The sequence below is a fragment of the Rhipicephalus sanguineus genome, chromosome 8 (genome assembly GCF_013339695.2).
Source record: "Rhipicephalus sanguineus isolate Rsan-2018 chromosome 8, BIME_Rsan_1.4, whole genome shotgun sequence".
Lineage (NCBI taxonomy): Eukaryota > Metazoa > Arthropoda > Arachnida > Ixodida > Ixodidae > Rhipicephalus > Rhipicephalus sanguineus.
Window position 1 is genome coordinate 62079148 of NC_051183.1, and position 144179 is coordinate 62223326.

The 144179-nt window shown below is 45.9% G+C and overlaps 2 protein-coding genes across 2 annotated transcripts; one reads left to right on the top strand and one right to left on the bottom strand.

The window, feature by feature from the left end:
• Window positions 1-1462: 1462 nt before the first annotated feature.
• LOC119403267 (anoctamin-4) lies at window positions 1463-90641 on the top strand. The gene is made up of 29 exons (XM_049418249.1): window positions 1463-1523; window positions 5001-5095; window positions 30747-31046; window positions 33891-33989; window positions 36442-36519; window positions 39436-39593; window positions 44029-44135; window positions 44986-45041; window positions 45615-45671; window positions 46024-46088; window positions 47136-47270; window positions 48168-48273; window positions 49320-49380; window positions 50586-50668; window positions 55439-55501; window positions 59006-59080; window positions 62371-62529; window positions 63677-63713; window positions 65683-65794; window positions 66803-66857; window positions 68165-68260; window positions 68870-68889; window positions 73586-73734; window positions 74430-74582; window positions 77147-77199; window positions 81870-82054; window positions 84829-84934; window positions 85499-85704; window positions 87975-90641. The coding sequence occupies exons 1-28, from the start codon at window positions 1463-1465 to the stop codon at window positions 85679-85681; spliced, it is 2907 nt and encodes a 968-aa protein (XP_049274206.1). The 3' UTR covers window positions 85682-85704; window positions 87975-90641.
• Window positions 90642-98400: 7759 nt separating this feature from the next.
• LOC119402019 (uncharacterized) lies at window positions 98401-115850 on the bottom strand. Its single transcript, XM_037669053.2, has 5 exons — window positions 115185-115850; window positions 102695-102763; window positions 101927-102128; window positions 100206-100412; window positions 98401-98571 (listed from the first exon to the last, which is right to left on the bottom strand). The coding sequence occupies exons 1-5, from the start codon at window positions 115291-115293 to the stop codon at window positions 98427-98429; spliced, it is 732 nt and encodes a 243-aa protein (XP_037524981.1). The 5' UTR covers window positions 115294-115850; the 3' UTR covers window positions 98401-98426.
• Between the last annotated feature and the right edge of the window lie 28329 nt (window positions 115851-144179).

The following is a 144179-nucleotide window of genomic DNA, read 5'->3' on the forward strand; positions in this document are numbered from 1 at the left end:
GCAAAGGTGGGAATCCACGTAAAGCGAAGCGTTCAGTTTCAATTTTTTCTGCGCAGAAAGCAATAAAATTATGCAAATTAAACAGCAATTGCAGATACCTTCATGCAAGTGCATAGAAATGACGGAAATGTAACATAATCCGTGCCGCAATTCCTCGTCCTTGCCACATTAGGCAGACATCGATTAAGCATATCAAAACACACAGCGCACGTCTGTGTCTTTTCTGTTACATAGCCAGTCCCACAACTCACAAGACAGCTTTTTTGACGTTACTCGTCGTCATAAATGCTAGTGCGCTCAACTGTAGAATTGCAATCGACTAGCACGCACCGTTTGATATTAATGCACAGGCGTCGTGGCATAACTTATTTGGAACGAACTTGCATGTCACATTTTTCTAAGTGTTCTTGTGCTTGGCGTATAGCTTTGCAAATCGGTGAACAGTGATGAGTGCGCCGAGAAATAGCAGATGTAGAGAGAGACATTCAACCTCCCAATACCCTGGCGAACCCATCGTCAATCGCATCACCATTTCTTGGCGTGGGCCGCGATCAGTGCAAAGTGACATGGTTATCATGTGATCAGTGACAGCAGACAGCTTGCAAGACGTTCGTAGCAGACATCTTTCATAATGGCCTATAACGAACGGTGCGCCGGTGTTCGAAGGTCGACGTTATTATCTCTATTGAAAACCAACGGTGTCGTCTTGTCCTGGCTGTTGTCGTGGGCAAAAACCACCGCCTCTGTGGAGAGAGAGAGAGACAGATAGCAATTTTTAATCATATTTCCGGAGATGTCAGCCTGGTTTATCGCCTGGCTTGCTACTCCAGGTGTCGGGTGATGACTATGATATATAAAATGATCAAGAAAGGGAACGTAGACAACCACCCAACTGTAGCACAAAGCCACAAGGAAATCCATACGGATTTCTCAGGAATAAAGCCTCTTAGTCGCCGAAAAATTCGTTTCCTTGTGGCTTCGTGCTACAGTTGGGTGGTTGTCTACTTTCCCTTTCTTAACCCTTCCGCCACCTTGCGGGTTTCCGCAAAACTGATTTGCAAAATGATCACATATGCACACAAATATTGCGCACATTGAATCAAACGCAGGGTAGTGAAGTCATTAATTTGCATTTTCTTTGCTGCCGGACTGACGTAAGCGGTTGTTTATTTGAGCGAAAAAATCGTTTCACCGTAAGGGCGAGGCAATGAATGCAAAAGCAACAAATTGAAATGTTATACGAATTAATGCTAGCAGCTAACTCTTTTAGATCCGATCTCGCGTAACTCAACGAAGCTGGTGTAAGGGAATACGGCCGCTCGAGGGAGTGAAGCGGTTTTAGTGCTGTCTGTCGTTTCAATGCGAAATAAGCGGTGAGTGCTCAACACGTACTATGGTTTTCGAGCCGACTACTGATGTCTCTCAAGATAGAACGTGCGTCAGGGCTCGCAACCACGCCCTTATGATAAACGATTGCAGTTGCTACTCGAACGACACAGCACCTCCCCCTCCTCCCTTCCCAAGTGAGTGAGTGAGAATATCCTGAGGAGAGCCGACCCGGGGCCATGAGGGCCCCTAAGTCAGCCTGGAGGATCCGCCCAGGATGGCGCTGGCAGCCGAACACTTGTAGCGATGTCCCAAGGCACCTATTCATGCTTCCTCGCCCAAGGAAAGACGGGCGGGTCACTTCCTGTCTGCTTGAGAAGCCATCGACAGCAGGCCTTGCACGCAGAGCGATGTTATCGCATGCGCCCTTCTTTCGACGGAGATGGCCGGCTCGTTTCACCGCTGATTGCGCCGCGTTCGTCCCCAGTGCTCGCACGTAGAACATTCGATGTGCGGGGCAATGTTGTTAATTTGGACTTTGTAAAGAACATGACGGCGACTGGCAAAAACCCACCACGACTGTTCATGTAGTTGCTATCTCAATAGTATAGGTAAAGGGGAGTGGCCAGCGCGATGTCTACGTCTCGCCACTCAACTCGCGCAATGCACACATCGCCCATACCATCAGGTGAGATATAATATAATATAATTGTTGGGCTATTACGTCACAAAACCACGATATGATTATGAGAGACGTCGTAGTGGAAGGCTCAGGAAATTTCGAGCATCTGGAGTTCTTTAACGTGCTTTTAAGTCTAAGTAAACGGGCGTCAAGCATTTTCGCCTCCATTGAAAATGCTGACGCCGCGGACAGGATTCGATCCCGTCAGTGAGGATGAGCTCGTCCTCTCTGTTCACGGGGCCGACGAAAAAGGGTAGATACCACAAATTGGATATTAGGAAGTTTTCGAATAGGGGACCCAAAAATAGCGTCGAAGCAGCTCAGCATGCGCGAGTCCGAAACAGTGCTTTGCGTCGGGCACGCCATTTCTCAAATTTAGCGGGAGCCCCAAAGACTGCCCCAAAAGCTCTCCGTCAAGTAAACATGGTGGCACACATCGAAGCGACGGCTATCAACCAAGAACAAACTCGCCCGATTTCTGAGCAAATGATGACGTTATGAATACATAAATGCTGGTATTGGTTATTGCTTTCTCTCATCTAGCTCACGCAACAAAGATTGGCCGAGAAAGAGCCGGTGTGTTTAGGATCGCTCGTCTATTTGAGAGCTCGTAGGCTTAACGCAGACGAGAACGCAGCTGGTGACTGAAAGTTCGATTATCGCGGCTGATGGCGGCAAGCAACGTGGATTCGCATAACTAATGGTGGTAACCATCGAATGTATTGCGCCTACATCTTTGAAATATTATAGAATAAGTGTATCGAGTGAAATTCCTCTATTGGCTTTTAACTATTATTTATCGTAGCTTGTCTTTCTGGCCACCGTGGCGCTGCAAGCGCAAGACGGATAACTATGAACGTAAGACACTATTCGAAAACTCGTACTTCTGTGTGGGTCAGACCTCCCTGGTGGTTTAACCCGCCGAGAGGAGGATACGTTGCGGAGAATTCGTGTCGAGGTTACGCTTAGCCCATCTGTGACCACTCTCTGGGCGCAATACAACCGCGGCCCATATGGGGACATCATGACCATTTTGTGACGCCCCCATCCACGATGTGACAGCGACACACTTGCTGTGGACTTGTACAGGCGTGCGTTTAAGCCGTCTTCGCCACCTGCATAAAACAGGCCTCAGGCTCGACGACTACCCGACCTTGATCGCTGGATTCGCAGACCGTTTCACCGCTCACTGTTAGACTTCATACATGAAACTACTCTGCATGCGTATATTACGCACTGGAATTCTCCGCTGAACTCCAATCGTCGTCCACAGAACCTTGAATCGTTACACCAGCTACAACTGCCACCCAAGATTCCTCGACGTGACTGTATAATGCTGTGTCGGTTTTGGGTTGGTGTAGCGTCTACCAACACCTTCAGCTATCGCATTGGTATGGCAGAGTAATCCATGTGCAATAACTACAGCTGCTGCAGATACTATTGATCATCCCTTGTGCCACTGTCCCCAATTTGAACAAGATAGTCAGACTCTCCCGTCTGCCTTGAGGAGACTCGATGATCGGTCTTTTACTGCAGGAAAGATGTTGGGAGCCTGGTCTCACAGCACAGCAGCCCAGAAAGCCATACGAGCCCACTTGAAGTACCTGAATACAACAGCATTGAGCGACCGCCTGCGAAACCCTTCGCTGTGTGTCCGCGTGTTGTGAAATGTGACTTCCCTTCTTTCTCTCTTCTATTCCCCTCGCCATGTGTAAGGTAGCAAACTGGACGTAGTCTAGTTAAGCTCCTTACCTTTCCTATATTACACCGCGAACCACTGTGCCTAACGGCAGGCCTTTCGGTAAAAAAAAGAAGAAAAAACGTCCCTTTTGCGTGGCTCAAAGCCAGCACAAGCAATGTGCTTTGGGGCCTCAAAAGTTTGAGGCCCCCATTCGAAAACTCCTTAATGTGTCGCGTTTGTTTTTTTGCCGCCAACTCTCTTGACAAGCGTGAGGAGAGACGCTTGTTCTTAGAACCCACTATGGAATATGGGGCACGGTCGTTGCAGAGAGGTGAAAGCGGGTGAAAGAAGTGAGCCGCCATTATTGCTCCTTCACAAGGGGCGCCATCGCTAAGCCCAGCTGCGCGCGCATCCCAGGCCACAGCAAAACAACCCAAAAGCGTCCGAAGAGCCAAGGAGGGCTTCGCTTTAAAAACAGCGCCCAAGCACTTCGTACAGATGGTTAACGAGCGGAGTTCAAACGTGTGGCCTCGGTGTTTTTCACTGGGTCAGTCCCGACGGTTTACTGAAGTCCTTCCGGATTATTGGTTACGTCTATCTAGAAATCTTAGTTGGTGTTTGCCGCCCGTGTGTTCTGTATTGTTATTGAACTAGTGGTGAGTAGTGGAGCTTGCCCAATTCCTGTGGTACATACGTTCTAGGAGTTCTTGCGCACATAGGACGGACACGTTTCGGTTTCGCCTAGCTGTATACAGCTTCGCTGTAATAAATAAATACATAAATAAGTAAATCGCTTCTTCACTCTATCTCTTTTTATTTTTTAATAAATGCAAAGGCTGATGGAAGCGAGGATGGCTCGCTCCGCATCATTAACCTCGTAAAAATGCAGATGAGTCTCAGCACAGATTCCTTGCTCCAGGATCCCTTGCAGGCAGCGATTAAATTCTGAAGGAACGCCGCCTTCGTTATATAAAAATCGCTGTTCCGTGCTGTATAAAACCGCTGTTATATGTTTAATTTAAGGAGCCTTATGGTTAATTAAAAATAGATCGCTTTCTTGAATTAGCTTTTACGAGCCTTCTGTAGGTGAAACAAAAGGAAAGAGTTCATTCACAATCCTTTCGGTGATTTGTTCCCAAAAGGCAAGTTAATACTGTACCCTAACCACACATCTGATCGCCCAGGCCTACTATGACAGAATTCTTTTTTCTCTCCGAAGTCTATTACCTTTCATACAGGAGGTCAAAATCAAGTTAGCAGCTTACATCCGGCTAGATTAAATTGCGCGAAATGAGCTTTTCTTTTTTACAGGCGAGCAGCAGAAGAGCCAGCAAGGAAGCAGGCCAAACAGCCCTGCTGACTTGGCTCACGTCGTGGCAGGAGACCTCGGAAGCAGATCGCAGAAGGTAAGTTCTCTATTGTGCCATCTGCAACGTTAAACAGCAGGAAATACTAAGACGCAGGAAAACACGCACACATGAACCAGTACTGAACTTCCAACGGGATAAGTCTCCTTTTTAGCTGGAACGTGATCTTGCGCGAGGAGCATAACAGTGGCATATGCCTCACAATCACATTCCAGCTAAAAATAAAGATTATTCCGTTGGAAGTTCAGCACTGGTCCTGTGTGTGCGTGTCTTCTTGTGTCTTCGTCGTTCGTGCTCTTTGTCTTTGCAGAGGTCACACCAACTTGCCCGAGCGAAATCACTCTCTATTGTGTAACGTAACTCTATGTGCGATTTTGTCGCAGATGATGTAATCATCATCACAGCTTTTAGTCTATTTTATGTCCACTGCGGAATGAATGTCCGTCTCAGTGATTTCCAATTTACCCAAACCTGTGCGAGCTGATTACATTTCAAGCCTGCGAAATTCTTGATTTCTACACTCCATCCAATTCGTTGTTGCCTCCAACTTCGTTTCCCATCCCTTGGTAACATTTCCGTTGCTCTAACTGACCACCGTTTCTCTGTTTTACGCATTACGCGGCCGGCCCAACATAGCTCGGATAGCTCACTCATTAGTCCACTCGTTCAGACTCACCCAGACTCAAAGAGAACCGTGGGTCCGAGTCTGAGTGAGTCTGGGTTAGTAATATTTTGGTGAGTTTGAATCGGAGTGAGTCCGGTTGAGCAAAATTTTAGTGAGTCTGAGTTCGAGTGAGTCCAGTTGAGGAAAGGCTTGGTGGGTCGGAGTCCGAGTGAGCCCTAAGCGCGAAATATGATTTCTTGAGTGAGTCTCAGTGAGCTCCACTTCTCTTGCCCACCCATATGTCCCAGGTCCATATGTTTCGCTTAATGTCAGCCAGAGTATCGTATACACCTACTTGTTTCCTCACCCTTTTTGCTGCCTTCCGACTCCTTAATGTTACGCCTACCATTTTTCCTTTCCGTTGCACACTATGCAGTCCTTAATTGTTTCTCGATTTTTTTTTTTTCGTTTACCTGCCGTGCAGATGATATGCGTCGTTTAAGATATGGCATGTATTTGGAAAGCACTCTGTGTGCTGTCGGTCAACAAACATTGGTTTGTGGTGTTCCTTTATTTTTCTATATTTCTGTGCAGTCACGCTGCATTAGTTTGATACTGAAGCATAATAAACTAGCGGCAACACCCTAGGAAGAAAAGAGTATTTTGACTCTTCCTTCGACCAATACCTCTATATAACTCTCTTTAAAGCGACACGTTAACCCCTTCTGGAAAGTCGTTGGACGTAGGTCTCACCAAAAAAGAGTTATATAGGGGCTAAAAAAAGAGTCAAATGACCTTGTTTTCTTCATGGAGTTCATTAAGATGTCCCTCACGAAACGACATGGGTCGAGCATTGCATCAGAAACATTACGAAGTGGCTTTCTTACAATTAACCTAGCGATAATGCCGTTAATATTGCAAAAAGACGCGACGTAACTGGGAAACTAGCATGTTAGTTTTTATGCTTCGTTTCAAGAAAAAAAAGAGCAAGTGCGCGAATCTAATCGCGGAGACAAAATTGTAAGTATTCCGCGCACACGTATGCAGGAATCAGTGATAAGCGAAGCTTTGTTTTGTATTCACCTAAATGGCTTTATTTCAGTGCTCCTTGTACACTTCTGTGTAGCTCAGCGTTCCTCGATGAATGCACCCTCTGGTCCCATTTTCGTCTTCACTGTTGTTGTTGTCGTTGTTGTTGTTGTCGTTGTTGTTTTCCATAAATAGCTCGCACTTTTAGTTCGTTAATGATCTTGCACAACTGGGCGCCTTTTGAATCTGCGCACTAAAAATTGTAAAGCATTTAGAGTTGTAAATAAGGTGCTTGATTATACCGGGGCTTATGTCCTCTCTTATAAGGGGTAAAATGGAACCCTCGGTAGGAAAAAAACTAATTTTCTTTTCTGCTGGTATTTCATCGCAATTAATGACTGTGACAGCTGCAATGTATAACTTTATCTAAAAGCTGTATATTGCAGCTGTCATAGTGTAATGCGTAATTTTTCATAGCTTTCGGTGCTAAATTTTTTGTAGTAAGATATTCTGTTTCGCACCATGAGGTCACATAATCAAAAAGTATTTAATGACACCTTTTCTTATCGTACACGTAGTTAGACCTTGCTGTCGTGTGTGTTGAAATCTTTATAGAAGCCGCAAAGGTTGAGGTGGTAGCCGTGGGATAGGTGAACACCCCTAGCGCTGTAAAAGAATTTTAGAGCGTAGCATCAATTATCAGAGATGACGTAGCGAATACATGCCAAAATATCCACGGGTCGAATTCACAAAACTTCTCTTTAGTAAGTGCGTTTCCCCATTAGTCAGCTGGCTTTACTAATGATATGTCCCGCATCGTAATTAGCTGGAATATTATCTTACGAAAATTTTTACCTAACACCCTTTTGTGAAAACGGGCCCAGACCATTACAGGTCCATGAACGGCGACTAAATCATGTAAAATGATTTTGCAATATGTTGTGGGTACAGGGGCCACTATCAGGCGTTGCTCGCCTTTTGCTTCTGTACCGTTCTTGAAGTTGTATTCAAGATCAAATGAACATTCATTCAATCATTAATTTAAAAAAACGCCGCTCTCGCTGAACTGTCTGCCATTTCACTCATGACTACTCATTTGGGGTCATGCACGCAAGCCAATTTAATTAACTTTTAGGGAGATAAAATCAGAGAAATAAATTTACGTAAGATGTGCAAACTGCTTATTTTATGGGTATTTATAATGTCCCCACACTCTGCTGCTTCACTTGTCCATTTGTTCACTTTCGAGTGGTCGACTTCTCTAATTCTGAAACGCACATTAAAAAAAAAACAACGCGCACTCAAAACACACACAAGTGACGTCAACGTAGCGCAAATTTACACTACATAAATTCAAATAATAGATGTGTTAACTATGTTGTATTTAATAATATAAATGTTAACTATGTTGTAGAGGCCATAAACTGTATTATTCATCACCTCTGTGTGCGTGCGTGTGTGTGTGTGTGTGTGTGTGTGTGTGTGTGTGTGTGTGTGGTGTGTGTGTGTGGTGTGTGTGTGTGTGTGTGTGTGTGTGATTCCGCAGAAGTTGAATGCCCGTTCGCTCGGTCGAAAGAGGTATCGTCTCAACGAGACGTACCGTCTCAACGGAAAAAGATTCGCGCAAGTGACCGGTTGCCGGAGCGGCAAGATTGCGAAACGCGGCGCCGTTTTTCCCCAGCACACCGCTATCAAGAGTGCCAAGCACATGCCATTTTCCAAAGCAGGGGAGGCCGGCGGAAAGCACTCCAACAAACATTTTCGGGGCAACTGCGATAAAGATACGGTTTCTCGCAACTCCAGCACAAAAAGAAAAAAAAAGGAATAGTGTGCATAGCCACATCTGCCGATAAGCAATGGACAAGCCTTTCTTTAAGGTTTGGGCTTTCGGATGGGCCAACAGCAAGACGGGCTGCTTTCCGCCGGTCCGCCGGCCACCCCTGCTTTGGGAAATGGAATGTGCTTGTCAAACTAGTTATCGGCGTGCTCGTGAGCAACAGCGCCGCGCGTCGCGATTTTGCGGCTCCGGTCACTTGTGCTAATCTTTTAAATGCGAAGCATTTCTTAGCGAGCCTCAGACACTTTGGCTGTTTCTATCTACGTATCTATCTATCTAGCCGCCTACGTCTAGGCGCCCTGCTGGTCGTCTCCATAGGTTTTAATATACCGAAATTCCCATAGCAGAGGATCAGTGCATGAAGAGCACGATTCACTGGTCCTGACACGAATAACGCAAAATACCTGTCGCTTACGTCATGAAACCCTTTCTCTAAGTCACGTGTGGCATATACCCGCATACTAGAGTTCATGTTGAACGGGTATGGGCCACCGGTGATACAGAGTCTCAATCAACACAGTAACCGCGAACATACACATTGATACGCGAGGAAGGTGATAATAATAAGAATTGTTGGGGTTTTACATCCCAAAACCAAGATATCCTTATGAAAGACGCCGTATTGGAGTGCTCCGGAAATTTTTACCATTGTTCCAGTTTCTTTAGGCAGTGTCTAATCAGTGCTCACCAGTGTTCTTTAACGTGCATTGACACCCAACAGCACACAGGCCTTTGAAATGCAACCACCACGGCCGGGATCGAACCCGCGAGCTTCGGCTCGGCGGCCGAGTACCGTAACCGCTGTACCACCGCGGCGGACGCATGGAAAGTGACGGAGCTGAATACAGAACACGCAAAAACCGGGGTCAGTGCCTTCCTCAGTAACTTTGCCGAGGGGACCATGCCTCTCATCATTACCGGTGACTTCAACATTGATTTATCAAAACCCAACAACGCCGCTTCTTACACTGCATGAAAGACAGCTTGGATGTGAACGGGACATCACAAGACCTCGTTGACATGTCCAGGACAATAGGCATCATATATAATTTCTTCGTAAGAGGCATCCCCGATTTCGGCAGCTGACTACAGCCGCGATCACGACGGATTCGATAACAAGTCCTGTTTGCTTCGCTTTGTTTATTCACTGTGAAAGACTAACGTACACTACAAGCATAACAACTGCAACTGTGAACTGTAATGTACGTGCGGCACCTCGTGTGCCACTCGTATATATCGAGAGAATTTTTTTCAGAAGAAAGCTTAGTTGGGAGAAGCGCCGTCCTGTGCATCTGTGTTCCTTCTTTGTCCTGTTCGAATTCGTGCTATCCAGTATTGAAGAATATAAGCACTACATATCAGCTTACCGCGTCTGGTGTTGATAACACCCATGTAGCTATTGTGCAACTGTAAAGAACTGGTTATATAACACATGTGCGACTCTTCAGCATATGTGTGCGTATACCGTTTGCACACTTCTCTAGCGTCATGCCGCCATGTTTCGCTCAATGTGATAAATTACGCCACGTTCACTTTCCTGCCCATGCTTCGCAAAACATCGATTCCCACGGTACGTGGGATCTGCGAATTTTTTTCGTTGAGACTGTACCTATAAATTTGTATACGCATTTCAAAAATCGCCTTCCATAGCTCTTGCAGCAAGGCTTGAAGTTTGGGCTAGTTGTTACGAGTCTATGTCGCAATGATGATAGCGCTCAATGATAAGCAAAACGCATACAAACGCTTACTCGCTGCCTATGGAGATGTTTGCTTCGGTAGTTTTTGCTTATAATGAACCTATATTTCCAACGTCATCTTTCGCCAATCCTCTGCAGTTTTTGCTGAGACTGTTCTCGGTCGCGCGCACACACACGCACAAAAAGAAAGCCCTACCAAGACAAACAAATGCATGCAATAGCAAAATACGATGCATATATTATATTCGCCCGCATGCTATTCTCCCTGTGTTCAAATTTATCGCCGAGTTTCACTCCTGCCAGATGCGCGCTTCCCTCTCTCCGCTCCTCGTCCTGCGGGTGCGTACCTCCTCTCCTTCCTTGTCGAGGCGGAAACGGATGGCAATACAAACATAGCGTATAGGAAGTGGGAACTTGCGAGTGCGTATACGCCTCTGGAGCTGGTGGCATCCTATGCTCACAATTGTCCGTGGAGTGATGGACATTCTGTGTGCTGTTTTAGAGGGGACAAAAAAAAGGAATTACTACAAAACAACGATGAGGCGCTGTCTCCCTTCTCTCACGTGCGCTGTTTTTCGATCTAAGCGTCATCGTTCCAACAATAAGACAAATTCAATTAGGCATGAATTGTAAGTGTTTTCTCCCAGCATGCATTTCGTCTGTTCAAGATTGGACAGCACTAATGGGCAGTGTACAATTCTACTAAGCGAAATATCCGTGTTAGTTAGAAACAAGAAAAAGAGAAATGAAAAGCAACTTTGTTTTTAAAAGCGCGACAATTGAGTTTGTTGGTAGAGTTTAGGTCTTTCTTGAGGTCTTTGTTAATATTTATGTGCAATAGAAATACCTCTAAGAGCTTAAGAAGTTCGCAGGCAAACGAAAAAGTTTTGAAATGAAAAGAGCAACGCGTGCGAATTGATGAGGCGAAGCAATAATGCTGTTGAGAGAAAGAAAAAAACATACTTGTGTTTACCGAAGAGCTCATATTTCTTATCTGCGCAGTAGAAGTTTTTTTTTTTCGCACTCGGTTTCTGCATATTGGTGCCCGTAGGTAAGCTCCCGTGACAAATTTATGAGCGTTCAACATATTCGTTAATCCGAAGAAAATAATTAAATACGAGTTTTCGCACTTACTAATCCCTCGGTTCCTTTTTTTTTCTTCCTTCTTTTATATTTCTTCTCCTGAAGCGTACCCACCTCCAACAACATTAGAAACATAAACCTCCTGGCCCTAGAGGTCTTGTCATTTGAAACGGCCGGCCTTCTTTAGGGTACATTTTTTATCCGAGTCCCCTTTCTTTCTGCGGGAGGTGTTTCGTTGTTTTTCTTTTCTCTCTTTTTTTATTTCGATACGTTTTCTCTCGATTCCTGCTCTCTCGTCCCCTATCTATAACCGGCGCAGCAGCGGAGGTAGGCGCGTAGAATCAACGCGCCATGCGCGCTCACGTTCGTTCGAGAACGGTTGCGCCGCAGCGAGCGTATATGCGGGCCTCGAGTTTTCGAGGATTATGACCGCGGAAGCTTCGTCCACTCTCATGGCTTTCTGGAACTGGGCCTTCGATCATGGCAGCCTCTACGACGAGAGCTCCACCACCCACGAAAGCCGCGCCGTCCATCTAACCAGCAGCGTAAGATTATAGACTGCTATTATACACTGCGATATTAAGTAGCTTTTGAAGAGGTTTTTACAGCCAGTACATTACCCAGAGTGCATTAGACTTCTCTTTCGGGAACATTAAATCGCAAAAAAAAACGGACATTCACATTGATTGACAGACACAGGACGGGTTCTAAGCACTTAACTTGAGAAGTAACCTTTGACGGATCACATGTAAAGAGCCATCATTAAGTGAAAGATAGTTTAACAAACTAATTTGGCGCTTGAATGTTCCCAAAAGCCATGGATATGCACCATCTCACTGAATATCAAGTTATGTTAGACTTCACTTCTAGGTGACAAAAGTTCACACGCATTATTCACACGATTAGCCGACAATTTCAGGGCTGTCATTGCACTACGGAAACTCGAGCACTCCGCAATTTCTCAGAATCAAGCGCTGAATGCTTGCCCTCGATGTATAAACACCATTAAGGTGGTATCATGTTCAATGTCAGCTCTGGTTGACGTCACTCGACGTGACTTTTTCAACGTCACTTCCGGTGACGTTGTAGTAGTAGTAACACCATTAGGTGGTATAATGTTCAACGTCACTTATGGTGACGTTGTACATTACACCACCCTAACAGTGCTTCTACATCCGGGGAAGTGTTCAGTGCTTACGTCTGAGCAATTGAGGAGTGTTTGAGTTTCGGTAGTGTAGTGATAGTCTTGTAAATGTCCGGTAATCGCGTGAATAATGCAGGTAAGCTTCCCTAGATATCCCCTATTGGGACCGATTTTTTTTTTTTTTGCTTTCACTAGTGCGTGACTGTGCCGCAGCGAATGCATGCATAACTAAAGATAGTGACTGTGCTGTCAAGAGGGTAACGTCTATAAGGCAGCGTATTTTGCCGCAATTAGATTTACCAGTGTTTTTCACCTGTGAGAGAACCAACGTGTCGTGTATGCAGGGTCGTTTAGGCTATTTCGTGTTATACCTGACATCACTGATTTAATGAAAAAAAAATGTTGCAAGAACACTGTACTGTAACCTTGAGCCTGACTTTTTAGTCACCTGAGTTTCACCCTTGTATATTTCGTTCCAGTTGGTGTCAGTATTATGTGTGACAAAAATGTTTGAAATATCCAAACGCGGAGGGAGGTTAAGGTTATTTAGGCTAAGCAACGACGGAGAATGGCTTGCATCTGGGCTAGTAGGTGATGTAGGTGTATTGGTGATAATGGTTGCAGCAAACATTAGACGCACGGAACGAAACACGACGACACTTTGACAGTGCCCTCGTGTTTTTTGTTGTTTTTTTTTGCGTACGTATAATGTTCGCCGCAACTGCTCAAAAGACTGAGCTCATTACTAAAATGACAACGCCCACCTTTCTAACATGACCATGCCTTGCCTGTAGTCGTGTCTCTGGGTTTAGTTCACTCGTGTGTAGTTTTCCCTCTGTTATGACCGAGATCAATGCTGTAAACCGCGGCGTTAGGCGTTGTTAAGGCTATCGTGCCATTTAGCATAATTTTTCCCGCGGCCGCGCATTTCAATATTGTCGATTCATAAGTAATGAAGCTGCAATTGGGTAGGTGTCCTTGGCTCTTATAACACGTACAGTGGTCGATTGGTAACGTTTGATTGCTTCGGTGGTTGACGTCCTCAGGTTGCATACCCTTACAGCTCGTGTCGTTCCGTACAAGTGTATTTATGCGTGCTACACAGGCAAGCTATCTTCTTGCGTCAAGTCAATAGACGCTGCAACAACAGCGCCGCGACATATAACAGTATTATTCAATCTAAAACATTTCGTATACCTACAAGAAGAGTGTACTAAAACAGGGGAGTGCTCGGAACGGCCGCAGCACCAATGTACAGCAAGCGAAGCCCAAACAGGGTCAATCCGTTTGTGGAGCTGCGATCGGTAGTCTACAATGTGTCGTCGTTTAAGAGTTGCACGCGGCTCCGCCGAAGTGGTGCAGGGGTAGAATGCCCGATTCCCACTCAAAAATCCCGGGTTCGAATCGCAGCTGTAGATGGTGGGTTCTTATTCTTAGTGTCACCTTTTATAGCTGTATTGGTTTTCATTTTTTTTTCTTAAAACTAGCTTCTGTTGCTACGCATTGCAACAAAAAGCAACGTTAAGTCTGAAATCTCGTTTCGAGTCACGCATACGCAAAAATCTTGGAGGCCATACTTTGCGTTTTTGTTGAATCCCTGGCGGTGGCGCTCCAAATAACTACGCTCATTTTCAGATTTCTTCTATTTTACTTCACACTTTCCGTTACCTTTTGTAGTATACTCAGCAACGGAAGCTCGCTTTAAGAACCGAAGGAAACACCAATACAGCTGGACAAGGTGATACTAACATAGAGTTTCCTACAATACTTACTAGAGGGAACTCTGGCGCTAGTGTCTATGGGAGCTACAATGCATCGCGCTTCAGCCAGCATGGGAATCATGGGTAGTACACGGATTTGTCTAAACTTCGTTCTTTCGGCTCCGTTTGGCTCCGCGTCGCCTGCATCCGCTTTGTCGCAAAATGAAGTTCAGCAAAAATCAGCAGTTTCACTTCACCACTTTAACTTCTTTAGGCTCACCGATTCAAATCTGGTCACGAAGTTCACAACGATCCATTCTTTTATCCGAAAAAAACCAAAACATAGCAATAAACAAAGCCACAAGTGCGTTCGAAGCCCACAAGCACGAAGACTAGGCAAATCCGTGATCATTCCATGGTGCGAACGATCGCAGCGGCCAGGTTCCTCAGATTCATTTAAGAAACTTAGAAAACCCACCATATGCAGCTGCGGATTTCAAACCCGGGCCTTTTAGTGGTAGCAGGCATCCTACCCAAGCCACCGCTTCGGCGGAGCCGCACGCAACTCCTAAACGACGAAACATTGTAGACTGCCGATCGCAAGCGCCACATGCGGATTGACTCTGTTTGGGCTTCACTTTTCTAAGCTAGTTCCGAGTTCTCCCCTGTTCTAGTACACTGTACTACGAGTATGCATGTGATGCATATTTTGTGGAACGGTCATCTGGCCTACTCTCACCGGAAGTGCAGCTCTTTGCCTCGATCAACAAAGCACAGAAAAAAAAAACATGGCGGAGAACTTAAAGGCCCCCTAAACTACTCCAAATTCAAAGAGAATAAGGTGGTTTCTTTCTCGCCTTCGCTAGCCTTCACCTACAGGCGCCATCTCCTCCTCGCCCCTTATTTTTTCACAAAACTCGCAGACAATCTCAGCAGTAAGCATTGAGCTTGTCAGAATTTCGCGCTTTTCGGATACACGCTGTTATCTCCGCTTGCGCACTCGAAAACGAACAAAACGAAGTGAAGTCAGTTGATAGCGTACTGATAGTCATGCTACACAAGCCGCAACGGGCTTGCGACTGCATGGCATATCAGGGTGGGAGACAATTCACAACTGATATCCCTCTTATGCGGACCAATCGAGAACTTCTTTCCTCACGGCATCACGGAAACAGACTGCTGGCGTCACGAATTGTGCTAAAAAGACGGGAAACGCCAGGAGAGAATGACGCGCTCGATCTTTGTATTTGCAGAGGTGGTTAGGGTCTCTTCAAGCAAACAGGAAGTGCCTGCAGGCTAGGCAAAGTCCACGGAGGTCATTCATAGACCGCAGAACTGGCCGCGCCATCGCCGTTTCTCCGCTATTATTTCCGGAGAAAAGAACTCTCTCGCGTCATAACCGAACCTACAGAGCCAAGATAACGTGCAAGCATAACTGCCCTCTCCCCCTCTCACCCTCCCATTTCTTATCTGCGTGCGGGAGTGATTAACCATACCTCCGGCATTACCGTTTCGCCGGCACTTAGGCTGGCGCCCACGCGTTCGTATAACTGCGCACGTGGTCCCCTACGTCGGATCATTTGCGGCGTCATAACGGAAGTTCGCTTCCCATTTCCCACTTCCGGTATGGGAACGACGGTATATGCCGCATTTCCTGCGCCGGTACTTGCCCAAGGCCCTACTATATTGGCGCTTTCATCGATTAATCAATTCTGACACTCTTTTTACGGCGCGTGAGCGGGACATCTGTTTCGACGCTCGGGCACGCCAACCAACGGTTCGGCGCTGCAATCATTGTTTTGAAAATTTCAGGAGAGGCGCCAACTTGAGAAAAAAGGCCGCTCGATATGTCGCGCTCTGCGTCCTGAAAAGAAAAAAAAAGCAGCGTTCAACGGCGCACGCTATTTCCTAAATAGAAAGTTCAGTAATTTACTATATGCTGAAATTACCGATAATCGGCAAGCGCTAGGTGATTACAGGGTTACAGTCCGGTTCCGAACATCCTTGCCTGTAATCCGCGACAAAAGCATGTAGAGGCACGTGCTACCTCCTTTTTTGAGGCGTTTGTACCGCCGTGCCAGCCAATTACGGTCTCTCATTTTCTTGACGTCACGGCCAAGGAAAACGTCTTTCATTACCAGCGGGAGTTGGGATAGATTTCTCAGTGCGGGGGCATAGCGTGCTGGTGAAGTTGGGGGCTTTGTTGGTGGATACATGCTCTTTGGTTCTGCTTGGAGATATAACTATGCCGGAATGTCGCCTACGGTTGGTAAAGAAAGAGTTATTCGGTAGTAGGCCCAGCATTGCCCTGAGAGTTGCGAGCTACCTGCTCGATGGCGGCCGCTAGAAACTGTTGGTCATCTACCGATAAGACACAGGTAAGCTAACACGTTTCTAGAATCTCTCCAGGCGAGCACATTTATCTGTAGGCCAAGTGACGAAAATGGTGTCTTACCGAGAGAGCGAGATATGCAGAACAAAAACGGGTTGTAGCCAAGGATGTTTAATAAAAATTTTCTGGAGTGGCAATTGTGCCTCGAGAGTCAAGTTGTGCCCAACCTGGGATCGCGACCGCGGCCGCCGCCTTAGTAGGGGCAGGATAAAGCTTTATCGTTGAGCGAAGAAAAAGGGAGTGTTTCCTTTCCACGCCCTAGGAGTTCAATATGGCAGATTTTCCCGGACAGATGCTGCTCAATGCATCCATGGCCTCTCTTCATGGCTTTCTGTTCTTTGTTTCCTTAGGAACATCCAAGTCTTGGCATATTGTGTTGAGATCAAGTTATCAATACTCATCTCTATATGTTACATTCGTCGGGAACAACGATCTCTTATTTTCGAATTAACCTAGAATTTACAATAACAAAGCGAAACAACTTCACCTCTAATCGGGCACCACCTGGAAAAAGCATATTTCCGAGATGAAGGGTGGGCTAGCGCTGGCTTCACTTCTGCCGCTAAGGTGATGTCCCAGCTTCCAACCCAGAATTTCTTTTTAAAACCTCCTTGGCTGTAGCTCATGCGGGAGCTATTGCCAAATCGGGACCGCCAGCTCACCGCTATCTTTGAAAAGAAAAGCCTAGACTTTTGGCGTGAGAGAAGTTATTTGATAAGCTCCACACGCCCAGGGACAAATGTTTGTCGGACGGTTGGTATTGAAATTGTTTTCTTCAGCACGGCAAGTAGGGGCATTGTTGTCCCCCCTCCCCCTCAGCTAATCTCCTAAGTAACTGAGAGTATCACGTGACCCATGCGGAGGGTTGATCCAGTTTTCCATTGTGCGCCTCGCGTGCGCAACCAGGACAACGATGGTTGCTGTCCTCGGTTGCCATAGCAACTACCCACCGTGGTGTAGGATTACATGGCGTGCTCAAACTTGTCAGCGCATCAGCAAACAGGAAGATGCATGACGCACCGTCCAGTTACGCGTCAAGCTTCATGGCGGGCGCTGTGATGCCACAAATAACACGGGCGCACAAGAACTGGAAGAGCAAAGAAGGCGTGCTGTTTACACGAAACGAAAACTACGACCCTTCGTTGCCGCGGCAAACAATAGGCTAAGCGGTGTTACAGGCCAAACGTAGCTTATCCGGTTCTTCTGGTGATGCATCCACCTTTGACATACAGGAATTTGTCGGGAGCTCGGTTTGGCGGAGGCAAGAAATGCACGTGCATGCAGCTTCAAAACAGAGAGTACACTGACATTTTTAAGTGCGGAGCACTTTAGGGGTGTAGAAAATACAAAAGTAAAGAAAAGGAGCAGGACCGCCCTCAGCAGAAACATCTGAAGAAGCTCTGGAGGGAAGTGGGGTCCGAAAGACGAAAACCGCAAGCGAGGAGGAAACCCTCTCCCCAACTCGGACGGAGGGCCGGCGGCTCGACGGGGGCAGATGCGACCAAAAGACTGAGCAAAGAAGACGTTTTGTATTGACTCTGTGAATATAGTGAGTTGTTTCCTTGTTACTAAAGCTTTCTCGTGTGACTTTCTGACGAGTTTCCGTCGACAAAATGTAATGAAGAGAATATACAACAAGGGGCCCGAGCTGTGGTATGTTGTCGTCGCTTGGCGTAACGCAGGCCAAACCGCGTATAGCACAGCCATCAGTAGCATATCTTGAGCGCTCGCTCGCGCCAAGAAGTCTTCTGCCTCTTGCTCTCCGAGCGCCTTGATGATGATATCAAGTGCGGAGCACTTTAGGGGTCCGGGCTGTCGTATGCTGTCGTCGCTTGGCGTAGAGCAGCTAAAAGTACGTATAAAAATAGAAAGAATAGAGGAAGCAAGCGAGAGATGGGAAGAGAGCGAAAGAAACGGGAAAAACTGGAAGAAAAATAGAAAGTAATAGAAATAAAGACAAGAAAGCTGTAAAAGAGAAAAAGAAAGAATGAGAGGAGGAAGGAAAGAGAAAACCGAAGAGAAACAAAGGCTGCCCAGCTCTGCCCTTCCTTCAGACTTGGCACCACTAGTGAAAGCTCACTTTTTCAAAAAAAAAAGTATTACACCATCTCTCGCTAAAGAGAACCATGTGTGGATGCGAAGCAGCGGGGAAATGGTTCGCTTGAGCGGGAGATGGTGTAATTTTTTTTAGGAGCTGGCTCGCCAGGTTCTTAAGCTGGGGCGAAGTCCCGCGCCGTAAGCCGCATCCATCCATTCAAAGCGTCGTGGAACGCGAAGAGGAACGCTACGCGCGTCGTGTCTTCCTTCTAGCCTGGTCGTGAATTCTCACAGGGCGAGCGGGGAACGCGGTCGACAGGCGCGCGAGAGGGGAGTAGCGTAGGAGAGGAGAGAGAGAGGGGGAGGGGACGCGCATGCGCTGGCGCTCATCGTGGCGTTCCACAGGAGAGAATGAGGCGCGCAAGAGGGAGGGAGCGTAGGAGAGTAGAGGAGATAGAGTAGGAGCATGCGCAGGGAAGCGCGGACGCCACTGCCGGACACAGCCCCGAGCAAAAGCTGCTTCGCATCTAAAACAACTATGCCAATTGGCTGTTGAGGCACCTTAGTGTACGAGAAGCTGCCTCGATACCAAGGAATCGGATGGTGATGGGAACCAGCTTTGTGAGGGACGGCAAAAATTTCCCCATAAATCGCCAAGGTAACGCAGGTCAATGGAAGGCGCTTCGGGGAACCAGAAAAAGAAGCGACGGACGGTTGCTACAAATTATATGGCTTGGTGAAGGATTACTACTTTAACCGGGCACGTTTCTTTCTTGAAAATTGTTTTTTTTTGTGTGTGTAAACAAAGAGCTCATCAGCGTAATGATAAAGCGCGAGCTTCACATTGAGGCGCTGTGATTGCTAAAACAGTCGTGCTAAAGGTCGATCCCAAGTGCTATCAAGTGAAATATTTAAAACCAGGGTTTCTCGTGCAAAAACGACGATTTAATTGTGAGGCATTAGGGGGGGGGGCGGATATCTGATTAATTTTTCACCACTGCGTCGAAATTCTGCGCCGCTGTACGAAGCTCTGGACGAGTACGGCCTGAACTTCTTGGCTCTGGAGATATTCTACGGGTACAATCGTCACAAGTAATCGGTTGCTCCATTTGAGACTCCTTGATGCGAAAACGTTACCGTGCCTTGTTGTAACGCGAGTCGCCAGAGTTCCACTTTTCCGCAGTTACGGCAAACCTTACCGCTGGGAAAACATTCAGGTGTACTGTCGGCGTCAAGTGAAACGCGAACAGTTGCTAGCATTCGCAATGGTATAGTGCGTGCCATCCAGTCATCAACATAAACAGGCACGCATATGCACAGTGCTGCCAAACTGGTTGGGAGCGCCTGCAAATGGTGATGACTAGAGAGAGCGCACTGCACCATTGCTGCCGGCACCAATGGTGCAACAATGGTGCCGGCACTGCACCATGCTTGCCGCTTTTCGCGCTTTGTTTGACGCTGATAGTACGTGCACGTCAAAGCGACTTGTTTCGGGAAAAAATGAAAAAAAGGCGTGTGTGTGTGTGCGCGCGCGCGTGTGTGTGTGTGTGTGTGTGTGTGTGTGTGTGTGTGTGTGTGTGTGTGTGTGTGTGTGTGTGTGTGGTGTGTGTGTGTGTGTGTGTGACAGAGAGACAGAGAAAACTCTATTGAAGAATAGAGAATTTTGCCGGCGTATATAAAGGCTACTAGGTGCATGCTAACCTGTGTAGGGGAAGGAAATAGAGGACGAAAAGGTCCTAGGAGCAGGAGAAAATAGAGAAAAAACAATGAAACTCTATATGATCGTGGCACACGCAAGTGAGAGCGTAATGATTGTGATGGAAGCCACTTCACATTTTATCACTTAAGTTAATTTCCTCGAGGAGCATGAGCGGAAATTTTTAAATTTGACGTTGCTCAGAAGGAGAAGGCATAGACACAAGTATTTTCCAAGAATGTAGGGGTACTTGGGAAGTTGAGCATATTCTACTTTGGAGACACTGCTGACCCGAAGGTCGCGGGATCGAATCCCAGCCGCGGCGGCTGCATTTTTGGCGGAGGCGAGAATGTTTGAGGCCCGTGTACCTAGATTTAGGTGCACGTTAAAGAACCCCAGGTGGTCGAAATTTCCGGAGCCCCACCACTGCGGCGTCTCTCATAATCATATCGTCGTTTTGGGACGTTAAACCCCAGATATTATTGTTATTATACTACTTTGGAGACAAACTATTTCTTCTCTCTATGCATGACAATCTAACAAAATATACTGAAGTAAGACCGAAAGTCGAGCTAGTTGGTACATATTCATCTTGAGAAGCTTTTAGCGCAAACTAAGACAGGGACACAGGGTGTTGTTCCCTCCCTCTGTGTCCCTGTCTTAGTTTGCGCTAAAAGCTTCTCAAGACTAACAAAATATGTTCCAATCTTTCTAATGTACCACAGTTCATTGGTTTCCCGTTCCTTGTAACCCATCGCTGCAAAGCACTTATTTATTTATTTATTAATTTATTTATTTATTTATTTATTTATTTATTTAGTCAATACTGCCGACTTCTATGCGAAGTCGTAGGCAGGAGTGGTACAAACAGGTACACTTGATAATACATTTTCCAGGGCAAGAAAACAAGAGAGGAAGCTTAAAATAGAAACAACATGTCGGGGGGGGGGGGGGGACATAGAAGAAAAACGGGAATTTACAAACATTGCAGTCAATACAGCGCTTCATAATGAGCAAATTTTGTTGATTAAAAAGGCGAGAACAACATATATATCGACACAATCAACGAAATGTGATACAAGCGAGGTAGCGCTGAACATAGGAAAGTAATACAGCTCCGACACACACAGTAAGACTAAACGCTGTGTCAATGAAATAAACACGAAAAGAACACACGCAGCACGAGCGCGAACTATGATGCGTCACAGACACTTGAAGCGCACTGCTCAAACATAAAGCAGGACGCACGAAACGAACGAACGTGTCCACACAGGACGAGCCGAACTGTCACAGTTGTTACTTATTTCTGTTTGAACAGCGCGCTCCTTTCGCAAACGCGGCCGCTGCAGCGAGCGAGCTTCGTACGCTCTGTTACTTCAGCGCCGACATCGCGGGGAAAGAACAGACATCGCCCCGGAATCCTCGGATATGCGACCACGCCCTGTAGGGCGAAGAGAAACGGTGTTCGCAGGAGCGGGCGAGCTGGCCGACGCCTTAAAGGCCAACTCCGGCGATTTTTTGGCCATGTCAAAGTAATGGTGCTTTTATGTTCCTGAGACGCTCCTGTTACGGGCCCGATAGCAGGAATACTCGGCAAATTGGAGAATAATTTTAAATAAGCAAAAAGCACAACACCGAAACCGAAACCAACCAAGTGTACTGTCTACGTATACGTAGACGTTGTTACGAACGAAACCGGAAGTCGTGCAAGGCATGCCGGTCACGCCGGCGCGGAGTAGGAAAACTGTGACAGTCGACGACCAGCGAAGCGCCGGCCAAACCAACGCTGTTTGTCGCCTTGTGCACAGCAACGCTCGCTGTAGCGGCCGAAGCGCCGAAGTTAGCGGTGGCCCTCGCTGCGTCACTTCCGCTGCCTTACAATACAGACGTCACAGACGCAATGTTGCCAATAATTGTGGGAAGCGAGGAGGGTGTTTGCAGACAATTTTTAAAATTCATTGCAAACAATCTGCGCATGTCTCAAGCCTGTAATTTGGCATAAAATGACGGAAACGTGCAAAGGAACGTACCCAGCGAATTTCATTGAGATCCATCGACCTCGAAAAATCGCCGGAGTTGGCCTTTAAGTGCGCCCGTTGCGCTCCTAGCGCCACTCGCTGGTAATGAGGAAAGCGCCTGCCCTACTCTGAGTGCTGCGGTAAAGAGTGAAGAAAGAAATAAAACAAAGGTTCTAAGGATAGCTGGCAGATTTGCTATCGCATTCATGAAAGAAGAGACAGTTGCGGATGATACAGCATCATCGGGCGGGGCTTTCCAACTACGTGCTGCTCCGGGAAAAAAGGATTTTTGGAAAGCAGTGGTTTTGCATGAAACCTTGCTATGGTGTGACCGAGTTATAGGTGATTTCGAAGGTAAATATATATTTGCCTTTATCGATTCCTAGGTTACTGTGAGAGATCTGATAAAACAGTTTCAGTCTTTCACAGGAGCGCCTGCGTTCTAAAGGTTCCAAGTTCGAACTTTCAAGGAGGGTTGAGGGAGATGTGTTTCTACTGCAAGCGTTGTAAATAAACCTTATGGACTTCGTCAAAAGCACGATTTGTCTCCGGCCAGTTGCTAAGTTTAATGGCGTACAATGTTTCGAGTACCTCCTTAATAACTACGACATTCATAAAACCCCGCCCCATTTAATGGTTCTCTTCGCAGATGTCCTCCAAGACGAGCGCAGAATCTGGACATTTCATTCGATGAATTTATGAAACTGCACCTCTCAGTATCACTTCTATCTGCAGCGTCCTGAAAAGCTACATTAATCTCCTTAGGATAGACAGGCAATCTTAAGCACGCTTCTCTCATCAAGTAGCGTGAACCCGGAGTCGATCAAGGCCGGTCGATGATCGCCGTCACCATAGCCCTAATGACGTCTCACTGTGCTGTGCTGACGAATGCCAAGGTTTGTGTTGGGCTTATCAATAGAGACGTGTACGGAGTTTCTCTGTGAGAGCGATCGAAGAAGGCCGCCCAGATAGGTCATAAGCGTGCCTACATTTCATGCACGCGTGCGCAGAAGCAAAACAAAAATGATTAATGGCACTTTTGCCGCCATCGCTGCAGCGCCGACCGATCGCCCTAAAAAACCATTATCCCTTGCTTCGGTTTCCGCTTTTCTTGGTATACCGTTCCCTTATAGGTACTCTGTGTCGTGTACATTTCTATTTCCATAGGAAATGGCAACTGGAATGGGGAAAAGAGGGTTGGCTGTGGTTCGGGAATACGTCATCAGAATCATTCTATGCTTTGCGTTTCCCGCAGGAAAAAAGGAAATTAAAGGGTAGAGTAGTGGATCGAACTGGTGAATGTTTCGCGTGTTCCGGATACTACGGAAATTGCTACTATGAGCCTTGTAACGACCGCATTAAGTTATTTAAAAAAGGTTTAAATTTTACGGTTCTCTGCTCTGTTACGCACCTCCACTCCACACGAGCAGCTGTCATGCAGCTGTTATGTTATGTATGTGTTATGGAAGGAAGGAATAAAAAAGAGAGAAGGCAGGGAGGTTAACCCGACAGCAGTCCGGTTGGCTACCCTATGTCGGGGGAAAAGGAAAGGGGAGTGGAAAGATGAGAGAGACAGATAGAGAGAGAGAGAGGAGCGAAAGAAACAAAACAAAAGAGGAAATGATCAATAAATGCGCTGACACGTATGTGGCGGTGGCACTGTACAGCATGAGCAGCTGTAGAGATTAAGGTAAAGAAGACTTCGCAAATTCCATTTCTCTATGTTCAGCGAGAAATAAAGGGAAATGAATGTGGTCCAGTGATAGGTGGCATTGATGGGTTCTATCCACATTCCCACATACCATAAGCTAGAGTGCATTCGCTGCAGAGCAGAATGTGCAGTCGTTTCGGTAGCTTGTGGGGTACATAGCGTGCAAAAGGGTACCATGAAGGAATGTGCCGGTCTGAAGTTTCCGGGAGAATACGGTCTGTTCTGAGCTTGGTGTGCGGAGTGGGTAAATCAATCTACCCAGTTTGTTGTGGCTAAGAATGTCTGTATATACTTTCTCGGGATGCTTTCGTATTCGTGGCCCAGGTCTCGTGAACCTGTTGGCATAGCCCGGAGAACGTAATCTCTGGCAGCGGCGTGAGCCGCCGAGTTACCCGCCAAAGATTCGCATCCAGGTGCCCAGACGATGCACAAATCTTGAAGTATTCCCTGCTTTTTTAAGACCGAAATAGGAATTTAACAGAAACAGAGCTCAGTCTTAACTTTCCTGTAATTACCCATTTCTGTATGAACGAAATAAATGAAAATTGGTAGGAATTACTTCACCGGAATTAAGTTAGCCAGATCTGCTTCTTTTATTACGTTACGTTGAGATCGTGCAAGTTTACCAGCCCTTCCGCAGTCAGCATCCTGACTATCTCGAAGCATTATTTTGCATCGAAATAGCCATTATATAGGGACACTGTAATATGGCGACTCGTCCGCGCTATCGTCATGACATTCCGTACAAAGCTCAAGCGCGATGTAGTAATGTCTCGCTCCACGCCCGATACGTTGTGGGGCTGAGGAAAAGCGTGCTATGGAGCGTGCTGACTCCGTTCGCCATGTAGCAGAGTGGACAGGACAGAGCTCTGTCTGTGCGCCGTAGCGGAGGAGAGAGAAAATGAACGCGCTCGCCCAAAGGAGGATAGGGGGAGATTAGAGATGTGGGGGCCGTAGCAGACGGCATAGGCAAGTGCGCCGTATACGGGGTGTTCACACGAGGGAGAAACACGCGGGGACACGGAGGGATTGCGGATCACGTGACCGCGACGTCACGGATTTGTGAGTGGGTGCGATCCCCCCGCGCCTCCTCGGAGGACAAGGGGACCTTTCCCCGACAGGACAAACGATGCCCCGGCGGTGGGGGATAAAGCACAATTTCGGGCTCTTGTTTAGCCACATTGTTGCACTTGCTCCTGCAGAGAGTGGCAGTGGTTGTCAAGTCTGCAGCTCGTTGTCAGCAGCTGGTGAAACAGACGGTACAAGCCACCAGAGAAGTCTGGTAACACTGGTCTACCCCTCCGTTCGCCTCGTCCGTGTGAGTGGGGGCATTTGTGGGGAATTCTCCTCGCGAGCTGACGTCACTAAGATCCGCCTTTCTCCCCCAAGGATTTGTCCTCCGTGTGAATACCGCTGTAAGCGTAGGGGTGCAAGGGGAGAGCTCGTCGCCTCCTCTAGCCAGTCTGGCTAGGTGCGGTAAGGCCGTTGCTCTACGCAGCGACCGTGTTAAAGGCGATGGTGGGCACAGATGTTTATGGAGCTCAGATGGTTGGTTGCCACTTTTGCATTGCTTCCGAAAACCTAATGTTCGAGTTGGCGTTACCTCCAAAGAGAAAATGGTACACTTTAAACTTGGCAACGGATAGATGCGATTTTGTGCACCTATAGTAAGGATTACCAAGTTTAGAGTGTATACATTTAGAACTTGGTAACCCTTACTATGGTGCGCAAAATCATATCTATCCGTTACCAAGTCTAAAGTGTATATCGTGGTGCGTTTGCTTGTTTCTTGTTGTGCAGTTCATCACGCCAACGCTATGAAAGCCAGCTTTTGTAATAACAGTTTATGTGATTTTACTTGCCAGAACCCACCAGCCGCGGTGGTCTAGTGGTTATGGTGCCTGACCATCAGGTAGCGGGATCCAATCTCGGCTGCGGCGGAGCATTTCGATGAAGGCGAAATGTTAGAGGCCCGTGTTCTTAGACTTATAGAGTACGCTAAAGATCACCAGGTGGTCGAAATTTGCGGAGTCGTCCACCACGTCCCTGATAATCATATCGTAGTTTTGAGACATAAGACACCAACAATAATTATCACTGCTTACTGGAACCGCGATATGATTGCCGGTGCGATACGTCACATCGAGCTCGTAAATTTATTAAGCGAAGGTTTAACGCAAAATACAGGGCCGATTGAACTATGACCCTACCTTTCTATAGTTGTCTAATGCATCGCTTCTGGTATGACTAAACATGAAGCTACGCTCAAGTTGTTTTCAGAAATTTTACGGTCTGGTAATTCAGTTTGTAGGTGTCGATCACAAGGCAAAAAGTCGCTCGTGCTGTTAGTCATCGGCGAAGTGTTATTCGGGTACTTTCGCATACGCATTCAAGGTCCCCAGCGTAAAGCTTGACAGTTCTAATGTTATTCCGGTTGCCCATTTTCTTGCACTGGGTACTTTCCGTAATAGTCTGGCTATTATTATGTTTCAATTATGTAATATTTGGACGTTGAGGAATGTATCATTTGATACGTTCGAAATGAAAGGAATTCCAAGGCGCAAGATGCAATTTAACGCCCTTCCGGAATGCACGATGTCGTTCGAGTCGACATTTAGGCAACCTTCTTCGAACGCTCGTCCAGTCTACATAATTGTACACCCCAGCCGCACATCTCTCGCGCTGTTGCTTGCAGGAACGGCGGCGAAAGATGTTTCGACACCTTGCGTGTGGACCGGTCCATATGCTCAGATGAGTGCTACCTATGACAATGCATTTGTCGAAAACGACGCGAAATAGCAGTCACGCAGCCAATGACGGGAAGGTCGCGGAACCGCGGTACGAATTTCACGCAATGCCATATTCGTAATTCGCTTCTGCTGCTGTTATAACAGAACAAGGTTAGAATATATATTTATGGTATCAAAAAAAACAAACTAAACAATAGTGGTGAAGTTCGATAGCACCACAGCATGAGTTTCTTTTTCGCAATGCACTCACGAGTGCTCTCGCCAAGTCTCCGGCCGCAACGTGTTTACAATGTTTACGCAACCCTTTCGAATGAACCGCTTCACCTCCGCACTGAAATCGACGCGCTACATGTACCAACCCTGTGATTCGACTCGGTTGCTGCAGTTTGGCGGAACAGCTTATGCGACCCGTTCATTCGGCTGAATGACGTGCTGTCGGCGCGCTCAGTGAAATGCTTATAGAAAACGCGGTATTATAAATAGAATGCTGGAGATAATAGCACATAGCTCGTCGAGGGAAGGGCATGCGGGCCCAACGCGTTTTGTAAAAGACCGCGGCTCACGCGTGCGCCATGGGAAGCCTCTATAGTACGCCTACGCTGGTGCTGTGAGACGACACGACAAATGTGTCGCTGACACGCCATACCTGCGCGTCGGAATCGATTTTACGAGGTTTCGTCTTCAGCGAAGAGCGGCACTGGGCCAACACGTATGGATTGACGCGGCAAAAAGGCACGGCATCTTCTGTGTCGGGCTACATGGCATGATTAGGGGTCTTGTATACGGTTCGCCGTTGCTGCTTTTCAATTCGTCTTTCTTTCTTTCTTTCTTCTTTTTCTTTCTTTCTTTCTTTCTTTCTTTCTTTCTTTCTTTCTTTCTTTCTTTCTTTCTTTCTTTCTTTCTTTCTTTCTTTCCTTCCTTCCTTCCTTCCTTCCTTCCTTCCTTCCTTCCTTCCTTCCTTCCTTCCTTCCTTCTTTCTTTCTTTCTTTCTTTCTTTCTTTCTTTCTTTCTTTCTTTCTTTCTTTCTTTCTTTCTTTCTTTCTTTCTTTCTTTCTTTCTTTCTTTTAGTTGGTGTCAGTTGTATAGTATGTAAAGTAAGGCACACGTTGCCTTGGACCACTCTAAGATATCTGCAGTTCATGGGTGTTTCATTTAGATCTTCAAGATATGTTGCGTGATTCGGTGCACCGTGCGATCTGAACGCCTAATGTAATGCGGCATGTTATGGAATCTCGTGTTGTGCATGGTGTCTCTCGTGATACATACGCGCCACCAGAGGGAGGGGGGTTGGGTGGAGGAATTTCGATCGCCCGTGTATTAATCGTTTTTTTATATGTTACACACATGAAAGGGTGCAACTTTCCTTCCGCTGAAACGAAATCCTGGCTATACTCCCGATGACGTAGATTGCAGCGTATTCTTTGACGGCTTCAGCTTTCACGTACCAAGGAGTTCGTCATAGGTTAAATCAGTCTATATTGCAAAACGCCCTGGTGGTCGATGCTGACGCCATATGTTTTGTAACAGTTGTTCAACTTGCCTTGTTTGTCGATGTTATGAACTTTTGTTCGTTAAATAAAGTATGTCGACACATCAAGCAAATATTGGCTATTGCCAACTGTTCCTTGAATATAGACAGTCACCATCGCCGTGGTGTTTCCTGAATTCAAAATGTGATCAGATCCTATAGGGCCGAGTGCTCCATATTTTGGCGATTTATTAAGCATAGAAGCTTTATTGCGAAAAGCAGAAGTCGTCTCGTACTCGAAGGTGATTATGATGAAGATGTCGTCTTCGTGATGGCGCTCATTCATAAAGGGGGTTAGGCCAAGAACCGGGCGGCAAGATGCTTAAGGCAAGGACCTATGAAGCTGAAGGAAACTGGCAGCTTAGATTAAAAATAAAACATCTAATAAATGAAAACGCTTAAGGAGCGAGTGGTCAGACTGTCATCCGGTCTCTCTAAAAGAGAAAATCACGGATTTCAAAATAAGAATATGAAGAGATAAAAATAGACTAACACGGCATTCTTGTCTCGGTTAGGTAATCAAACAAAGCAGAGTAGATATCCTTGTGACTATGACCTGTAATTAGGTACCGCCAAATGATAAAATTACTGTAACATTTATTCCTAATCCTAACTTCTTTAGTGGAGGTATAAGGTATCTTTTTCTCTGATTGGAATATCGGCGACAGAATAAAAAGAAATGCTCTCTTGATTCAATTTCATTGCAAAACATGCATAACGGGGACGCCTTGAGTCCTGTTTTATGTAAGTAATAATTCAATAGCGGGATTCTGCAGGGCAATCTCGTGCAAGAAACTTCCAACTGGCAAGATACGCACCACTGTTTATTCCAGCAATATCTTAGATGTGCGAAGTCTTTAAATTTACCCAATGATAATTCGCCTATTTCACTGTGCAAACAAGCATTTCTGAACCTTAATGCTGTCGCGTAAGGTGTATCTCGTAAAATTGGTATGAGTATTCCACTCACGGATATTGTGGCTAATGAGTCCGCCATTTTTTATTTTTTTTTATTTATTTAAAGTACCTGCAGCGCCCGAAGGCATTATTGCAGGGGGGAATACACGGGGTAACATATGCTTACATAAATGGATAACTATGAAAACAAGATCAACAACAAAAAAGGAAAAAAAGAAGAAACTATGAGCGTAACAGTATATCTCTGAACGAAGTTTCAGTGCGACAGTCAACAATTTCCTTTGGAAGCTGATTCCACTGGGAGATTGTGTGTGGAAAAAAACGAGTATTGGTATACGTTTGTTCTGCAAAAACTTTCTCTTATTTTTAGAGGGTGATCACTTCTGTGAGACAAGAAATGGGGAGGTAAATGTAAGATTCTTTATCTATTTTGACCAAGCCATGAAAGATTTGAAAAGCATTTCTAATCTAATGTTTTTTCTACGTGTACTTAGTAGTTCCCACCCCAACCTATCCTTTATTGCAGTAACACTAAACGTGAAGTCATAGTTAGAACTGACAAAACGGGCTGCACGGTTTTGTACCAGCTCGAGCATATTACATAGGGTTTTACTCTGCGGGTCCCAAGCCACGCAGGCATATTCTAACATAGGTCTGACGTTCGAAAAATAAAGCAATTCTCTGATTTTGGGAGGAGCTAAGCGGAAGTTTCGTTTAACAAAATTTAACATTCTACAGGATTTCGCTGTAACATACTCAACGTGTTTAGTCCAAGTAAGATTTGATGAAAAATGTACACCAAGGTATTTATAAGTTCGCCATTTCGTTCAGGTATAATCCGCGGTTGCCTGGTAGTCACAGCAGTTGAACTCATGTAAGTTTGCGGGTAGGAAACGCCCTGCCTGTCTTTCGTTGGGCAAATGAGCAGGGAGGGGCGCAGGTGGGGGGGAGGGGGGAGGAGGAGGGGGAGTTGCGTTACTTTTGCAGCAACTGCGAACTGATTGTAGGGGCGCAGTCGCGAGCGTGGGTGCTATCTCGACAGATATCACTAGGCGGCTCGTATACCCTGGTACGTGTTATACTCTCATCGTTCACGTCGCATTGAGACAAGCACGAAAACCGCTTCGCTCCCTGGAGCGGCCGTATTACCTTACATCAGTGTTTCGTTGAGTTACGCGAGATCGAATGCAAAGGAGTTAGCTGCTAGCCTTACTTCGTATAACATTCCAATTTGTTGCTATCGCATTGGTTGCTTCCAACTGCGGCGAAACCATTTTTTAATATTGTTTACCGCATTTGAATGGTTAAACTCGGGAATAACTCGACCAGTAAAACTGCACCGAATACGCGTTAGCACGGCTTCACGCTTAAAACTTTTGTTATAGTAAAGCAAATAAATCTACTTTCAAGGGGAAAGAAAGCACTATGAGTGGGCGCAGGGCGATGACCGAGTTCAGTGCGAACACCTGTTCCCTGCGAAATGCTGCCAAAGTTTTGTAACCTGAGAAATGAACCGAGCCTTTAAGAAACGAGTTCCGTTGTGCAGAATGGCGAACCGGGCGTTGGCGGTGCGGTGGCCGCAAACCCGGACGGCAGCGACGCTACCGAAGCCGGGGTCGAAGCCGATGGCGTGGCCAAACCACCGACGCGCCACGTGGGAGTGGTGGCGCCGCGCAGAGCCCAGGATGAAGAGCTGCGCAGCTTGTACTTTCAGGACGGCAAGCGGCGCATCGACTTCGTGCTTGCCTACCAGAAGTCGGATGACTCGGTGATCGAGAACTACCGGCGTGTCTTCGAGGACAACCTTCTAAAGGAAGGACTCGACCTCGAACTCGAGGATGCGACGGCGAGTGCTCTATTTTCGCTTCTACAGTCCACAGAATATGGACTATTTTACGGATGGGTTTCTGTGCCGCCATATTGAGCTGTTAACCTTGCACATTTGTACCTTTAACAACTAAACGAACACTGCTGCGACAGACGCATACGCATGAAAGCGATCCTGCTGGAGCATTCGACGTTTCATGACCTTAGTAATTCACGCTGCGATATACAAAAATAAATAAAACACTCTTTTACCAGTTAAGCCGAAAGTGGCGGAGCCCGTATGCCTTACGTAACATCGTCTACAGGTAAACTTACCTGAGAACCGCTTTTTTTAAAGTGCGGAGCACATTAGAGTCCCGGGCTGTCGTATGCTGTCGTCGTCGTCTCATGTCGCTTGGCGTCCCGCAGGCAAAACCATATACAGCATAGCCATCTCTAGCATAGTCATGTATACCAAGCGCGCGGGAAAGTGGTGTGAGGACGAGAAGGAGCGATGTGAAGGTGAGGAGGAGGGTAAGGAGGAAGGCAGTATGCTGTCATATTAAGCTGCCAAGTTCTTTCGACGCTTGGCGTCACGAAGGCAAAACCATGTATACCACAACGATTTATAGCAAGAGGCCGGGTAAGGGAAGTGAGAGTGAGGAGTGATGGGAGGGTGAAGAGGGCGGAGAGGAGGAAGGGAGAGTGTAAGGCATTCCATGGCCATTATGGGGTCACGCGGGCAAAACTATGCACACCATAACTATGAGTAGCATGGTAGTGTAAGGGTGCGGGAAAGGGTAGTGAGGGTGGGGAGAAGGAAAAGAGGGAGGGGATAGGGCAAATAATAGCATAGACATGTATCGCGTCCCACAGGCAAAACCATGTGTACATAGCCATCTATAGCATATCCATATGTGTAGCAAGGAGGAGGAAAAGGGATATGAGGGTCAGGAGTGATGTGAGGGTGAGGATGGGAATGATGATGGGAGAAGGTAAATCATAGCATAGCCAGCATAGTATAGCATATCCATGTGTAGTATAGGATAATAGAAAGGGGTGGTAAAGGCAAGTGAGGGTAACGAGGAGAGATGTGAGGGTAAGGAAGATGGGAGACGGCGCCACTGCATAATTCGGCACAACACTCGGGCCTTGAAACTGCACAACGCTGAGACCTTGAAACCAGTCTGGGTGGCGTTGCACTGTATCACAAATAAAGGTTTCCTTTCGCGCTAGTGGCTTCCCAGCCGGTTGCACATTTGGATCGCCAGCGCTTGCGTGCCCGTGAACGCGAGCGTCGCTGAAGGACAGGCGAATCACTGCTCCGCGCTTCCTACAGCTTTCATGTTCAGTGCAACTGCATACATTTTTTATAGGCACCTTGCCCCGGCAGGCAAGGGGGCGCTACGACCCTTTCATTTACTACACTGGCGTCGACAATTCCGGTCACTATAGTCGGATACATCTTTAGGAGTTCGCAGCATTACCACCGCAAAGACAGATGCACACACGCCTGCACTAATGAGCGCACATTCCATCCTTACATCATGAACCGGACGGCCGGTGGTTCTGCCTTAGGAGAGCATTGCCGAGTGCATGAGCGGGACCATTTCTTTAGTCGTAGAGGCGATCGGCTACCGCGCTTTGGTCGTCTGGGCGGGGCCACGCCGGAGACTGGCGTAGCCAGGTGAATGAGAGGAGGGGGGGGCTGTCAAAGCCTACCCGAAAATTTTCAATTTGGCATGTATGTATATACGCGCACACATACAAGAACACGCACAAACATACACACAGAGTGGTTCAACACCCGCCTCCCCCCTTCGAAATTAAAACATTTCTGAATATGCCCTTCTCTTGATTTCTTAAGTTGTACCATGTCATGCGGAGCGTGGGCACTCGGGAAGCTTCAGGCACTGTTAACCCCTCCATTGTGCTGAGCGACCTGAGGGGTCACGATGAATGCGCATCGGGTACCTCCAGTTTTATTTCGTGGTCCGCTAGGTTATGTGTTCTGGCGCTACTCTCAAATGTCAGTTCAACGTGCCTATACTTATGCTATAAAGTGAAGATTCGGCATGTAGTGGACCGTCCACGCATTTGGATTTTTCTCTGGTTGGCCGCTTCTGTAAGCTTGCGCTTCTGTTGATATTGTCGCAACGTCAGTGTTACCACTATTTTGTGTAAAGCATTGGGACACTTGACATGTTTTTTTTTTCATGCGGACGGAAAATTTGCGATCGGCTTGTGACATCGTGAACAACGTAACCAATTTACAACTGGGTATCTAGCACAGGGCAGGCCTGCGTAGAAGGCGGCACACTCTCGTAACCATGCGAAATAAATTGCTGCCGCTTGACTTCACCAGAGAGCGAAACATTTTGACTGGTTTGGTTGGTAACAACTTTTTTTGGGAGCGAACGATCAAACAGAAACTTTCCGGAAAATTAAAAGCTGCTGCTGGCAGCTTCACGGTCACAAGCAATTCTTACACGAATAATTGCAAGAGGCGCGACATGATTATTTAAGGCTTCGAAGTAATACAGAACGTGCAAATGGGTGGGCAATGCACTCAAAACTTTAAACTGTGTGCGGACAATGTACTACACGGAAGGAGCAAAAACTGATGTTATCGTTACCTGTGAAAAACAACATCAAAGCAAGAAAAGAAAGCGATGTCAATGATATGCAAGGTAGAATAGTACTTACAGTAAAAACGCTGATTAGAACACGACGTAAACTTATTTGCTACTATGAACCATCAACCTCAAGTATTATTATTATTCTTCTTCTTCTTCTTCTTCTTCTTCTTATTATTATTATTATTAGCAGTAATGAGAGGTGTTGTTCCATTGAGCGGTTTGATTTTGCTCTCCGTCATTCGCAGACGTCAAGAGATGGAAAGACCAACTTCCTCAAGATCCACGCTCCTTGGAAGGTGCTCGTGAAGTATGCAGAGAAGCTACACCTTCGAATGCCAATTAAGGTCTGCTCTTAGCTGTTTCATTAGCTGAATATGGTTAAAATGAGATGCATCTGTGAAAGCTAATACTACTTTCTAGACGCTGATAATATGGACAGCTGTTATTTGCCTGCTAGTTGCAAACTGCAAGCCAGGACCAGTATCCTCAATACTCCCCTTGCCTTGGAGGGCTTTCTTAATGATTGCTCACGATGTCGGGATGATGATAATGATGAAGACGATATACGTTGTAATCAGTGATGTCACTGATAACACCTCATCGTTGTCTGTGCGGAGTCAGGATGTCGAAACCGTAGGCGATTACCCTGAAGCAGCGTATAAAAGAGACCTACAAGCTTGTACATGGTCGTTGAAAATGACAATATTCCTCGTAAGTGAAGCTGATATCTTCAGCGAACCACGACAATATTGACAGTATTAACGATATAGTGAGTGACGTAACAAAAGGCAGCGGTACCGATTTTCACTCCCGGACGTCATTTAGATTATGCCTGTTTCGTAAATTCGTGGGGCGGATGCGATAAAAAGGTGGTAGCGTGCATATGAACTCTCTTGATGCCATTAATAGTGAAGAATATAAAAAATAGAAACAGATAGAGAACACTCTGTCGTACTTGTAATTTTTGTAAGCAAGAAGTTCGTTAGATATGTATAATGTTTTGTGATTTTCTTAATCGTTTGTCACATTTGCAAACAGGTGCTTTTAAGGAGGAGGAGGAGAAGGAAAACGGAAAGACAGGGAGGCTATTCAGTTCTCAGACCAGCTGGCTACCCTGTGCTGGGGAAAGGGGAAGGGGGAGTGAAAGATGATAGAAAAGAGATGTTACAAAAAAGAAGAAAAAAAATGAACAATAGTACGATAAACGACACTGCTTAAAGTCTGTCTATGAGACTAGTTTTGCGCAAAAAGCGTAACAACGCTTTCAAAGCTTTCTGTGCCGACGATGGTTTCGGCCAGTGTCCTAAGATCTTTCCCTCCGACAGTGGACGACTGTCAAGTCTATTTAACACTTTGGACAGTTCTCTTGGTGCACTGAAGCGAGGACACTCACAGAGAAGATGGGCGATTGTCTTCTCGCAGCTACAGTTATCACATGTCGGGCTGCTGGCCATTCCAATTCGAAATGAGTAGGCCTTCGTGAAGGCCACCCCGAGCCACAGGCGGCACAGGAGCGTCTCCTCAGCTCTAGTTATTCGCGACGGAAGACGGAGCTGTAGATTCGGGTCCAAGTTGTGAAGACGGGCGTTGGTAAATTCCGTCGAGTTCCACTTTGCCAGTGTCAGTTCACGTGCAAGTGAACGAAGCCTTGTTGCGGCGTCCGTTCTTGACAACGGTATAGCTGCACAATGGAGAGCATCATGGGCAGATCGGGCAGCTTCATCAGCACGGTCATTTCCGTAGATACCGCAATCGCCCGGTATCCACTGATAGGTTAGGCTGTGGTGCTTCTCAATGGCGCGGTGATGAAGCAGTCTTATGTCAGCGACTAACTGTTCATTTGGTCCATGACGATATGGGGACATAATGCACTGGAGCGCTGCTTTGGAGTCGGAGAAGACTGACCACGCCTGTGGCGTTTCTTCAACTACGAACTCTAGAGCAGCACGGATGGCGGTGAGTTCTGCAGCCATCGATGATGTCAAATGCTACGTCTTGAACTTTATGGTGACGGATTTCTCGGGTATGACCACTGCCCCTGCTGAGCTTGTAGAAGAAACTAAACCGTCAGTGTAAATGTGAAGGCGTCCACTGTGTTTTTCATGCAGGAACAATAGAGTGGCTTGTTGTAGGGCCAGATATGACGAGTGTTTTTTTCTTTTGTACACCGGGAATGGTTATCAGGGCTTCCAGTGGATGTAGACACCACAACGGCAACGGCGGTCTTGCTGCGTGCGTGAAGTTCGTGGGAATCACTGCGCTATGCGAAGCAATAACACCGCTGAACGCAGAGTGTGGCCTAGCAGCTTTTAGGAATTTCCTTAAATGCTCTGCAGACGAACCTGCTTCACATCGATTCGTAAATCGTCATACAACGAGAGAAAAAAGCGCGAACTCTCTATCCATGGGATAAAAGAAAGCATCGGGCCATTGGAAATAAAGATCAATCATCATCACGAACCTCCATCGTTTATCGCGAAGTTCCTAAAGGAGAACAAAAGAAGTGTACCATCACGTCCACTGACGACAACCTTACAATTCAGCAACGAATGATCCAAATTAGAAGGCATTTTAACGGGAGTGATTTCCGGTTTCTTATTTTAGAAACACCGAAAAAAGCGAGAATGAGAGAGGTGCGAGCAAAAATAGAGATTTTCAGGGCATTATTTCTTTCTATGCGAGCAGGATGAAATGTACACTGTAAAGAAACGCTGTCCTTTTAGGTGAGAGCGCCTACGTTCGCTGTAACCTACAGAAGGCCAGTATTGCGCGTAATAGTAAAATTTACATTTCCAGAAGCGCGGCAAAGTGGTCGCTTTTCCCACGGTGACTGTTGCGAAGGGTGAGAAGCCCGTCCTGCCAGACCTGAAATATGTAAGTAAAAGAGGTCCTACTTTCTTGGTACACTCCCGCGTTTTCTTCCAAGGAAAGCTATAGCGAATTCGAGTCCCGAATTCAATACAGCCACAGCATAGCTTATTAGAAGGTGAAACGTCGCTTTGCTGATTCTAATTTCTCTGCTGATTCGCGTGGTACCGTTATCAGTTCATCTTTGCTGTAATGTTAAACGCAAGAAGCAACCCAAACAACCTGAAGGTCGTTAAAATTTGACCGAATTTTGCGTTTAAATGTTTAATTGTATTGGCAAAGAGACCGCATACTTATTAACCAACAGCAGTGATTTTCGTTGCAATTGCGTCATTCATAAACAGCTACGAAAAATTCTCAGCTAAAGCCGGGGCGCGAATTATAAGCGAATTTCTACGTGCAAGGTAGCTTCGCGGCAACGCTTTGCGGCAATGCAAGCAAAGGAGCCTCACTGCGCTTTGCGGGAAGTTGCTTTAAAATTTTCAAGAGGTTGTACTTGGGGGGCCGGATTATACACGGGTACGCGTTATGCGCGAGAAAATATAGTATGCTGATAGGTTTGCTCCTATTTCTTTTGTTTTCAATACACCAGCTGCGCAGTGGAAGAGACAACGAGGAACAATCAAACAAGTGTACACAAGGCGCTGAACCTGTCTGTGCACTTGTAATTGCAGCGCTCCCTAACGTTCCGCCTACGAACGACCGTAACATTTGGCCACATGTGCCGCCGCTTAAAAGGCGACAGAACCGCGACAATGGTGCTGGACGTGCGATGATGAACCTGTTCCTTGCGTCAGCGCAAGCGATAACCGCTGCGTCTGCTTATCGCTGTCATGAAACGCCGCGAGGGAAGCATATCGTTTGTACGCGGAATGTCAGGAAACACTGTAACTACGGCGCGCAAGCGGAAACGTCACCTGGTATTTTTTCGTATTTCGCGGACATTTGAACGTAGCGGAAAAACACGAATACTTGGTAGATAAAAAGTTAGAAACTAACTAATCGGCCGTTTCGCTAACCGATTAACAACTTCTTAATTGAAAGCGTTTGTCCAGCTTCGTTGCTTTTGAAGTTATTTGATTGATTTTGCTTAATTAAGAAATTAAGGAGAACGTAAAAAATTGTGTGACTTACGACATGCGATAGTTAGCAGCATGCATTTGGTCACTCTGCCATAAAGTGCTTCGGAATATTCTTAAATTCTCGTACAGTTAGCTCGGGCACCATGTATATTTTGTTAGGATCTCGATACTATAGCCATGAAATTAAGCAACAATTTCAATGTTAACTAAAAGCGCACGAAAAGCATGGACGAAGAAACTCACACATGTACACAAACACACAAGCGCCTGTGTGTGTGTGTGTGTGTGTGTGTGTGTGTGTGTGTGTGTGTGTGTGTGTGTGTGTGTGTGTGTTGTGTGTGTGTGCCTTTTTTAGTCCTTGTTTTCCCTGCGCTTTTGGTTATCTTCAAAATGGAAACCAAACCGTAAAACGACTGTGGGCGGGCTGTACTCTCTAACTGATTAAAAGAATCCATTTTCTATGTCATCTTGTGATCTCTCGCCCCCATGCCGCTATCAGCCTTCGGTCGGCTCAGCGTCCAGGAGACCACGCAACACGTCAGCGTGGGTAGGTGACTGATTTCATCTGTGTGCGCACCATATCAAGCACCATCACTGGCCGCATTTGACAGCACCGTCGGACGCCACTGTTACTGTCCGTCCGAGCCCATTTCCAGCACCCCAACGTCTGTCTATGCGTTCGACACGCGAAATGTTCTTGTGCTTCTTCAACGTCATCTATGGCACACCCCTTTGAAAGCATGTTGGCAGTATATTGCACTATACTCTCGTCTGTGAGTGTCTGATGTTTATTGTTACATATGGCACGGCATATTGGTGTTCACGCTGGCTACTGTGCGGTATATCACATAAACTGACATGCAGTATAGAAAGCCAGAGATCGCAAGTTTTTAATGAGCAGCTTTCCTTATGGCATCCGATTACACATATGTAGTACATGCGTAAGAGCTGTCATAATACTTGGTATTCACACAAAAAAAGAAAAGAAGATTGCATCATACATTTCCGCGTGTTTTATATAAAAAAAGACGAACACATAAACAGGAAATTGTCAACGGATTTCGCAGGTTAAAAATTTTCCGTTATAGGGTATAATAAGGCAAGGTTGGCTATTTCCACGAGTGGTTCAAAAGCATGAATGCAGCCAAAGCAACGATGTGAGGAAAGATGCCATCGGAAAAGTTTACAGTCCCAGGGGCAAACTTCCGACTACGATAGACACAAAGGCCATTTGCATGCATTTTTGCATTATTCGCAACTTGCCAACCCCGTCAGGAACGGCACATAGGCGTGCGCATGGGGATTGAGGGGGACAAAGGGCGGCTGCCCCCCCCCCCCCTCTTAATCATCTAAATGAGAGCGCCCATTATGCCCCGTACCTTTACGCAATTGAAGCTTTCACGTCATTTTTTATAGCATAGAGTTACGGTGACCAAGCACATCAGATGTTGCATTCAAAGAACTGCTTACGTCCCATCTTTATCCCCGGAAGGCCGGGGACAAATGGACAAATGGCAGGCCGTTGTGATAAGCACGTTGTCGCTTCCTTTTCATTTCTGCATCTATTGCGGAGCTTGTGTTCTTTCGGATCCGACCAATGAGGGGGGGGGGGGGCACGCCTAAGAAGCGACACATCTAAATACGAATTTTTCGACTTCAGGCGAAATTTCGTGTTATCGCAGGTGCTAATTCAGCAATCACGCGATGCTGTACAGTTTGGTTCTTTTACTGCTCTAGAAGCACAAGTCGGGGATCCGCTCTCCGGGAGCACATGTCCTGTCGATATTTAGAAAGTGGGATGTTGTCCGGTTGTCTTTCTCAAGTAATCTAAATATTACAGCTTGAGAATGAATCGACGGAAGTGGAAAACGAAGGCAAGCCCAATGCACTCGAGGCCCTGTGGACCAAGTTGTGGACGCCGTTCCCTTACAACAAGGAACTCATACCCGACGAAACGGAGTACTTCAACGCCGAGTTCGTGCGTCAGCGTGAGCACATGTGAGTATATCTTAAGCTGTGAGTGCTGAGAAGCAGGCCTCTTTAATGACGTGGCAGCAGTTGCGTTCAGAACAAATCTTAACGATTTATAGCAGTACGTACACTTATATGGGAGGGCATAGCCATCCCGTGAAGATAGCGAATAGACACAAAGAATGAGCGTGTGTTTAGAACAAAAGGTGAACAACTTGAATTGCCATTTGTACTCAACTATGACAGAGCAGTATGTCGTCCAGGGTCAGTGCCGTTAACATTGTACGATTACAGTGTTGTTTTCATGCAATACGGTTTTCTCTTTCCATTCTAAACTTAACGTGTTTCTCTTCGCCCAACTTGTACAGGTTTGTGCTGTTACTTTAATAACATTTTATTTCCTCCTCGGCCTTTGTCCGACTTCGTGAACTTTTCTGGCAAAGTTTTGTCATTAGATAACATCGCTTTTTAGTTTTTGCGACTAGAATTTAGGCGCGAAATGCTCTTTAAATGCTGAAAGCTGCAATGGTTTATGGGCAAACAAGATGAAGGAAACGGTTTAATAGTTTGCCAAATACAAAATTTGGAATTTTACACTATCCTGATGGCTTTCAGTTTTGTTTTTTACGGTATCCAGGTTTCGAACGCTTGCCGGTAACAAATAATGTCGTGAGTGGCATAAAGGGACAAGAGGTCAAGCGCGCATCATTTGTTCAATAATCTTCTGTAAATAAACGATATAATCACAGCACCGCGCTTGCACTAAAAATCGTTGCATATTTGACGAAGATATAAAGCTTGTTAGTAAATGTAAAGAAGAATCGATTGTTGCTAATAAGGGAGAGAGCGAGGAAAAACTGGCGTCTCGATACTATAGCAATGAACTTAAGCTGCTACAGCGGGAACCCAGAAATAAGCGAAGTCACTAAAACAAAATTTTGGTGTGGAAGGAGGTAAGACAGGCACGCGGAGAAAGCGACTCAAGAAAACATTTCTGCGTGCACAACTGCAGTCGAATAGCTAGGGATGTGATCACAAACAATCCGGGTTATCCTCCTCGCACTCTAGTTAGGAAGTGAAGGACGCCAGCTAACGTGTCCACTCAGACTTCTGTTGAAACTAAGCCGATCATGCTGAAGTAAAAAAAGTAATTATTATGCATCTCGAGCATGTTATTTCCCGAATTGTGTTCTTGTCACTTCTTGGACTAATTTCGCTACGCTGCTGTTATTATTGTTGTGAACAACACTGCAGTGATTGGCCATGCAATCCAATATTTCCGTGTCGTTATGCAAGTGCATTCTGTGGCATTTCATACGTCATCGTAACCGTATTACCAGGCTGCTCTAGGTGAGCATCCAAGCAAACGTCTTCTTATTGTAAGATTGACTTATCGTGAAGTTCGTAACAAAACAACACACGACACGGACAAAAGTAAGAAAGAAAACGGACGACACCGCGGCCGTGTTGTGTTTTTTTTTCCTTCTTATTGTCCGTGTGTTGCGTTGCGCTGTAACGAACTTCACGTTGAATCCTAACAAATTAGCTCAATTGCCGTCTTGTTGAATTAATGATCCGGTGTCCCTGTAGGGATTACAAAAACTGAACAAAACAAAGAGATAAAAATTCCTAGGTGGTCGGGGACTGGGCTGTCGCTTTGGGACCAGTCCATCCTTGTTGCCGTATGCAGCGCAATATGTAAAAAAAAAGTATCGTGCAAGGCCGCATCATACTGTACTTGAAAGTTTCGGGTGAGTAACGCTTACTCTTTTTTCCACTGTGGCTTCTCCGGTGGCGTTGGTCTGCGCGCATTGTCATTGGTCGCACACAGCGGCGATGAGGAAGAGGCCGATTCGTAAGTGCGTCCGGCTTCACGTGCACGCATGCGAGGGAGCAGGTTACGCGACGCCCTGTCACGCTTAGAATGCCTACGATGTTCGTAAAGTGTGACGTCACAAAGCAACACTAAAGCAATGAGAGACGTCGTAGTGGAGAGCTCAGGTTCACTCATGACCACCGAAGGTTCGTTAACATGCCCCTAAATCAAAGTACACGAAAGTTTTTGAAACCCCGTTGTACTCATAAGTGAAAGATTTCTTAACGTAGCTTCCGTAATTTGTATTCAGAAGGAAGGATGAGAAGACATCTACGTATTCCGTTCTACACATATGATTACATAGGCGTACGCTAAGTCTCTCACATATACCGGAATAAGGCCTCGCTAGCGTGTTAGAATATACGAAGTAATATGCCTAACAGTACAAGAACTGGCACATTTTTATACAGAAAAGTTTATTACCCTTGAGCCTGCGAAAATAATAACAAGAAACAGTGAAATATTAAGTTCGCATATAAAATGATACACAAATACAAAATACTAAATCTTACACGGCAGTGAAATGTGGATACGGAAGTTTGAGAATGAAGTATTTATCGGTAAAATGTAATTTACTTATTTGCAAGTAAGATAGAAAGCATACAACAAAATAATCATCATCATATTTTCAGACCTGCGTTTCAAATGTCCGCGGCGTTTATTCTGCAACCTTCAAACAGAGATGATATTGATAGCGCCATAGTCGCTGCAGGCATAAGTAAATATGCAATATGTAAATATCGAAAGGGAGCTTTTAAGGCAGGAACGAAGGAATCAAAAGGACATCTTTTACTGTCAAGTCGAAAGTGTAAGGAGTCGATATCTGTAATTAAATATGCCTATACCAACTACAATAGATGACTACTGATCGCCGCCCATTTCTGAAAGTGGAAGCCAATAAACTCACCGTCACAGTTTCGCGTTTCACAGTAGACAACATAGCGAGGTCTAAGCGACCGCGAACTTCAAGGGCGACGTGTGACTTGCTCCTGCAGTAGTGGACGTTGCACACCCACCGTGTTCTCCACAGCCTTTCCTCCGTAGTGGTCACGTAGCCTTCTTCCCGTCACGTAGCGAACCAGAACCTTCCTTTGACGTAGTACCCTTGGTGTGTCTCACTTGGTGTAGTGCCTTGTACGTTTGTTTGTGTGTGCGTTTCGGTGATGCAACACGACTAACCGTGGGATAATTCACCATTTGCCCGTTTTTGTACACATGTGCTATGTGTGTCCGTCAGCCAGTGGGGGCATGTGGCGACCCTTTCGATATCCTAACTCACGCCCGTACCAAAGAGTATGTAGATGTTTTGGTGTTGCCTGGGCCATCAATGAATGCTCTTGTTATTGTTCTAGATAAGTTGCACTGAGTGAAACATTTTGCAAGTTTGTCTGGCTTAGCGAGTGAACCTTATGTGAAATGACAGCCAGATGCGGCCTATCCTAGAGTAGTGGCAATGAGCTGAACCAAATGAAACACTCCGACGGTCAAGGATGCTTATTTTGCAAAAGTTGCTCTTAAGAAGATGGACAGTGTTTAACTGGCTTATTTTAAACAATCTGTAATCGGACTGAGATTGTATAGAAAGATATGTCCCGCAGTCTATACTGGCACTAAACTGCCACATTGTCCTTAAGTGGCGCCATTGTTTTCTGTTTCTTTTTTTCCTGGAAAAAGTGTAAAAAAGTGAACTTGACATTTCTATTTGAGAAAAACTGGTGTGATGTCTGTGCACGCTTTCGCCACACAGTGGAGTTCAATATGGTAGCTTCTTCTGTAGTATAACTTTCCAATTTTTGAGGCGTCACGAGTATTGGGGAGAGGCTATTACGTATCGTTGGCAACATGCATATCGCTTTCACTTTCCCTCTTTTTTCTTTTGTCATGTAGCAAAGATACATTTTAATCTCTAGAAATAATTAGCCCCAAGCAGTCTGGGTTCGATAGAGAAGCAAAGTACCAAACAGTCACCTGACCCAAGATGAAAGAAATTTACAGGTCCCACAAGAACACAACTATTTTGTATCGACGTGTTGTCATTTCAGCAATGCAAGTTAATGAATGCCTTTTCTTATGACGATTTCTCTTGGCTTAACACGTGAAGTGCAGCTTTTCAATCAAAAATTAAAGTATCGTATTGCACGCCATCTGGTTGGTGCTATAAGGCATAATCTCCGGGGAGGATCGAAGCTCGAAGAGATGAAACATTTTTGTAATTGGGCTGTCGCTAGAGCCAACGTTTCGACAAGTGCTCTTGTCCTCTTCAAGGCAGTTGCAGCCTTGGAGAAGACAAGGCCACTTGTCGAAACGTTGGCTCTAGCGACGCCCCCTGGTCAAGAATTTTCAATAAGTCAAGAATTTTTCAATTACTTCATAAGTAATTTAACAAATAAGGAATGTACTACATCCCTGGTGACATATTGCATCATTTGGCAACTTTCATGCTCGCACTTATTCCATCTCTCCGCGCGCAATAGCAGACGGAGTAGTGCGACCTGGCTAAGCTGTCTGTATTGCTCTTCTCTTTCTACAGGGAGCTGATAATTTCGACCAATCGCCAGTTTGCTTAACACTCGTTTGTGCATGCAGGTACCTAATACAAAACAAAGATTCGTTTTTCTCTCAAGCCATTCGAAGTCGCATCGCGTGGGAAGTACTGATGCGAACTACGTACGATGAGAGTGATCGGCAAAAAGGTGAGAGAAGAAGTAGGGCGTGCGTCAGTCGTTCTTTCTTTCTTTCTTTCTTTCTTTCTTTCTTTCTTTCTTTCTTTCTTTCTTTCTTTCTTTCTTTCTTTCTTTCTTTCTTTCTTTCTTTCTTTCTTTCTTTCTTTCTTTCTTTCTTTCTTTCTTTCTTTCTTTCTTTCTTTTTTGTTTATGCGGTTTATGGCTGTCGGTGCGAAGTAAACAGACGCTAATAAGTTGTTCCCTCTTGGCAAATTAAGGATAAATTTCGCTTTGTGAGAGAAAGGTGCATGAAAATAAGGGGTAAATTGCAGGATCTCGGTCACTTATACTTGTTATCTCGTTGAATGCTCAAGTCATTTTATTCAGTGCAGAGCACAGTGTGCAAATGCATGCCAGGGCATCAAGTAAGTTTATACAGCTCGACTCCACCCTAGAAACCATGATGCTATAATCTGTTTACATTAACATAGCAAACCATATTACATTAGCATTAACATAGGTATGTAGTTCGAAGGCATACTACAAAGGATTTCAAGCAAATGAATTAGACGTTTCTGAGTTAAAATAACTGGTATAAAGCCGACCATTGTGATACTGATTTGGCATTCTGCTCTTATAAATAAGCTGTTTGCGATGTGCAAGTTAACTCGCAATTAAAGTAGAAACGCTGCAATATTTACAGCAAGCAAAGATATTCAACCAAATGAATGTATAGGTGACCGTGATGATCTACCATCGTCGCTTATTCAACTTAGCTGATCTTGCCCTTTAGTATATGACATAACCTAACAGCGTACGTATCACTCATTTTACATGATATTACTTTCGCATGATTCGTTATACTTTCACCCCACCGCAGGCGTTTACAGGCTTCTAAATGAACAGGTCTACCTGGCAGCCTACCCTTTGCACGACGTAAGTGTTCACTTTGCCACTCCTCGCTTCTGTATCCAAGAACTGAAAGCTGTCTTGCTCGCAATTCGGAAAGCACAAGTGACTCTAATAGCATACAACGTTTCAATGGGCACTGTAACTTATGGCGCCATTATTTTTTCACTGTGTCTCTTGTAGTAGAGGCTTGAACCAACAGGCGCTAATTTCGGACCACCCCATGTCGCCATGTTCGAGGAAATTCGTATTTTAAGAGCCTACTGAATAGCGACATACCACGCGGGCGCTTGCTGCATTTGGTGATCTCGGTACGACTCGTCGTAGCCCACAAGAACGTTCTGCTTTTGCTTTTGTGTCCTTGTGTCTGTTGGTTCACTTAGCTTTGAATACTTTCGTCAGTTATATTGAGGGAGACACTTTAATGAGAATGCAGATGAGATTCGTGATGACAGGGGTGCGATGTCTTTTGTGATAACGTATTAAAACGCAGTGCATCGTGTTCTTTTATAGGTTGGCGCTGTGTTCGTAAGCACTATGATTAAAATGCGGCATTGATACAACAGCCACTTAACTCACTGACTTTACACTCATTTGCAGGGTCCTTGTGGCAGCGGACCGTTCGACCCCCTTACAGAAATTCCCACGGAACGAAGGGTTGGTTGCTGGAATATGAATTACTCTAATACGAACATCATTACCTTTATGCAAATCATATCTATAAGCACCGTGTACGTGGAACATACGTAACTTAAGGTCCTCAGAACTCATGTAATACGATCTCCGCATATCTGATATAAGATGCACGTGCAAAGTAGAATGGAGCAAATCATCGTCAGGCCTCCTGGCCATTAGCTCTTGCTGTTCGCTCTATACAACGAAGTAAATAAACTGACACTCTTATGCAACAGCTATGCTTTAGGTTTCGGGATGTGTTTTTCAATACTGTTGAGTAAGCAACCTCATCTTTTAGTGGACGAATGTTCTACGGTTTTTCTTGGTGTCACAGCTACTATACAGCGAATGGGCCAGACCGGCGTCTTGGTACAAGCAGCAGCCGTTGGTTCTAATCAGGTTGGTGTTTGAGATTACTGCATACGGGGCCTGGCTTATCATTTCTTGCATTATGATGCATATAATATCAAGCCTTCTTTTCAGGATTTTCACTTAAGTCGAATAAATGCCAGCGCAAAACAGCGAAATCAGCTTTGCGAAATTCAGTTTCATTATAAAAGGTGTGTGTTCCTGAAACACGTTGACTCATAGAATAGCGTGCACGCACACACATGCACACGAACTCGAACACGTACTACCGCGCTCATTATGAGCTACATCACGCGAGCGCGTGGCAGAGCGCTCTGCAAGGTTGAACAGGGGCGCCGATCATGGCATATTTTCTAGTTATCGTGAGAGAGTTTGGCTACTCTTTCGAGCGCGCATCGCCCCCACTTGATTGCTTTCACCCTTGAAGTTATCGTTTTCGAGGGTAATATCACCTCAGGGCTAAACGAGGGCTAGGGTGAAAGCAAAGTGGGGCTATGCGCGTTCACAGGGACAGCCAAACTCTCTCCCGATAACTCGAAAATATGCTATGATCGGCCCCACTGTACAACCTTGCAGAGCACGCGGCCACGCGCTCGCGTGATGTAGCTCATACTGAGCGCGATAGTACACCCAGGTACGGACGTAGGTAATGGGAATTGCAATTTAGACCTGTAGACTCTGATATCACTTATAGACTCTGATATCACATCTCGTTTAGCAAACGTCTTACGTAGCCCTTAAGTATAACTGTTGCCGCGATCATTAAGTGCTATTAGTAGCATTGTTAAAACCATAAAATTCTTTCCGAAGTTTGAATTATACGTTTGAGCTTGAAAGTGAATCTCTCACTGAAGAACGTAGGAAATGTCACTGCCTCAGGTGGCATTTAAAGTGTTCTCTGTTTGACTTGCCTGCTTTTTTCCCCCGTCGCCATTGCAATCGTAACTTTATACATCATGATGTAATCATGGAGCTCAATCCAGCTAAAAACAATGTGCCCTGAGTGATTAGGTAATGCGCAAAAAAACAACACCAATTCTGAAACAGTGCTCGTAATTTCGAACCTCTACGTCGTAGGCGCTACTTCGGTGAGAAGACTGGTCTCTACTTTGCCTGGCTGGGATTCTACACGTCCATGCTATTTCTACCGGCTGTGGTGGGAGTCATGACGACGCTGTACGGAATCTTTGAAATGGCCACGAACACCCCCACGTAAGTAATGCGTTGCAGCAGTCTTACGCCAGAACGAGCCCTGATGTAAATGTTACGCAGTTCATTTATTTTCATCATTTCTGCGAAAGGCTACGCAGCAAGAACAATATTCTTCTTCTAAATGTTGTTTTATTGACTGTCATAATCTGTAATCATATCATTTACAACTTACTACTAATTATGTAATATATAATGGCTGCACTACTATCCTTTGTCTATGCAACCATAAACTGTGTGTGTAAATTCTATTTTTTTTTAAATTTCGAGAGCTTGCCCAACGGCATACATAGTTAAATATACAGGTAGAGGCCGGCTTCCGCTATACACATCCATTGTTGGTGTAAATTCTACTTACTTTCTTAGAAATAAACTTGCAACTTCAAGATTTTGAAAAGTTCAAGAATGTTAAGGAACTGCAGTGACTTGAGTTCCATAGTAAGGTCGGCTATCTGTCAAGTGTGCGAAACAGTTTGTTTCCAAAAACAGTGACTAACTCTCCTCCTCTCATCAAGAATGACGTTCTCCGCATTAAGAGTCAAGATTATGAGCTCCCTGCTGCACCTGCCTTCGCCACCTATAGAAGGTGTTTTATCGCAGTAATGTCACATGTACGCCAACCTCCCCTCAGTTATTTATTTTTATTCCGCTGTCTACAGTTCTAAGAGACTTCTTTCACTCAGATTTATTCTTTGCCGAGTAGAAGTTACGTGAATATCTGCCCGTAAACACGCTACTTCTCACCCAACTGCTCGCTCTATTTATCTCTGGCTGACTTGAGACACAATGACATGGCGCACAAATATACGACGAACCAGGTGAAAAAACAAACAGGACGAGCGCCCATCGGTACTCAGAAGGCACATATGTTTTATTTAATTTTTTTACATTTCTTTCTAGGGCCGAGACGTGTGACCCCAACATCGCCGGAAGTTTCGTCCTCTGTCCAGGCTGCAAGAAGCGCTGTACATACGACTACCTTTACACCAAGTGCACCTTTAGCAAGGCAAGTGATTCAGCATCGACTCTCGGCTTTCACGTTCTAGACGAATCTACTTCGCATCATATGAGTTCCAGGTCTACGAGATAACTTAAATCATGACTAGTATTATCATGAACTGAAAGCGTTGGCAGGCTGAACATACGATTTAATAGCAACGCAATAGCAGTGATAACAGTCTCTATGGTATTGCGTGACAAAAATATGATATGATTATGAGACACGCAGTAGTAAGGGACACCGGAATAATTCTGGACTACCTGGGGTTTATGAACGTGCACCTAAATCCATGTACATGGGTGCTCTTGCACTTCGCCCCATTTGAATGCCAGTGCCGTGGCCGGGAGTCGAACCCACACCCTCGAGCTTAGCAGGGTGACACTTTGCTTGCTAAGCCATGAAGGTGGGTGGATTGCAATGAAGGTGTGCGTAAGAACGATTCAGTTTGTCGTACTAATATTCGTTTTAAGAAATGCCGCTGAGTGATTGTTCCAGTGTTGAATGAAATCTAACGATTAAGACGCCCTGTAATATCTCCGGCTCTAGCTTAAGTCACCTCTTAAAATTGTAACAAACAAAAGAATTTAGCATCCCGTATTTTCGTATTTTGATAGCTAGCTGATGAATCGCACAAACTTTTATAAAGAATATACTCTAAGTAAAAAAAGATTGCTAAGAACAAACACTTGGTAAATATTCGTTCTTTTTTATATGCATCAATCCTTCTTAAGATCAGTGGTGCGGATGCCAAACGAAACCATATTTATTTTATTCGCATTGAAATAAGAGCTTTTATCGTAACAATTTGTTTGTCCACTTCCAGGACGCGAAAATATGTTTGCTTACTTCTGCGTCAAGAAGGATCACATTTAGTCAACACAGATGGTCATCAAATTTAACAACTTATGCTGCGATAGTTCATCTAGGTACCATGTCCGAAAAGCAGCCTTGCTTTTTATGCGCAACGTGCATCTATACTGTCTGAGTGTCTCATTTAGGCCATGGGGTGTGGCCACAGAAGTAAGCGCTTACCTCTGCCATCTCTACTGCAGATCGTGTACATGTTTGATAACCCGGCCACCGTTGGTTTTTCAATATTCATGGCACTGTGGGGTAAGGACCTCATCTACCTTCATGTTTTTCTAATAAATGTGTGCAAAGAGACGTTGGCGCCGGCTACTCTTTTGCTCCAATTGCATGCTTCATGTATACTTTTCTGCTTGCGTACCGCGCGCCTCTGGGTTCTTTTTCAATGAATTAGCTAGCGGCCAGTTAGACCGCGTTCCTATGCTCAACCTTTTCAGCATAATGCTTCACAGTGTTTTCCCAGTTAGCATATGCGCATGCATATTATTTGTGTGCTGTTTGCATTGTCATTTGCTTAAATGACGCAAGAGCGTGTTTCATTTGTAGTGTACCGTTTACAACTTCTTGAGTAACACAGGAATATAAATGCCGGTTTGGATCTGGCGGATGTGCGTGTGCTGCTCTCGTCATTCATCTGTTGGCGCACACCACGTGAGTCACAGAGTACAGTCATGAACAAATGAAGCGCGAACAATAAATAACAAAGTAGAAAAGATTCTCCAAGCGATAACTCGAGAGCACAATATCGCATCGGTACTTATGCGACTGCAAGAGATTGTTTGGGCCTTGCGTTAAATGTGCCGGGCAAAATCATGCCGTCATTAGGCGCTACCGCCGAATACAAAAAAGCGAAAGAACGTTTTTAATTATCCCTACCTTGATCCTATTTCAATTGTCCTTGACGGCACGTTTTTGCTGCGGTACTTTTCAAAGCACACACGTTCGATTGTTTCAGGAAAATATTTATCATTCAGAACTTGATGCCTGATACGTTGAATTCTGAATTGCTCGTCGTGTTACTTTGATATCCTCATACGTCTAATGCAGCAATGACGCGATGAGTTACAGTTATTAAGAATTCCTTTGGGAATTCCCTACCTTGATCCTATTTCAATTGTCCTTGACGGCACGTCTGAATAATACACTCAAGGAATTACAGGGGTTGTATTTTAAGCCGTTTTTGCTGCGGTACTTTTCAAAGCACATACGTTCGATTGTTTCAGGAAAATATTTATCATTCAGAACTTGATGCCTCATACGTTGAATTCTGAATTGCTCGTCGTGTTACTTTGATATCCTCATACGTCTAATGCAGCAATGACGCGATGAGTTACAATTATTAAGAATTCCTTTGGGTAATTACTAAAATTCTAACTGAGCGTTTATTATGAATAACCGAACACTCATAACCATGTGTGGAATATTAAGCTGATTCTTGACGCTGTCTGCAGCCACCATTTTTATAGAGCTCTGGAAAAGACGCCAATGCGTCCTCGGTTGGGAATGGAACCTCGCCGATATTGACACACTCACGGTAAGTGCCATAGCCACACTGGACCTGACAGCGAGCCCATCATTTTGTGGAGAACAACATGCAATTTGACAGCAGGCACTTAAGGATATGTCACTGCGTCGTGTTTTAACCCCGTGCTGGGTTTGGCTTTCAATGTTTCTCTGTGTGAAATATCTGCTGAATTTATTATAAGCACATTGATAACGAAGCCCGGAAAGCGAGTGTCTCGCATACGTAAATGTTCGGTCCTTTCTATGTGGTCGTTTTTGTTGTCTATCGGTCATGTGGTCCATGATATTATCTATAGGAAATTGGCCACTAAAACGGTTAGATATGTTGTTGCTTTTCTTGTTTATGTTGCTGGCACCTTGAGCCTGGTCCATCACCTGTGGGGAGGGGAAGGAGGCACACAGGAGGCAGTTATAAATCGAATCCGACAAAACATCATCAACGCAACAAGAGAATGTAAAAAGCGATTTAATGCTAATGCATCAAAACAGAATTTCGGTGGCACTCATTAAAAAAGTGGTAAACTAAGGCGCCCTAGAGTTTGTAGCCCAAATCAGCGTAATCTTCCGGACGCTTTGATGAACGAATGTATACAGAGAAGTCATAATACACCGGTGGATATAGAACGTATTTGGCAGCCTCCAAAAGACAAAGCTTTGGCAGTAATGGAGTTTTTTTATTCAGGTTAGCAGTTGCCGTTGCTAAAGAGGCTCCGCGGAGCGAGGAGGAGGAGTGGCACGAAACAAGGAAATTACCATTTGCTACTGGTTGTCCTGAAACTTGTCTGTGTTGCTGTTGATGATGATCCTACGACGTGTGTCTTAACCACAATACAGGATGGGCCAATAATCAGGTAGCATCGCTTTGCATCAATGTCTGGAAGTATTACATCATTACAAAATAGCAACAGGTGAATGGGCACACAGTGTAAAACAGCATAAAACAGAAGTTCTAGAATTTACCTCACAAATAATTTCCATGACTACATGAATATTTACTTTAAAAAGTAATAATTAAGTTGTATACGCTTTGTTGCTTGGTTCTTGCTTCTTCTTCTTCTTCTTGCCGTTTGCACATTTTCAGCAATACTCTCTGCCTTATCTTCCACGCATACCGGGACGCCAGTCGGCCCAAGTACGTATTGAAGATAATTAGACAGCATTGAAAAAAAAATGACTGGCACTATAAGCTCTGTTGCTGCGTTTGATTTTGTAATATATTCCCTAACAAGAGTGTGCGGCAGCCGACAACTGTTATAATGTCCACTAGTTAAAGGACCTAATGGCATTGAAGGATCATTATTCTGTGCGCTTGCTGACTGAAATTGAGCACGATAGTCGCGCCCCAAATGTTATTAGAAGTAGCAATCTAAAGTATGCAACAGGTTGAAATATGCTAAATGTAATTTCGAATCAAACTCCGTTGTACGTAGTAACGTTGCGTACATGTTTAGAGCCGAACACAGGAATTTATTTCGCCAGTCGTTCCGCAGGGACAACACCACCCAATATGAAATATTTATACATCGCTGCCATATACAGTAAAACCTCGGTGATACGATCACGGCTCGTACGAATTTTGGGGTGATACGAATTTTTCTGTGGTTCCCGGCCATGGCCCATTAGCCTGCAATGTATTGGAGTACGGTTGTTGCGAACCGATTTGCACCCCGCGACGTTTGATACGAACATACGCTAGCGCACAGGTACGAACAGGTGTTGCCCGCGCTGTCGCGGAAGACGCAGCAGTCACGCGCGGGCGCGGGCATGCGGGCTGCGCGACCATCAACGGTGCGTCATTGCCTCCGAGATTAGTGCGTGCGAATCTTGGAGGCCTTTATGCGCCTTCGCGTTCTATTACAGATGACGTTGACGTCGCGCTTTTTTTTTTCGACGTGTTGACGCGTGCTCCTGTGCTCGAGGCAGCAGCGTCCTTATGCTGTGTTAACATGTGCCTGCCACGTCGATGCAAGCCACGTTCCCGCAATGAGACGTTCTATGAAGCAAGACTGAAAATCGGGCTGCGGGTCCGTCATGAAGTCCCATGAAACGTGGAGGAAGACCCCAAGAGACGAAGCGGACGGTCTTGGCGAAGGAGCTTGGCCTCTATTGTGTGCAAAGCGCTTCTTAAGTCACTTTCGCCGCCGTACTTTGATGTCATGCAGAAAAGCGTTGAAAGATTAGGAAGGGCCTACTAGCGGTCACGGGGTACAACACATCTGGTTCATTATTTACACACGCGCGCATGCACCGCATATTTACGAGTACAAGTATGATCGTTGACGTCTAAAAACTTTACTGGCAATCCTTCAGAGCTGTTTATGACGTCGCTGCAGTCCTGAGAAACATTATCAAAACGTATGCCAACTTTGTTTTGTCGCATACTAATTTTCCATGTTTTCTGGTGATACAAACTTCGGATGATACGAATATTTTGGGTAACCCCACGAGATTCGTATCACCGAGGTTTTACTGTAGCTTTATAGACGTACAGTATAATCTACTGGTATCTACATATTTCACACAATCATACGTTAGTTACGCTGAAGAGCGTATCGCCGCAGTTATATATTTGAGATGGGTTGGGTTGGGGTATTCGAGCCCCCTAACTATACCCCCAAGTACGGCTCCTAACAGTACGGACAACACTGGACACAAATCACTTTCTTGCATCGCCTTATTGCATAAAGCGATGCATTAGTGTGTATGAAGCCGCATTTTTGACTCGACCAAGGATTCTAAGGCCAACGACGGTGCCTGCAGACGACTTGTAGCTATATTGTGACTAAACACTACGCATGCGGCCGCAGCTATGAAAGACGAAGGCACATGACTTGTAACCGATTGCAACAACGTTTGGCAGTAGTTGTACACTGGCGGCATGCCTCTAGGTTTTTATGTAGCATGTAGACTACGCCATGTAGTTAACTTAGTTGCTGAATCAAAGTGCCCCACTGGCTTAAGCAATTGGTGAAGGAAAAAGCTTCGAAATGTGTAAAGAATAAAAACAGCAGTACTGGGAACGATGACTGCATGTCTTCACTGCGTGTTTCTTGTCCATCGCTAAGACTCTTTGCTGTAAATTATTTAAAGATATACAAGGTGATAGGAAGAGGTAACGCTAATATGCAGCACTGCTTTGCGATCGAATAATTCAGGAACCAATAGTACGTGCAATCCTATAAAATATAGTTAAAAGGCATCGCCTGAAAAGAACTATCTTTAAAGCAGCGCAAAATACGGAAGCACAAGGCAAAGAAGACCACAGGACATCAGCGCTTTGTCCTGTGGTCTTAATGGTCTTGTGCTTCCGCCTTTCGCGCTTTTTTTTTAAGTACGAACCTTAGCGAACTCGTCCAGTCTTGCATCCCTTTGTAAGAAATACTTTTGATTACTTAAGTAAATATACATGTCTATTACTGACCAATTTTTTGAATGACATAAAACTCAGTTTGTCAATGAGGAATATTTAATAGACATTCTGTTATGCAAATAGAAAGGCGAGGAGGATAACTTTCTTTGGCAGGCGTTTCCATAACAATATCGTGTAGCACTGCTCCCCCTATAAACATTTTGTTATTCCCTGAGCAAAATGTTTATCCAACGTGATAGATACGGAATAAACATTATCTAATGTTACTGCTTTTCAAGAGCATCATATGCATAATCTACTAAAAAAACTAACGAAGGGAATAATTTTACAAAAAGATATATTATCTTTTTCGCATGCACAGCTGGCACATAAACCGCGCTTTCATGTTTCGCGCACTCTTTGTTTTCTCATCGTAAACATCTCTCGCAGTAATTTGCGATCATTGCGAACCATTAAGATATATCTCTACAATAGTCTCCTAATGAAACTGTTCAAAAAGCTTATCGCCATTCCTATGGCTGGGCAGTAGCCGAAGGTGCACCTACACTAGCCTGCTTATTGCTGAGGAAAACTTTATCGCAGTTATTACTTTCAACCCATCATGGCTCCCCCAGTTTATGCAGTCTGCACTGATTACGACATTTGCCCTAAAGGTCTCCCTGCCTAGTGGTCAACTCATCGCACCGGAGGAGCCCTAGCTGGTCCGAGCAAAGCCCTGTCTCTGTTTGCGTGGACCTCATTATCACTGTGCCTCTGTATTCGCACTTACGGCACAACAAATTTATTTATCAACTGCGCTTCCACCTCTCATCTGTATGTGGAACTGCCTTCCCGATTAGAGTGATGCCCAGTCTAACGACGAATGCTTGCGCGATATGCTATGATATTATTTCGGAAACCTAACGATTAGATACCCTGTATGGTCAGTGATAGTACCTCGTTAATATTGGTATTATATTATCGATTTATACGACTTTATCGTGTTCTGTACTGCGACGTTATATGAGTTCCCTTCACTTTACTGTTTCTTTTGTACCGTATTATTTCTTACCGTGTTTCCAGCGAAATGCTGGTGTTGTTGTTGTATAATATACGTTATTGCAGTGTAAATATTGCTTTTTTTTCGCTACCGCTCTTGCCTCAATACCTCCCACAAGGCCTGTGAGGTAATTTAAATAAATGAGTTGCAAAACCGCGCGCACTGTACTAAAAAAGTAAGAGCTTTTTATTAAGGTAAATACAGACAAATGAAAGAAAGGTCACACATACCTGCATTTTGTGGTATTCTGTATGACATATATATGAAATAGCCACTCTGCAGGCTTCATATATTTGGCACGGTCTGCATGTGTGAGTGCTTATATGTCTTTTACGTTACAAAAACATTGCTGACCGTTTATCTCTTTATAGGATGTTGTAAACCCTGAGTATGAAGCCAAAGCAACAGTGTACAAGCTGAACCCAGTGACTATGGTAAGAAAAAGACACACTCCATGAAGGAAGCTACATGACGAGTTGTATCGATAATTTACACGTGTTCAGTAATGCCACAACAGCTCACATGCTGTGTTCCCCATGCTCTAAAGAGTTCCAGGCCGTTTGCTTGCGCAGTGCTTTCGCTGGAACGCTGGCGTTACCGACATATCCCTGTTAAATTTCTTGTGCGCCTTTAGTCATTCAGAACGAGCAATGTCGTGATCACTGTCTGAAGTGAAGAGTCACCAAATGTGAAAAGAAATGTTTAGTTCTGCTCGAGAAGCCAACTTTGTTGTTGCAGCGCACTGTAGATAGGATGACTACCGCAATGTTAGTAGAGGGTATAAAGGAATTAGTAACTTTGCAAGCATAACTTGAAGTCAGATGACATAAGAAAGGCTATACTGAAGATCGCATGGAGACGCCTTCGTCGCGCGGCGTCCATGAAGGTGTGTTGATCAAGATGGTGGTAATAATAATGATGATGATGACGATAACGATACTTCCGTAACCAATAGCATTAGAAAGAGTGAGCTGCTCATTTCCTGATTGGCCTACAGCATGCATACAGACTCGGAGAGGAAAAGCACCTAATCTGTGAGCTTACAAACCATTCCTAGGAACTGCAACATGGCAAATAGTGTGCGTATATCGCACAACAAGAGATAGCAAGGTTCTCAGAGGTGCAGTCTGATTAAGTTTTTGAGGTGAAAGGAGAATCAGAACGCTGAGGCACTGCAATTTTGTGGGTGGAGCTTGTACGGAATTCTGAAACATCGATTATGCAGAGGCCTCTCGGCTTCGATAAATGAACGCTGTACTTGAAGGCCCATTTACTTGTAGCAAGGAGGACATTAGGTACCGTTCGCTGCTTTGAGGAATTCCTTACAGACAAGAGCTGTTAATTAGCACATAGGGGGCAGTGGCGCAAGTTAATCTTTAGACCGGTTATTCATATATATATATGTGTGTGTTCGGTCCCGCAGCGACGCGAACTTAGGCGGGGTAGACGTCTGCTATCTTTTTCCCGTAACGTTCATAGGAGATAAGGTTACCGGGGAATACAATGACTGTACTCCCCGATCGCTCCACCAGAGCACCCAATTGAGTGCAACAACGCCTAGCAGTCGCCATTGACAGGCATGCAGTGACGTCCGTGGGATGTCTAGAAGACATGGCTGCGTAGACTTCCCACAAACATCAGTCAGAGCTACAGGATATTAAAGGGATGTGTTTAATACGCTAACCGTTGTTAAAAATAAAGCAAGTCACGTACCAGAGTAAAACTTTTGAGAAATGACGTTTGGAGATTTGGACGGGTTTTTTGTTCGCAATCTTTGTCAACAACAACAAAAAAAAAACGTGCGAATCCCGACACTTCATTCTTTTTATTTGGGATTGTTCAGTGGCCTGCGTCATTATAGTGATTGCTGTGGTCTTGCGTCCCAGAACAGCGATATGAGAGATGCCTTAATGGAGGGTTTCGAAAATTTCGACCACCTGTCGTTCTTTAATGTGCGCCTAAATATAAGCACACGAGCATTTTCCCTCCATCTAAATGCGGCCTCCGTGGCTAAGATTGGATCCCGCGACCTTCGGGTCAACAGAGAAGCGCCATAACCACTAGACCACCGTGGCAGGTGACCTGGTTCATATAACAATGTCTTTATCGGACGAGACGGTATTCCGTCGGACTCTTGACTAATACGCCAACTGGCCGACTCATCTTCGATCAAACTGCGAGGCAGGACGGGGAACAGAGAAAGAAATCAGACGGCTTTTCAATAAGCCTAGTTGTGAGTGTGCGTCCGTCTTTCTCACTTATCTTTTGTGCCCCGTCCTGCCACGCAGTTTGATCGAAGGTGAACCCGCGCCAACTCGACCAGCTTTCAACGCTGCTTAACTAAAAGGTGTCCCCGACACAGTTGCGTAGGAGCTGTTTCCGCATGCAGCTTTCGATCGCAGACCGTATTTCTTGTGGCAGAAGAAGGTCGTGTATACGTCCGTCGCACGAATATGTACTGCTTGAGTGTCATTGGGATTTGTAACGCGTTTGTTTGTGAGGCGGTGTAAGCGTGTTCGCCAATATGACCACACAGTTAGCTGTCGACAACGCGAATGCCTGGAGATGGGCAGCAAGATGACGCGAGAAAGTCATTGCGGGTCTTTGACATTCAATTAGGCGATGGTTTCTGCAATATTATTTTTTCTTTCGTGCTATCTTGCACATACTTTGGTATTGCAGTTCCGAGAAAAGGTAGCAAGTCCCCTTTACCAGACGGCAGCACGAAACTGGTCAAAGAGGAACTTTCACAATCGAAGCTTGGTAGGACTTAGAGATCTCAGTGGTAATCACGGCGGCGGTGGCATTGTACGCAGAAAAATCGCGGATGTATACCGGGTGTCCCAGCTAGCTTTAGCCAAGGGTCAAAAAATAAAATATCAGAGGCAGCCGAGTGAAATCGCTTGCAAATTACTGACAGTCGCCTTACGCACTACAGACAATTTTTTGTTTGGTAATTAACTAATTTGTTAATTAGGATTAGTTAATGAAATTGATAAATATTGACTGTAGGCAAGAAATGCGCCTTGCAAAGTTCGGGAGCGTCTTCAGAAACCCCAATTCCATTATTTTCGATAAAGAAAGTCTCACGTATACCATTTTTTCCAAGCTGCAAAGAAAGCCCGCGAAATACAAAAAGAACCACGTGACTAGCGCGTTCGCGCGCCGCGAGAATACTGCCCTCAGCCATGGTTCGAGCGAACGAAATCTGCTGCGGCCGCGACTCGCCGGCTCCGTCGCAGCAGTAGGCCGATAAATCGACGGTGTTTTTTTTGGCCCGCGTCAGCCAGTTGGGGCGCGTGACGGTGCAAGTTGTAGCGAGCGCGGGACAAGAAACCACCGTCAACTTATCAGCCTATACCACTGCAACGGAGCCGCCTAGTCGCGGCCGCAGCTGATTTCGTTCTTTCAATCCACGACTGAGGGCAGCATTCTCGCGGCGGGCGAATGCGCTATTCACGTGGTTCTTTTTGTATTTCGCGAGCTTTCTTTGCAGCTTGGAAAAAATGGTATACGTGAGAGTTTCTCTATCGCAAATAATGGAATTGGGGTTTCTGAAGACGCTCTCGAACTTTGCAAGCAGCATTTCTTGCCTACAGTCAATATTTAGCGATTTAATTAAATAATCCTAACTAACAAATTAGTTAATTACCAAACAAAAAATTGTCTGTGGTGCGCAAGGTGACTGTCAGTAATTTGCAAGTGATTTCACTCGCCTGCCTCTAATATTGTGTTTTTAAACCCTTGGCTAAAGATAGCTGGGACACCCTGTATATATAGCCTATGCAACGGAATCAGCTTTTAGTTTCTTCTGTCTGTAATTGCTATTATGTGCGCTTTATTTTCCTTCATATGTGATGCTTCTTCATCGATATCCTTCCCAGTTTTCTTCTTTCGAATTAAAAGCTACAAAGATGCAACTATTCTTTCTTTTTTAGAGATACGAGCCATACGTGCCTTTCTGGGAGAAGATAATCAGGATATCAGGGGCCAATTCCGTCGTCCTTTTCATGGTGAGTGCCTAACAGAGCACTGATGTAATATTATTGACGTCATCATCTCAAGGAAAAAGAGCTGCAACCTATAATGCGCGTATTTTGGCTTTAGAGTAACGTTTAAATTACACGTAAATGGCAAAATACGACAAAGAGAACATGATAGGTCTTGTCAAAGGTTTTAACTCTTGTCTAGTGCCAAAGAATAAACTCGGTAACGAGTATGAGCCGAGGAGCTTCTTGCCAAGCAAGTGTATTGTATTTATTTTTAGAAAGGCAACACTAGGATGTTATGGGAATCTTCCTACCATAGCTTCCTCACTACACCTGTTGAAAATTATTCCGAAAGAGCGAAGTCTTCTCTCTTGTTGTTTTTGTTGTTGACCTCAATGTATATGACATGCCCACAGCCGGGGGCTGGCGGGATACTTGTGGCGGCCAAAACGTGACGGGGAATGCAGAGCTGTTCTTCGTCACATACACTGTGCATTCATGAACTCACTCCGAAGTAAAATATTGGTGGTTTCAAATGTAATAATTTTTACTTAAGGCAGCGGCAGCGCTCACTACGCCACATGGTGGGAATGTCAGCCGTTTTCTCGACGATGTCACTGCACACAATGTCGCATGATACTAAACACTCGACGGATGGTTGCTATAGTTAGGTGAGCAATGTGTGGGGCAACGGCTATTTGCAGGTTCTGCCGAGTACGAGGATTAGTGCCCGCTGTAGTGTTGAAGAATCCTCGGAACACAGGGTGTCGCAGCAGCCAACGTTTCGACAAGCGGACTTGTCTTCTTTAAGGCTGCAAGCTGCAGCCGTGAAGAAGCCAAGTCCGCTTGCCGAAAACGTGCCTCCATCGACACCCCGTGTTCCAAGAATTTTTCATCGCTTCAGGATTCCATCTTCAGCTGAACATCTACTTTATTTGGATTCAAACTGAAGTCTGAATTATTAAGGCGGAAGCCTCGGATGTCTCATCAAGCGCGAAAAGTGACAGTCGACGTAGGCGTGATGGAAAAATTCATCATTGCATCATGACGTCACCCTATGACTTCATCATGACGCCACAGGACAATAAAATGTGTGACGTCATTATGACGTCACTATGGTGTCACATAACGTGACGTCACATGATGACGCCATCGCATGACCGTCACTGGGTCAAAGGTGGCCCGGTCTCAGAGGCACGGCAAAACCACGTGGGGTTCGGAAAGCTCCCGACTCTTCCGATCGCGGAGGCAGTACAAAACCACGTTGGGTGAAGAAGGCCGTCGGAGGGGGATGGAATCAATACAATCAATTAAGAAGAAAAATGAAGTGGCTTTTACATCCGAGTCACCTTAGGTAAATTTGTGTACATAAGGGATGTATTTACCTAATGCTTAACTTTATGCATTCGCCTAAGACGACTCGAAGGCGAAAGCTATGTTTTTGTTTTTATTCTGAGTCGATGTATTGATTGTCCCCCGCCGCCTTCCGAAAGCTTTCTGCACCTGATGTGGTTTTGCACTGTCTCCAAGATCGGAGGCATTGCAAGCTTTATGCCCCTCACCTGGCCGATCACGTTGCCTTTTTGATCGGCCCGCCTTTGACAATTTTGCGACGGAATCATGTGATGACGGCGTCATGTGTCGTCACGTTATGTCAAGTCATCTGACGTCATGACTGCGGCACAAATGCTGGTGATATATGACGTCATGATGACGTAATATGGGAACGTCATCACGTGATATTTTTTGCATCACCCGTGTTGACGCCAACGCTGCGGGATGACGGTCGATGGCGACGGTCAATTTTCGCGTTTGATGAGATGTCTTGATGAAAGTATCTGCAGATTTGTTATAAGTTAAGAAATTTTAAAAAGCCTACGTTTGAAGTGTACAGTATGATTTGGGCTGTCTACATTTTATTCAATTTTTAGCTTTTAACACAGCACCGAATATGTATGAAGCATACCTCATTGGGCTAAACGCGCATCTTAAATCAGTGCCTTCCTATCACGAAGCGTTCTTAGCGTGGAGCTAGCCGAAATTCATAAGCCACTCAGAGGCTTGTTTCCTTTCCGCCTAGCACATTAATAAACCTCAGATAAAACTCACAGACGCTCATGCACTGACGAAAACGTAGTAATTAGACACAAGATGTTAACGAAGTCAAACTACACGGCTACACCACGTTTGTGAAGGGTATATAAATTGGCACATGGAAGATATCGTGCCGTATGGTTCGTGTGCAATTATGCAATGCTGCTCAGTCATACTTGCGACGGCTCACTGCTCTCCCATAGCAGACTACATATCCAACTCGAAATCGTCAACCCAGCACTTAGGCGCCTGTTCATGCGTTGAGCGGCGCAACCGATAGAGCGAACGAGGACGAAAGAGAGCGAGCGCGGAGTCTGCCGATATCACGAGCCACTGGCCTTTAACCTCGCTTTCTTCCTCCGTCACGCGCGCTGACCCCTAGGTCGGAGTTCGTGCGCATGCAGGGCTGGTACGTGCACTGCGGCTGGCTACGCTTGTCGTGACTGGGTTGTCTGCGTTTTGCTTGGTTCGCGACGCCTGCAGTGCACATAGTGGTGTGCGTAGGGCACGAGCACTAGCAGTTAATGTGGCTATATGTAACGAATACTAAAGTGTTACGACTGCGGATAGCGAAAACTTCAAGCACAGTTAGTTGCCGTTGCCCAACACGAAGCTGCGCTCAGAATTCGCATTAGGCAGTATCGTAATTCCAAACAAGCTGAATTTTTTCCAAACAAGTAGAGGACATGGTACTGTCACAGCTGCCCGATAAAAAAGAAGTGCGGCCTTTTGCGTGCCCACACAACAGCGGGAGCAGCCTAGGTGAACTTATTGCCGCTGTGGCGACACAAGACAGGTCGCGCCAGGGTCGCGCCAAGTGTCCTTGTGTTGCGGGTTTCTTAAGGAGGCTCTAACTCTTGTCAAATATTATTTGGAAACATGTCATTAACACTCCTCTGGATGCGCTAGTGAGTTGCAGCACTGTGGCCGTGGTTGAAGTGGCCCCCTGACTGAACGCTGGCACTGGCAAATGTTAAGTTTATTTAGAGAATACCAGTAATTGAAGCAGTGTTTACTTCGCTAATTTTTGCTATGTCGGCACCGTTTTGCAGTGCTGGCGCCGCAACGTATTGCAACTCATATTGGACGTGACCGTACAGTACTATAGTGTGCTAAGATTTATGTGCGCATTCAACACGTTCAATTGGAACCATGTGGGACGTCGACGCGCTTTTAAACCGATTTGATTTCTAAATTGCTCTGATGTTTCTCGCTCGCAGTTGTGCCTTGTGATATGCACCGTGTTCGGGATCATCGCCTACCGCATCATCCTGGTGGCGCTGTTGTCTCGAGACCAGAACTGGCGCGCACTGGCCCACGTTACCACGGCTGTAACCGCCTCGATGCTCAACCTGGTTATCATCTTACTCATGAACAGGGTACGAGTGATACATGCACCTTCACTGGCTCTGTGGCCTCTTTTAATGCGAAAGCGTTCGCGTCCACCCGGCGAGATCCGTTACCACCAGATGGCGAGAAAACTCACGTGACCATGTGGTGACGTCATGTGATGATGTCGTGAGGAACGTCATCACGTAGGAAAGTGGTGAAAGTAGTGATGACGTAGTGTCATGACCATCATGACATGAGGATCAAGTCGTATGATGACGTCTTGTCATAGTTACGTGATATGGATAGCTCGTAGCGGTGCTCTAGTGGTTATGGTGCTCGACTGCTGAACCGAAGTTAGCGGGATCGAATGCCGGCCGTGGCGCCCGCATTTAGATGGAGGTGAAATGCTAGTCTTGAGGCGTTCTTAGATTTAGGGGCACGTTAGAAAGCCCCATGTAGTCGAGATTTCCGGAGCCATTCTCTACGGCGTCCCTGATAATCACATCGTGGTTTTGGGCCGTACATATTCAACAACGTTTGATCACTCAATATGGACATTCGAATAGCATGGAAGTCGGCATAGTCGTTGCATCCCCACACTCCGCTATTTTGCACTCAGTGCAGTTAATGAGACTTAGGTGGCTTTGTAGCTTTGGTGCTCTGTATTATAAAATCCCGTAGTGACGATTTCCATAGTGACAGTGACGGGCAACAAGCGTGTCGCGTACGTACAATGGGGCCTCGCCGAAAAATCCAATGATACCGAAGTAAAGCGAATTATGAGCTTTGAAAAAGAGACAAAGAGAAGTACGAAAACATTAGGAGGAATTAATTATGCATAAACGTTAACAGCTGAACTACATATTGGACCTGTCTCCAATAAAAGGCTTCGTGGTGCGGTTCTGCCATAGTCTACATTTCCTGCGTTTGAACGTCTAAATAAAATGAAATAAAACCACTGTGATTTGGGAAGTAATTCAATTTGTCAAAAATGGCACATACATTGCTCTCATGTTTTCTTGCGTTGACACTGATTTCAATCCGCGACTCCTGCTTTTATGTTCGCAAGTGTTCAATTTTTTTTGTGTTTTCTCGGAATATCGTATTGTCGCGAGACGCCTCATTTCCATCGGTTCTACCATTTGAAGATGCATGTTATGAAACAACGCGATTCTCCTATTGTTTTTCGTGCAGGTATACAGCAGGATAGCCACACGGTTGACCGACATTGGTAAGTTGTGTACCTAGTACCTTGATCAAGTTAACGATGAGGAATCGATCAAGGGCTCCAACAGAAAATGAAGCCAAGGATGCTATAGAGGACATTACTTGTAGTAGAGGTGTGCACGGGCTCCGGGTAGCCCGAAAGCCCGAGCCCGACCAGGCCCGCGGGCCGGGCTCGGGCGGGCCGACGTATTTTCACCTCGGGCCCGGGCCGGGCTCGGGCTACTTGGAGTATTATCGGGCCGGGCTCGGGCCCTGCGCGAAGTCCGACTCAAGCCCGAAATATAGAGAATGAGCGCGAATTGTTTTCCAGCACGCATACAGCGCCTTTTCCGCGACCGCCCTTTACCGCTTTTCCTTTCCATTCACTACTTTAAGCAAGAGGGGAGCAGGTAAAGCACTGCCTCTGTTGCACTCCGACAAAGAGAGAAGTAACACCACCTGAGCTAGTGACGGCGCCACGCGACTGTTCGCGTTAAATTTAAGGCCAAATCGCATATGAGTGAAAATGCACGCGATAGCGACGAGCGACCCGACGTAGATCGCCTTCGTGCAAGCTGACGCTTGCATGGGCATACCCCATACACGTGACGGGTTTGGCGAGCGAACTCCATTGTTGCTGGCATGAGGCCGTCTACTTGTATAGAAAAAGTGCCGCGAACAGTCTCTATTAGAGACTGTTCGTCGTGTGTCGTTTGATCATATTTGATATGCTCAATAAAATGCCAAATTACCGGAAAACGATGTTTTGTTTTCGCAGCGAACTTTCAAAAAGCCGGGCTGGGCCGGGCTGGGCCGGGCTGGGCCGGGCTGGGCCCGGGATTGTGTTTTCGTACGTCGGGCCGGGCCGGGCGGGCTCGCAGCCCTTTGCCGTCGGGCTCGGGCGGGCCTTCGACAAAGTCAGCGGGCCCGGGCTGGGCTCGGGCTCGGAAATACGGCCCGTGCACAGCTCTAACTTGTAGTCCTATAACTGTATTGCGGTGATTATGATATGAATGCAAAGAAATGAGAGAAAACGAAAATACAACTTGCCGCCGGTGTGTACTGAACTTACAACCTTCGGATGACACAGAGTGTCATACGTGTATATACATAGGGAAAATGCGGCATGTGAGCAATATAAACTCTTTTTTTTTTTGGGGGGGGGGGGCATTCACCAATGGATCATGATCACCCAAGTGAAGGAGCAGCAACTCGCCGAAATTGCACTTTTTACGCAATATAGAAAAGCCACGATGCCATCGGGCTTATCCAGTACAGCTTGTGGGACAGGAAAAAAAAAGGGGGGGGGGACGAAGAAGGATTTCGCGTTTTGTAGAATGAGATGCAATAGCGATATACTCAAGCAAGCCTTTGATGTTGGCCCTTCTGAAAGTGTTCATGCCTACAATGTTTCGATACCAAATTAGTATATTCAGTGGTTGCTCGTTCGCAGGCTTCTACACTGACGAGTGTTTCAGTTTTTTTTACTTGATTTTAATGAACGAACATAATGAATGAATACATACAGACAAAGCTGGCTTTTCCCTAGCGACTATTATGGGATCGGGTTATTTAGTAACCACGGTGCACATTCGTAACGCAGAAAATTGGAAACATGAGTGCTAATGTCAAACAAATTTAAAATAACAAACGTGCTAAAAATCAGAAACTTGTCAAAATTAAAAAAAAAATATCCAAGTGGTTCTCAGTTGTTAGAATTGTCTTTTTTTGACAGCGACTTATTACTCACCTGCACCCTCAATATAACTCAGGCGTAATATTGTCCTTGCAAAGGAGCCCCGGTGCTTTCAACGCCAGGTTCACTACGCCTGCTCCGCGAGTGCAAAATGGCTCATGCCACTTGCACGTGCTGTCACACAAGAAGCCGAGAAACCTTAAGAGAGTAGGCTTCGTTTTCTGTGAAGAACATCAATGTCACACAACTATGCTCTGAGACTGCTCTCCAAATATTCTGCAACTGTGTTTACTTTCAGAACGGCCAAGGACGCAACGGGAGTACGAGGACAGCTTCACGTTCAAGATGTTCCTGTTTACGTTTCTTAACACCTACTCATCCCTGATATACATCGCATTCTTTAAAGGCAGGTATGTAAAACTGTAATCGTGTTCTAAGGCAACCTCCAGAGCGTATGTGGCGCTAGAGACGGGAGACGCGCCGTGGCTCAGACGCCATACGTTCATTCTAAAGCACGCGCACTTCGTCGTCGGCTTCTCCTGCCACGATTTCATATGTCACATGTGACGAAGGGGACATGACGTATGTCAGAGCCCCAATTTGTTGTTTGCTTGCTTGATCCTTATTACTTGCGCCTATCCCCAACGGTACTCACCTTCCTTCTCATCGTTTTCTATATTTACCCGTGAACCTTCATATATACTGTAGCTTGGTTTTGCCACCACGCATGCGCGTTGGCTCAGGAAAACGACTTTGCAGCCATCTTTTCTATACTGCTGGCTTCAGTTCCTCGAACCACACTGTAAGTATAGTGAATGCAGAGAACCGAAGAGAGAGAATAAGAATAGAAGAAAGGCGGGGAGGTTAACCAGAGGTGAGCCCGGTAGGCTACCGTCTTCCCTCTCTCCCCTCTCCCCTCCTCTACCTACTGTACGACTTAAGGTGCCGAGGACGTTACAGAACTATGAATGCTGGTGGTATGAGATTCAATGAAGTAAGATTCCGTCTCCATACCATTTGGTTTGCGATTTCGGCAGGTTTACTACCTTGGTTAATGTTGAGTGAGACACAATTTTGGTGTGTCCTGCAGTGTTGCAGAATGGCGGCGTAGTTTTGGGCATCAAAGGGCGGTATGATTGAGCGGTCGTGGTAAGAGTTCGCATATGACTGCAGGAGATCTGTACAAAGTTAGAGACGTAGATAATACACTGCACTCGCTTATTTAATGCGTCATAATAAAGTCAGATTACTTTTATTAGTCAAGCCACAGAAACCGATAAGGGCTACCGTTTTCTGCTAGTCCTTTCTCGCTGTAGGGTCAAAAAAGTCAATTGTTAAGTCAGCTACAGAGACGGCCCATAGCGACTTGTTTTTTACCTCAGCAGTAATGTTGAATATATTCAGTCTTTACCTTTCAGGTTCTCCGGGCACCCAGGCAAGGAGGGAACGCTTTTTGGATACAGTTTGGACAAGGTATGCCTGAGCACGAATAAATTTCACGAAGAAGGAGCACTTTCAAAATAATCTTATTTGCTTACTGGTCCGTTATCACCGCGCTTAGAATTAAAAAATACATTTGTCGGTGCGCATCTGTGTGTATGAAATCGTACGGCAGTTCGGTACATTACTAAATTCGTGAGCGAGCAAGTGCGACAGTAATCCACGTCATTCAGCAAACAAGCGACTGAGGGAGCGTTGAGTACTTGAGTGAGTGACTGGTTGCGTCAGCCAGTTGCAGAGTGAGCAGAGGATAGGGCGAACAGCTAACCGTAGCCTAAGGCAGACACAGCGCGACTACATCCTGAGCACCAAATTCCTCCGCTGGTATGTCATGCGTTAATTTCATGGTTGTGATCGTGAACTGGTCTTGCGTACTCTGCAGGGGTGTAGTTTGCGTATGCCTGATATTCGATTAGGGTATTGTGATAACGCGCGCAGATTGTAAAAATGTTTACTGATTTTTCATTTTCTTTAGTATCGCCTACAACCTTGCTAACTGTTAAATTGGTGGTAATTGGAGATTGTGTGGTGGTATTCATCCGGCTATAGGGATACGTATAATAATACTGTTGGCAGCAGCAATACTATCTCGGGTTTCACGTGAGAAGACAATCACACGCTTATAAGGCATGCCTTAATGGAGGCTGCATATTACTTTTGAACACCTTGGGTTCATTAACGTGACACTTGCACCTCTAAATCTAAGTACGCGGGCGTTCTTACATTCCGTCTTCGTCGAAATGTGTTCGCTGTGAACGAGAATCGAACCCGAGTCCTCGAGCTTGAAAGTGGGACACCTTACGTGTTAAGGTATACCACGGCGGATGGGAAAATTTGCAGGCGCGCTTTAAAAACTTGAACTGAATAGGTCTCGCTGGCGCTCATACACTCACGGTGACAGCAGGAGTCGTCGTGAGTCTCATCATGGCACATAACCGCATGTATCGACTCTATGCAGAGCTGGGATATAGCAGCCTGCCAGCAATGTAATAAAACTGTCACTCGCCTTGGAGGAACGATAAGTCAAGATTTATATTGGTGTTTCTAGTGGCGAAAATGTGTTGAACAATCGTTAAACAGTGAATGCGCATGGAACCATCGTTTCTGAAGGTGGACTTCGAATGCAGGGCAGCTGCACTTGTGCACAGTGAAATCCACTTGTCAAAACGTTGGCTCCTGCAGCATTCCCTCTACGACGATTGCTCAACGATCTTTCATAGCTTCAAGCCTCAACCTTGCCCGTGACCTTCTCTCTTATTGGTTGGTTCTGTTTTCTTCAGTGCGAAGGTGGCTGTCTGTACGAAGTGTGCGTTCAACTGGCAATAGTCATGGTGGGCAAACAAGTTCATCAACAACATACAAGAAATCGGACAGCCGTAAGCTTTCGACTCGCATGACTCCTTACCACCATACTTCTTTTGTGTGCTATCTGCTTCTCTAACGGCCCCGACATTCCAGCTACCTGGTTGTGTTGGAATAGCAGACTCATCAACATTTGGCAGCTGATTTACCTTCCAGGCCTTACAAGCACCACTCTCTTTCTTGAGTTTAATTTCGTACACGAGTGTTTGAAATTTGCATCGCTGATTTGAATTTTCTATGAGCATGAAATCTTGTTATTATATTACCGTCCACTGTGATGACACCGGATCCATGGTGCATTCATAATCAATAATAGCAACCTGTTTAACAAGAAACTTTGCTGTTAGCTGGGCCAATACACAAATATTGTGTGCTTGGGGTGTAGACACAGTCTTTTATGGTGACACCACAGCGTAGGGATTGCTTATTTGTACCGTCTGTAGAGCGTGTTAGCTTTAGCTGAGCTTACATTTAAAGAATTGGCTACCCGTAACAGCCTGCGTCACTGCCTGCGCAAAATGGGTTTTGCAGCTTGCTGGGTTATTCTGGCTGAGAATGCATAAAAAACGAATCAGAGTACTAAGTACTCTCCTATGCTCTCCTAAGGTTTTCACACCTTGAAGGGGACTTTGGTGTCTCATGGGTAAGAACCTCAGCTTTACGACACGATAATTCCTTAAACGCACACGACAGCGAGCTCTACTAATACAAATGAGAAAAGGCGTCGTTAAAAACTTTGTAACAGTTCTGAAGCCCTGGTGTGCACAGAAATATCACACAAAAGCATTTGGCAAGTATACTAACAAAAGCTGGTTTAGTGCACATTTCTTGTCGTCTTTTACAGCTACCATCCATTTTACAGGCAATAAAAACACTTCCAGCAAGAAAACTGTTGTTGATTCCACACACGATTTTATCTTACCCATTAGCCGTGAGGGTGCTAGCCATGACACAACAAAAGACACTTAATGCAACCAAAAATATGAGAAGCAAGAAAACTGGAGTTGTTCCCACACGCGATCTTATCTTACCCATGAGGCGTGAGGGTGCTAGCCGTGGCACAACCAAACACCCTTTATGCACCCAGAAATATGAGAATCAAGAAAACTGCAGTTGTTCCCACACGCGATCTTACTTACCCATTACGCGTGAGGGTGCTAGCCATGGCACAACCAAACACCCTTTATGCACCCAGAAATATGAGAAGCATGAAAACTAGAGTTGTTCCCACACACGACGTTATCTTACCCTTCAGACGCGAGGGTGCTAGCCATGACACAACCAAACACCTTTTATGCACCCACAAATATCAGAAGCAAGAAAATTGTAGCTGTTCCCACACACGATTTTATCTCACCCGTTAGGCGTGAGGGTAATAGCCATGACAGAACCAAACACCATTTATGCACCTAGAAATATGAGAAGCAAGACAAGTTTAATTCCCACACGCGATTTCATCTAGCCCTTTAGGCGTGAGCGAGCTAGCCATGACACAAGCACCCTTTATGCATCCAGAAATAATAGAAGCAAGAAATTGGTAGTAGTTCCCACACACGATTTTATCTTACCCTTAGCTGTGAGTGTGCTTAGCCATGAGACAACCAAACACCCTGTGTGTATAAAGATGTTAAATATTTATGGAGTCGAATGTCTGTATTTAGCGGCCGCTGTACTTATTGAATACCTCATTAGGCGTGAAATCTGACCGTCCGCGTCCCGCGTCAGCGGCGTCACGGACGAGTGATGCGAAAAATCATAATCAGGGGATGACGTCTCCATATGACTTCGCGATGGCGTCACAGATCTCCTAAATGTGTGACGTCATTGTGACGTTACGTGACGTAGCGTTCCATGATGGCGTCATATCATGACATCGTAGTGCGGGCAAAAGCAATCCGATCACGGAGGCAATGCAAAACAAGGTGAGGTGCCTCCGATCTTGGAGGCAGTGCAAAATCACGTTAGGTCCACAAAGATTTGGAAGGGTGGCGGAGCAGGTCACTATAACGACTGAAAAGAAAAGAAGATGGCTTTCGCCTTCGAGTCATCTTAAATGAATGCATAGAGGACCCTGTGAGTTTTATCAAATACATGGACACTCTCGGCTGTTTTTTGCCGTCGCCGTCATGTCCCGGATGTGTATATGTATGTACATATAAATAAAAGCCAAAAAATATATCTGGAGAAAAAATTCCGAAGCGCACCACCAGGATTCGACCCTTCGACCCCTCGCTCCGCAGCACGCTGCTTTAAACAACTCGGCCACGCGCCACCGGTTCTTCCGAAAAACAACGGAGAGCTATTTATGCACACCATTTAACGCTAACGGCACGCAGAGCTCGGAGGTACTTCAGTATTTGTGGTATCACCCGCGAGATTGCCCGAAGGGTGCGCTTTAAAGCAACGCTCCTACATTTTCCTTCAGACGCGCACTAAAAAGTGGTCAATTTCTGTACCCACTGACGACATGGAACGCCGAGTAAACGATGCGTCCAACGCCACCGCGTGGCAGGAGACGCGGAGAGGTCACTCCACGCGCCGCAGTTTTTAAGAAAAAGAAGTCTGAGAGCGTTGGATTGTAGCGCGCTGCTGAAACACGAAGTAACAACCGTAACAGTTAGTTCGCGCTTGCCTTGTGTGTACCCGTGCGTTCTTTTCGAGTGTCCTTCCTTGTGTTTGAGCAGTGCGCTGCAAGTGTTGAGCTGTGACCGTTGTTAGTTCGCGGTCGTCCTGTGTGTGTTCTTTTCACCAGTCCTTTGCGCTCGAGCGGCGCGTTGCAAGTATCGAGCTGTTTGCCGTTCTTCCTGTGATATTATAATTTGTTGCTCGTATCCATTGCTTCGCCGTTGTAGCGAAACTGTGACTTTTTCAGTAGGCTAGTGTTGGGACAAGTAGCAGTGCGTCTATGAAGAAAAGAAGTGTGCCAGTAAGAGATAATTTATATTGTACACCATTTCTCTTCAAGGTGAAAGAGCTCTATCTACACAGCCCTCACAATGGCACACGCAAACACACTTTTACTTAGAAGTTTGTTTTACCTTTCTTACAGAAAGGTGATAACTTATTTGGATGAGCGCGCAGAGATCTGCCTGTATCGCAATTTCTTTACCTTGCTACACGACACAAAAGAAAGCAAGAGCTGAGAAGTAGTGGTTATAGGGCATGGGAAACGACATTGATAAGCTAATTTGCGTAATTAAAGGGTGCGGTTCACAACCACGACGGCCTCCTGATAAAATTCCTAAGGCGATCCTAATGCAAGACTTAGGGGCCTGGAGGTAGGCGTCGCACCGGTTTTACGTAAAGTGGGTAAGAAGACATTGCCGGCAGTTTATTACAGCAATCTCTGCTGACAGATATTGTGGCAATTGGCTTAACGCTAGGACGATTTCCAGTCACTGAGCTAGGAAAAAAAACCCGCATTTCCCCGAAGGGGAGTATGAGGAAGTGCGAAGCACGGGGTGATGCTATGAGGGGTCGCGCGCGACTAAACTGCAGAGCCGAGCGAAGGAGACGGCAGCGAGAGAGCACGCGCCAGCCGACCCACGGAGGTCTGGCCGTTTTTAAGTGCAAAGCACTTTTACTGATGATGATGATCTGTCTTCCGAACTCGTTCCAAAGAACCCGCAACGCGTTCAACCTGTTGGCGGCGTTGCGCACGGCCGAGATGGGGCTCAGGTTGTTGTCGAACCACAGTCGATCGCACACCGCGCAGCTATATCCGAAGCTGCGGTCCAGGAAGTCTCGCTTGAAGCGCGCGTCCGGCCGATCGAATTCGAGGGCCCGCGCTCGCTCACGCATCGCGCGTCCCCGCGCCAGATCGGCTTCGGGGTGCTCGGCTTGCTTCGCACGCTTTCGTTCGGCGTCTCGCCGCCGGCCTTCATCACCACAGGCAATGCGCGGGGCGCGCGCAGCCACGGAGCGGAGGGCGGAGCGCGCGCAGTCACGTGGGGCGTGACGTCGCTGCGCTGTTGCTACAGACGCTCCTCTCCGCTCCTCGCGCCGTTGCTATGGGACGGCGGATTCAGGGTCGCTTATAAAGTGCATTCGCACTTAATAGGCGTAAAGTCAGGTAAGTTCCATTGCAGAGGGCCACTTCGGTATAACTTTGTTCTTGCAGAAGCGAGAACAAAACCGTCCGTAAACTGTTAGACGCCTATTATAGGCAAATATTTGGCCATGCATGCGTGAGTCAAACATCTGTTACGTCCTATAACGCTGAAATGAGATTGCTGACTATTTGGGGGTTGTGACATGTATCTTGCCCGTCTGGCCCGTCGTCTGGTTTTAGGGGCGAAGCTCCTTAAAGCGGCACCCGTTCGTCCCCGTCGTAGTGCGTAACCAGTCTTAACGCTAGTACCAGATCTTGACCTCCAAGGTGGCGCCGGTGGGAGATTTCTCCTGTGCGTTGTTGAACAATAAAAAATTCGCAGCGTGCGCGTTAATAAAAGCCGAATTCTTCTGTCTCTCATTCCCCGTTAGCAGCCATTGGTATGTCCCAGTAGGAAACGGTAGTAGAAGTAGAAATGTAAGTGTTAGCTAAAAGCCGACTTCTTCTGTCTCTCATTCCCATTAGCAGCCATTGTTTGCCTCCAAGGTAGTGCCTGGTGAGATTTCTCCTGTGCGTGATTAAACAATAAAAAAATTGTTCAAAACGCCGTTGATTGATGAAATAAACCAACGAAAGACGCCAGATGTTTTCTAAAGCAAAACGAAAAGACGCCAGATGTTTCTAAAGCAAAACGAAAAGACGCCCGCTGCTTAACGAAAGACGCCAGATGTTTCGCCAGAGCTTCGCCCACTCATCATCATTCACTCCGTAGATATGCTGTGATTTTTTCTGCGTGTGTTCATTCACGTGTATGTCTACATATAAGAAGCCTTCCTTCTGAATAAACAGTTGTGAGTGTAGCGCCGGTCATTCTTTATTTCCTCTCCTTCTTCTGTCTCCCCTCTTTTTCGAACTATGTGCTACTGCGGTATGCTCTGTGAAGAGGGCCAATTCAGAGATAAAGTGCAATTCTCTTCTCTTCACAAACCGCAGTATCAGTCGCTATACGAATGTTTATTTCTAGGTTCGTCAAAATGGGATCCGTGTGTCGTGGTTTCTCGCGTTCGCGCATAGTTTTCTCAGGCGTAGCCAGGATTTTTTTCGAGATGGTGCAGGGGGGGGGGGATTCGACTTCCCTTTATGTATCTTCGTGCGTGTGTTTGTATGTGTCCTCTCCTATATACATTCCAATGAACAGGGCTAATGTGGAATGTCGGAGCACAGCCTGCGAGTGCAGGCAACGTGGAAACCACCAACATTTCCTGGCTTTTTCTTTGCACTATCGCAGTCTGGTGATGAATTGGTGGCGCTCCTGGAGACGGGATCACATGACCCGGGACAGTGGCGAACGCAGAGGCTCCGTCGCTCGCTGGGAGGCTGACTACGTGCTGGCGCAGTGGCACACCCTCTCCTTGTTCGACGAGTACTTGGAGATGGGTGAGCTGTACCTTTTCTTGCGGTAATTGCTTGCCATATCCATGACGGCTACGTAGCCGAGTCTCATGTCTAGCATATTTAGTAGCCTGTTTAGTTTTATGACAAGCGCACAGGACAACGTTGCGTTCAGGCTACGCCAATGTAAGAGTCATACTTTACCTGTTACACAACGATCATTCGCGCTCTCTGATGAGTTATGTGCGTGCGAAGAAGCTTTCTCTCCTGATGCTTTCTTTGTGGTTTTAGTACTAAAACTATGAATACACGGAATCGGACGCGTTGTTCTGATTTTAGTACTACACATGAATACAAGTATTTAACGCATTGTTGCGGTTTTAGTGGTGAAATATAAATACAAGGATTGGAACACCGTTTCACAATAACTGTAAAAAGGGTTGGCAAGTATGCGTCAAATCCTCAAAATCTGCCTCGATATCTGGTTCGATCCGCTTCCGGTACTATTCGACCTTTACTCTAATATGTCTCAGAAATTATTATTCCAATGCCCTAAATAATTTCAAATATTTTATTACGTCGTTGCAGTTTTGTAAAGAAACGGGCATAAGTCGATGATGTATTTTATTGTCCCGGGCATCTTAATATTGCAACTTCACATATACAAAATCTGCTACTTTGCTGTTACTTGTAAGCTTCCCGTATCGACGTTGTGAAGACTCTTTTGTTCGCTTCTGCAGCCATCCAATTTGGCTTCGTCACCCTGTTTGTGGCCGCATTCCCGCTGGCGCCGCTGTTTGCGCTTCTGAACAACATCGTGGAAATCCGCCTGGATGCGTACAAGTACACCTCGCAAATGCGCAGGCCGCTTGCCGAGAGGGTGCCAAACATCGGTAAGCTATGACACCAGTTGCAATTGCAACTTCATATGTACAAAATCAGCTACTTTGCTGGTATACTTGAAAGCTTGCATACCGTGCCGCATGCATACCGTGCACATGCTTCATTATGAAATAAGAAAAATTGAAGGACACTCTAAATTCCAAAGTGTGTTCGGCGAAAGCCTGTGACCATTCGACTCCGGTGACGGACGCCGTTGCGCACCTGTTGCGCCGCGTTGCGCAACAGGTGCGCAACGCGCGCTGGAAGGAGCAACGTGTAACTGTTGCGCGTTGACGGACGGACGCCGCCGCCGCATTGCGCAACAGTTGAGCAACGCGCTTTGGAAGGAGCAACGCGCAACTGTTGCTATGCGCCGCTGTGCCATCCACGTGATTGCTGAGAGAGTGTGAGGGGGAAAGGCCACAGCTGATACCATTCCAGGGTACGGACGGCCGGACGCGGTTGGACACCGCGAATATGAAACATTAAAGGTTTTCGCCGTAATATTGGCAGTGGTAGGTACCAGGGTCGATTATCAGTGCCCATGGGCGTCCGGAAAGGGGAGCAAGGGGGGGGGGGGCTGCCCCTCTTCCTGGAAATTTGGATAATATTTTTTTGCACTAGCAAAAAGCTGCAAAGCTCGAGTAACTCACTTCGGTCCCGCATAGTCGTATGAAACGCCCTTCAGGATTGCGAGCCAATGGTGCACATTACAGACTATGACAAATCTAGATGGTCAAGTCACGGCAGTGAAGTAGACTGCCCGCGATGACTATTGAAGATAGCGAATAATTCTGAGATAAATATTTCATGTTTCCTTTTTCTCATCTCATTGGTTTATGCAGTCTTATCACGAGAACTTCAGTTTTCACAAAATTGACGGCTACATTTAGCAAAAAATGTTGACCGCTACACTTCGTTAAGATAGTGTAACAGTTTCCCGTGGCAGGGGCGTAGACATGGAGGGGGGTTTGGGGGGGGGGCTCAAACCCCCCGAAAGTTTTCATATTTGCTTGCGTATATATACACGCACACATACAAACGCACGCACGAACATACATAAATCATGCTTGAACCCCCCCCCTCCCTTTCCCGAAAAAAATGTCTGGCTACGCCCCTGTCCCGTGGCGTCACATCTCCTACCCTGTGCAAATTACGAAACGTTGGCACCACCTAAGCTCCCAAACCAAACCTATAAATCAGTCACTCAAAAAACTTGTTGGGCTGTACTAGTTGCATGCTGTGCTTTGTTGTGGAGCTCAAGTACTGCCCTCGTTGTTGGTCCTTACAAAGCGCCGATTATAAGCCGCGCACCTTCACAACAGCGGGCCTGCATGCTCATGCAAATAAAATCGCTTTACCATTTTCGGGAGTGTTGTATTTATGTTGCTTATGTGTTTAATTAATCTTGCGGCAATGTCGTACGCACTGGTAACATTTAAAAATAAAATAATGCTGAATGTGAATGTTTGTTCTTTTGGGAATCTGTGCAAACCCTTATAACAATATCTTCAAATACAGCGTGTATGAAGACGACTTGATGAGTACTCGTAGAAAGTTACGGCACTGACGCCGCAGGATATATTTGCATCACATACATATATACGAAGAAAATCAGAAGAAGCAGAAAAAATAATTTACAAAAGGACAAATTTTACTGTACTTAAGGCACTCATTGATCATTTGGTTAGAGCCTAAGCATAGCCGTGGTGCAGGCTATGCATGGAGCTTCAGCTCAGACTGAACTGGCCACTGGCATTTCGCTTGCGTTTTAAAAAATCTTGGTTAAGAAGCCAGTTGGCGCTGTCATTCAAAAATGCCGTCAGAACATCAGGCAATCAAAATGTCGTTTAAGGTGACCAGCACCGTAAAGTTTAGGCACAGCTTAGAACCCAGGGTCCGACCAATAACACAAAGCAAAGCAAAATCAATAGCATGATTCTTCTCCCCTGAAAGGACAATCAGGCCTTCTCCATATGGGAGACTTCTCTGACCCCCGATACACCGCCGTGCTCATCCGCACGTTGATTGCCACCTGATGGCAACGCGCCTATGCTTAAACCGCATCTGATGGTTGTCACCGACGAAAGGGAAAGAGCCACTGCGCCAGGACCGCCGAGGCATTCTGCAAACCGGGTAAAAGCAGCCCATGCTTTCACGCTTTCGGTGGCACCTCTGGATACATACATGCATACATACATACATACATACATACATACATACGTACATACATACATACATACATACATACATACATACATACATACATACATACATGCATACATGCATACATACATACATACATACATACATACATGCATACATGCATGCATACATACATACATACATACATACATACATACATACATACATACATACATACATACATACATACATACATACATACATACATACATACATACATACATACATTATAGCGGACAGGGCAACACAGCGAGCGGAACCTGAGAATACCTTCAGCCAATATATATTTTCCAGATCTTATAACAAGTCCATGGCCTGATTATTCTTGTTCCCTTTGTTTTCTTTTTTCTTCCTTGTTACTTGCTTCCAGGTGCCTGGCAGGTGATACTGAAAGGTGTTTCCGTGTTCGCCGTCATCTGCAACGTAAGTGCTTTGTCGAATACTCCGCAGCTGGTAAATTGAATTGTTTATGATGCGAACGCACAACCTGTGAGGGTCGGTCGCAAAACGTTACGGGGCATGGGTTACGGGATATATATAAATTTCTTCTTTATCTAGACAACGCGCTTCTAATTTAAAAGAAATTACTACATACCTCGCAAAAGACAAATGCGGCTACACGTTCTAACCTCGAAACCGAAACTATGTGTCGAGTCTTCGCGGGCACTACTCTTCTGCCACAAGGCATCTCCCATGAACTTTCGTGTGCCGAATTCAAAACGCATACATAATACATGCACGAGGAGGTACCTCCCCGTGTATCTATAGGTACTGATAGGGCTAATTTCTGTTACTACCAAGTCAGGAATACAATTACTCCGAATATGGTGGTGGCATTGATGTTTGTCTAAGTACAAATAGCCGAATAAACGTGTAATCAAAGTTAATTCGAATAGCGCCTTACGGCATTATTTTATGACGGACATTGCATAAATGGGTCAAATTTAATAAAGCTTTATTCTGATCTTCTAGCGACACCACAGTGCAAGAAAGACAAGCTCTCAGTGCCATTTCTGACAAGCCGTCATAATTAGAGAGTAGAGAGATAAAATGTAATGCGAAAAGGTTAAGCGGAAAATAAATATATAGTTTTAGGGTATCCAATTATCCTCGTATAGCAGACGAAGCCTATCATTTCCCTGGTTACCTATGAGAAAAATAACTCACAGTGTCCCTTATGCGCATGCGCCTTAGACGACTCGAAGGCAAAAGGCATCTTCTTTTTATTGAGATAGCAATTATATGGATAGTCTCGGCGGGTCTTTGCCGTCGCCGTTGCCGTCGCCGTCACCGTCATGTACTTCCGGTATGAAGTCCAAATTGATAAGATCCCCCGCGCACTGTTGTTCTACCGCGGTAAAAGCACGCGAGCGGGGGCGACGAATGCGGCCGAAGCAGAGATCAAACGAGCCGGCCCGTTTCAGTCGCTCGGAGGGTGCATGCGATAACATCACCCCGCTCGGGAGGACCTGCCGTCGAAGCAGACAGGAAACGCCCCGCCGTCTTTAACGACCATGAAAGAAGACGCGAGGTCGGTAGTGGCGAGGGGGGGGGGGTTCTCGCGCGAGCAGCCACTACTTTGAACTTTCGATCTAAGGGCGCGGTCGCGATCGCTGGCGCGCGCGCCATCTCGAAAGCCATCACAGCGGGCGGCTCGTATACCCTTCTACGTGCTGCGCTCTCAACGCGCAATGACTATGCGGCAGAGCATCTTTCCCTGGAGCGGCCGTATTCTCTTACACCAGCGTTTTGTAGTTACGCGAGATCGGATACAAAACAGTCCGGTGCCAGCCTCACTTCGTGTAACACTACAATTTGTTGCTATCGCATTCATTGCTTCACCCTTGCGGTGAAACTGACTTTTTTTATTAGCCGACATATTGATCCTCCCGCTCACCCCCCCCCAAGCCTGAGGAAGAGCGGAGCTGAGTGGCTTTCCTTTTTCTGTTTATTTTTTCTTTCTTTCTTCACTTTCTATCCCTTTCTCTCTGTTTCTTGTATATGTTTTTGTACCTCTTTCTTTCTATTCCTCTCTTTCTCTCTCTATTTCTTTGTCTTTCTCGCTCTTTTTAGCTTTGTTCTCTTTCTTCCCTTTCTTGCTCTCGCTCTCTGCTTCTTTCTCTCTTTCCCTTTATTTTTCTCTGCCTTGTTCTCTGCTCTATTTTTCGTGTCTGTTTCTTTCTATCTGGTTCTCTCTCTTTCTATGCTTTTTTCTGTTGATCTATCTTTTTTATGCCTTTATTCCCTTTGTTCCTATCTACTTTTTTATTGCGATAGCAATTATATGGACAGTCTCGGCTGGATTTTGCCGTCGCCGTCGCCGCTGTCATGCACCGTATATGTATAAGTATATACTTATCAAAGTCCCAAAGGAAGATAATTCAGAAAAATACCTCCGAAGCGCGGAATCGAACCAGCGACCTCTCGTTCCGCAGCGCGTGGCGCTAACCACTACGCCAGAAAGCGCAGATCCTTCAGGTAGCTAACGGCGACCGTTGTAACACATCCTTTACCGCTGGCAGGACTCACAGACGGCAGGCGCTTATAGGCGTTTATTAATTACCAGCGAGATAGCGCGAGGAGCGTGACGGGCGCATTTAAAAGCCGTCGGCGAGCTCGCTCGCTTCTTCTTATATTTGCGCAGGGAGAACCTTGCCCTTCCGCTGTCTACTCGCGCGGTTTTCTCGTGGTGAGGGGAAGAGGGACGTTTCGAGCTTTCACCGTGATGTTCGCGCTCATGTTACGGAGCGTACGAAAGTCACTCGAGCTCAAGGGACGCCGCTAAACGAACAAACAGAAGATGAGCGCGAACTATCAAGTGTCACAGCTCGACACTTGAAGCACGCTAGTTTCCTTCGCTGCTTCGGCCGCCTTTGCAACTGGAGCGCTGTTCAAACTGAGAGTATCCATTGGCGAGCCTCACTTCGTATAGCATTAATTTCTTGCTATCGCATTAATTGATTCGCCCTTGCGGCGAAACTGTGACTTTTATTGCGATAGCAATTATATGGACAGTCTCGGCTGGAAAATGGCCGTCCCCGTCGCCGCCGTCATTCACCGTATAAGTATGTATATATATATAAAAGCCACAAAGAAAAGTTATTCATAAATACTTTCCGACGCGCGGAATCGAACAGGCGACCTCTCGCTTTGCAGCCCGCCGCGTTAGACGTTAGGCCACGACAGCACCGTCTTTCAACGTGCTAACGGCGAGCTATTTATATACACCATGTACTTCAGCATGCTTTCTTAGTTGCCACATAGATGTCGCGATGTGCGCGCGCGTGTAGCGCGCTTTAAAGATAGTCGCCCCGCTCCTGCGAACGCCGTTGCCCTTCGCCCTACAGGGCATGGTCGCCTACGTGCGCTTATCTCGAGGAAAGAAGGGGATGGTGGAGCGGGGAGTTGTATGTCTTGCGCTTTCCCCGCGAGGTCCGCGCTGAAGTCACAGAGCGTACGAAGGTCACTCTCTCGGTGCAGCGGCCGCGTTTGAGAAAGGAGCGCGCTGTTGAAACAGAAATAAGTAACAACTGTGACACTTAGTTCGCGCTCGTCCTGTGTGTACCTGTTCGTTCGTTTCGTGCGTCCTGCTTTATGTTTGAGCAGTGCGCTTCAAGTGTCGAGCTGTGACGCATTAGTTCGCGCTCGTCCTGTGTGCGTTCTTTTCGTGCGTCCTTTGGGCTCGAGCGACGCGCTGGCAATTTCGAGCTGCTTTCCGTTCTTCGCGTTACATTGCAATTTATTGCTATCGCAATCATTGCTTCGCCGTTGCGGCAAAACTGTGACTTTTTTCTTTCTCTTTCGTTCCATCACTGTCTTTCTTTCTTTCTTTCTCTCTCTCTCTCTCTTTCTCTATTTTCTCTGTCTTTCTATCTCTTCATTTCTCCCTCTCTCTTTCACGTGTTTCACGTGTTCCACTTCGCCGAGCTTAGTTTTCGTTTACGCTCGCACGGGTTGTAGTCAGTACTGTAGCTTGCTCAATTCCTTTGGCGCATACCCACCTGCGGAGTTTTGCACGACGGGGCGCAAGTTACCTATAGCTTAAACATTTTCGCTGTTAGAATTTGCCATAATAAACTCGTCGGGTGGTGAGGAAAACTTTCCATTTTCTTCACCGAACGCTAACGTTTTACGGTGCAACGGGGTTTTCTTGGTATTGGTTATGGATTGCAATGATTACTTGGTATTGCTTATGAATTTAATTACGATATTTTTGCCTATGAATGAAGCGATGCCCTTCAAAAGATGGCGGTCGCGGCCTCCATCTTTTGAAGGGCAAGGCTTCACTCGTAAGCAATAATTTTCACTCCAGTAATTCTTCCTAAACCTCCTTGAGCACAACTTGTAACAACCCACCGTTCATCCCCCCGTTTCTTTCTTTTGACTTCTTAATAACGCAATAGCGTTAAAGAGCTCGTCGCGAAGAAATTCTGGTTTCGGCGACGGCGGCGTTGGTAGTGAGAAAAAAATCAGCCTTGTCGCTGAGCGAAAATTCGCAGTAGATGCCAATAAAGAAATAATAAAAGTCTTCGGTTCGAGTGGGACCGGGGATTGGAATCTGACCCCTCACACCGTGCGTTTAGTCGCTCGGCCACCACGCATACATCCTCCAGTATACTAACGGCGAGCCATTTATTTACACAATGTACCGTTGGTGGTACGCACATCTCGGAGGTTCTTCAGCGGCTTGACTATCATCGGCTAGATGGCGCAAAGGGACCCACGGGCGCGCTTTTAAACGGCATCGCACTGCCTTGTGGCCCCTGTTTCGTCGCGTCGCATGCATGGCTATAGAAGCCGCAGGACGTACGCACTTTGGCGTTTCTTGCGGCACGGTATAAGTGTCCACTGCCAAGCGAAGCCAGGCTAGCAATTGGGAAGGCGATACGAACACGGTCCGATTACGCTATCGCGTTCTACTCTTGAAAGCGAAGCTGGAGTGTCCTCCTTTCTCTCTCCCCATTTGGGATCAAAAATCAGACGTGCAATTGCTGGCCTCTCCTTGCTTTCCTCCACCCCTTCCCTTCCCTCACATTAAAAAAAAATCATTTGGTATTCGTGAAACGAACAGGGTACGATACGCACGTTCGCAGGCGTTCCTGATCGCCTATACGAGCGACTTCATACCACGCATGCTGTACCGCATGGTGCACAGCAAGGGCCACAACCTGCGCGGGTTCGTCAACTTCACGCTATCCTCGTTCGACACGAGCGACTTCGACGACGAGACAAGACCGGACAACGCCACGTTGGACGGAATCACTGTACGCCAGTGCAGGTGAAGCCACTATCTGTGCGCAAACCGGATTAAGTGAAGAGGACTTAGATAAACCGGATTAGACTGAATGCCTGCTTTGCTATTGATCCTATCATAGCTGTCTTTGTTCATTCTCGAGGGACAACCTGTCCTGTGCGCAGCGTCTATGTAGGCCCATTGTTCTCGTGAATGCGAAATCTTATTCATTTCGCATTTGAGTGGCCGACAATGCTCTCTGCGATGCCTGTCGTTGCGAGGAAATGCAACGCCACATTCTGTGGAACTGTCTAGGGTGTAAGAGACAGTCTCTGGCGTCCGCTCTAGAGCACCTCGAAAATAGAAAGCATTGAAAGCATTCTTGCATGCCATCGACAGAAGGCATCGCAGCTGAAGGCGACGAAGGACCTACATAGGTTTTTACATGAAACGGACTTGAACAAGGAAGTGTAACAGGGATGTCGCGTACCACACAAGGCGACGGACTGTGTCCTGACTGAGTTGGTGCTGTGTTATGTGCTGTCATTATCTCTTTTCTCTCTTTCCTTTCTATCTTTCAATCTACCCCGTCATGTTCCCATGTGTACGGTAGTAAACCGGTTGTCCTAAGCTGGTTAACCTCCCTGCCGTTTCTTCTCTACTATCTCTTCTTTTCTTCAGAAAGTTATCAAATTAGCGCACTAAACAGATAGCTCCTTTTAGTAGAAATCAAATTATCGGCAACATAGACGTCACTGTGGTAACACAATGCGAACACTGTTCTGTTGCCGTGGCCGCATAGACGCAAGTCTAGAATAAATACAGTTGAAACTCCATCTAACGAATAGATTGGGACGCTCGAATTACTTCGTTAAATCGGGGAGTTCATAAAATTGATAAATGAATCTTTCGGCTCTTAGAAATATAAAATTGTAACGTAGTGACAACCAAAAGCTACCAGGCCATTGTTATTGGCAATAATCTACTCCGGCGAATGTCAAAAGTCCGCGAGGGCGGCCCTGACATGGAGCCTCCGATGTCGCCCGGACATAAGGGGCACCATGTCCGGGCGATGAAGGCCCGAAAGACAATTATGTGAAGGAATGACGGGTGAACTATATGCGGAGACGCCGAGAACGAATTAGGTGATTGCGTGACAGAGCCAGAAAGTTGCAAAGAGACGATTAGTGCCATGAAATCACGAAACCAAGCACCGCCGTCCATAGCATCATCCGGTACGTAGGAGCGTTACCGAGTGCCGATTCCATTGCTCCATGCATGGGTGCTTAGTGCAGCATCATGACACTAAATCTAGGGCCGTGAGTAGGGCGCCTAGACGTTTCAATGCGATAACGTTAGAGCGCACGCTCGAAGAAAAGCCCGTATCTGCAAAATTGAAAGAAAATCACAGATTTTTTTACTCAGGTATTTCTGGCAAATTCATATTTAAAGAAAAGCGGCGCACAAAAAGACGAGAACCACACACAGCGCTGCTTTTTGTGCGCCGCTTTTCTTTAAATATGAATATGCACCAACTCGCCCAACTTTCTATTTTGTTACAATATATTTATGGCAAAACTTCGGTAAATTGGGTTTGGCGGCCGAGCTAGTTCGTTAATTCGGGTTGATGAAAACACTGAGCCCTACGGCTATTTATTGGGGAACATAAGTTTCTTCGTTTGATCAAGAACTTCGTAAAATCGGATTTTGTTAGATTGAGTTTTAACTGTATTCGCAGCACTGCGCAGGCATAAAACATCTGTGGGACTACAAAGCTCGGCTCTATTCCTTTCTTAACCTGAGACTACTAGCACCGTTGTTCGAGACAGCCGTTTTACTTTATTACGCTACAGATGAAAAACGGAAAAGGGGGACATGTTCCAATTCTCGCACAAATAAAAGAAATAATATATTGAATTACGATAGTATCGCGGCTAATGGTAATGTAAGGTTTGTAATTACTGTCAGGCGGATCTGATATCATTCTTTGTATTTTAGGGGCGAAGCTCCTTATAGCGGCACCCGTTCGTCCCTCGTAGCGTAGTATGTAACCAGTCTTACGCTTTGACCTGCAAGGTGGTGCCGTTGGGAGATTTCTCCTGTGCGTTGTTGAACAATAAACAATTCGCAGCGTTAGCTAAAAGCCGACTTCTTCTGTCTCTCATTCCCATTAGCAGCCATTCTTTACCTCCAAGGTAGTGCCTGGTGAGATTTCTCCTGTGCGTGATTAAACAATAAAAATTTTGTTCAAAACGCCGTTGATTGATGAAATAAACCAACGAAAGACGCCAGATGTTTGTAAAAGCAAAACGGAAGAACGCCAGATGTTTCTAAAGCAAAACGAAAAGACGCCAGCTGCCTAACGAAAGACGCCAGATGTTTTCTAAGCAATGGTTTTCTAAACAATGAAAATTCACAGCGTACATGTAAAATTAAAGTGCGCTGCAAGTCGGCATAACTCATCGAACCTTTAGTATAAACGCGCCCGATCTCACGTCGGTGATGATGTACTGGGCAGAATTCACGGAAGATTCACGGTTTACCGATGAACCTCCGCAGCTTCGCCCACTCATCATCATTCACTCCGTGGATATGCTGTGATTTTTTCAATAAGTCATTCTATAGCCTACTTCGTGTGGTGAAAACGTGCATGTTTCTTTACTACGGCGAATCGACTTGCATTGAATAAGCGGAGTTCGCCTTGATATTGCACCCGTCGGCCTCAATGCTGAGCAAAAGCACCGCTGAAATGATCTGAGCTCTTCAGCAGTTCACGCTTTTATTCAACTGAGCAATGTGATGCGTTCATAACGATGCAGGTACCTGGACTACCGCGAGCCGCCAGGCTCGGAAAGCGAGTACCAGCTGACTCTGACGTACTGGCACATATTCGCTGCCAGGCTCTTCTTCGTCGTTGTCTTTGAGGTACGCTTCTTTTGGCGCAAGCCGGTGTTTAGGCCTCTCCGCCAGAGTATCGCAAGAAACATTCGTTGGCCTTTTCCGAGTGGCCATAGATCTCTAGGCGCAGCACGTGGGCGTATCATTTCGATAGGATAACAAAGAACAGTAATATATTTGTTCATATTCATAATGATAATAATAACAATAATAATAATATCTGGGGTTTAACGTCCCAAAACCACAATATGATTATGAGAAACGCCGTTGTGGAGGGCGCCGGAAATTTCGACCATCTGGGGTTCCTTAACGTGCACCTATATCTAAGCACACGGGTCACAAGCACTTTTGCCTCCATCGAAAATGCGGCCGTCGCGGCCGGGTGTAGATCCCGCGACCTTCGGGTCAGCAGTCGAGCGCCATAACCACTAGACCACCGTGGCGTGGTTGTTGATATTCGTGTCCCGGATATGTTGCGAGTGCGCACCCTGACACGTTGTTGCTAACATGTTGATGTCCCGTTACCCCACGAGCTTTACCATATGTATATATGAGAAGTAAAGAAATGCCTTTTTGCCTGCATACGTCCAGCACGTGGTCTTCTTCATAACTGGTCTGGTGGCAGCCCTCATACCGGACGTGCCTCGGTCAGTGCAGCAGCGGATCAAGCGTGAACAGATCGTGGCGCAGGACATCATCGCTGGACTGGACAGCGGCCAGCAGTCTCAGCCTCGCAGAGGCTCCAGGAGTGGCTCGGCAGCCCGCAGTAACTGAGTCCGAGATCATTCGTACACTCGGTGCGAGTGCTTGCCAATGCTTGCAGACACACTTATAAAAGCGAGATAGAGAGTTGAACCAATTCGTGCGGAGGTCAGGGATTTTTGCCGACTTGAGCGATTACGGAACTGCGGAGCACGGTGCTCTGATGTGTGTATACTAATAACAAAACCGTACGGAACGGGAAATTTCAAGGAACAGTATCATAGTACGGCCCCTGGAACATGAAAGAGCGTGAGCTTATATCGCAATGATTTCTTTCCTTAAATATACAGACGCCCATTTTTTTAACCTGAACGCGCGAGCGTCGACCGGCGAGTTGATAAGCGCCGCACAACGGAGCGCAGCGACGAAATGAACGAGAATACGCGCATGCGCGATATCAGCAGCCCTGTGCAGCTGTCGTCTGCTAGGCTTTTACGGAAACCGGACACCATGCCCGCTTCTTTTGAACACCGCTGTCGTAATTCTTTTTTTGCTGTTATGAACGATGGCATCAAGTTATAAAGAAAAGGTCCAGTGGTCGTCCTTCAGGTGGATGGGATGTGATTACACCAGCTAATTATACTACGTGCATATCAGCATTTTTACAGCGGAGCTGATAAGCTTTTCGTTATGCCGTGCAGAGTCGACAAGAGACTCTCATCAGCGGCGGGCTCTCTTCCGCCTCTTCTTTATGGTCTTAAACTTCGTGCTTAGTCAAGCCAATTAAGCCAAGCTGGGTTAAGATCAAACTAATTAAACCATGCCAAATTGTAATCACGCTAATTAGTCAGGCTAATGAAGATCTCGTTAACTGGTACCGTGTTAATTACGACCTTATTGATTAAATGCTTGTTAAATAAATTAGAACCACGCTAATTAAGACCTTTCTAATGAGAACCCCGTTAGTTGAGAATTTCTTAATTAAGATCATGGTATTTTATGCATTGCTAGTTATCACCATGTTAATTAAGATCTTTCTAATCAGCTAGGTCGGCCGCAAGCTCCACTGTCATTCCAGCCGCGCACCACTAGCGCAAGCTGCCGACATTTTTTGTCCGTTATCGCCTTTTGTTCTCTTTTCTAAACGCCGCTAAAAAAAGATTATGAAGTGTCACGTGGTACCCTCTTCTTTTCTGTATTTTCAGAAAGATGTGAATTGCTAAGTGAAATATTCCGATCAGATGTCGTTGCTATTGCTCTTCGCTGTTATAACGCCTTTCATCCGCCTTCTCGGGAATACGCTTCGCGTAGAATCAAGGGTGCCGCCTCGGCTGCCAGAGGAAAAGAGAGTAAAGCGGGCGTGGTGTCCGGTTATCGTAAAAGCCTAGCAGACGACAGCCGCCCAGGATTGCTCATGGCGCGCATGCGCGTATTCTCGTTCATTTCGTCACTGCGCTCCAACAGGCCTTGGTACAGAGAGCCAGGGCGGCGGCTTCAACCAATGGGGTCCCGGAATAGAGACTCCACCTAGTCTGTAGGAACCTCTAAAGAGGTCCCACACCTCTCCTTGTAAATAAATGCTTTTCACCACCACCACCTCCGTTGTGCGGCGCTTATCAACTCGCCGGTCGACGCTCGCGCGTTCAGGTTTAAAAAATGGGCGTCTGTACATCCGTTTGGTTGAAGAGGCCACAAATGCCTTAAGCGATTATTGAACAGGTTTCCAGAAGGAGATATGACAGCTCAATATTTCCAACCTCTTACCCATTTTGAAAGTATGTTTCCTTAGGCAGCGCGAAATTAAATAAAGGAGGGAGGAAAAAGATTTGGCGGTGATTCACAAACAGGAACTAGCAAATAGAATAGCGGCGAAAAGTGTGAAGGATTTAACGTAGTAATGCAGAGGCGTAGTAGTACATACGTATTATTTGTTACCCTATTATGAGTGCGAATAGCCAACACTACACGACAGTAGCCAATACTGCCGATTATTAGTCAGCATTAGCCAGTGCTTGTTTTGTGCAAGTAAATACTTGACAAGCCATTACTATATGGCGTGTCGCTTATCGTATGTCGTATTATTTATTTTTGTCACACGTGTATGTCACACCACGCGCGTTCAGATGCATCCAAAGTTAATGAACAAGTTCAACAACCTACATCACGATATAGGTGGAGACAGAGGTACGATCAAAGCGCCTTTGATTCGTGAAGAGATCCTTCGCATTTAAAAGGGTAGACTTATTAAGACAATCACTTTGTCTAGCTTCACGCTACTTAACAGGGTATAATGACATAAGCTATATATAGCCTGACACACATATCCTACAAAAGCTGTAACCGTGTTCTCCTTCCTTCCTTCCAGCTCTTCAAAGGAATGCTGCCTTGTTGTCGGATGACGTAGAGACAAGTTCTTGCTTCAGGAAGCAGCCGTCGTCATAACCAGCAACAGTCGGCGTCGCTTGAGCTACACGCGCCTTTCGCGCGCAAAGAAATGTGCTTCGAAGGATGGCGTAGTGCCTGACCTCCACGAATCCTGCGTGCTTAGAACACTTGGTTCTTTATCGAAGTACCATGGACTCCCTTCACGCATCTTCAGACGCAACTTATCACAGGCATGTAAGTTAATCAGTGTATTCAGTAGTGCAAGCTGATCGACACCTTCTGGGCCATCCCGTGCACCTGAAGGTCATATTGCATCTGTACCCTAATCGAGTGTTCAGCGTGACATCGATATTGTGCAGACGACGATTTGTGGACACTGCAGCCATAACAGAACACATTACTGACCAAGTGGCATCTTCAAGGAAGTCTACGAGGCGGTCGTTGCTTGCACTAACTCTTCTTTTGCCCGGGAACACCATGCCGCATCCTGTTCCTGCTATGTCTATGTACTGTAATCTCAATGGTCGCCGTACAGCCTGTATTGAAGACTGATTCGCTACAGTGTTCGCTACGCAACCAGCAGAACTCAAACTACACAGCTGACTAAGTGTGCGGATGCCGTTCGTGGTTTAATTGTGTAAGTGTTCACCCAATACCATGATCGCCCGACGTCACAGACGAGGACGTGTAACTGATGGTAAGAGCGGATGACACGATCTTCTAAGAACTTCATGTTGTTGAGCCATTAGAATGTCACAGTGACTCAGGTGTGATGTATTCAAACGGAACTGTTGATGATTCCGTGAACACAGAGTGAGTGAGTGAAAACTTTGTTGAAGATGTCCCGCACTATTGGGAGGGCTGGGACCTCAAGGACGCCGTCCTAGGTGACGGCCTCCAGTCCTTGGACAAGGGCTGCTGCCTCGGCGTGCCGGACGGCCCACAGTCGATCGGCAAGGTCGTGGCTGACTCACAGTTACATTCAGCAAAAACGAACTACTCGGTAAGCAAACGCGGCTGTGTGATATATTCCACCGACAGTAAGCAAGAGCATGGTTCGCGTTCCTGTGGACGTCCCGAGGATCACGTGACGCTGTTTGATCCATACTGACGAACACCTAGAGGACGACGTCGCGCGTGGTCCGCTATACTGACTTAGCAGCTTAGACTCAGTGCTGCGCTATCGAATGCGCTGGTCAAGTGCTGAATGCATGGTTTTAATAGTAGCCATTATATCAAACTTTTTCACCTATTCCCAGGTCTTGTTTCTGCACAAATGTCCAGTGATCTTGCTGTGTGCATATGGGCTCACTGAGAAGCTCCGCATTTTGATGTCAAGACGTGAAATAATACTGGAAAAAGAAAGTTTAAAGGGGTACTCACACGAAAATTCTCAGTTGTTTTTGTGTGTGTGTGTGTGTGTGTGTCATAAGAAAGGCAATTCCCTCTAGAGCCTAGAAAATGAACTGCTAATGTGAGGGCATCCTGAAAATTAATTAAAACATGCCTTTAAAAACTAGTTGAGGTTTTTACTGTACCCTGACATCACAATACGGCACAGGCTTCTCGTGACGTGCTCGAGAATGATATCGTGACGTTTCCATGGCCGTTCCACTCCGCGGCTCCGTCGGGAACGCACAAGCGGCCATTTTACATGTTTTGGTACCTGACGTCATCACAACCAGTCATACTGGTGCGTGCTGTAGCCTGATGTCAAATTTGTGTCGATGTCAGTGGGTGGCCCAAGTGATAGTTGATTTTAATGCCAAAATAAAATATCAGCATTTCCTGAGCATGACACATGCTCAGAGCCATCTCTGTCAACAGCAGATTTCCGGTGATATTTTTTTCTCCACTGCTATGACCCCAACAGTTCAATCAGATCGGTTGTACTAGTGACGTCATAAGCACATGACACGCCCCAAAATGCGGGGCCGTCTGAAAACTCGGGGAGGCAGTGCGCTGGGATCTGTAACGATGCGCGCATTAGGAACGTTATAATTAGGCCCGCGCTTTCCGCACAGCGCTTAAATCAGCCTGTTAATGCTCCAAAGGAGCTGCGCTACCGCCTCAATGGATTTGCATAAAATCGTGATTAACGTTTCAGGATCCCCATGAGGAAGAAAGGATGCATAAATGTGGCGTCTGCTGTTGCTTTTATGTATTTATTTTTGCATTTGATGCAGTTCTGACATGTACCAGAAGAAACAATGATACAAGGACAACTGGTCTTAACGCCGTCGTTAACTTTAGTTCAGTTTAAAATATTCATATTCGCTGAGTACACTAGCGATGAGCGCTGAAAAATATCGGCCTCGACACAATACTCAGTAAAAAATGTCATTATTTTTCGCTTGACAAAAGTAACTACCCTTGTTGACACGTTGGCTCTAGTGCGAGACCTTCCTCCTTCTGCAACTATTAATTTAATTTTCTTCACCATCTCACATCGCCGCTCACATGTTTATTTGCAAGCTCACGCCGGCAAACTATAGCATGTGATTGGCACAATGTAGAATTTCTTTCAAGGTAATTAGCAAATTAATGTGGGAGCACGCTAATCAGAAGATGAGATGCAGCTGAAGATAGCAAGTGCTACTTCCAACATGACGACTTAATCGTAGTTATATCGATGGACACTGATCTCCGGCCCCAGCCGCAACAAAAGCACTTCCTAATGGCGCAGAAAATGGCGGCCGAGTCATATGAGCTCCTGAAGCAGCCTCTGAGAACGGTTCGCGTTACAGAGGGTCAAGTCGCCTGTCTCGAAGGCCATGAAATGCGCAGCTCGCTTTGATTATCCGTCATAAAGCGGCAGCGCACTCTTTTTCTTCAAATGTTTTTACACTTACAGTTCCTTGAAATATACATGGTGGCGTTTATTACGCGAAGCCCTCGGAATTATGTGGTGCCATGGTTGTAAAAAAAGTATCCTGGTAGACGGCATTGCATGAATTCAATGGCCGGCTGCAATTAGTGTTCATTTTTCTTCTCATGTGTGTAAATGACTCAAGAACTGCTCTTTTGTAGCCTTTCATGAAGTACGATCCGCACTTGCTGCACATATTTTGAATGCACCAGATTGCAGTTTGCTTTTCTGGTTCTTCTAAGGTAATGGTCGCACACGTGTGAATTGTTTGTATTGAATTTGGCATGAAGTGACTATAACCCACTTGAACCACGTCAGCATTTCGTACTGAGTGAGATTCGCGTGCGAAATAAACGGCGGGCCACGTACAAATGGCGCAGCCACAAAACTTTCGTATCGCTTCTTCTCACTCTTCCATTTTTAGCTGTCTACCCAGTGATGACGGCCCGTGACCTCAGTTATTCGAACGCATTACAAATTCTTAAACACGAAACAATTCAGTGATTCAGCGTGGCCCTAAAGTTGCATTATAAAACACTAGAGGGAAATCTGCCGCTAGTTTCTATGGGAGCTGAAACGCATGGTGCTATATTCAGCATGGGAATGATGGGTAGTATATGCATTTGACTAAACTTCGCTCTTGCGGCTCCATGTAGCTCCGTGTGCCCTACAGCTACCACAGCCAGCAAAAGTTCAGCAGTCCTACTTCACCACATTGACCACTTTAGGCTGACCAATCCAAATCAGCTCACGAGATTCACAACGAGCCATTTTTATTGCGATAGCAATTATATGGACAGTCTCAACGGGTTTTTGCCGTCGCCGTCATGTCCTTCCGGTATCCGGTATGAAGTCCGAATTGATAACATCCCCCCCCCCCGAACATTGTATGTTCTACCGCGGGTTAAAGCGCGCGAGCGGGGGCGACGAACGCGGCCGAAGCAGAGATCAAACGAGCCGGCCCGTTTCCGTCGCTCGGAGGGTGCATGCGATAACATTACTCCGTTCGGGAGGCCTACCGTCGAAGCAGACAGGAAACGCCCCACCCGTCTTTAACGACCATGAAAAAAGACGCGAGGTGAGGGGCGGGGGGGGGGGTGTCGTGCGAGCAGCCACTATGAACTTTGAATCTAAGGGCGCGGTCGCGATCGCTGGCGCGCGCGCCGGACAAGGTTAGACTAAGAGGAGCTGCGCCCCTAAAAGAAACAAGTGCGTTCGAAGCTGCAAGCACGAACGCTAGGCAAATCCACGTACTACCAGTCATTCCCATGGTGGCTGAAGGATCGCGGCGCCGCAGTTCCAGCAGTTCCATCGATTAAATACTGTAGGAAACTCCACGAGCGCGGCCAGTCAAGTTCAACACGCTCGCCGAGTTGTGCGAGATCGGGAGGGAAGCACGCCTCAAGTTTCGTAAACGAATGCTTCATCCACGCTATCTTTGGAATCAACTACTCGGCAGAAAAAAAGAACATAGCAAATCAAAGGAATCAGAGAAGGAACGAACCGGTGCAAAGTACGACCCCAAAAATCTATCTTCGGAGGCCTGCGCACTATTTTTTTCTTTACTTTCGTTGCGGCGGCCGGGTGCGCTGTACAGGCGGTACAGCCTGACGGTTCTGAAACTTTCCTTTTTTTCTTTTCGCTCGCTGCGCTCGGTTTCAAGGTTGATTCCCCGTCTCCGCGATTCAAACGTGTTATCGGTGCGTGCCGCGCACAGTCGAACGCTTAGCGCCAGTCGCAAGAAACAAGGGCCGCGTCCCGGGCTGTGCTGAAAATCGCCCAACGAAGAAAGTGCTGGTATTCTTACTTGCGGAAGACTGACGTAGCTATACTCGCCAGCTACGAGACCCGCGCCATATTCCAAGAAACTGTCTTCTTCACCGGCGTCGCACACGAAGGTAATTGAGCACTTTTGACGGCGCTATATTTCTTGCTGCTCGTGCTATTAGCTTTCAGTGTAATCTCACGCTCTAACTGGCGATAACGGCTCTAACTAGAGGTTCATTTGTACGCGCAATGGTTCTACACTTGTGTACGGCTACTTGCCTTTATATGTATGTTTGAAGCGAGAGGCCCGTGCGTACACTCATGCAAGGATACATAGAGTTCAGTAGGTCTTTACTGAGTCTCACTAATTTGTCATAGCGTATATGCGTGTGGTTCTATTGGGACAAAGTTCGACAGCCTTAGAACGCGTATAGCTTGTGATGAGAGCTGAAGCGCCGCGCCTTTACTCGAAGGCAGCCTCTGATTGCAGTTCATATAATTGCTGGGGTTTCACGTTCCAAAACCACGATATGATTATGAGGCATGCCGTAGTGGAGGGCTCCCGATGTTTCGACCAATTGGGTTCTTTAACGTGCACCTAAATCTAAGTAGACGGGCCCCTTGCATCTTCCTCTCCAGCGAAATGCGACCGCCATGGCCGAGATCAAACCCGCGTACGTCGGGTCAGCAGCCGAGCACCGTAACCGCCGTACCACCGCGGCACTAATTGAAGTTACGTACTCATTTCGCGCTCACCTGCACTCTACGGTCACAATCTGTGCTTTTCGTAGCCACGTGGCGCAGGATGGTAGTCACCCTTAAAATCACGTCGCCATGGAGCATGTTCGCAAATGTGCTCAGCACGTTAGGTGTTGCGCTGCTAAGCTCGAGGACGCGGGTTCGATTCCCTGCCGCGGCGGCCGCAATTCTATGGTACCGAAATGCAGGGCAGACCCGCGTGGCTAGATGCAGGTTAAAGAATCCCAGATGGTCGAAGCTAATCCGGGGTCAGCCACTGTGGCGCACCTCATAATCATATCGTGGTTTTGACACGTGAAATCCCAATAATGATTAGATCAACGTCTTCCCACCTTAGCGTAACCGCAAAGCGTTTAATCCATCATATAGTGTCGTTTTCATGGTTATAATGTGTGCACTACGTGTACGTTTTCTGCTCCTAATTCGTACATACTCATCATCAACACTTGTCCCTGTAGTAGAGTCTTACACGGCTGCTGAAATACGAAAACAAATAACCAGATACCGTGCATTATCATGATAGCTTACGGCAGCGCGCATCAGAAAGAATTACGATACAGAACGCACACAAATTAATTAAAACGTGAGCGCCTAAACGTTTCTGATGCATGCTACGATAAGCTATTGTGACTAAACTAGACCAGCAGTACGTCTTAATTGTTTTATCGTAACTCAGTCACGCTTCAGGCCCTGTGCACTTATCTAGTGTACGCACCAAGCAAGTGAGGTGCGGGATTGAGGCGCACCGTAACGCGATGCACGTCATGTCATGCGGCTTTGTAGCACGGAGATGTTACCTGAAAATTGTTGCTTTTCCAAACTTGTAGTCGTCGCACTCCGAGCGTGCCGCCGAAAGATAAGCGCTCCGAGACGTGGTGAGCCGGGAAAGGAAGAGGGCGAGGGCACTGTGCGCTCTCGGTGAATCTGAGTAACAGCCTTGTCCCCTCGATGCTTGCAAAGAAACCCACTGAAGAACGGTTGAAGCGCTCATACGACGGTGTGTGCCCAGAGAATGCGTGATCACGGCAGTGTCTGTTCCCCCACAAAGACGCATGAACCATAGAGTTTCCTACAATATTTACTAGAGGGAACTATGGTGCTGCGATCGTTCGGCCACTATGGGAACGATGGGTAGTACATGGATTTCTTGGTCTTTGCGTTTACTGCTTCGAACGCACTTGCGGCTTCGTTTATTGTTGCTTTAGCTTTTGTTTCGGATAAAAGAACGGCTCGGTGTGAACCTTGTTAGCCGATTTGGAGTGGTGAGCCTAAAAGGCTCAAGGTAATGAAGTTGGACATCTCAACTTTTTGCTGAATTTCGTTTTGCGCTAAAGTGGCTGCAATCCACTAGGAGCCGAAAGAACGAGGCTTAGGCAAATCTATGTGCTGCCCAGAATTCCCACGCTGGCTGAAGCGCCATGCATTGCAACTCCCATAGACACTAGCGCCAGATTTCCCTCTAGCTAGTGTATGTTTCTGAAACTCTATGGGGCTGAGCAGGCAAAGAGGGTGGGCGAAGGCACTGTGCGTTTCCGGAGAATCTGTGTAAGAGCCTCGTACCCTAAACTGCTGCAAAGAAGCCCAGTGAAGAGCGATTGAAGCGCTCATTCGACGGCGTGCGCCTCATGCGTGGTCACGGCAGTGTCTTATCCCTTACAAACACGCATGGACGTGCGTGGAATGACGCGATCGTGGCATGACCTTCGGTCACTGGTCACACACATCCTTCATTTCGGTGGGAGCGGATTGCAAAGCGCCCGTGTACTCACATTTAATATTAATTGTTCGGGCTTAACGTCCCAAAACCGCTATATGATTATCAGGGACGCCGTAGTGGAAGGCTCCGGTAAATTCGACCACCTGGGGTTCTTTAACGTACACCTAAATCTATAAGTGTACGGGCCTCAAGCATTTTTGCCTCCTTCCGGGATTCGATCCCACGACCTTCGGACCAGCGTTCGAGTACCCTAACCACTAGAACATCACGGAGGGTCGTGGGCCTACATTTAGCTGCAAGTTAACGACACCCGGGTAACCAATTATATCCAGTTTTTTTTTTTTTGCAGATAGACTCTTTTGGCGAAAATTGTGTTAGCAAAACGTCACTGTCCTTGAGCAAACAGGAATATAACTACCTGCGCATGTGCTAAGGCCTGTCTTTTTGCCGGCGATCCAGAAGCGGCCAATTTCGTCGTAGGAAGTTTTCAGCCCTGTCATGTTGTTGATTGTACTGCCGAAGCGGATCTCGGAGGCCACGTAGAATGAAGCGCGTGGTTGAGATCTGCTCCGTCAGCTGCTCACAATCTTCCAGGTAATTAATTTTCATTAATTATCCTGGCAGTTATATGGCTCTCATCTTAAGTAAAGTTATGATCCGATATTGTATGTATCTATATAACTTTTTATAAAATTATATAACAATATAACTTTTGCACATTTATTTAGTTTCATAAGACATATTGATACTGCTGCAACACAAGTATTGCTGTACTATCTCGGTCAGAAAAAGAAAAAAATTTTGCTTAGTTCTGTTTGTTAAAAAACTGTGGCAAGCCGTACTTTTGGTTGTAGTGCCGCATGTATTGTTCGAGCATTTGCAAATGTCTGAGGTGTTTGAATTACAGCTATATTTAATATTTGCACATTATTTACTTTCATAGGACATTGATGTTGCTGCCACGAAAGTATTGCTGTACTATCTTAGATATTTCTTTCCTGAGTTCTGTTTGTTTTGAAACTGTGTTATGCTGTATTATTCATAGTTCTGTCCCCCCTATGTAATGCCTTCGGGCCTTTAGGGTACTTAAATAAATAAATAAATAAATAAATAAATAAATAAATAAATAAATAAAACTCTAAATTTGTAGCGGAATCATCGATTTTAGTTTTTAAAAGACGTTCAATGAATATTAAAAGAACTGGTAGTAAATGCTTGGAAGAGAAATAAGAGTTTCAGTTGGTGCTAGTGCTACTAAAAGAAAAGGTGTGTGACCCAAAGTTTGGAGCATGGGCTTTCGAAGTCGTACGAAAGCGTCGGAGCTCCCACATCATTGCTGTAGCGTGTATGCGTGACCATATGTCTCGAAATTTGCTTTTTTAAGTGTCATTTTTCCAACGACTTCCGACACTAAGAAAGAAAACAGCACAGAATGTTAGACTACAGACTCTTGCTGCTTTATATAAACACCACATTCTCATATACAAAGTGCAACACACACTTTCACGCAAAACGTTTCACACGTAAAAAAAAAAAGAAAAGAGGAGGCTGATGAATGCATTGTATGTCTGCTCTAATGAAAACATGGGGCGACAAATGAGTTATGAAAGGTGACTGATGAAGGAGAAGCATGAATATAAATATTTTTTTATAAAATCATAAAAGAGATGGGGATGAGGTGCGGGGTACGGAAATGTTTAATACTGGACACATGATTCAGATCGTGACAGTGTAGTAATTTTTCGAAATATGTGTTCAATGAATTCGATGATGGCTCGTGAATGAATATTACTGAACGAAGGAAACATGGACAACTAAATGCGTTTAATGCCTTATTTGTGGGTATGAATGAAACATTGCTAGCGCGTGAGTAATTTTAAATAGGTCACCGCAAACGCGACACTAACAATCAATGCGCAGGTCATGCTTTGAACAAAACGTACACAAACAAAAAAAGCAACAACGTTCGCTCACGGAGTATCAGTATCCGTGAAGCCATTGCTTCAAATTAATATGCGCAGTCATAAAAACAATTTGTTTTAAATATTTCATTGTATTAGTATCTTTGCATAGGCAATAATTATGTGACTACAAATGTCCTTGCTGCACACGATATGCCAATGAAATACATTTTACATAGTCAGCTGAGTGTGTGCTATTTCTTTGTTTGCTTAATCAGCATTAGTCGCCGAATGCAAATGAAATGAAAGCAACATAACATATTCTGTTGAGGGAACCGCCTGAGATCTACGTTTGCAAAGTTTGCACGTGTGCCCAAAGCAATATGCAGGACTACACTGTTTCCCAACGTAAAACATTCAGCTAATGCTAATAAGTATTGTTTTCGTAACCAAGACGATAGCCAAGAAAGGCCAGTGCGCTTTCTTGGCTTTAACAACTCCGGGGCTGTCTCAAAACCGCACAGGGTTTCTGCATCAATAAACGCTTACACATTTCCATGCACAACTCTAAAAGCAGTTGAACCCTTCGGGACGTCTTTGGGCCCCGCAACAATAATCTTATCTTGAGTACCTTTTCTTGCTGTAACGCCGCGCGCCGTTCAGGTCACGAACGGCGTGCGCGTTATCAATGTGGCACTGCATTGATTATAACGAAGTAGTCAGCGCCGCCTAGTTTGCAAGAAAGGAAGCGCAAGCATACCGCACGACTCTCCACTGGGTGCAAATTGCTTTAGAGTGAGCGGCATAAACGCTTAAAAGAAAGGGCGTATTTGGGGTGTCTTTCTGCCACAACAATAGTATTCTATCTCGCATGGTTTCTTTGCGTTGTCTCTGCACGACCGGTAATTTCGGTCACGAACGAAGAGCGCGTTAGTTTGCGTGCCGCAGCATCCTTGATTGGAGACTAGAGATAAAACGCAAGCCCGCCAGGTTACGATTGTTGCTGCGTGGTCGAAAGACACCCCAAACACGCCCTTTTTTCTTTTGTGTGTGTATAGACAGCTTCCCATTTTCCCAACTTGTTGTGACGCACACCGATTAGCAGAACCTTATAAGGTAAAAGCAATACATGTCTGTGCTTAGGGAGGCACTTAAGGTACGTTGCCAGAGATAATTTTTTAAAGTTTCTATCACTGAAATGCAATACATTCAACTTTACACTTCCCGTTAACGTCAGCGCAGATGTCAACGACGTTTTACACAAGTTCTCGGCGGCATTTAAGAACACGAGCGAGACATGACTGGAGCAGTTCCAGTTTCGTTCCAACGGCGCTGCCAAAGGGCGTTGCCAAAAGCGCTTTTCTGTTGCAGTAGGCTCTCGCCGCAAGCTGTAGTCGGCCGCAGTCTCCGGTGCGGCACCTAGCGGGCACCCTTTGGCGTAACCTTGCAGACGCAGTGGTGGTTGACTGAAACGTAGCCCCATTTCGCTACTCGATCCTCGCCCTCTAGAGGTCGGTAGTAGAGGTACATCCAGCCCTTGCGTTCAGTGCACTCGCTGTCGTACCTGCAGCAACAGACCATAGCAACAATTCATGAAGCAGTCATGAAGTAACTAGAAAACAGGAAACATCATCTTTTTGTGTAGTACTGGGCATAGCTCGGCAAAAAATATGGAGCTCACTCAGTCCCACTCACGAAGTATATATTGCCCTTCAGGATCACTTGGACTCGGACTCACCAAAGCTTTCCTCAACCGGACTTACCCGGACTCAGACTCACAAAAAGTTTCCCGGCTGGACTCACTCGGACTCAAACTCACCAAAATATTACTCACACAAACTCACTCAGACTCAGACCGACGGCTCGATTTGAGTCTGAGTGAGTCTGAGCGAATCGGCTAATGAGTGAATGTGCCGACCTATGGTACTGGGGCAATAAATGCAAGGCATATAAAAGTTTCTAACTGGGATTCGTCCATGATCTGCAGCAGAGTGTCCGCAATCTTTTCCGCCATTCGGCGGATGTAACTTTTATCAAGGTCAGGTTTCAGCGCAATTGTATTTCTTGAATATTCAGTACAACTTATTGTGCCCCAGGACACATTCAAACGTGTATGTTGTATTTGGCGATGGCTCTAAGTCAAGGAACAGGGCCACCGCCTTGTTCGTCTTTACTGGATACCCAGACACAGTGTTCGGATGGTGTGAAAGTTCGCTACCGCAAGATGCCTCCGGAGAAGTGCTTTCTGTTGCTTAAAGTGACGACATTCAGTTTCGTAACAGCTATTTATTTGTGTAAACATCCGGACTCGATCAGTTTACTTAAACTTAATATTTATTCGTCTCGTGTATTATCTGTCTCTTCATGCAATGCCCGACAGCATCGCTACAGCCTCGCTACAAAGGAGGAGCGAGGGCAGCTGAGGTACAACAAACGCTACAGCATTGGAAAATGGTGTGCAGGCAAAAATCAGGAACGATGTCTAAGCATTCGAAATTGACGCCGTGGTGATGGGACTACCGGCGGGTATTCCAACGGGCGGTCGCTACAACGGGCACAGTGTTAGAGGTCGTGGTGCGCTTGGAAGTGCTACAGAATCCATATATTTTCCCTATGTTCTCCATGTAATTGCCATATATTTCCCTATGAATCTTACGGAAACTACTGATTTATTCATTTATTCATAATACCTCAAAGGTCCCACATGGGACATTATATGAGGGGTGGGCGAACGAAAAAAAACTGGCGGGTCAGGTTAGGTTTCATGACTTGAAAGATGGTCTACAATGGCAGCTTTGAATTGAGCAATGTCGGTGATGAGGGCGATATCGGATGGAAGGGCATTCCATTCTCCGGCAGTATGCAGGAAAAATGAACGTTGATAGGTGGTCGTATGTGCACGTGGTAGATACACAGCATTTCGGTGCGAGTGGCGAGAGGAACGATGTGCAGGAATGATGATTTGGTTTCCTGGAGGCAGCGAATGGAAAAACCTAAAAAATAATATTAGACGAGCAGTCTTGCGGCGAGAAGAAAGTGAGGGGAGGCAGAGCTGGGATTTTAGGGCGGATACACTTGACCTGTAGGAATAATCGGATATTATTGGAATGACACGCGCAATGGTGTCAAGCGGGTCGTCACCTACACGGCCGCGGCGAAATGGTGGCTTAGGGTAAGGGCAACGCTCGAGATACTCACAGCACGGAGATGGCCGTGCAGGGGTTCTGCGCGGTGGCGCAGCGGTAAGAGAACACGTACTGCTGTATCTCGTCCTGTACTATCTCCACCTCGTTGCCGTCGTAGTCCTGCGTGCGATTCAGCTGCTCCCACTGGGTGGTCGTCTGGCAGATCTCCTCCGAGGGCAGCATCAGGGCACCGTCGCGTTTGTGCATAGCCCACTTGCGCCTGGAGTAATCGAAGCAAGCAGCGAAGCAGCGTAAGTGCAACTGAACGTGACTAGTTATGGCTTCTTTCGTAAGCAAAAATTTGGTTTCATGGCTAACAGCCAATTATCGAAACATTGCTGCGCGTGCATTAGTGCAATAATGAGAGGAATCAGAAATATCACAAGCATAATAAATCAGATAAAAATGTTATTCGCATTGTTGTTATTAACCTGCATTATTGGCTACATGTTTCTTGCATTGCCTTTGTGCAACGTTTGGTTTTGCAAACATAACTGCTGCAGTTAGACATTTTGTAAGTGCCTGACAATCTGCTATGGAACATCGTCGCTAATACTTTTGTTACATGTGGAGATTTCGTTTGTGTGAATATTTGTGCTTTGCGGACTCTTATGTTGAGTGGACATTTATTTGTATTCAGGTACTGGGTCTATGTAGGTAAGCGTTCGTCCATATGCCTATTTGCATAGTTTCGTGATTGTCAACTGCTTTACGACTACAACTATTACGCAAGAGAAGAGCAGTCGTCAGCGTCACACATTGGCACCCTCTCCCTAAATGGCACCCTCTCCCCGACCGTGACCCAATAAGAATCACTGCAAAACTGAACCTTCTCTCACTCCGCATGTTCTTTTTTAATTGTTTTTTTCATCGGGTTCTATTTCATATATGTACCGTAGTCTAGTATTCTTCACTACCTCTTTCATAGCTTTCCTTCATTGAAGCTACCACTGACTTGTTAACTTTACTCTTGTAACGACTCTGGTTCTATCAAGCTCTCATTCTATACGTTACCAACACCATGTAATGTAAAATGAGCGATATCAGTGTTGAAACAAGGAAAACTCGGGAATACAAAGGTGGACGCTGGCTTGGGTGGACAATCAACAATTAAACGCGTAATTTTTGGAATTCTTGTTCGACTGGGTACCTGTCTCAGCACCGAACGAATAAAACACTGCGAGTTATTCTTTGTGACGTTTCCAATTAGAGGCGTTTATTTAAAGTATAATAAAAGTTAAACATTTTATCATGTAGGCAGTAATGCTCAAGTGATGAAGTAATTTGTGTGACCGGAAAAGTAATTTGCCTGTTATGAATGAACACCTCAACAGGGAACGAACATAAACGATGGCTTTTAAAGCGGCATCAATACGCCGTGCGGAAAACGATTCAATGGCCGATTTGACCATATCTGTAAATGTTCCTCGGTTCGCAGTACTACATCAGCCCTCTTTGGTGCAAGGCAGAATGGATTAATTGCTCCTGAAGAGGAATATCATGAGACAGCCAACAAGAACGCTTTGCGATACACAGCGGCCATCCTCACTAATCTCGATAGAGATCCACTTTTGATATATTAACGCATACAAGTAGGCGCCACCAGAAAAAAAAAAGCCGGGCGTTTTAGGCCGCACTAGGCTACAAACCTAGAACCTCACGCGGAAGATCCGGGTTCTACATCGTGCACAATGCCACGACTGCACAACAGGAGAGCGCCACGCAACCCCTCACCTATTGGCTAGGGCGTGTCGCTCCTTCCGCTCAGTATCCTTCGATGCAGGTGGTTTTCCCTTGCCCACCCATAGATGCTTCTGTCCAATGGCCGGGTGTTCCTGGATGTGGTCAGGAAGCTTGCCGAGTTTCTCCTTGATAAGCTCCACGTGGCCCTTGTCGAGCGCCGAGGAGAGCTCCCGTACAAGTTCGTCCGCAAAAGCTGCAACGGGAATGAAGCACCACAGTTGTCAATGCACTTCAACACCCCGACCACGAGCGAAGGTCAATCACCTCAATAGTTTTGGGCTCCCAACCGTCACTAACTGCAGCAATGCCAACTTAAGAATTACAATGAAACTTATGTTTCATTCATACTTATGAGGGAAAAAAAATGCCCTCAAGTCTCCTAGCAATACATATTACTTTCTGTTAAAGTAGTCGAAGTACCAAACTCGCACTATATCAATGAATCATGCATCCTTTCCTGAAGTTCTGTACAAGCAAATGGCGTAGGCATCTAGAATATCTAAAATACGTTTTCCGGAGCATACAATGTTTCGCATTCATCTCTGCCATGGTGCATGGCTCGTCTATGTAACCAGCCAGCTCGAAGACCTATCGTAGTTGAAGTGATAGCTGTTCGAACCTTATTACGAGCTACTTGCAAGACCAAAAGGACTACGGTCTTAAGTCCAGAACTTTTCAAGCTATTGGTCCACTGCTAGTACTGCCGAGCAACTGTACAACTGCTTGTCGCTATCGCAATGAAGCGAATGATAATCTCACCTTTTACTATGAGCTTCAAGCGACTGTCCTCGTAGCTCTTGCTCTCCTCTTTTGATGGAGCAGCTGACACTGCAATGAACACAGTCAACATAATGAGCATTTTCGAATCGTAAGCGCGTTCAATCTTTTACTATAGCCAGCTGTGCTGTCACAATGAAACGCGTAGAAATATCGTACATTTGCTTTCGATAGAGGAAGTTGCCTTCTAAGAAATGAAGGGAAGGAAATATTGGTATATAGCGAAAAGTTCAGAACAAACCGGAATACATGACAAAAACAGCTCACACACACGAGGAGCGTGAATGAAGACAACACTCCGCCGGTTTTGTTTTCCCTGGTGCTGACTTCGCTAGCGAAGGGCTTTGTTCTTTGCAGTGCCTGCATGTTTGTGCACTGGTTTAATCACGCAGTTGTGCCAACTCGCCAAACCTAATCAGCTCCTACAAAGGGAATATTTATAAGAACGCACACGTTGATTTACTCATGTAACAATGAACGGGGATAGTCGGAAGCTGGGTCGAGTCACAGTTTCCACAAGGCTTGTCAGAGTGAACGACACGTCCCCACTGTGAAAAGATGGCTCCAGTCATGGACATCTTTGTACGACCTCCCTTGACGAATTTAGGTTTGCCCGTTTTGCATGTGGACCGTTTGTCGTATCTAGAAGGCTGCATACTAGTATTTTTGAACTTTTTTCATAGAAAATCATAATACATATATACTATAATACATTCGTAGTGTCCCCCCCATTACTGCAGTAACAGTCAGCTTCCTCGACGAAACAAACTACCATCGATGCACCATCAATGCCATTTTGGGCCTGGGTACCGTGCAAGTGTCGGAAGAAGCCGAGCGCCCACAAGGTCACTTCCATGCTAGCTATCATGAATCATGAGTGCGGTGTCGCAGCTCGCTAGTGCTGCGTGTACAGGATCACGCGCCTGCGTCGCGAAGCGGCTTCTGCAGAGGAGCGCTTACTTTTACGAACCTGTTGCGTTTCGACAGGGCGGCCAAGGCCTTGCGCCAGTGGTCTCTTGCTCTTTCTTTAGCTCCAAGGGTGGAAACCGCAAGAGAGCTTTCCCTCCATGCACTTGACAACACGCCCATCTTGATTGCGACAGCGGCGGACGTTTTCATAACAACTCCTGCTAAGTCGACGAGTGATTTGTAGCGAGCGACGACGTTTACGACTCAATTTTTTTTTCTCGCAGCGTGGAACAAGCGCAGAAAAGTTCAAAGTTGAGCCCGAAGGGCGCACCTCCCGTCACGGCCACTGTTCCGGGACCTTCTATTCCCAAGCGGCGGTTCACTGTGGAAGCGACAAAGCCGTAAATCTTCTCAGCGGCGGCTGTTTATTGCCATGGTGTTTCGAAAAACCTCGCTAACGATCGTGCTCAGCCTCAAACAGCGCAACCGACGACACATTTGTGGCGGGGACCGAACACCAGACTGTAAACTAAAGCGCTGACATCACGCTTTCTTGCGAGAAGTTGAAAGGATGAGAAGACAGAGTCCCTGATAGGCCGGCGCATCACTACGCATTGGAACAAAAAGAATCTTGCTGGTCTCCACCAAGAATTGTCCCGTATGGTGCGTCATGTAGAGGAGGACAGTGAACGAATACGCTAGCTTTTTATGTCAGCAAGAGGAGGTATTGGGCTAGTTGATTTTGCATGTTCGTTAAACTGCGCTACAGTTGCAAGGTACACTTTTATAAAAGACGCATGGAACGAGGACGAACCACAAGCGTACACTATTAACTGGGCTTATTGAAGTGACAAGGTAGAAGGCGAACAAGGGACAGGGGTAAAAAAAAATAAAGTTGGGTGGGAGGTTCCAGAAGCCACGGCGAGCGGTTGTAAGTCTATCGGAGGGATGACGTGCTGATCTGGCGATAACTCCCCGGTTGATAACTCGGTTTTTGTTGTTGTTGTTGTTGTTGTTGTTTTTTTGGGGGGGGGGGCAGAGGGGGGCCTCACTTCTTTAATTCATACTGTTTCTGGTGAATTCATTTTCAGCCAGGGATCGGCAGAATGGTGCTTGAACTAACGCATGGAACTTGCTGTTCCGATATGTAGAAGACTTCCAACGTTTTGCGCGTAGTTTTTAGATTTTTCCAAAACTGTAATATTGTCGAACATTGCACGTCACTCACACTGCCTGCAGTGCATGGCCAGGTTGCTCGAGATTGCCGTTTGCTGGCAACTGTAGCGATGCTCTTTGAGCCTTTCATTGAAGCATCTACCAGTTTTCCTCACGTAGCACTGCCACAGATTAGAGGGATGGCGTATACGACGCCTACTTCAGATTCAACATAGTCAATCTTTTTTTTTGTATGACCTATTTCGCCGTCTTTCTTTGCTTCCTAGTTACTGTTCTCTTTTTTGCACATGCATTTTCATTTGAGTGGTGCTGAAAACAGTACGTTTAGTTCATACTTGTCGCCTATTTTCTTTAGTTTATAGAAGGCCTTGTGAATATTTGGGACGACTATTGGTTTTCTGTCATCACTTGTTGGCTCTGCGCGTTTCTTCATTTTCATGTCTTTCAAGGTTTTTTTTTTTCTGCAGCTTGCTTGCAGGCGTTCTGTCTATAATTTGAAGCTTTCTTCACATCTGCGGTCATACGACTGTCTAATGGTTTGTCATGCTTGCGTTGGTTGTTCCCCTCTTTACTAGATCTATCTATCTATCTATCTATCTATCTATCTATCTATCTATCTATCTATCTATCTATCTATCTATCTATCTATCTATCTATCTATCTATCTATCTATCTATCTATCTATCTATCTATCTATCTATCTATCTATCTATCTATCTATCTATCTATCTATCTATCTATCTATCTATCTATCTATCTATCTATCTATCTATCTATCTATCTATCTATCTATCTATCTATCTATCTATCTATCTATCTATCTATCTATCTATCTATCTATCTATCTATCTATCTATCTATCTATCTATCTATCTGTCTGTCTGTCTGTCTGTCTGTCTGTCTGTCTGTCTGTCTGTCTGTCTGTCTGTCTGTCTGTCTGTCTGTCTGTCTGTCTGTCTGTCTGTCTGTCTGTCTGTCTGTCTGTCTGTCTGTCTGTCTGTCTGTCTGTCTAAAAGCAATTAATTTGATTAAAACCGAGTGGATCCTCGGATTTAGGGCAAGCGTAGAGCTCTAGCTTATCAATTAGACATTAATACGCTAATTCATACGCCACGGTGCTTAATCACACCGTGGCATATGATTAAGCACTGAGCCAAAGGAAAGTCAGGCAGGGCGGGTTTTCACGCAATACAAACTCAACCTTCCCAACGACAGGCCGTGGCTGTATCTTCGTGAGCTCTCGTTTCGTCCTAACGCCCAGGGTTTAGCGACACTCTTCAGCAGTGATTTGTGGGGTGGTGCCATCCTCTTTGAACCGACCGGAGCTAATGCTTCGGTCTTAGTGGTCGGGGGACGTCGTCTATTTTTGTCTACGGACGCGTCTCATCACACCGTGGCTGAACGGACGTACGCGACTCCCGGTTCAGTGCTTTCGGTCTTATATCTCTTGCTCTTTTTCCACAACTCCGGTCCGTTGAACGAAGGCGATGGGTTCGGCCCTCGCGTCTATCTTTCCTTTGGCACCACTGCCAAGTTGTAGATGGCTGCAGACGATGGCTTTGCCCCCCTTTGCCTGAGCGTCGTCGACTGCATCGAAGCTCGAAAAGTTGTTTTTGCGCTTGGCTATACTTTGGGCCAAGATCTGGCCTGCTGTCGACGGCAGTCGTTGAGCCCGCTCCGGATCACGTGACGTGGTACTTGTCAAAAGCCGTCGCTCGCTCTCTTCGAAGACGGTGTGTAGACCATTCGGTATAGTTGTTTTTCCTTCGTCTAGGCCGCGCCAGCCAAGCCAAGGAGGGGAGGGCAAGTGTCCTTGGAACTGTCGTCTACAAGATGTCTCTTCTGGCAGTGAGCTGAGCTCCGGAAAAACCTGATCCCGCTGAGGGTGGCAGGTTTTGTTTTAGGAAGCAAGATATCACCTTTCTGTTTCTTCCGTGCACCACCGGGGGAGTGATCCCGCGCGGAGTCTCTGCTGTGGTGCCAAAGATAACCTTTACGTTAGGTTGCTGTTAGCTAACTGGGACGTGATTACAGATGTCAGAAAAGAGAAAGGGGAGAGAAAACAACCCTCGCCTTAAAGGTTTCACCCGCCAAACGCAAATGCATGCGTGCCCTCAGCATGCAGAGAGCAACCTGATACCTTGAAGACTGTTCACAACGATACGGAGACTCAATTAAGGTGCATTATAATGAGGCTCTTGACACCCTTAGAGAGACCTTCATGAATCCCTTAGAGTGTAACAGCTTACGAGCACGTGCACAAGACTTTTCCATTCAATGAGTAAGTTTGCTCATCTATTAAAAGATTAGACAACGCGGCTATTAGAATGAGGGCCGCCGTGGTGCTAGAGTCGTTACGGTGCTCGGCCGCGACCCTAATGTCACGGGTTCGACCCCGGCCGCATTTCGTTAGAGGCTAAATGCCAGACGCCTTTCTACGTAGTTTTATGTGCACGTTAAAGACCACAGGGGGTCGAAATTTCCGGAGCCCCCCCCCCCCCCCCCCTACAGCGTTCCTCATGATCAGATCATGCTTTCGTTATGTAAAACCTCAAAAATTATTATCAAACTAAGGGAGGTTCGCATTGGTAGTCTCAAATTTAGATCAGTTTAGTCTCTTGTAGTTGTCTATTTTCCGGAATGTCAGTTCCCGAGGCATCATATTTTACCATTTCTGTGGTTATTTATTGGTCTGCTTAACCACAATGATTCGCCAGTGTGCCGGTTTTTATTATATTACCTCCGAAGCAAGTAACATTGAGCTAGTCGATGGACTTGTATCTTTAAAGAAAGATAAATAGCTGTAAATCTAAAGGTGTCTCTATTCGCATACGGAAAGATCATTCATTATTTTTGCGAGAAAGTCAGTAGCATATGAATCAGTGCCACTAAAGCCTCCTGCCTTAGTGCGAAACAACCAATTAAATATGCGCTTTCAGAAGTTGTCATCACCAAACAAAGCCTTTGTGTAAGTGTATTCAGATTATGTGGTCCTCGCACCAAACGCGTTCACCTCATATAAAAAAAAATAGTTGTTGAGTGACGTTTGCTGGCAGGCGGATCTAGCCTTGGAAAGATTAGCCGCAAATGCAACGCCCGAGCGCTCCCTACTAAACGCGGCACACTGAGAAGTTCAACGGATCTAGTAGCAACTCATTGCGCGTTATCCAAATGACGTCGACAAAGCGTTTCTCCTGAAGTTCCAAATTACCAACCTGGGCCACTCGGTACACATTTTGTGCTGAACGGCGCAAAAGGACAGCGCTTTCTCTTGCTCCATGTGTGTTGCGCTGTGGTCAGTAAAACTTCGCCAGTCGCTGATCGTTCCTCTATTATATTGTTATATTTAACTTTATCTGGACACCACGCACGTTGTAGCGCACGTTCCTTTCGGCCTTTGCATTCAACATCCCTGGTCAGGTGATAGTGCTAGTGGCACTGGCATATCTTTTATATATTACAATGTTCTTATTTTTTCTCGTACCAAGGATAACTTTCATGATGATATTTAGAAGCGCAAATAAACAAGAAACACGAGGAAAGCAAGGCGAATCAGCGCTCGTCTTGTCCGGTTTTTCTTTCTTTTGTTTTAATACGCGTTTAAGTACCATCATGGAACCGTACAAACGCACCGAAGTATCTGTTCTTATAAACCAAAAGATCACTTATTTTCGTCATATCATAATCATATAATTTATGCACTTGACAAACGTTTAGACTTTCCTAAAGATATTTCTCGTCTACTATTAGCAATTCCCTTCTCTACGATCTACTCAGCACTTACATATCGCTTCGTGGCTACAAGTGAAAAATGCGCCAACAATACTCAATAATACATCAACCGTCAACGACAAAGGCCGAAGTGTTTCCTACGTATAGTCAGTGATCCTGCTTTCGCGCTTCGTACTACCTCGTCCAAAGATTTCAAAGGAAAGTAGGCGTATCAACAAAGCATTGTCGAGTCCAATTGGTTACTACGCCTTTTAAATGTAGGCAGCACAACCATTCCGACCATGTAGCGTATCCAATTGCCTTAGTTTCGTACCAACATAAAATCCCTGATTGTTAAAGGGGCCATTATTTCATTCGGCCGGCAATAAAAAGTTCAAGAAAGATTACTGCAGAGCATCCGATGAAAGCAAGAAGTCGTCAGACCCAATGGAAAGCTATTTTAAAGAAGCCTAGCTATTCTTGTTGCATAATGACTCGTATCATGTTTCCGAAACAATTCACCCTCTCCGCCTTAACACTTTGCTTTATGCAAATTGCTGCTCTCCCGCATCTGGTGTCGATAGCGTCCTAGCTACCCCATTTAGTTCAGTTTTCGCCGATGAACCCCTCACAACCTCGCTGATTTTCCGCCCTTAGCACATCCACTGATTAACTATACAAGTTTCTAGCCTGACGGCGTTTCCATGCTTGCTGCGTAGTTTTCGCGACAAATTTTCCATACGGCGAATGAAAAAGCAGAATGAAAAAGAGAGAAAAAGAGGATGAAATTACGGATATTTTTGGTGGCGTTGTGAAAACAAGACGGGAATATTCTGCCAGATTTACTTGTCATGGATGCGAGTCAAGCTCTGCCCTTTACATAAACGCCAGCGATGTACACAAATATTTGCTGTAACTTTAAGCATGACCTCGCATCTTCAACCTATGAGAAAAGCTTGTAGACGTCATTACGTGCATTCTAGGGCGACATAGCTCTCAATAGTGTATGTGGGCACTTCGAATGCTCATCTCCTGCGCTGCTGTTTGCTCATACACTTCGACAACCGCTCACAGGCCGTAGTTTCGAGTGCGCGGATGAGCCCTTAACAGCTTTGTTGCAACGTAAGCTGTTACGAGCTCATGTATGGGTGGTGTTCGCCGCCGATGTCCGCCGGAGCTATCGCCCACAGTGAAAAGAATATATCTGTTCCCTCCAGGATCAAACTCGGGCACTCTCCGTTGGAGTCAACTATATTAACTCTGAGCCACTCCAAGGGCGGTATTCTCAGTTCGAGATATCGCCAATGTAGCGTTTTCAGCGAGCGCCGACTGGCTGGTTAAGGAAAGGCCGGCAAGTGATCGCCTCCGTCAATGTACAGTGAGGATGGAAAGAAACTTGGAACAGTGCAGCCTCTAAATTCTCTGCTTTTTCGCATTTCTTTTCAAGTGGTTGTAGCCTGGATGGTAATAAAAAGCGACTAGAGTCATCCATGACACAATCAAGAACCATCCTAACATCTTTCTATGGCCACCAAAGCCAGAGCGTTATGAAAACAGCGCGCCGCGCTGTTCGCGTTTCCTTCCATCCTCCCTGCACATGCCATTTTTTAGGTCACGCAAATAGAAACTCTCAACGAAGCTAACTATCTCAGAATACGGCCAGCCCTTAACCCTTTCAGACGTGACCGATGAAGAACTGACCGTTCATACTTCAAATTTACACAACAGTATTTGAAGACGTCACTTTCCGTCTTAATTAACCATAATTAAATTGTACTGTGTATGCTTTCCTGATGTAGTTCTTTTTTTTTCAATGTATACATTTTTTCATATTGTATTTCTAGTTTATGTATATACTCACTCCTGCAATATCTTGCTATGCAAGATGGCAGTATATGTAAATAAATAAATAAATAAATAAATAAATATACAGAAGTCATTCATCTTCTTTTTTTTATAAATAGAATCAGATCTCAGACTAGAAATATGGCGCACTTGCGTCTTCGGTTATGTTCATTTCGAGCGAAGAAAAATTATACTTTTGACGTGGCTTGCGGAATGCGGCACGTCGAACGACTCGTTGAACATGCTAGCACCTTCAACAAAATGGTAATTTGCAACAATACACTGCAAAATGAAGTTAAGTGAATACGTTTTTAATATGCAGGAGGTTCCACACATCCAAATCTCAATGTACTTTGTTGTCTCAATCTTTGTTAGCCACTAGACGACACAACAAGCAAAAATAAGTTGTGTAGAGAAATGTGTACAAAGTGTCTCAAAGGGTTAAAAGCGGCTCCCAAAAAGAAAAAGAAAGAACCTTTCAGACGCGTCCTATCGCTACAGCAGTCACGTGTGCACCTACGTAAGTGCACACGGCGAATTATAGTTGCGCAGTATTGCGCAAGCTGTCAATCCGTATGAGTTGCTTAACATGTGGTCGCTTGAAAGATGTCAAACCATTACGCAAGGTTGGACCCCAATGCATCATCGCCATCGTGAACAGCGGGCCTCAGTCCACGAGGAGGCGCGTGTGCAAATGCGTAACTGCACACGACTTGTTGGCACATTGTACGTGGCGTCTGGTACGTGGTATCGCACCAGATGCCACACCATTGTAAGTGCGCGACGAGCGGGCGTCTTAAAGCATCTCAAGCACCAACTACGAAGGGCTACGCGATAAGTTATCTCCTTCAGCGGCCCGGCCACAGCTTTTTCCTTTTTTACGGCCCGTGAAGACCAGGTGCTTCCACAGCCTCGATAGAAGTGAACAGACTGTCACGACATTCGTTTGCCGTGCTTCTGTCATTGTTTCATTCGGAGGCGTTTATTTCAATTTGAATTGAAGTTATTTACTTCTTGGTTGCGGTGGATGATGCGGCAATAAAAGCTGCGATTAGCAGCTTGATGTGAACCTGGCCATATCATACACAGGACTCCTACATAACGGATGAACAAGACACTGTAACGCGATTTGGGTATAGTAAACAGAACCGGTCATTGTCAACAATAAACAATACTGCAAGGAGAACATTTCTTACCAGCTTGGCAAAGAAGGTCCATGAAAGGAACATGAGATAAACAAAGTGTCCGCAGCGTCAAACTACGTCCTTTGCAACGTCAGTGCCGGATCGCGAGGAACCGTTGACAGTATTTCGATAAACGTGGGCACAATAAGCTCCTATTTCCTATGCTTAGTAATTGAAGCAAGTGCCCTCGGAACAGCTCTAGATACATTCTTAGGAGGCCGCTCCAGCGGCTTACGCTGTGACTGCGCCTACATGTTCCGCAAGGGCCTGCACTTTTGATTTGATTCATTCTTCAGAAACAGGCTCACGCTTGTAAGTACCTAGCGTGATGAGAAAATCCGGAGAAGCTGAGTTCAAACGTAGGTATACAGGCCCGTGACTCCGCTTACGTTACTGACAGAACAGTCCGATTGCGAATAGATATTTGGAGCGGAAATTATAAAGAGAGAGCACTTAAAATTCGTGAAATTTCCAGCGCGCTACTGAGAAACAAAAAAAAACGACGTCAAAATATCCACAGGGGATAAAAAAGCACGAACTAACAATAGTTTATTTTACGAAATCATGACGAAATATAGAAACACCTCGCAAAGAGATGAAACATTCACACATCCTTCAGTATCATTATCAGATGAGGAGGTGTGGTCCATTCAGAGCAGAGAAGCTACTAGACCTCGAGACAGGTGGGCGCCAGATCGCGGATAGTATATCTCTTGATGTGTTTCTTGCGCACGTGTGAATGTTTTATCTCTTTCCTTGTGTTTATATGTTTTTTCGTGATTTCGTAAAATAGACAGTTGTTAGTTTCACTATGTACAACCAACTGGCCTCTACCCTGGCTCTTCTACAGAAAATCGTATCATTGTAAGAAGCATTGGTGTGTTTAAAAGCGACGCCTCGACAGCATTCAAGAAAAATGGGACGAATGAAAGGTTACGTCACATTATACTAGTATATTGCTATTGTTCATCTGTGCTTATTTATCGGGCGAAGTTGATAGTTAGGTAAAGATAACGTCAACGGGCTGCACCAGCTAACGTCTTCTTCCTCTTCTCCTTGCTTATGCTGTAGCAATATTAGAAAAAAGTGCGCTTATAGAATGTTTTCAGCTATTTTATTCAGTATAGCAAAACGTGCTTAGCCCGGCGGGTACCGCGAAATGTAACACCTGTAAGTTGTAGTTTGTTGTAGGGCGCGGAATGAACCGGTTTACGCGACCCCTTGTTCGAGACAGTGTTCCCACGTTAGCTTAACTGCTGCTAATAAGATACTGAGTATATGACATGTATAGGCAGGATCAGATGCTTACGGCATGCGAGATCCATGACGTAGTTGAATGTTAGACCAGTTTTAGCTTGGAGCGGTTAAAATAAAGAGTATATTAATACGTTGGTGACAGGTAAAAGCACAAGAAACAGGCTTGAAATATAGTCTACATGAACGCTACATAAAAAAGTACAATCCTTTTTTCTGAGGTCCCACATCACGCAAGCTCTTGAACCTGGGCTGCGCTTTTATGAGAGCCCCGAAGCCGACAACCGCAATAGGAATAGGCGGATTCGGTAGTCGTCAGTTTTATTTCCATTAGTTGTTGAACCACTTTTACTTCAGTCTTCTTATAAAAGAAAGCAAGGCTCGTAAGAAAAGCGAAGTCTCAACAACTGTTTGACAGATACAAGAAATACGAGTCCCTGATAAATGTACACAGTCTATCGCTGTGCCTCGGGCATCAAGTCGCTTCTGCTCATGCGCATCACCCCAAAGTGCTATGTGAATAAATTTCATAAAACAGAACTCAAGAAGTTCTTTATACCAAAGGTGCTCCGTTACAGTATTCAACTATCTTGATTGCTTCAAATGTGAGGCTGCCTTGCTTTTGGCATTTTCCCACTATATCTTGTATTTCTCCTGTTCTTATGCGAATCGGCGTATTTGTGTCGCAAGGACTTATTTGTGCATTTCTTCAACTGAACTTAATTACGAGAAGGACCATCTTTGTAGGTGTTGAAATGTCATTCTCTGGCTCTGGTTTTCGAAAAACATACCACACATTCGCATGGTTCGCACTCACTTGGCGAGGTGCTGTCCCTGTCGAGTGTCGAACACAAGACCAAGAAATCGACTGTACAAGCAGAGCGATAAATAAACGCTATCTTTGTCGATTTCTGATTGTTCGTATGAGGTACCTGAGGCATTCGAAAAGCAACAATGAAACAATTGCTCTACATATTAAGATGCAAGTTCTCAAGAGCCCGGCCCCAATGTCTTACGTCACAGCTTGAGCGAATAATCAGATATCAACTTTTTATTTCATAAACGGGGGTTTCCCTTGTGATTCTCGACAAAATGAAACAGCACGTCGTATCTGTGCTCCTTATGAGGGCAGTTTCCTGTACTCTTATGATTGTTGAAGGGTGACCTGTAAATATGTCTTTCCTGCGGAACCACATAACACGTGCCATGTGCAACGAAGTGTTGGATTCCCGTATTCTCAGGCGTTTAACTGAAATTGCCTGGTTTTTTTATTATCTAACTAAGGTCTCAAGCATGTTCAAAGCAATAGGGTATGTGTAGTGTTTGTGCGTTTCTTGTAGTGTTTTAATGCGTTAAGCGGGCGTGACACGTTGTACGCCAGAAGTGTGAAAACGGTGAAGCCGCAAGCCTGTGGCTTCCCAACTTTTCGTCTGTAAACCTAATTAAACAAGCTTAACCCTGCATACACACCGCTATCTTACCTATATCATTCAGGCACACCTCGGTAGCGGTGCGTAGTCTAAGCCGGCACCGCACACAATCGCGGGCACGGCTACCGTCAAACGTAAGCCGCGAAATTTGTTTGACTCTCTTCGTTCTAGGCAGGGGCTAATTTGAAAACCCGCATATTGCATGCGCAAGTACGTGTCTATCGGTGTAATTGAAGATGGTAATACTGGTAGTGCACTGTGGCGCAAGGGCCGAACCGTGTTCAAGGAGCGCCATGCCCCTTCGTGTCGGTGAGTCACCGATGAGCAATGAACTTTAATGAACAGATGTACAATACCTGTAAAGAGGCCTAAAATAATTTGGTATGCATGAGCTTGAACGTAATATAAAAGGGTTGCAGTTCATGAACTGCGCTATGAACTTAAAAGTTATTAGATGACTAAAAGAAATTAAGAGAATAAAGCTTAGAGTCCATGTATTATTTCACGCTAAGCAAGAAAGGGAAGATTGCTTTTTAGATCTAACACGAGCGCCTGGTCATATGCGAACACTTCTAATCCTCCCATAATGCGATAGCACATTCAGCTACCCCTTTATTCGTTTATATGAGAAGAAATATTGGTTAGCACATCTTCGATTCTATCTCGAAAGATGCAAACCGGCTTCGCCTCAGTATTGCTGCAACGCGAGTCAGACGTTGCAGCGCGTTCGCAAAGGACGCCGCCTCATAAACACGCCAAGAATAGGGTCCTCAATACCCTCACGCAGCTCTGCAAGCGCTATAGTTCCGAAAGTGACCACTCTGGCCTGGCACTTGCGCTTATGGACTTTCTGTATGACTCCCTGTTTCATAAACGCCTTCTTCAGCGATTTTCGTTTGTGTTAGTTTTGTGCTAGGCTGTTTTTCAAGCAAAGTCGGGCAAGGCGAGTTCAATCATACTCACCTATCACGATTGACGCCGCCAGGTATCCACAAAGAAGTAACAGCGCACCGGCCGACGTCCGTCGACTCACGCCGGCGCTGCAAGCCGCGTTCCCGTCAGATCGCCTCATCGAAAACGACAAGTTCAGCGACGATTCGGTTTATGTTTGAACAATTGTTCACACTATATCGAAAGTGCCCGTAGACTGAGTCGCAGTCACACACGGAGGAAGGAAGAAGCACGTCGTGCCGGGACACTCACGAGGGTTCAATTTGGCGGTGCGCACCGACGAAGGCGGCTGGAAAAGACAGGGTGGGCACCAACCCCCGCACCCTCTGGTCCCGTTACCCTTCTCCTCCGCCGGGTGTCTCGTCCAACGCACCAACAGCAAGGAGGCTCGCAGCCAAAACAAACGCGCTCCACACTCACACACACACACACAAACGCCGTTCGTCACTCTTCTCTCCAACAACACGCCTGCACACACTATCGACTAAAAGCAAGACGAAGGGTAGTAGTCTGAAAAGCGCGGCAACTCTCGCCTCGGTTCACGCGAGTCGCACCAGACCAGGCGAGTTGACTGCGTCACCGGCGCTGCTGCGTCGATGCTGGGCGTAGCGGGCGGAATGAGCCGATTCGGGTGCGTCGCTGCTGCTGGCGTTTAGGGCCGCTCGCCCGGTGGGCCGGTTTGTTTGTTGACGCAGCGCCGGCGGCTGCAGCACTTGGACGACGGGGCTTGCAGCTCCGGGCATGGCGGCCTGGCTTCGAGAAGCGGCCAGCGCGGCCCGATGCGCGGTGCACGTCTTCGGGCACGTGCCTCCTCGCCCGCTTGTGGATGACGTAGTCGCGGTCGTCTGCATCAACCGTGACGTCGCCCTTAGAACACCCAGTCCTTACTGCGGAATTTTGCCTCCGCGGTCGATGCACGGACCCTCAGTGACACTGAAGTGAGGGCTCTAGTATAACGCGCTGAGTGAGACAGTTTTCTCGTAGAGGACAATTAGATCGAAATAATGTCCTGTCGAGCCACATCTGACATCGACCGCATTCGATATGCAACGTTGTATTTGCGCATCACTCTTAGAAATATGTACTCGCTGAGTATTGCCGTGGGCCGTGATATCAGCGGCTACTTTTGGGTTCATCAAAGAGGACAAGGACGCATATATCTGCACTGGTATGTCGCGTCTCGTGAAACTCGCTATCTACTTGACCAACGCACAGCTCTTCTGAGGCTATGTCGAAGTTTAGGAAGCCTAATTAGCGGTACAAGGGCGGTGGAGTCTTTCCGTAGCCAGGAATTTCAAGGACGTCAACATTTCATCCCGGGGGGAAGCAAATACGGTCCTGGGTTCAAAACATGAGTTACCTCAGGCCCATGACCGCACTTGGCTTCCTGTGGAAGTCGATAAAGAAGGATGAATAGATAACAGGGGGACGGTTTAGCCAGTCTTACTATATAGCGGGCTGTTGACGTCTTCGGGATTAGGCAGTCGACGGCGAAGAGGAAGAAAGGTCGTGGCTGGCTGTTGTATTCCACAAGAAGAAGTCGCCAGCACAACTCCGACCGTCACATATTGCTGTAGTGCAATAGACTTCCCGGTCGCTGATACCGGTGGTGCAAAAGAACAAAGGACTGCCTGCGGGGGGCCGAGCTTTTATAGCGTTCCGAAGAACGTGACTTTAACGAGGGCCACGAGGGCAAGTGCGGCTGAAGAACGGACACTTCAAGTACTCGCTTTGAACGAATATTTCTTCTTCATCTTTAGCGCAGGTGCTGCGGGCCTGTTTACACAAAAGAAAAACTTGTCCGTTCTCATCCACTCGACACCGAGGGATTCCCACTCGAAAGAAAGTGTTGACGAAGAGATCGCTGTGTGGAATGCCTGGGAGAAGCGAAGGTCGAGATAAGAACGGCAGGAGAGATACGCGGGCCGTTCGAAAAAGGGTGAAAAAACCCAGCCGGCCCGGACTAGCCCTCTCCCGTAGAAAAAGCTCTCACGCCGAGTGACTGAGTCCAACGGGGAGATTCAAGGTTGAAAAATGCGGACGTGTAAGCGTTCATCGAGGCGCTCTCGAAATTGGGTCGTGTAGACCGGTTTTATCTGGCCGCAGGCCAGTGATACTGTCCAGGCACGCGCGGACGTGACGGAGCTGGCGTTGCACTGGCATTGCACAAAAAGAACGTCTTGAAGATATTCCTGCTTGCGTGGCCGCAGATTGATGACTTTATCCGAGATAATTGCAAAAGATTGGAAAAGTAACTTTAGAAGTTGACAGTTCTTAGTCATATATGGAATAAAATGTGTAGCGTAAGCTCACAATGAACAGTCTAGAAAGCTTCATTGAAAGAGTTGCATTCTTTAACTGCACGGGTACCAATGCCAGGATTTCCACTGCGTCGGAAGCAATTCCTCATGAGATTATGCTTGCACGTTGTGCTCGCGGGTGCGTCACATTGAACCTCATGTTGTAATGCCGAAAGTTAGCGCTGTTAGTGCGTTTTGGCGCCGCTACTTGCTCCCATGTTAGATGAGCTACGCCAATGGCATTTAACATTGTACATGGACTAATGTTTGACACTGCTATCATCCTCCCTCAATCTATCGTTGGCGCAGCATTCCGTGTGGACGACATATTTGTCATACTTTAGGGACACCACATTCGCTACGTTCTCTGTACACTCAATATACTTTGCTTTCTGAAATGCGCACGCGAAGTAAACTTTATAGGTCACCTTACTCATGGATCAGTAAGCAAAGAACACGTGGTGCGTAGTGGTGTCCATTATGACCGGCGGCTAGCCGGTAGCTTGGCCGCTTTCACAGCTTCAGGCTGAGGGAACCGGATGAAAAATGTTTCAAACCCTTAGTATGTTGGTAAAGCAGATCGTACGTCAGCGTTCGCACTTTACGTTAAAAGGAACAGTTACCAACTATTGAAGGTCATGTACTACGCGGTGTCGTACTAGTATTCAGCACTAAACACGTCGATTTTTGCATGCTCATTTTAAGCCTCAGGAAGATTTACGCTAAATATTCTACTCGTGGGTGAATTCAACCACGAAGGTCTATGTCATGACCCTTTTCATTGCCTTCCACATAAAAGTAAGTTACGGTTAAATGCATAACACCACCCGGCTGTGTCGCCGTTCCCGCAGTGACAAACAACGCCAAACAATCCAATTGCCTCGTGTCAACTTGATGATTGGCCTGTCGCGGAAGGAAAGATATTGGAAGCCTCGCCTCACTGCTCAGTATTCCAGGAAGTCGTACGTACAAGCCCCCCTGCATCACTTCAAAGTGCTAGCTGAAGTGCTCGTCTGTACCTACGCTGCACTGTGCACGATGTGAATGGTGCATCACCTAGATACACGCTTTCTCCATTTCTATGTCAATGGCGTATTTTCTATCTGCGCTTAATCGGGCGTCTCACTTTACAGAGCTCACTTAGTGAAAGGGGAAAAACGGGAGCACTGCTGCTTGCTCTCAGTATGGAAAAGGAAAAGAAAAACGGAAGGACAGGGAGGATAGCCAGTTCTCAGACCGGCTGGCTACCCTGTACTGGGGAAAGAAGTAAGGGGAATAAAAGATGATAGAAAAGAGATGTTACAAAGAAAGAAGAAAGAAAAGGACAATAATATGATAAACGATACTACTTAAAGTCTGTTTCTGAGACTAGTCCGCAAGAAGTGCAACAACGCTCTCAAAGCTTTCCGTGCCGAGGACGGTTTCGGCCAGTGTCCTAACACCTTTTCCTCCGATTGTCCAGTCTATCTAACTCTTTTGACACTTCTTTTCTTGGTGCACTGAAGCGAGGACACTCACAGAGAAGATGGGCGTTTGTCTCCTCGCAGCTGCAGTTATCGCATGTCAGGCTGCTGGCCATTCCGAATACAAATGAGTAAGCTCTCAGTATGAATAACCAATTATCCCTGTTGGCCGCCTTACTGTGCTATTGTCATCATCATCATCATCATCAGCCTGTTTACGCCCACTGCAGGGCAAAGGCCTCTCCCATGTTCCTCCAATCAACCCGGTCCTGTGCTTTCTGCTGCCACGTTATACCTACAAACTTCTTAATCTCATCTACCCACCTAATTTTCTGTCTCCCCCTCACGCGTTTGCCATCTCTTGGAATCCAGTCAGTTGCCCTTAATGACCACCGGTTATCCTGCCGACGTGCTACGTGCCCGGCCCATATCCATTTCTTCTTCTTGATTTCAACTATGATATCCTTAACCCCCGTTTGTTCCCTGACCCACTCTGCTCTCTTCCTGTCTCTTAAGGTAACACCTATCATTTTCCTTTCCATCGCTCGCTGCGTCGTCCTCAATTTAAGTTGAACCCTCTTTGTAAGTCTCCAGGTTTCTGCTCCGTAGGTAAGTACCGGTAAGATGCAGCTGTTATATACCTTCCTCTTGAGGGATAGTGGTAGATTCCAATTCCTGATTTGATAATGCTTGCCGAATGAGCTCCATCCCATCCTGTGCTATTTTATAGAACTGTGATATTGTATAGAACACCAAAGATGCCAAAAACGTTTGTCGTTGTTACGCGTCGCACCCGTGCAACAGGCCAACAGGAGAGGAAGCGAGAAACCGAGGCCCACGTATCCCTCCCCACGGCGCAGAGGCCAGAAGGGGGAGTCGTGTATCAGCGCCGCTGCAAGCAGTTCGCGGCTCTGAGTGGACGGAAAACTTTTTGCCGAAGCACCTTCGTTGGGCACGAAGTTCAAATTTAGAATCGGCCAACCGCCCGAAAAGATACAGCGGCTTGACTCCTTTTTCGCGTACCACTTCAGGTAGAATGGGAAAGTTACTACACTCGCGACACATCCTGCACCCCGAGTATTGTCAATAGCGCGTACGAAAGCAAATAGAAGACGCGAGCACTGGACAGAGTGGTGCGTGCACTTGTGGATCCATTTCGCGAAGAGATACTGTCCTGTCCAGTTTCTCTCCTCGACAGCATCGCACGGTGCACAAAGATGGCTAAGCGCAGCGAGCGTAAAAAGGACCACGGTTTGGTTCGAGTGCTTACGGCAAGATTAAACGAGACGTGAGTCAACGTTTCAAATTATAGGTGAAGAGTACGATGGAAAGCACCTTAGCCCGACTATGAGCAACTAGTTCTGTAGAGAAATCCAGTGTAACGGTGGAAGCCGGCGGATGGATACACGGTGCGCTAAGACACCGAGAATGGCAAGGCCCGCTTGACAAGGATAGGTGCACCTATCGAAACGTCGACGAGCTTGCCTGCAGCGCTTATTCCTGTTCATACAACCTCTACAGCGCATAGTTCCGTATAGCCGTTACAAATCATGCTGCTGACCCCGGAAGGACGAAGCTGGCGTTTCAGGGCCCATACATTGTTCGCAAAATACTGAACGAAGCACATTAGTTTTTTTTTTGTATGCGATCACCATATTGTTTTATGTGATGGCAACCCCCCCCCCGAAAGCTCTAGCATGTATGTATGTATGTATGTATGTATGTATGTATGTATGTATGTATGTATGTATGTATGTATGTATGTATGTATGTATGTATGTATGTATGTATGTATGTATGTATGTATGTATGTATGTATGTATGTATGTATGTATGTATGTATGTATGTATGTATGTATGTATGTATGTATCAACACTATTAACACTGGCTCATGCATGCTATTGTTGTCTAAGTAATCGCTAATGTCAGCTGCTGATGGCTAAATAAGGATTAGAACTTGCTACATATACTTATGATTTTGGGACGTTAAACACCAGATAATATTATTATTGCCACAAATACCTAAAAGATTGCTAATTAAGGGGTTTGCGTTGGCTATATAATGGTACGTTTTGGATAATTGGCTGATCGCGGCTATTCGCTGTTACAACAACTGTATTCAATTAATCTCAATTTACTTTATCAGTTGTTCCTTTCGCATGTACAGGGTGCTTTCTTCAGACAATGCAAATTTTTAATAAAAATTTTACAATAGTCAGGTTCCTGTCGTTTTCGCCCGGGAACTCTAAGTCGAGGCGGAAATACTTTGCTAGAACTAAAATTAGATTGACGCGACTAATTACCAGGACTTTGTTAATTAACGTTTAAATGCGAAGCATTTCTTAGCGAAGCAAATGCACTTTGACCGTTTCTATCTACGTATCTGTCTATTTACGTAGCCGCCTACGTCTGGGCGCTCACGTGATCGCCTCCTTAACACGCTGTAAACCAAAATTGGCATGGGAAGGTAAAAGGGTCTGACGAGTATGACTGTCTGGTCAGGACATGAATAACCTGAAAGTCCTGTCAAGTACCTGGTCAAACCCTCTCCGCCAGACACGTGTGGCACATACCCGTATACCACGGACCGCGGTATGCAGGTATGTGCCACAGGTGATTGACAGTTTGTATCTACCCAGGAACGGAGAGAGCATGCATTTGTAATTTAAATGCGAGGGCGATAAGAAAAATCGACATAGGCAGCGTTGACCGGACGACTGCAAAGAACAAAAATCACGATTACAGCAGGAATAGAACCTACGCATCCTGCATGGCAGCGCCACGCCACAGAGCCACGCCAGATCTTGAAACTGCTTTGGAAAAGCACCCTGTGCAGGCGTAACGTCGGTGCAGCGTCAATTGTGGTTACAGGGTTGGTTATCTAATTTTATAACAATGCAATAAACATTACTTATGTACTCCTATGATACATGCGTCATGTCGAGTTAACGTCAATTGTGGTCCCAGTGTTGGCTCCACTTTTATAGCAGTCTAATAAACATTGCATTTGTATCCCTATGATTCAGCAAGCTATATTCAAGCATTGCGCGACCCCGGAGGGATACTCTAACAAAAGTTGCGTATGATATTCACATCATCGCACGGTAAAGTGCACTTCGTTTAGATTATACTGACGTCTGTGCTCTGACGTGAGGCTGACGTTACGTCAGACTATAAGTTACCCTTTAAATGCTAGTGTAGTCGGCATGCTCGGTAAGTCCAAGATGTACGCACAACTACTACACTTACAAAAACAGGTCGATCCCCTCGTAACGCTTGGCTCAAAGCCAAAAAATGCAGCATAGACAACTACTCGCTCGATTGCTTCGTATGAAACAGAGTCCCCCAAGGCGTGGGATCTGCCGAATCCCACGCCTTGTGGGAATCGGACTTTTCTTGTCCTCAACTTTGCAGCGCTACCTTGTCCTCACAAAGCGTTACGAGGTGTATCGACGTGTTTTGTGAGAAGAGTAGTTGTGTGAACATCGTGGGAGGGCGGTCATTTATATTAGAAAGTTACATTGCATACTAGTTTATAGCATACTCATTTTTTTTGTAATCACGAAAGTTGCACATAGTTTCAGGTATTCATAATCGAATTTCATGGGCGATATCGAAACTGATAGCGCCCGGAGCGCAGGAAACGCGCCATCTATATTACGTAAGGCCGGAACAACACATGACAAGGAAGTGGCGAAATTTGAATCAAGGCGCGCGGAAGCAGCATCTAGCTGGTCAGGAAAATTGGCAACCATTCTGAAATACACCAGTAGATAGCTTATTATTTGGGTGCGATGTGTGATACCTATCTTAATCTTTCTTAAGCTATGAACCGGCACGAAAAACTATTTCGCCTGTGCGCGAAAAGAATCGCCGCAGCGGCTGCCCCTGTGTTTTGTGCTTCAGAGAGAAATAATATCTGGGGGTTAACATCCCAAAACCACGATATGATTATGAGGGACGCCGTAGTGGAGGGCTCCGGAAATTTCGACCACCTGGGGTTCTTTAACGTGCACCTAAATTTAAGTACACGGGCCTCAAGCCTTCTCGCCTCCATCGAAAATGCAGGCGCCGCGGCCGGGATTCGATCCCGCGACCTTCGGGTCACAGTCACTAGACCACCGTTGCGGGGCTACTTCACAGAGAAAAAAAAACGTTGATGTTGCAGTTTTCTTGCGCACATTCAAAAGAAACAGAGAAGCACCAAACACCACACGCAAAGGTAAGGTGATCCGCTGGCGCAAGCGAGATGATTTGCCGCTTTTCACGAAAAGATACGGCCACGACACACCATCATTCAAAATTTGTCCCATCCTTGTCACGGGTTGTTGCGGTCTGACGTAGCACAGTGGTCGCATTTCGTGCGCGCCGGGTGCGATCAGTTTCGATATCGCCTTTAATATTCGATGATGAGCATCTCGAATTACGTGCAACTTTGAATATTTCTAAAAATGGTTATGGCCATGAATCGTCATGCACCACAACATTCTAATATAAACAACTGCCCTCAAGTCAATAATTAAAACGTTAATTAAGAAATTTTCGTTAATTGGTCTCATCAGCATCGTTTCAGCTAGGGCAAAGTATTTTCGCCTCGACGTAGAGTTCATGTGCGAAAAAGATAGGAGCGTTCCTCTCATAGTATTTTTATAAAAAATCTGTATTGTCAGCAAAAAAAAAAAAACACCCAGTATAGAGTACTACTTTAGTTGTCTATGCAACCTATAGACAACCTGTACTCGCATAGGTTGCAGACGATCCAGCCTATGCTTTATTATTTGCTGTTCATAGCACGCAGTACATACGCACTTGGTCAAGTTGAGTTTGTGTCGTGATAAAAATGTTCGCGATGTAATGGCACACGTTTGTCTCATCAGCTCAATTTCCCTTCTTACGCTCGGTAGACTGTGCAGCTCTGCGTTCTAACGCTTCTGTCGCACATGGAAAGCTCTAACGCTAGGTTACCTATGCAGAAAGTGGCCCATAACCTGTTGACGCGAAAAGGGCCTATCTGATGGAAGGCGCCTCCACCAGATAAAATTCCGCGCCATTCTGTATTCACCTTTTCTCAGATGCCTCCCTGTACGCCGCCATAATCCCCTCTGGGTTGTGGTGAATATGGGCGACGCCCCCCTGTCCCCCCCCCCCCCCCGAAAAAATAACCGCTGCCGAGGCAGTGATGTCAGCCTTTGTTCTACCGTGCACAGTCCAGAAAGGAAATGAGTAATGAAACAGAAAGACATTTGCGCCAAGGAAAGCATAAGGGAATTTATTTTTTGTAGCTGTAGTGTAATGGTTCGGACATAAATTGAAAGAAATTACACAGGACGAAAAACGACCTTTTGCGTTGGTGGGATCTGAACCCACAACCTTCCAATAACGCGTCCGATGCTCTAGCAATTGAGCTACGACGGTGAGCGCTACCGCGTCCACTCTGTATGGTATTCGTTTTAATTCCTGGGAGCGTTAGCCAGCGCCACTTGTAGTCCAGGTGGCGATTGTGGAACACTCTTTTTGCCAGAGGGCGTCAGAAAGGAGGTGTTTCCTTTTCTAGCCGTGAAAAGGTATACAGACGTCCAATGTTTCAGTGTGAATGATCGATCCCTGAGGCATACCTTGCGGTGACGGAAGCGGCGTTATGGCTGATAGCCAGCGAGACTGAAAGATTGTGTGGACTTGCTTACTGACCTTGATGACTGCGATCGGAGACGTAAACACATACCGGAGATTTTTCACGGCGACAAGGGATTCAGAATGGACTCGATTCTTGCGGATCAGACGTAAACATACACGACACAGGTTCGACGCGATAAGGGCGACGGAATTGGGCAACTCAGCTATCAGGCCGCACTGACGAAAAACGCTGGCGTTATCAGTCAGACGGCGCCGCTGCGCGGGAAAATATGATTGACGTCCCTAGGGGATTACGAGATGTTCACAACGTCGCGCGCGAAATAATGATAGACTCCCAGAGTCAATGGCTGCGCCGAGAAGCTCCCCTGCTATGTATTTCATCACGTTGTGACCCTTGAAATACAACCGAATAAGTGTTTACAACGTCTCCATTTTCTTATTATCGATGTCACGGTGAAATTAGTAGGTTCTGCTGTCACTCAGGTAAACAACTCCCCCAACGATGTGCGGATTAAGAACAGGACATACACAGAATCTTGAATCTTGAAAGGTGTGGATTTTAGGGGCGAAGCTCCTTAAAGCGGCACCCGTTCGTCCCCGTCGTAGTGCGTAACCAGTCTTAACGCTAGTACCAGATCTTGACCTCCAATGTGGTGCCGGTGGGAGATTTCTCCTGTGCGTTGTTGAACAATAAAAAACTCGCAGCGTGCGCGTTAACTAAAAGCCGAATTCTTCTGTCTCTCATTCCCCATTAGCAGCCATTGGCATGTTCCAGTAGGAAACGTTAGTAGAAGTAGAAGTGTAAGTGTTAGCTAAAAGCCGACTTCTTCTGTCTCTCATTCCCATTAGCAGCCATTCTTTACCTCCAAGGTAGTGCCTGGTGAGATTTCTCCTGTGCGTGATTAAACAATAAAACTTTTGTTCAAAACGCCGTTGATTGATGAAATAAACCAACGAAAGACGCCAGATGTTTGCTCTAAAAGCAAAACGAAAGACGCCAGATGTTTCTAAAGCAAAACGAAAAGACGCCAGCTGCTTAACGAAAGACGCCAGATGTTTCTCCTCTCCTACGGTCCAGGATAGTTATAGTACATTTTACGTATCGCCTAGTAATATGGCAGATAATAAGGCCTGTGGCCAGTGCACCGATTGAGGTTGACAGGATGGATGTGCAATGTAGGCGTTTGTTCAATGCGTATGTTTTATAAAGATGACAGCATAGTAGCCGAGAACAGAGAGAAGGAAAAGAAGCAGAGAGAGAGAGAGGTCCTTGTTAACTAAGACCATTCTAATTAAGACATTGCTAATAATCTATGTCGGCGACAAGCTCCGCGGTTAGTCCAGCCATGCCCCACTAGTGCAAGTTAGGAGGAATAAACGTTTATTGCACGAAACGGTGTCGCGGTGCTAGTCCCGCGTCTACCCTAGGTGGGAGGTCTCCTCATTCCAGGAACCCTCTGGCCTTCGCTGCCTCTTTGGCCCTGGCGACGAAGCTTTAAGGGCAACCGTAATTTGTGCGACATACGCGAAAACTATCGTAATCATAAACGGGTATGTGCCACACAAATTGGGTAAATCCCACTACTCACCGCTCGTCTACTAAAAATTGAAAACAAAACTATCGTCAGCAAACGGGTATGCGGGTATCATCATCATATACGGGTACGTACCAGAGAAGTTGGGTAGATTCCACTACTCACCACTGGTCCACTAAAAATCAAGATGAAAGCTATAATTGTAATCGAACGGGCATGCGGAAAGAAGGCAAGCCAAAGAGTGAACTCGACATGCTGCCGGCCCATCTCTACTGACAACCTAGCTGCAACCAAGTGCTGCCTATCTACAACTATAGGAAAAACAGCCCGTTGATATGTGAGAGGTGCAAGCGCTTGGTTTCAGCGCGAGGTTTCTGTCTCTGGAGTTTGGACATACGTGTCGTGTATCTGACTGTCTGTGGTTTAACTCGAACCTCTATGCGCTGAGAATCAACCTAGAAACAAACTAGCATCACCTAGCTAAAGCCTAACTACGACCTATAAGCAACCTAGAAACAACCTGCATCACCTAGCTAAGGCCTAAGAAAAACCTAGAAGCAACCAGATTAGTTTTCAGATTTCGTCCACTTTCGCCGTTTCAAGCCTTGCGCGGCTTCGTCAAGCATTGCCTTTTTTTTTGGATTTTCTATTGGCCAGAGACACGTGACGCAGGGTCTTATTCTGGACATTCACAAATTTCGCCATGTTGTTGAATTCCGCCATTGGTCAACTCCAATTGACTGGAGGGCGGCTACAGCCTCTCCGATTGGCTTAAAATGCCGTCTTTATGACAATTGATAATATACCGGAATTCAGCAGTGTCCAGAGTAGGACACCTGTTCACTCTGACGGTAGAATGCAAACACTGAGGAAACCAGCGTAGCGCCTGCAGTAAATATTGGGAACCATGAAGCTGTCTAACAGACATTCCGTATTTTCCGCTTTATGGCGTGGCGCTTCAACCCATTTAAAGTAAATGTTTTTGCGTTTGGACTTCAATCGCGGAAGCGGCTTGCTATATTTCGATTCTGGTTAACTGAAACCTGTTGAAACCATTTTGTGATCTAGGGACGTAAGTTTGCAATGCAGCTCCTGTTATTTGTATAAGCAATACAAAGCGGTGGTGAAATCATGGTGAGGTCGTGAATTTGGTGCTGGAAGCCAGGAACTCCAATATCTGTCAAGTGTTCTCTGCTATTTGATTGATATTCTATTTGAAAGTTCAGTATTATATATTATCAGCTATTCGTTTCGTTAGATTATGTATGTAACGCATAGCTCATTCCGGTCCTGAGGGTGAAATAATTGCGCTGGACCATATGGGAGACGATTATTGCTCTAACATCCCACTTCCTTAGCGTGCGTGCGACTAAGATAACTTGTCCTCAACAATGGCCAGTATGGCTCACTGTTAGGACGCTTATGCATGAATGTGTTCCTACTTATTATTTACCCAGTCTGATCCCCATTGAAAACCCCAGCATTGCCCATCGTGAAATGTATGGTGGATATGCTGGTAATTTTGGTGAATATGAGGGTAGATGCTGTGCACATGCCGGGAATAATGGTGAGCACCGTGGAGCACTTGTTGGGTATGATGGTTGGTGGACGTTGGTATAGTCGGTGGGTGGCCACAAGGTGGGTGAAGTAATTGGGTCGTGGGTAATACAAGTGCTATATTGCGCTTTTATTATTTTTTTTGAAACTCGGCGCAGCACTGCATAGTGGCGCACTTCTCGCCTTCAGCAAACCCACCACAGTGAGCTCACGTGGTGACACACTTGTTTCACTACCGTCGTTGCCGCACTGGCCCAGGCTACTGAGAGCAGCTTATAATTTGCGCGTTTCCTTGTAATCCCTGCCCCTAATCGCTACAACTCTGGTTTGCGTATTAACTAAATAGAGAATTCGCAATCTTACATTTCTTGTTTTAAAGGAGTGCGAAGATATTTCATAATCGATTACAAAATGATGAACAGGTGGGCTAGTTTAGCCATATTGACTGTGTGGTCATCTACACAATATTCTGTGTTTCTTGTCTCAAATATACAAACGCGCAGGCACATGGCCAGAATATTTTTTTCCGGGGGAGGGATGGGGGGCAAGGCCTAATCGTTCGAAAGAAAGTCTTTCCATGGCAAAAAGAAAAAAAAAGTTGCTCGGGAATATAGAAGGCTAGAAGAAATTCGGGGGGGGGGGCTTGCCTACATGCCTGCATACGCGTATTGGCTCCCATATGGAAAGTTCACTACTTTAAGCCCAGCTACACGTAATTTTACTAGGAAGCAAGTAGCATTATATAGAATTTCTTACGCATATTTGGAGGTATAAACTATATTCGAATAGAATGAGCAATTCGGGGAGCGCGCTAAAGCGGCGGTGATCAGCCCGTAAAAGCGATAGACACTTAGTCCACAAATGTGAACCGCAGAAGCCAAGTGCTAGACCAACTGCATCACTCCAGCCATGTTTTAAGGGCCAACACCACGATAAAATCACGTGGCACGCACTTGCGGCGGGCTACCGGATTAACTCTAACCACTTGGGGCTCCTTCGCGTGCACTTAAATCTTAGTTCAGGGATATCTTTAGTATTTGGTTTTTCATATCGGTCTCATCTAAATGCGGCCGCCATGGCCGATAATTGAACCTGCGTCTTCGAGCTTAGCAGCGCAACAACTTAGCCAGGCTAGACAACGCTATCCGACACGTTTATTGAACAGGCTGGGGCCAGGCTCATGCGCAAAGAACAGGAAAGATTATGGCTGTATACAAGTGGAAATGATGAAGTATTAAAACGGTGCGTCTTCATAATACATATATATATATATATACATATATATATATATATATATCTATATATATATATATATATATATATATATATATATATATATATATATATATATATATATTATATATATATATATATATATAAAGGAAAGAAGACGACTCTTAAGGGCTCGTTTTCTTTGTTAGACACAATATTAATGAGAACTAACAGACAATAACGCCAAGGAAAGTATAGGGGGTGTTATCTGTAGTATACTACAGATAACACCCCCTATACTTTCCTTGGCGTTATTGTCTGTTAGTTCTCATTATATATATTATATATATATATATATATATATATATATATATATATATATATATATATGACATTTTGACGCCCCTCGTGACGTGCCAAGACACATGTCACGTGCCTTTAACCAGGCAGAGTCAGCTTCTGACCTATATTAAGCCGAAAGCATCCACTAAATCCTGCTTCGCGACCCACAGGTCTTAACAGGCAGTAGTTAAGCCTCTCGGCGTTTCTACGCGCATCCCCGCCATCACTTGTTCGGCCGGGCCAAACAGCGTCCTCGAAGCGGCAGTTTCCAGTGGGCGCTTCTGGAATCTTCGGCGAGCCCACGTCCCTTTTCCCTCCACGGCACCCTCTCGCCTGTCGCTTTACCCGGCATGCCTTCGTTCACGGGGCGAAAATATGTGACGTCGACGTCCCTGAGGGAGCATTCGGAAGTGTGGAAGAGGAAGAGGAGGAGGAGGGGCAACCGGAAAGCGTCTAAAGAAAGGCACGCGCACAAGGCGGCTGGCTGTCGGGCTTGCGAGGCCAGCAGACTGCTTGACGCCTGTCCAGCAGTCGGAGCCGGAAAGGAGGCGGGGGAGGGTACAGATCCACGCCCGCACAAGCGCCGAGTGGAGGAGGGGGGTTGCCGCGGCTATGTTTAAACCGCTAGCGGGCAGCGAGGCGCACACGTCACTCCGCCGGGCGGACAGGCGAGCGTCCGTGGAGTCCAGGGCCACGGAATGCGGAGGGTCCTTCTAACGCGATGAAGACGCTGCGTGGCTTTTCCCGAGCTGTGCGCGCCGCAGCGGAGTGGACCCACGTGGAAATGCACATTTCCAGCGGTTGCTGCGCAGTTATACTCAAAATTAGTGCAAGGGAACTGAATTTATTAGTCTTCAAATTACAAAATCCGAGCAGACGACGAATAAAAACGTTCACTTTCACATTTCACTCAGCTGATGACGTAATTGCTGGCTCCAATCACCGCGCGCCTCTTATAGAGACATATCGGAAGTGGCGCCTCAGTGGCCGACGCGCAGCGTACTTAGCGGCGTTTTTATTACTGTTTTCATGGTTTCATATTTAAAAAAAGAAATCATTTTCTATTCTAGGAAATATAAAAAGTGTTTTTATAAACTTTAGCGCACAATTGTGTGGCCTAGCTGGAACCATAATATACATGCAACTTGTCGTGTCAAGCCAATCAAAACGCTCGGCATTTTCGTCACCACCACGTGTGATAACACGTCACTTCCGATAACAAAAATGGCCTTTGTTTGTCGCTGCAGTCCGAAATCAAAGGGGCTTCTCCGTTTAAATACAATAATAAGAACCTTGTTTTTGGCGTTGCCGTTTGGTCAACGACATCAGTGCATATCCTGGGTACCTGAACAAGCAAAGAAAACTGCATGCCTCATTTGCGTCGCATGGCCTTGAACAACGTAACGGAAGCGTTGCATTCTCGGAGACAAAATGAAAGGCATGAGATCTTCCAGATGCCACCTTACGTGCACTTCGGAAATTCGATAGCTGCATTGGTGGACTTCGCTAATATCTTGTGTATAAATACTACTCGATTTGGCTTTCTCAAGGTATTTTAGGGGCATTGTAATTATTGCGTATGACTTTTACCTGAGGTTTAGTAATGTACTAGGCGGAAAGGAAGTAAATCCTTAATTAGCTGATGAATTTCCGTAAGCTCCACGCTGAAAGCGCTTCCTGATACGAAGACACTGAGGTACACATTTGAGACGCGCGTTTAGGGTGCGAAGGTTTGCTCCATAGAAGTTCGATGGTATGATAAAAACTAAAGATTAGATAAAGAACTCACAGGGTCCCTTATACGTTCACCTAATACGACTCGAAGGAGAAAGCCGTCTTCTTTAAAAGACGATAGTCTTTCTTGGGGAACTTAAACGCAGAAATTTTGGTCTGTCTTTCTGTCTGTCTGTCTTTCTGCCAAAGTTGAACCACTTGCCCAAGGGCCAGCCATTTTGAACGGCTGACTAGGTTAATACTTGTGTACATTGTTGATCAAAAAGCAAACATTACGCATATCTGAGGCGCAACATCACTAGGCAAGTATTAGGTGGTGTGTTCCTTTAATAGAAAATACATAGATACATAATTCTAGAGACCCTAGTTTCTTAAGCTGCGCTGAAAATGCGACTGCGCTGAAACTTGCCTTCCTCCGTGCCCTCTGCACGGGCTCATTGTTGTGTTTCGGTTTCGGTTCAGTATTGCACTGTACGAATGCCATGGGGCGCCGCTCTGGCATTCCTGTTTTACCCAGGCGACGTGTAAATAAAAGAGTGTGTGGAGAGTACTCGTCGAGTGCGGACGTTTCTTCTGCTTCGGCGCTTCGCGCCAAACTGCGTGTTCGGGCTGGCTGGTGTCCCCGCCGGTCGCGTTGGTCACCGCCGGTCTTCGCCTGCTGGTGCGCCGGGACTACCAGCCCGCAGCACAGCACCCATGGTTCCCCGACGTATTGCCAGATGGCGTTCCATATCTCACGCAGCGCCTCTTCTATCGTCTCTTAGACGACATTTGCAGCGAAGCACGCAGATACTCGGCCATTTTTTTCTTCTCACTCGATGTATTGATCCATGCCCCGCAGCCTCCGAAAGTTTTGTGCACCTCACCATGGTTTTGCATCGCTACCGTGACGGCCCACCTTTGACCAAGCTACGATGTCATGAGATGACGTCACCATGTTGGCCTGATATCACAGTGATGTCACTATGACGTTTATAGTGACTTCGCACATTTTGACGGTTTGTGACGTCATGAGGACGTCAAAAGGTGACATTTATTTATTTGTTTATTTATTTATTTATTTACTTATTTAACAATACTGCCGATCTCACAAGGAGATCATTGCAGGGAGGGCATACATATGAAACAGAAAAGAAACACGAAGCAATCATTTCTATCATGCAAAACAAGAGGTAACCAATACATGAGAATCAGTAGTAGCAATGAGCAAGGTGAGGGTACAAATCACTGCAAACTACGAATTACAACAACTATAATGACAAGGTGTACAATGATGACGTTATCGATATACAGAGCCTGGATACAAAATACAACATGACAAAAGAAAGAAAAAGGACAACAGGGTTCACACTGCTCAGCGTGTACGTTTGCTTCTATCATTTCTAAGAACACATTCAAAGATGAAGTGTTGGTAACAGAAGGACTAAGCTGGTTCCAATCTCTTATGGTTTGCGGGAAATATGAATATTTAAAGCAGTTTGAATGAAAAGTGTATTCATTAAGTGTTTGAGAGTGCCGGCAACGTGTTAACCAAGAATGACTGAAAGAGATTAGTTTTGACGCATCGATGTTTATGTCTCCGTGAATTAACTGAAACAAACTTTAGTCTTGCTATTTTTGCCCGACTTTGTAGTGTCGACAGACCAGCCTTGTGTAATAATTGTGTAGGAGAATCCGTTTGCCATCATCGCATGATGATGATTTTTTGTATCACTCGGGCTGCCCCGACGCCGCGGGACGCCGACGGTCAATTTTCGCCTTTAATGAGGCATCTAAGGCTTTCGCCTTAAAGGTCACACTGTACATTATGTATTTGCATAAGACGACTCATATGCGATTTCAATTACCTCCTATCCCTCCCCCCCTACTCCGCTCTCCGGAAGGCTTTGCGCACCCACCGCGGTTTTGCACTGCCTTCTGGATCGGCGGCATTGGACGCTTTCTATAACTCACATGGATCTCCCACAATTAGTGTGATCTGCCGTGTTTTTTATACGTTTCTTTTTGTTAGCGCTGTGCGTTGTTAGCGCTGTGCGACGACGAACACCAACTGAGACGGAGCTGTATATACAGAGTCTCAGCTTGTGCCCGTGTGTTTCAGCACGACAAAATAAAAAGGCCACGCCTTTATTAAGGCGAACGCCTGATACTGAATTGAATTGAATTGATTTTTATTCAAGTGTACAAAATTACACTTAGGATCCCTCATCAAACATGAAAACAGACCGTCGGCGTCCGCGGTGTCAACACGAGAGATGCACAAAATCATCATCGCGTTATGATGTCACCATGTGAAGTCACCACGACGTCGACGATCACCAAAATTTACCGCACCATCGTGGTGTGACATCACATGATGACGTCATCACACGACATCGTCGCTTAGTCAAAGGTGAGCCGATCACGGAGGCATTGCAAAGCCAGGTGAGGTGCAGAAAGCTTGCATTACCTCCGATCCTGCAGGTAGTGCAAACCACGTTAGGCGCAGAAAGCTTTCGGAGTGGAAGATCAATGCATCGAATGAGAAGAAAATAGAAGAACGTGATGGCTTTTGCCTGCGAGTCGTCTTGGGCGAGTGCATAAGCGACCCTTCGAGTTCTTTATCTTAAGTGCGGAGCCCTTTAGGGGCCCGGGCTGTCGTCTGCTGTCATTTCATGTCGTCGCTTGGCGTCACGTAGGCAAAGCCATGTATACCATATGCATGCATAGTGTAGTATACCTAGGAGGCGGGAAAGGGAAGTGAGGGTGAGAGGAAGGAAGAGCGTAAAGCTTAGCATAGCCAAGTATGGCGCCACGAAGACAAGCCGTGTATATAGTGGAGCAAAGAGGGTTCAACTTAAATTGAGGGGCAGGAAAAGGAAGTCATGGTTAAGAGGAGGGAAAGGAGGAGGGGAGAAGGTAACGCATAACATAGCCATGTGTAGTATAGAAGGTGGGTAGTCATGAGTGGTACAGTTCAACAAGAGGTGGGAAAATGGGAAAGGCCTTTGTGAGTGGGGTGACAGGGAGTATTGTGAGGAGGAGGGAAAGGAGGAGGGGAGAAGGTAACGCATAACATAGCCATGTATAGTATAGAATAGTCATGAGTGGTACAGTTCAACAAGAGGTGGGAAAAGGAAGTGAGCGTGAGAGGGAGTATTGTGAGGATGAGGAAAAGGAGGATGGAGAAGGTAATACATAGCATAGCCATGCGTAGTATAGAGTAGTCATGTGTGGTACAGTACAGCAAGAGGTGGGAAACGGAAGTGATGGTGAGAGGGAGTGATGTGAGGAGGGAAAGGAGAAAGGAGGGGAGAGAGCGCTACTGCATCACAAATAAAGGTTTCCATTCCCACCATGGACGCCGAGCAGTCTGCACATTTGGAACGCCAGCGCTTGCTTGCCCGTAAATGCCAGTGTCGCTGGAGGGTAGGCGAAACTCTGCTTCGCACTTCCTACAGATTTCACGTTGAGTGCAACTACATACCTTTTTTTTATCAGTGCCCGTGCCACGGCACTACAGGTAGCATTGCCGGAGGCGGCAAACGCCAAACACTGGCATCCAACCTAACAATACTTCGCATTGTTTGTTAAAACCCGCCTCGATCGAATCACACGATACTTGTAAAGGTATCGTTTGATTGGATCCAGGCGGTCTTCCGTACACGTTCGATCGGGTGATTTTATTATGGGCCTACAAAGTAGTGCTAGTGTACGTGTCTGTGTCCTGTGCAGTAAAACAATAACTAAAGCAAAAACCCTGCACATGGAAATTTAATGCTCGTACGTTCATCAAGGCCACAGGCCTCTAATTCGATGAGCGAGCAGGATCGAGCAGACTGCGCTCAACATGCACGGAATGCACGCCTGAGCCACGTGTCTTCGGTGCGAGCTTTATTCCACAACAAAGGGAGATAGCGTCTGTGGAGGAAGAGTACCGGGGTCCCTCACGTGTTCGCCTAAGAGGAGTCGAGGGTGAAAGTCACGGCGAAAGCCATCTTTTCTCCCTAGTCCATTGAGCTGATTCTTCACCTACCCTGAAGCATTAAGAAAGGGAAAATAGACAACCACCCGTTTGTAGCACGAAGCCACAGAGAAATCCATACGGATTTCTCAGAAATAAAGCCTCTTAGTTGCCGAAAAATTCGTCCTGGTCCGGGGTTCGAACCCGGGATCAACGCCTTTCCGGGGCGGTCGCTCTACCAATTGAGCTAATCAGGAAGCTAGCTTTCTTAAGCTAGTTTCCTTTTATTAACCCTTCCGCCACCTTGCGGGATTGCGCGGAACTGATTTGCAACCCTGAAGCATTCTGCACCAAACGTGGCGTTGCACTGAATCCGGGATCGGCCCACCTTTGGCCAAGCAATTTAGTTTTGCGATGACGTCACAAACATGACGTCATGAAAACGTCATTACGACGTATGATCTGTGACGTCATTGTGGTGCCAGTGCCAACACGTGACCTTTTGCGTCATTCGTGTTTAACCACCGACGCCATCGCCGACGGCCACTTTTCGCGTTTGATGGGGCATTTAAGGCTTTCGCCTTAATACAGGCCCTATTTTAGCCTGTGACGCACATGACCAGCAGTGGAGCCAGCTCTTGCTGCTTTCTGTGGACTCCCAACAGGCATTGCGTGTTCTGATGAGAGAACTTCCGATTTTCTTTTAATAGCGGAGCTTTTTAAGCCGGACGTAATCTGTCTGTCGGAAGCAGAAAACTATCATCATCGTGAACCTTTCGTCCTCTTCTTCACCATCTTTGTCCTCTTCCTTTAGGCAGCCACCTAGCCACGTTAATGTCCACAAGTTCGCTGTCTTTCCTCGGGCAATTTTTCATTGGAATTCGTTATTTGCGGAAGCAGCGAAGGATGCCTCGACGGCTTCATTTACGAAATACGTTGAAAGTATTAGTTTTCCTGATGTAAGTTTTGTATATTGAAAATACCTTGATTTCAGTGCAATGCAAGTGACTTATTTATATTGAAAATATTTTTATTTGAGTGCAGTTCTGTTGTATAACAAAAATATATATGTACTGAACATTGAAACGACTTTCCAGGTGTGTACTTGTTATTTATGTATTCTTTCAATGATGCCATGCTATCCAGTGTATTACTGTCTCATTGTGTTGTTTGTATTTCACTCCTGCATATGCCCGATGAGGGCCTGCAGTATCTGTCAATAAATAAAAAAATCGTCGTCTTCTTCTTCATCTTCTGCTTCGCCCTCAGACAGAGAGAAAAAAACAGAGAGAAGAGAGAAAAAGGAAGAAATAAAGAAAGAGAAAACTTCCGAAACTTAGCAACTGAGCGTCAGCCAGAACTACCTAGGTGCCCATCCGTTCCTCTGTCTCTTTGGCATTTGCTACTTCAGTACAAGCTACGCTAACCTTCTCTAAGCCTGATTCTACTGTAGACGCCATCAGCGTTGTCTCGCGTGATTGCTTTGATGCGGCCGAAGTTTGAGAGTGTGTGAAATTTCTGAACATCGTTGTGCACGTCATACTAAGCGTCGTGCTGCAGCTGCGAACACTGAGCAGGAGCGTAAAGGAGACTTGATCACTGCAGCCGTGAAACGCCCGCCCAGTCGCTGCGCAGGCGTCCGTCGTTACGTTTTATCGTTACTTGCAATTTGAAAAAGATCAACCGTCGAATTGTAGTTTAGTACAAACAACGTTACATTTGGCCAACAAAATGCAAGAACACCCAGGCACTTGGACTTAAGTGCACCATTATATTTTACATCCAGGTTTATATCCACCGTAACATTCTTTATTCGCCGTGGTTAGTGGGTACTGTGTTACGTTGCTATGAGAGCATGTACGTGGACGCAGGTTCGGTGCCCGATCACGTAGGCCGAATTCATATGGCGAAATGCAGAAACATCTGCGTACATAAATAGATGTAGGTCCATACTTATTATGGAATCCTCCACTACGCCATTTCTGATTATCATATCGCGGCTTTTGGCATGTGACTGCCCGTAATTTAGCTACAAGGCAGCCCGCATTGACCAGTGCTATTTGCCGCACCGCTACACACGAGAGCGTGCTACGGCCGCTCCGTGTGCTGTTTTCCCCATAGTCAAGAGCAGGCGTAAACAAGGGCCAGCCGAACTCCGCATCTCCGGCGCAAGCGGGACTGTCCAAACAAACGTGCATTCCTCGCCAAAGTAAGCCGCACACCACGGTCGTTGCTTTTGACTACGCGCCGAAAAGGCCGTGGCGGCACTCCACAAGGAGAGGCACACCGCGCCGCTCTCTTTTTTTCACTCAACACTGAGCCGATGGCGGCCGTCACCTACACCGTCCGTGTTCCGTGTAGTAGAACGCTAACGGCACGTTCAAAAGGCTTTGCACTGAGAAGAGTCAAGCGCATTGCGTCAGACGGATTCCCTCTAACGCCACAGACACCGACATTTCCTTCTCATTTATGCGTTTTCTGCAGTCAATCTAACCACCCAAATACGTTAGACGGACACTAAAGTGAAACTATCAATTAGTTTAGACTCATAAGTTGTGCTCTAAGAACTATAGTTCCGTTAATTTCACCTCCATAGGTATATAATTTGATTAGAAGATTAGTGTAAAAAAATTGGGGGACGCTTAAGCTTCGCCTTTAAGAGTTGAACGCGATAGCAATATCCTGCCCCTAGTGCGCACTTCGAACACTACGAGTGTTTAACAGAATGCGCGCAATAAGGTGTGTGTCTTATGTAATGGCTAGCATGCTTTTAACCAGGAGAAATTATGCGCGAGAACCTATTTCGAAGCTGCGATGCACCCACTACGTGGTCTTAAGGGAATACGCGCAGTAATTTGTGTGCCTTTTGTAATGGGTGGCTGCCTTTAAACCACCAAGTCGTTATGATATTGACGTGATGTGACTCCCAATGGCAATGTACTCTTGTACCACACAATATTACTGCCATATTACATCTCGTACTGTGACACCTGTATACAGGACGCGTATTTTTAGGAAGCATCAAAGTTACTTTCAGCGCAGCTCCGAGCAGAGGCGTGGCTGTGTGGTAGAACACCTGCTTGCCACGCAGACGGCCTGGGGTTCGATTCTCACTCGGACCCAGCATTTTTATTATTTATTTTATTTGCAGCTTTTTCGATTTTTCGGTCACGGACAAGATTACGATTTTTCGCTCACAACCAACGGTGCCGGCGCCGACGCCGACGGCGCAATTTCTGCGATACGAGCTCTTTAACGCTATCGCGTTAAAATTCAACCAGCTCCGCCTCGCAGACACTGCTGACACAGCCAAGCTGGATGTTTTTCCTTCGTCAGGCTAACGCATTTCTATGTTTTGCAAGTGTTTCGGATATGTTGTATCACTGCTCTTTATTAAACACTCTCTGTTAAGCTTCGAGGTGGTGGTATAGTTTTATTGCATCTTGACCATAGCACTCTTATACACAGCCTTACAAAGAATCTTCAGCTGGTGCCTTTTTCATTTCTAGTGGACCAGTAGTGAGTAGTGGGATTTACCCAATTCCTGGGGCACTTGCCCGTTTGTAATGACGATCGTTTTTTTGATAGGCCGCACAGTGGCACATACCCGTTTGATGACGACTTTTCTTCTTCATTTTTAGTGAACCAGGGGTGAGTAGTGGGATTTACCCAATTTCTGTGGCGCATACCCGTTTATGATTAGCGTTACCACGGCCGCCGGACGTGAAAGCCTCGACCAGGAACAGCTTGTCACTTTAAAGTCTCCCGCAGAGATCTCCGATGGTGACGTCACGGATTTCGAAGTGTTATTTTTTTTTTGTATTTTCAAGCTGCATGCATGTTCTCGCAGTCGATCGTTTAGGCAACGGCCTGTTTGCCCAGTATATGACTTCCCACAAGATAGTGCTGTGTCATACACTACGCCCGATCGGCATTCAACGAACCGTCGTGCGTGCTTATTGGAGCAAGATTTTGCAGCAGCTTCTTGCACGTTCTCTCTACCGCACAAACCACTCAGTATGGGACGGGCAGTAATCTTGCTCTACATTGCGCAAACTGTGGCTGCACGCCACGCTTTGGCCAAACAAAAGTTTTAAAGAGATACAAGAACCAATGTACGAAACAGGTTTCTGAGGCCCACGTGATTCACACGCGCAATGATGCCTCCGTAAGGATGGCTTCCGTGGACCTGCTCAAGAAAGAGCATGAGAATCTGGATCATTGAATAATGTGTGCGCATGTGCCGTTAGGAGTGCTTTTCTTCGTATAATCTTTGTTCTTGTTTTTCCGAGGGTATATATTCCGCCACGGCGAAACAAAACACGTTGTTCTTAGCGCGTGGTCTTGTCGCTTCTTTCTATGTCCCGTCTTAGCGCTGTTTTTCCGAAGTTCAATATGTGTGAACAAGCCCGAATTACAACTCTGTATCAGTCCTTTTCCTTCAATCTCCAAAATCTTGCTCAAAATAAACGTTTATTCTCTCTCTCTCTCTCTCTCCAAAATCTCCACCTTCTCCTCCGAACAAGGCTGCACATGCCTTCTCCTGAAGTGCGCTTATTTAGTGGCAGGTAATTCATCTAGGTGTGGATACAGGATGTTTTAGAAGGGGGGCGGGGGTGCAGGGGTAATGGTGAGCTTAAGGTAACTTTCATACCTAAAGCTGAGTATAAAACATCAATAATCATATTCACAATTTACATTAAAAAATTAAGGGTACGGGGATCGGGACATCCGAACCCCCTTTCGAGGTCCGCCCGTGTATTCACCTCAGTGAGTACCAGTACATGTCCAAGCGCCACCACTTCTCCCCACGATATCTATTGATGCCAGAAGATAACTGCGATTTTCGCGATGTATCAATTTGTTGTACGCGTTGCGACTGGGAGGATGATTCATCAAGTAGCCGAAGTCTTCTTCAGTATATGTTTTCTTACAGACTGCGTCACGTTCGTGTAATGCACTAACGAGCGTTTCTGGCTCATAAATGGCTTATGCGTCGTTTATGATGTAGACATCTGCGGCTGTCCTCAAAAAGTGTTCAGATAGAACCAATTTTTCGCTTTATGGAGAGAGCGTCGCTTCCATGATTGCGGTAAGCCATTTTCCTTTTCAACAAGTCTTCATCAAAGAAATATTGTCATTCAACGCGGCTGGTTGGCGATAAGTTGGCACAGCCACTAAGTGCAGAATGGCTTCCAAGCTGTATTTGCAACGTAATTGCAGCAATTTATCCCGTGATATCGCTGACGACTGACACACGCTTCTTGAGTTTGGCCAGTGAGACTTCGTTTGGCAAAAAAATATGAGTTTGAGATTTCGCAGTCATCTGATACAGCATTACTTTATTTTTCAGAAAATGTATAACACTTGGGTACTCGCGGTTTCAAAAATATTTGTTGGTCTTTTTTTGTTAGATACGTTGACAGGAAATGTAGGTGTACATCAAAGGGGTCTTTGCGTTTTTCTGAAAACAACATTTTTTGAGGTTTGTGTGCCTTTTCCTCGGGAACTAGAAGATGTAAGAAAACGAAATTTGCAACATGAAATAATTGGTGACCTTCACATAACTGGAACTAGAATCAATAGCCTAGATGCATTTGTATTTTTAGTACAAATAAAATCATTGGTAAGCGGCAATTTTTTATACATTGACAAATGTAAAAAAAAAAACAGCCGAGACTGTCCATATAATTCCTATCGCAATAAAAACATAATAAATATAGTTCTTGCTTTAAGCTCACAATTTTAGTTGCACTTCTGTAAAGTGTTAGTTGCCACCTTTTCACAAAAATTGTAATGCTCTGCAATTAGTGGTTCTAAAGAAAAAAATACATATGTAGAAAACTAAGAAAACAAATATTAAAATATACTAAATACCATATAAAATAACAGAGAGCTGAGCTAGTTGGTAAGTATTCATGTTAAAGAGACAGGGCGTGCAAACACGGACACAAGAGAGAAGTCGACACACAACAACCGACGTTTGTGGCGTCTTGACTTCTCTCTTGTGTCCGTGTTTGCACGCCCTGTCTCTTCTACAATTTAAAAGTAATTTTGAGCTCTAATGGAGCCTGTGAATATCTTCAAAATTCCTTCCAAAGTTTTATAGCCAAAGCTGTTAGCACCACTGCTGTACAGCCAAACTTCAAAACTCATTTTGAAAGTGACGCCCCACCTTAAGCAGCTTTTAGTCACACAGTGAACTTCCGCCTCAGACTAGTGATCGTGGTTCTTTACGAAGGGGTCAGCAGATCCGGACATAGATTCACACACACTTCGTTCCTTCCTTCCATATTATGTATTTTTGTGTGCGTGTTTCGTGTTTCTCCGCATTTGACGTGGCCTAAACCTTGCTTTCGACAATGACGCCGCTCATCACAGGAGCCACGATTTCATTTCACTTAATCTTACGGAAAACCTGTCGCTGTGTAGGTGCGCACGCCACTGGCGTGTGGACCACGTGGCCAGCGCCTCTTGCTTCTGTGATGAAGCCCGATTCCATGGGGCACAAAGGTCTGCTGATTAGGGGAGACTGTTTCCAAGCAAGCTGCGCAATTTAGAGAAGATGGAAAATTTGACCTGACTCTATATTCTGGCATGTCACTCGCCGTGGTGGATCGAAGTGCCATGCTAGACAGGAACAGTGAAATAGATGCGATGGCGATCAGAAGATGGCGCGTGTGCACGATGAGCACAGAGAATACTAAAGGTCGAAAGGATCCAGCAAGAGGATCTGAGTGCCCCATGAGTGTCTTATTGTTCTAATATGTCGTTCTTGTTTTCCTTGCGCCACTTTAACAAGCCGAGTGGGAAACTTACTCGGCCCAACAATGCATCCAGGGCAGTTCATGTTCTCCTCAAAACCTCAACTCGAAAGGGCTCACACGTCATGCCGCTCCAAAGTCGTCGCCCCCGCACTGTTACATCAAGAACGGAGCGTCAAGTTTTGGAGGAGCTGAATATGTACTGCACAGAACTAAAATCAACTGCACAACAGTGCCATACCCACACATTTGTATACAGCGCAGGGCTCAAGAAGGGGGATTGCACCCAGCTGAGTCACTTGTTTTGCAGGGCGGACTCCGCAGTAGACTCGGCCAGGCGGTTCCAATTGAGGCTCTGAAGCGGACATACGTCATCCGTACTCCTGGGGGGGGGGGGGGGGGGGGGGCGTCTGTCCCTCGGCGTGACGTCACACATGTTCTCCCTTCTCCTTTTTCTCTGTTCATTGCGCATCCGGTAACTCGGCGCAATGTGTACTCGAAGTCAGGAACATGTTCGTTGCTTACATTTAGGTAGGTATGTATAGCTTCCTTTCCGAGGAGTGCGGCTTGGGAAAGACACCCGGCGTGTTCTGCTCAGTGTCTTCAGTGATCGACCTTGCCTGCCGAGCGTGCCTGAGCTTGAAACGTCAGCACGGCCCGTCCGTGTCACGCCAATAAACTTGACCCCACAGCTGGCCTTGTGTTCTAAATGCTTGCTTCCTGAACAAATCCGCTTTTAGCCCCGTGATTCATAGACGCATATGTCTCACTGTTGCCTAATGGCTTTCACTGGCTATATGGCCAGGAAGGCAGAGGAAGGACCACGCGTCCAGTACGTGTTTGCGATATGCGTCCTTCTGTGAAGTATCTTCTTCCTTGATTGAATGAAAGAAGATGACATTTGAGGGCTCGTTTTTCTTTGTTAGACATAATATTAATGAGAACTAACAGACAATAATGCCAAGGAAAGTATAGGGATGTTATTTATAGCAATTAGCATATGAACGTGAAGAAATTAAAGTGGACGAAAAAATAACTTGCCGCCTCCTAGGGTTAATTGAACATACATACCCCATAAAGTAGACGGGAGGATGACCGCAGCCGTAGCCGAGTGGTAGAGCATCGGACGCGTTATTCAAAGGCCGCAGGTTCGTTCCCTGCCGACGGCAAGTTATCTTTTCATCCACTTTACTTTTTTTCACATTTATATCCTAATTACTACAAATAACATCCCCTATATTTTACCTGGCATTATTGTCTGTTAGTTCTCATTATTATTATTCTTCCTCGATGTTGCTTTACGTCATCCTGGCAGCTCAACGGCTCCGACACTTTGCAGGCGAAATATACTGCAGAAGAACGTGCTGTTGGGCGAGTTGGTGCTGGCTGAGGAGACATAATGCATCGCTAAAACACAATCACTAAAAAGAAGAACACAAGACGACGGGACTGGCGACGAGACAGCGCCTGTCCCATCGTCTCGTGTTCCTCTTCTCAGTGATTGAAGCAAACAAGATTACTTTTAAGGGCTGGTTTTTCTTTGTTAGACACAATATTAATTGGCTGCGACTGGATGCGACTGGCGCTGACTGACACTCCTAAGTTTTAATTCACATATATACCCTATAAAGTGGACGGAGAGATGACCGCCGCCGTAGCTCAGTGGTAGAGCATCGGACGCGTTATTCGAAGGTCGCAGGTTCGGTCCCTGCGGCGGCAAGTTATCTTTTCGTCCACTTTACTTTCTTCACATTTATATTCTAATTACTACAAATAACACTCCCTATACTTTCCTTGGCATTGCTGTCTGTTAGTTCCAATTAATATTGTGCCTTCTCAGTGATTGTGTTTTAGCGCTGCATTATATGTCTCTTTGCAGGCGAAGAGTGTTATAACTCACAGAATTCGGTGGCCTCGTACGAAAAAACCATGAGCCCACCAGGCCAAAGAAATGCGGCTCTAGAATGTCCGCGGGTCACGTGCGTATTTCTACGCGCCGTTCTCCAATAACCGATGTTCTCTCGATCGTGGGCTTGTCGGCTGTCAACCGTTTCTGATATGGCAGCCTGATCGCTCATCGAGGTCGCTTGTCATTTCCCGTTGTCACATTTCATTGTTGCCTGGATGTGAACGCATGACCGTCGTTGTTACCTGTAGCAACGGAAGCGTTGCGCTGGGAGAACTGGATGAAGGTCCGTTTCCGAAATGGACGAAGGAAAACAAGTGGGGGGATAGCTGCGCAATGTATACAGAAAGAAAGAAAAAGAGGGGGGGGAAAAGAAAGAAGAAGAAAGAAAGAAAGAAAGAAAGAAAGAAAGAAAGAAAGAAAGAACGAAAGTAAGAAAGAAGGAAAGAAAGAAAGAAAGAAAGAAAGAACTAACGAAAGAAAGAAAGAAAGAAAGAAAGAACTAACGAAAGAAAGAAAGAAAGAAAGAAAGAAAGGAAGAAAGAAAGGAAGAAAGAAAGAGAACGAAAGAAAGGAAGAAAGAAAGAACGAAAGAAAGAACGAAAGAACGAAAGAG

What these genes read in the sequence shown, in the direction of transcription:
- LOC119402019 (XM_037669053.2), bottom strand. Translation starts at nt 115,293, where the DNA reads ATGAGGCGATCTGACGGGAACGCGGCTTGCAGCGCCGGCGTGAGTCGA. An exon ending in CTTGAAGCTCATAGTAAAAG is followed by an intron (nt 102,129 to 102,694) that starts GTGAGATTATCA and finishes TTCCCGTTGCAG; the next exon opens with CTTTTGCGGACGAACTTGTA. An exon ending in TGCACGGCCATCTCCGTGCT is followed by an intron (nt 98,572 to 100,205) that starts GTGAGTATCTCG and finishes CTGTTGCTGCAG; the next exon opens with GTACGACAGCGAGTGCACTG.
- LOC119403267 (XM_049418249.1), top strand. Translation starts at nt 1,463, where the DNA reads ATGATAAACGATTGCAGTTGCTACTCGAACGACACAGCACCTCCCCCT. An exon ending in CAGCCGTTGGTTCTAATCAG is followed by an intron (nt 46,089 to 47,135) that starts GTTGGTGTTTGA and finishes TCTACGTCGTAG; the next exon opens with GCGCTACTTCGGTGAGAAGA. An exon ending in CCAAGTGCACCTTTAGCAAG is followed by an intron (nt 48,274 to 49,319) that starts GCAAGTGATTCA and finishes TCTCTACTGCAG; the next exon opens with ATCGTGTACATGTTTGATAA.